Source organism: Impatiens glandulifera, chromosome 6 (genome assembly GCF_907164915.1).
Source record: "Impatiens glandulifera chromosome 6, dImpGla2.1, whole genome shotgun sequence".
NCBI lineage: Eukaryota > Viridiplantae > Streptophyta > Magnoliopsida > Ericales > Balsaminaceae > Impatiens > Impatiens glandulifera.
The window spans coordinates 4,973,669-5,117,847 of record NC_061867.1 but is presented as its reverse complement, the minus strand read 5'-3'; the positions used below and the strand labels follow the sequence as shown (position 1 = coordinate 5,117,847).

The window sequence follows — 144,179 nt, the reverse complement described above, 5'->3', positions numbered from 1 at the left end:
GATCATATTTTTAAAGAAGAGTTTTGTAAATTATAGTGAAACGTTCAAAAGTTGTACTTTGAATATTGAAACCAGGGACATAAGTAATGATATAATTTTCAACCGATGTAAGAGTAGATCTATGTCGAGAAACACGAGAAGTTAGTCCAAATGTGGACGGATATTTGGTTGTTAGAATTATGGTATGAAGAGGAGAATTGCAAAGCACCGAAAAGATTGGTAATGTTAAAAATGATGCAACCAATGTAATTAACTATCAATAATGTGTTGCTTCTATCATTTTATAGCCCAATAGACTCATTGAGTTTGAACACGGGAACATCTTTTTACACAACTGCCCACAAAGAATTAATGATGAACTATGTGGCAAGAAACTCTAAGAAAGTTTATCTCGCAGATGGTGAACCACTATATATTGTAGGCATGAGGGACATCAAATTGAAGATGACAAACAGTTCTATTTGGAAGATTAATAAGGTAAGACACATTCTGAGTTTAATGCACAATTTAATTTCTACTACACATCTTGATGATGAAGGTAATAATTTTATAGTTGGGGAAATGAAGCGTGGAAGGTGACTAAAGGAGCAATAATTATTATTCGGGGTCACAAAACTAGAGCGATATACATGATGTCAACATATAGAGACATAGTTGCTGATGTTGTTGATGACTCGAAAAACACTAAGTTATGTCATTGCAGGTTAGACCATATAAACGAAAATAGATGAATATTCTTTTAAAGAATTGTTAGATTTCAGAACTAAATTATGTGAAAACTGTATTCTTAGAAACATGTGAGCTTCTTAAAGACTGGGAAACACCTCAAGAATTAAATACTATAGTTGATACACACTAATTTTTGAGGACTTTCACTTGTTTCTTTTATTGGCTGATCACACTAGTAGGTAAAGTTCATAGATTATTTGACAAAAAATATAGATTTACTTTATGTAGAACAAATCTAATGTATTTGTTGTTTTCAATAAGTGGAAGGCTTTGATTGAAAATGAAATAAATTAGAAGGTTAAATATTTGAGATCTGACAACAAAGACGAGTACATCAATTCAAATTTTAGAGAGTATTGTGCTCTGATCAGTATGATGAAGACTGTTTCCCAAACGCCTCAAGAGAATAAAGTAGCTGAACGAATGAATCAAACATTGAATGAGCTTGTTAGAAAAATGAGATTGCACGCTAAACTTCCTAAAATCTTATGGGTAGAAGCTATCAAAACTACTATCTATTGAATAAATAGAGGACCATCATTACCTCTTGAATTCAAAATTTTAGAAGAAGTTTGGAGCAATAGAATGCAAATCTTTCTTATTTGAATGTGTTTGATTATTTATCATATGTGCATATTAATAAATGTGATAAAAGAAATCTTGATCTAAAGTCTAATAAGTATTTTTTTTCATTGGGTTATTAATTTTAGGATAATCAAAATTGGAAGATCATTCGTAGTAGAAACGTCATCTTTAATGAACAAGTTTTTTACAAATATTATGTTGGGAATACATCAAATGGCGATTCTAAATTCAAAGAATCTACTACGGTCAATTTGAAAAAAAATTCAGCTGAATATATACTGGTTGTCGAAGAAGACCAAAGTGTTGTTGAAGAAGAAATCATTGAGAATGTGGCCCAGAGAAAAATAAGCAAACATCGGTTATACAAATGAGAAGATTGTCGAGAAATCGAAAATCAGTTGAGAGGTGGTCCTCATCTCTGAACTACATCTCGTTGATAGATAGAGGCGAACCTAAATATTAGAAGGAAACAATATAATCAGATGAATCAGTTAAATGAAAGTTTGCAATAAAAGATGAGATGGACTTTTTGATGTCAAATCTGACTTGGTAGCTCACCGAGCTTTCAAAAGGAAAGAAACCACTTCACAACAAGTAGATCTTTAAGATTAAAGAACATGATAAAATCATGAGGTATAAGGCAATGTTGGTTGTATAATGATTTAAAAAAAATGAAGGTATTGACTACAATAAGATCTTCTCTCTAGTGGTCAAATTGATGTAATTCAAAAGTATATAGGATTTTGTTGTGAAAGAAGACCTTCATTTTCAACAAATGGATGTCAAAATCTATTTTCTAATGGTGATTTGGATTAAGAGATTTTCATTCGATAACCAAAATGTTTTGAGGTAAAGAAAAATATAAGGTTGTGTGTAAGCTTTAGAAGAATCTGTATGGTTTGAAATAGGCTCCGAGACAATGATACAAGAAATTTATATATCTTAGTGAAAAATAACAATTTTATGAAGTGTGAAACTGATCATTGCTACTTTATCAAGAGATTTAATAGTATATTATTTTGCTCTTCTATGTTGATAATATGTCGATTACTGGAGCAAACTTATACGAGATTAACAATCTAAATAAAAAGAGTTATTTGAGAAGTTTACAATGAAGGATTTAAATTTTATAAAAAAAAATAATTGGGATGAGAATTGTAAGGGATAAAGAGGTTCTCAAATTTTCATGTGATAAAGGTTCTCAACATGTTCAACTTGTACGATGTAGAACTAGTTACTACCCCTTAGCTAGTCATTTTAGATTATCCAAAGATGAGTCACCTTTAAAAGAGAATGATAAAAATTACATGGTCATTGTTTCATATGCCTCTATCATTAGTTGTATTATGTTTGCGATGGTTGCACACGACTAGACATACCACATGAAGTGGAAGTTGTTAGCAAATTTATGAACAACATAATATACATCATTAAGAAACAGTAAATTGGATACTGCGATACTTAAGTTATACTTAAGAGAAAGTACGAGTCTCGTTTTTTATTTTCGAAAGTTTAACATGGGTTTAGAAGGATGTATTGATACTGATAATGATGGTGATATTGATAGTAGGAAGACCACAATAGGGTATATTTATATACTAAGAAGTACTGTAATTAGTTGTGTTTTAAAATTGTAAAATATTATTGATCTTTTTACTTGCGATGCAGAGTATGTTGTTGTGATAAGAGGATACTAGTACTTTCATAGACTTCGGTTTTATTAATTATTAAATTAGTTTCCTTGGAATCAAAATTAAGGAGATGATGTGGTTGCAACCCTTTTGTTAGAATTGGGTCAAGACTATGAGGAATGTGTGTTGCGATGCGACAATCAAAGTATTCATTTGGCAAATAATTTGGTTTATCATGAAAGAACGAAACATATACAAGTTCATTATAATTTCATCCGATCAACCTTAGAAGATAGAGTGCTAACACTTGAGAAGATTATCAGGAGTGAGAATCCATTTGATATTCTAACGAAAACTACGACAAACGAGAAACTAGAGTTGTGTGTAACTTCAGTTGACCTTCTTAGTTAAGACACTGGATAAAGATTCACTACCAATTGAGAGATGATGAAGTTAATTTCTAAGTAGAAGATTGTTGAGTTGTGGAGCCTACACTTTTAATAAACTCTACAAAAGTGATTAGAGTTTATTGAGTTTGTGTTTAAGTTTGAGCTTGACTTGAACCAAGAGTTATTAGTTTTTATTACCTTAATGTTTACCTTATTTTTACGTTTTTTGTTTTTATTCAGAATGATACAAATTTAAAATCATTTTAGGTCTGTCTAAAATGATCTCTTAAACTCGTGTGTTTTTTTTCGTATTTGAAATTTTTTAATAAAATGACGATAAGTCGTTTTTCATATGAAAAAAAGAAAAATGATATCTTTACTCTATTAGCTTGTGATAATTTAATTTTATCATGCAGCCAATTCAATCACATCAATGTGATGAATAATCTTTACTCTATTAGCTTGTGATAATTTAATTTTATAAACAAAACTCTAACTAACAAAGGGTATTTTCTAGAAGAAAAGAAAACTAACTTAGAATAATATTACAATTAAGTGAAATATTAATGAGAAAAAAATGGAATCTTGAAAGCATTTGATTATAATTAAAACTTAAATTATAATATCTTAGATGATAAGGCAAAGGGAAGTGAGATCGTGAGAGTTGTCGTTTTCGGAGTTCTTGAGATGCAGTTGGGAAGTTGACACGTGGCTCGCACTCCAACTCTTTAGTGGGGTGGTGTTGTCGTTTTGTGATCCCCATAGATAGGAAAATATTATTAAAATATAAAATAAAAAAAATAAAAAAATAGATATCCCACTCGTCTAAAATTTTGTGGATGGGACCCACCACCACTCATACTCTCTCCACCTCTACATCAATCATCACCGGTTGATTATTATTATTTTTTTTTTAATTAATTTGTCCCTTTGTGGTAATGGAAGAATTTTATTTAATTTTAAGAATAAAAATGAAAAAGGTTTCAATATAGAGAGAGCTGCAATTTTTTTTCTCTAAAATCTTTCTCAATTTTAAGAGTCTTTGAGAACAATATTAAAATAAAATGAATTATAATTAAAAGCTGAAATTTGAAATTTGGTGACATTTAGCTTGATGGTTCATATCTATGTTGTCCATAAAATTTTTATTATGAATAACCTTCTAATAAAAAAAATAATATAATTTTTTGTTGTACAAAATTCAAACCGTAAATGTATTATGAATAATCGGATGTGCATTATGAAAATTGAAAAGACGTCTTACTTTCTTCTACATTGTCGTGAGGTGACAAATATTTGGAGTCTTTTTTTATTCAGTTGGTGAAGCCTGAGTTTTTCGATAATTGTTGAGAGATTTGAATAAGGAAACAAAAATGATAGGTTGAAATCGTTGTGTTACTGTCTTTAATTTTTTTGGTGGACTATTTAGTTATAAAAAAAATCGTCATACTTTCGATGATTATATTCGACTCGGTCACTCAAGTGTAATGTCATTATTATGATATTATTTAAAATTCATTTTAAAAAGTCCATGAAGTCAGTTCATCAAGATAATTTTTTTTGTTATCTATGATCTAATGTCTTTGTTTTTTCTTCCTTTATGGTATTTCTTGTATTTTAATTTTGTCTAATTCATGTTTTGTTGTGTGCTAATTCTATTTTGCAATATTTCATGAACTTAAAAATAAAATCAGTTTCCACTTCCAATTTTTACTTTTAAGTATTTATATTTTTGTTTGCTCTTATGACATGTTTTAGTCATTGCATTTAAACATTATATTTTTCTTTCTATACATGAACATTTAAAATAAAATAAAATAAAAACTAAATATCTAATAAATTAACCTTATGTATTAATTTATTATTTGTGGTTAAGGAAGTGAGTGTGGTGTTGTGACAATGGGATCCTTTATGAGTTTTTCTCATCTTAAATATATTTATTCCTAAGAATAATAATGATTACTTTAATAAACCTTAATTAACTTTTGACTCCACTATAGATATATGCCTAAATTTTCATCACTAAAATTGAATGGTAGGCACAATTTCCACTTGGAATTAAAAATGCTTCTTAAATTGGAAGGGGTTGAGGTTTTCGAGTTACATATTGCTAGACAAAAAAGAGATAAGATTCTAGTAACATTAATTTTTTAGCTTATAAAGCTTTAATTACTCATTCTAAGGGAATTATTATTTTTAAACAATAATGTTTAACTAATCTAAAGAGAAGAAGTAAACGTTGTAAAATAAAATCTTGGAAAACAATTGCAAGACATTCTTATCTCGTCCGCAAATCGACAAGAAGGTCCGGTTGTATTTAATATTACATTATTATGTTGGTTTTCATAAGGTATTCGCAATGAATTGACTATGTTGATCAAATCTTTGATCGCATTGGTCGGATTAAGAGTAGATTATAGGTGAAATATTCTATGATTTGGAATGGTGTGAATCATTTTAGTATTATGTTTGATTATTTAATGTAGGGTCCATTACCTTACCTCCCTTGAGAATTATTGTGAAACATTGATATGAGGTGAAGAATTAATTAATTTCTTTGGTGAATTCATAATAAGTTGATCTAGAGCTAGCTAAAACAAATTATTTTGAGAAAAAGATTAACAAACTGATAGGGGTCTTTTAGCCTATGCTAGAAGCTACATGATAATGTAAAAGAACAACACTAGATCTAGTAGCTAACTAAGTTCATGCGCCCACTAGAGAAAAGGGGAAATAGAAAAGAGAAATGATAGATATTCAGCCGCAGTTATAAGTGCAAGTTGATCATACAATAATGAAAGATAATGCAAACTATACTTCTAATTAATTAGGTAAAGAAAACATAGTTTATATTGGCTTTAGATGATGATGGAATGTTTTTATATTTATAAAGTTAATTTTGTTCATGACGTTCTTGATCAACTACCGATAATGAAGATACTAGCTAGAAAAATGTCGCTATTGAATCTATTGACGATATTAGGAAACCGTCGACATTCGATCATCCCTAATATTGGTACAAGTTTTATAAGTAGCTTATTCACTAGTCGGTGGAGACCATTTAATAATGTTCAATTTATTTACAATTTATCCGATATCTCAAAACTTATTGAGTTATGTAGCCTACACTTATAATAAACTCTAAAAGGTTAATTAATGTTTATTGAGTTTGTGTTTGGATTTGGATTGGACCCGACCAATAGTTATTTAAATTTTATTACCTGAATGTTTACCATATAAATATTTTATTGTTAAGGTTTTATAGACGTAGACATAATTTAGAGAGATAAATAGTGTAAGACAAAAACTCTGTATTCCTTCTTTTTCATAATGAAATCTGGTGGCGGCTGAAATGCACGTAACCACTATAAATTTGTGTCTTCTTGTGTTCTTAATTTCTTTCTTTTTGTATAGATCGTTTCAAACATATCGAATTTGGGGCATCCAAATCTTAACAACTGGTATCAGAGCTGTTAGGCTAGATTAGATAATTTAAAATGATGGTAAGAGGGAACATTATAGGACATGGCATTGGAATATTGGATGGAACAAAACGTGCATTCTAGAGGATGTAGATTAAAGATCACCTCTATGAAAAGAAGCTTCGTATTCTTTTGAGTGAGAAACTAGAGAAGATAGATGAAGCTGAATACAAACTCATTTGATAAACAAGTTTTGAGAGTTGTCTGATTGATGTTAGTCAAGCCTGTTTCTCATAACATAGCAAAGGAGAAAACCAAATGAATTTGATAAAAACTTTCTCTGATATGTATAAGAAACCATATGCTAACAATAAGGTATATTTAATGAAAAGACTCTTCAATTTATGAATGGTTGCTGGTACTTCTGTCACTACTCATTTAAACGAATTTAAAACAATTGCAAATCAATTTCTATCTGTTGAGATTGATTTTTAGGACGAAGTTAGTGCCCTAATTTTGTTAGCATCTCTATCAAGTAGTTGGGAATCTATAAGGGCATTAATTAGTAACTCTATTGGAAATTCTAAATTGAAATTTATAGAAGTTAGAGATTGTATTTTTGCTCAATAGGTTTGTAAAATTGATTCTGGTGAAATGCTCAAAGATTTTGTCATTAATGTGGAAAAAAAGGCATAGATAATGATAGAAATTTTAATCGATGTAAAAACAGGTCTATGTCAAGGAACATGAGGATTTAGTCCAAATGTGGACAAACATTTGATTGTTGGAATTGTGGTAAGTAGGGTCACTTGAAGAGGAACTACAAAACACCGAAGAAAAACAATGATGATAAAAATGATGCAGCCAACACAATTATCGAAACTATCACTAATGCATTTCTTCTGTCAGTTGATAGCCTAATAGATTAATGGGTTTTGAACTCAGGAGCGTCTTTCCACACCACCACTTACAAAGAATTAATGAAGAATGATGTGGCTAGAAACTGCTCAAAAGTTTATCTCGCAGATGGTGAGCCACTAGATATTATAGGCATGAGGATATTAAATTGAAGATGAAAAACTATTCTGTTTGGAAGATTAGTAAGGTAAGACACATTCCATGTTTAATGTGCAATCTGATTTCTGTTACACAACTTGATAATGAAGGCCACAGTTTTAGTTGTAAAAACGGTGCGTGAAAAATAACTAAATGAGAAATAGTTGTTGCTCGAGGTCACAAAATTGGAACGTTATACATGACTTCAACATATAGAGACACAATTGTTGTTGTTGTTGATAACTCGAAGAGTAGTGAATTATGACATTGTAGGTAGGTCATATGACGAAAAGGGATGGAAATTCTTTTGAAGAATTGTCAAATTCTAGAATTGAAGTTTGTTGAGCATCAATTATGTGAAAATCACATTCTTGGAAAACAGAAACGTGCGAGTTTATTAAATATTAGAAATGATCTCAATAAAGAATGGATAGTTGATACACACTGATGTCTGGGGACATGCACATGTTTTTTCTATTGGAGAATCACGGTACTACGAGATGTTTATAGATGATTCGACAAAAGAAATATGAGTTTATTTTATGAAGCACAAGTGTAAAGTATTTGTTATTCTTTCAAGAAATGGATGACTTTGGTTGAAAATGAAACAAATCAGAAGACTAAGTATTTGAGATCCAACAACAGAGGTGAGTACATCAATTCAGATATTAGAGAATATTATGTTGTGAATGAGATTAGTATGGTGAAGACTGTTTCCCCGAACACCTCAAGTGAATAGAGTAGTTGAACGGATGAATCAAACATTGAACGAGCGTGCTAGAAGCATTAGATTGCACACCGAAAACCTAAAACCTTTTAGGGAAGAAGCTATATTATCTACTTGATAAATAGTGTTCCTCTTAAATTAAGAATTCCAAAAGAATCCTGAAGCAATAAAAATGTAAACCTTTCTCATTTGAAGAAGTTCTTTGTCAGATTTGACTAGCTAGCTAGGCACTACAATATTGCTTTCACTATGAAAACACAGTGCATCGTGATGCATGATTCTCTAATACAAACATGAAAAAAAATCCAATTACATGAAGGAAAAGCAATGTTAGGTCTTTTTAATTGAAGTTCATGTCACCTCTCCTCCAAGCAAAACACAATTCTTTTTAAAAGATTGAGTTAATAAATTGGTATGACTAAAACTTTGATTCCATAAAACAATACAAAAATATGTCAGACAAAGAACATAGTAGGTAGATATGTACATGGTTGTGGATACTCTGAAAATAGATAACTAAGTGCAAGATAACCCAATTATTCCACTATGGTTTTATAATGATAAATTACTACCTGAGAGTGAGTGCTAATTAACTAAGGTTGAATGTTCTCCCTTTTACATTGTTAGAAACAGAGCGTGAGATACTAATGTGTTGCAAAAAATAAAAGAAAAACGTCGTTTAAGTATAACGAAAACAAACATAATGTCCTTTGATGGGTTAATTAAGTCTCGAAATCAACCACAACTTCTTCTTTTTTCAAGAGTTACATTTGGGAAAGGTAATTACAAACTCAATCATAACACTAACTCAAACATTTTAATAATGATCATCATCCTCAGCATGACATCTCTCACCTTAATGGTGCTTAATGTGGTTAATTATTTGGAAACTTTATTAGCTAGTTTGAGATTAAAATAAATTTAATGGTTACCATGTATACATCACTATCAATTTGGGTGATAATATATAATTTAGGCTCCAAGTCTCCAAGAATTTGTCTAGAAGTTAATTACAAAATCACGACAATTTTAATATGGAAAGTTAGGAGAGTCGATAACGGACAAATAAGTGGTATGAAATGCAATTTTTTCCTCTTTGATCGCCCTTTGTGGATATGATGCATCGGTTATATATGACCTCTAACTATAGGATATATTTGTCATGTCCTTATTTTTGTAATTGATAAGCCTCAAAACATAAATTTTATATGGCTCGCCATGATATAATTAGTTTGGAATATATATATATATATATATATATAAGTACGAATTCTAGTGAATTTACGAAAGTCCTAAGAATCAACAGTTTTCTTCGCTTATTTTCTTGGTGCTACTTAATTTTCTTAACACAAGCACTAAAACAAACATAGAGGAACGATTGCGATCATGTACAGTGAACACAAGAATCTCTCCTGAAAATTGGACGTATTCGCGATTGTAAACGTATGGTAGAAAACTATCAAAGTACAAGAAATATAGGTCATGAATGACCATATGAAAGATTGAAAACATTTATGGTAATACATGTTCTTTAAGATAAGTCTGTCTCTGTATTTATAGATAGAACAGTATTGCACATTCTATAGAAAATCGACACGTAGCTCAGTTGTTACAATAACAGTATTTAGCATATTGGAAAATATTAGCATGAAACTCATTATATGTTGGGATGCTTCCTATCAAATTAGAATTTAATTTGTTCTTTTGAAACAACTTTGAGACAATGGTGTCTTGTCCCTTACATGGACCAAAGAAAAAAAAAACTTTTTGGAGAATCTTATATGAAGATTGGCTTGAGAGATCCTCCTAAAGTGATTCTTATAACCATATCCATGATTTTCCCAATAGTACTACAAAGTGGTTATCATTACAAAAGAAATTCCAAGCCATCAATGCAATATGGTAAGGATCATTACTAGCTTCTAGATTTTATTTTCACTACTACCATTCTCTAGCTAGTCTATTGGCGATAACTAGCGTAGCGATAGCACGTTAAAAGTTAAAAGAATGTTTTCGATTCTCATTTACCCTGTCCCATCAAATCAACATAAAAGATTTTATTTACGATTATATATATACCTAATTCATTTCATTATTAGTTTTTGTTAGCTTTCTTTAAAGTTTCTTTTTTATTCTTAATGTTTATATATATTTAACATATTTCAAAGTTATGTAATTTAATTTGTATTAATGTTGTGTGATTTTATGCAACTTGTCCTATCTTTCTAGAATTTTTTTTATCAACCTACAAAAGTTATATACCTAATTAAATTCATTGATTTTAATTAGAAAGAAATAAACAAAAAACAAGTTCATGGTTAATGAACAATTTTTTCTAAAACAATACTTTTTTTTAAAGGTTATATTTTTTTATTAATTATTCAGCTGAGAAGATCTCGAGTTCGTGAAAAAAAAATTGGAAGGAGCACTCCAAAGCGCAACAACAAATTCTAAAGTTTATGTGAGAGTAACAAAAGGAGTCGTCCCACAACAAAATATACGACCAAATCTCTGCCGAAAAGTGGCAAGGTAATGGACAATAAAACATTACAAAAGAATATATAAACGTTAATCACCATTGTTAACATCCAATTTCATCATCGATTATAGTGCACCAAACTCAAACACAACAAGCTTGCTTGACTCTACTAGCCGCATCCGGGCTACAATGATCTATGCCGAGAAATAAACTCGCAGCGCTCACATCAAAGAAACGACAAATCCAATAATAAAAAACCAAAATAAATCATCCTTGCAAATCAATACCCAAGGATTAGACTGCAACAAACTTACTTATCAATCCTTTTAAAAAATAGAACATAATTAATTTGTATAATTAGTCAATAATTAGAAATTGATGCAATGGAATTAGACTAAAGGTAAGATCAATGTTAAATTAGGTTACTTTAAAAACATCAACATACTATTATTAGTGCTTTAATCTCTATTGACATATTTCAATGTTTTTTATTTTTATTATTACTTTTTTATGTTCTTTTATTCATTTTGATGCTTAATTATTAATGTTGTATTTTGATTAAATTTGTGACAACTTAATTTATTTTCTCTCAAAACATGACATTAATTGTGTGTCTATTGTGGACAAATATAAAAGTTGTCATCTTTTCACATGATCAAATCCAAAAATTATAATTTGGATTTAAATTCAATGTAAAAAAATACAAATATTGAGAACCGAATATATATTATTTAACAAACCATCCATTATAAATTTTTTAAGTTGATCACATCGACATAAAGATTTGATAATAATTTTATTTTATATTATTTATTTTTTAAATAAGGAGAACTAGAATGATACCACACCCGGGTGGTTCAATGAAAATAGTCGATCTAAGAGATCAAAAGATCACAAATTCAATTCTTATTGGAAGCGAATTGAATGAAGCGGGCTTAAAAAATTAAGTCGAACCGCCCTTGTACAGTACTTTTATACCTTTCCACATGCACAATGAGTAAACTTATCTTGCTTTATTAATTTATGCCCTTTGGGAGGTGAGATATCATATATGCTTTTGCAAGATATATCTTTACTTCTAGACAGTCCCATGTGGGATACCAACAATTGGTACATACTGTGTTGGGTGTATATATATATGACAATGACATGCAGTAAAAAAAAAAAAAAAGAAGAAGAAGAACATGCATGTCTAAGAGCTTGTTTGATATTGGGTTTTTTTAATTTTACCCAAAACTCAATATTTTTCATTTCATCTATATCATAACTTATTTTATCTATTAAAATATCAAATTACCCCCTTCTCTCTCATCTTTCTATCTTAACTATTTAGATGGTATATTAAAAATCTAAAATTTTACCCAAATTTTTAAAAAAAAAAAACAAAAAAAACTCAAGATCAAACCATCTCTAAGATTTGTCAGTACTGAGACAGTAATATCCACACAAAAAAAGGGTACGCGTGTGTTTGGTTGATTCTTTAGTTGTGCAGCCACTTGACCACAAAATAATTAAAATAATCTTATAATCCTGTTCTAGGTAATTAGATTTTGTTTCAGAAAGAGAGAGAAGTGATCATGACCGTTATTATTGTTGAAATGATCAATAATATTATTAGATAGTTTATTTAATGGAGATGCCGATCGATATGATCATTACTATAATGATTGTTCATATTTTCTGTGTGTGTGAGAGAGAAAAAATATGTGGTAATTAATTTGTATCGTGACAATAATATTGTTTGATGATCTGTATGAATATGATTATGATATTAAGCATGCGCACCGAATTACTCACCCCTAGAAAGTTTTTATATCTATAAATAAATAAATTATTATAGATATTAAATTGAACTAATGGATAATGAATAAACTATGATTCTCTTAGCCCTCCTTGAAATTGACTAGTAATTTCATGTAATTTGAAACCATACATGCATATGATTATGATTGAAGATTTTTTTTAAGGTAGAATAGAACCATTTCAGTTGATTGAAGAACAGTATTGAATAACTATAACTTATGTTTCTTGACTTCTTCTTTCGATAAGAACACGTACATGATCTCGACAACATGACAATGATGAGAACACATATTGTAACTGTCCGCCAATGCTTTCTTTCTTAAATAAAAATTCAAAAAACAAGTAGTTTAATTTTGATGAACTTATGATAAATCGTGTAATAACTTACTTTGTATTAATTAAGAGTTTAATAAAAAAAAATGTTTCACGTGTTAAAAAGAAAAAATGCCAAATAACAATTCTCTCCTATCACTACCAAAGAGAAGGTTTTGGTTGTTTATTCTCTAATTTGTTAATTGAAATTTGTGTATTGCAACCACTATAAATTTATGTTGAAAGACTTTTTATTGAGATGACCAATTCATGGGGATTTGATATGGTCAAGAGGGTGATTGAGCATGATGTGGTTGGATTAAATGAGTCAATAGACTCTCGTGAGGCTGAATAGAGTATTTGTCTTCACACCCCGAGTTGTGATGTCTCCCAGTATGTCGTAAAAAAGGGGGAGTAGGCAGATGGTGGAATATCAAAATCTGAGTTCATTAACTCATCGTCCTATTTCAGATTTGCTGTCCGAAAAAGAAACTATTGACGAGGTAGAAAATAAGTTCGGGTCACCTGTAAAAGATATAATCCAGACCAATTCTATTAGAACTCTTTATGATGGGATTAATATTCTTGAATCACTAGTTTTCATTCATGATGTGTCTGATGAAGAATCAATGGTTTCTAAGTCATATTATGATGTCAACTAGAACATCCATTTAGGATTCACAACACATAATATGACGATGATGGATGAAAACAAATCATTCATGAAGGAGATACTTGATTTAGAGACTGAAGTGTGTCCTATTGTGCATGAGATTCCACCTCTATCATATACTTTTCATCCAAGTAATTCTTTATCGAAAAACTATCAACATTGCCAGCTGAAGAAATTAAATGACCTACCGTAGGGTTATATGCAAGTAGGAAAGCGTGTCTCGAAGCCGAGAAAGAGTTATTCTGATTAGATTTTATCAATGATTGGAAAATTATTGCATGGAACGTTTATGGGTTAAATGATAGTGTGAAGAGATGTATCATTAAGTCACTAATGGGGACCCTTGGTTATGGCATATACTATTTTAGTGAGACTAAAATCTAGAAGATGGATAATTAAGGATCTATGTAATTGACGGTTGTGTGGTTGGAGTCTCTTGATTCTATAGGGACATCATGTGGAATTCTTGTGGCATGGAATGAAGACATGTATGAGAAAATATATGTTAATTTGGGTAGATACTCGGTTAACGTTCAATTTAAAAACCGGGAGGATAATTTTCTTTGGGTAATTTCTGCAGTTTATGGACCGGTTCTATCACAATTTAAAATAGAGTTTTTTTAATAAAATGAATAACGTGGTGAGTCTTTGAGACTTAGCAATTATTTTTGCGGGCGACATGAACGAAGTTAGATCCCCGTCCAAAAGGAAATGGGCAAATAGGCTTAGTAGAATAATGCACAAGTTCTCAAAGACAATTGAAGATCTTAAACTTATCGGCTTTCCTTTGGCAGGTGGTCAATTCACCTTTAGGAGAGGTAATGGCAATGGGAAAAGTTCATTCTCGTAATGATAAATTTCTAATTAGTGAATCTATTTTTCGAGAGTTTTCTAAAATATTTCAAAAGGTCCTTCCATGGAGTTATTCAGATCATCGACCGATTATGATGGAACGACATATGATGGAGAGAACATGTCGACCATTTAGATTCGAAAATAAATGGTTGATCAAGGAAGACTTTATATCGATTGTACAATCATGGTGGGTGAGTTAGACATTAGTTGGTTTTTCGTCGAGTAAACTCTTTGTGAACTTAAGAAATCTACGTAAACTTCTCAAAAGTTAGTTTGTGGGATATCGTGCTTTATTTTGTACTAAAATCAATGACTTATGTAATGAAATTAATGTCATTAACAAGGTTAAGGAGATTCATGAACTCTTCTTGGATTCACATTGTTAGTAAGTTGCTCGATATGTGTAAGAAGGAAGAAATTAGGGCACACCATCGAAGTAGAGTTATATGGTTTAAAGTCGGAGATAGAAACACCAAATTTTTCCATGGGATATCTAATGCGCAATTAAGGAATAATGTGATTAATTTGATCTCAATTGAGGGGGAAGTTCATGACAGTGAACTAGAAATTTCTACGAGTATTGTCAAATTTTATAAGGATTTGTTTAAGGAGTCATTTAAGGTTATACCTAAATTGAATGATAGTATTTTTTATTCAATTAGTTTAGCGCAAAAAGATATGTTAGAGGCTCAGTTTTCGTTGGAAGAGGTTGAGGAGGCCATTAAGGGATGCAAAAGTGATAAAGCGTCGAGATGCGGCGAGTTTACTTTGGCGTTTTTTAAGAAGGCGTGGCCTTTTACTAAGACATGAATTATGGAAGCAATTGATAATTTTTATTGGTTTTCATCATTTGATAAGCGTTGGAACTCTACTTTAATATGTCTTATTCGTAAAGCTCTAGGGTCAATAGATGTAAAGAACTTTAGGCCTATTTGTCTCGTTTCATCTTTCTTAATTTAAAATTGTCGTAAAATGTTTGGCCAACAGATTAAGAAAGGTATTAAAGACATTCATATCTAGGAATCAGATGACGTTTATCAAAGGTCATTAAATATATGATGTTGTATTAATAGACAATGAATGCATTAACTCAGCTATTTCAAGAGGTGACAAATGTGCTTTTATCAAGTTAGACATAAAAAAAGATTATGACCACGTCAATTGAGAGTTATTGTTTGATGTAATGAGCATAATGAGAATGGGTGGGAAATGAATTAGGTGAATTAGATTTTATGTCTCGTTGGCTAAGTTTTCAGTCATTGTTAATGGTAGTTCTTAAGAATTTTTCGAGAGTTCTCGAGGGATTAGTTAGGGTGATCCACTCTCTCCTTTCTTGTTCGTTATTGTTATGGAAGCTCTTTCAAAAATGATATCATTCATAGAGAACTCGAGACTCATCTGTGGAGTGAGTTGTGGGTCAAGAAGATTATAATTTTTCTATATCACATTTGCTTTTCGCTGATGACATGTTCTGCATGGTTCAAGCTACATATAAGAATTTTAAACACCTTCGGGAAATTTTATGGGTATTCGGTGCATGTTTTGGTATTTGAGTGAATCTTAATAAGTCAGATATCTTTTTCTTAGATCCTATTTCGAATAGAATAAGGATAATATTGGGAATGTGTTGGGGTTTAGAATGGTGATATTCCATCAACATACCTTGGTAAGTCATTGGGTGCTAAATTACGATCCAAGGTCTCTTGGAACCCGATTATCACAAAATAGAATGTAAACTGTCTAGATGGAAAAGTAAAATAATCTCGAAAGAGAGTCAGTTAATCCTCATTAAGAGTGTGTTTTCATCTATTCTCACATATATGATGTTGTTATTCATTATTCCCAAGAGTGTGACGGTGAAAATGAAGAAAATAATGTGTAAATTTCTACGAGGATCCTCAAACTCTTCATTTTTTTCATTTAGTTAGTTGGGATAATGTTAAATGTTTTAAAGATCAAGGAGGTTTGAAGATTCAATATCTTATTTCCTTTTTAATAAGGCTCTTTTATCAAAATGGTGTTATAGATTTGCAACGGTACCGAATAGTCTTTGGGCATCGATGGTCAAATATAAATATGGTTACGACTGGTCTGGTTGGTTCACAAAAATGTCTAATTATCCAACGGAGTGTAGCATTTGGAGGGGAATTTATTCTATATGGAAAACATTTCGTGAGCAATCTAGATTTATTGTGGGGGGATGGTTCTTCGATCAGTTTTTGGGACGACAGTTGATGTAATGTCAAAAGTTTAACTACAACGTATCATGAGTTTGTTTCCATTGCTATATGTAGAAGTGTTTAAGGACGTATTTGATTCTCGATCTAGTGGTTTCGTTAGCCGAATTAGATATAGAAGTAGATTAAATATTATGGAGAGTTCGTCTCATAATAAAATTGTACTTTTAATAGGACGCAAACAAGTGTCCCCGTCTAAACAAGATGTTATGCGTTGGCAAGACATGGATAGTTTTTATGCGGTGCATTATTACAAGTTGTTCGCTAAGACGAGTTTATATAATTTTTGTTGGAAAAACTTTAGGAGTCAAATATTCCATCCAAGATCTCGTTCTTTAGATGAAGCGTTATTCACGGTGGAATTCTTACAGATGCTATGTGTATGAAAATATGTTGTATTATGGTTAGTCGTTGTCGTATATGTCACGAGAAGATTGAATCAACAACTCACTTACTTTTGTATTGTCGAGGGGTGACTAGTATCTGGAGTTTTTTGCAGAGTATAACTGGGATTCATTGGGTGATACCCAAGTCTTTGGGTAGTTGTTGGAAAATTTGGATTGATGCGGCTAATATGGCATGCCTAAATAATTGGGTTACCATCCAAATTATTTTTTGGTGGATTATTTGGTTTGAGAGAAATCGTCGCACTTTCACTGGTCATAGTCGTCCGATGTGTATCAATCATAATGATATTATTATAATGCTTTTTGAGATTCATTCTCGAAAGCTGGTAGAGTCATTTAGGGAGTTAATCGTTCTTCTTGAGAACTTACGAGCTCGATAAACTATTGACTAACGTTTTTATTTTTATTTTTTTATTTTTTTTTCTTCATGTCATGATTTTGTCTTTTTGTGCTTAAACGATTTTCATCAATTTTAATTTAAATGAACATTAAATAATAAATAAAAGCTAAAATGATGTGATTTTCTCCTCTGGTTAATACCGCCTTCCTAGGTTTTAATGATACACTTTTTATTTTATTAAACATAATAGGATTAATTATATTATCTTGTCAATTATTAAAACAAAAATGAGTTAATTAAACTTAGAAGTCTAACCTAAAATATTTAAATAACCTTAGCACCTCTATCCCTTACTTTTTCTCCCAAAAAGAATCTTTACCACTTTTACCTCCTAGACCATCTATTATTAACCATTGAATTAAAAATTATGTTCATATTTATTTAACCAAGTAATGATTTTGAAGTAAATGTATAAAAGAGATGTGAAGAGGATTCAATTCATTTATCTTTATTATATAAACCAAAACTATTATTATTACTTTGTGGACAAATAATTAAGGAAATCATTAATATTGCTAGCCATTTGCTTCCTTTATATCTTGTAGACATTAGTAATTACTTTACATATGATAGTCTGTATTTCAGTTAACGGAAATTTAAAAATCAAAAGACGAATGTGATATGACTTCCTATCGTTAATTTTTTTTCCCTAAAATGGTTTATGGTGAGTTAACTATGTTATTTTTTGTATTATCTTTGATAATCAACAACAAAGGGAATCGATCTTTTACAAGAATTTCAAATCCAATAATGTAGATTTTGATGACTAGGGTAATTTTTACTCTAAAAATATGTCACCTCATGATTTTGGGGTGTCCTTTTAAAGTACTGCACTTATTGGAACTTTTGGATAGATATTGAGAAATAGTTTTGTTTGATATGTGATTATTAAAGGTCTTCAATTATTTGATTTTCATTTCACACCAGCCTTCAGTTCTTGACACCTATTATTGACCGAGTCTTATTCATTTATGATTCAACATTTTATTTTAAAAACTAGGATATATATATACATGAACTTATCGGTAAGAATAGTAAGATCCCTAGCAGTGGAGATATAAAAAAAACGTTTTACAGTTAAACTCTTCAATATTTGATCGTTACATCGTTATAAAATGGTGTAGGAATATGATTAAAATATAAGTAGTAATGAAATATTAAACATTCCGATTTAGATTTGGTTACAACAGAAAGTTCTCCCTTTTCTTTTTTTTTCTCTCTTTTTTTTATTTCATTTTTCGTAGCATGGTTGCTAATTGATAATAGCAAGTTTAATTATTGATAATAGAAAAAAAATAATCTGGGGAATTCTCATTCATCCTCGTATATCTTTATTCTGTTGGCTAGTATTCCACCACACTCCAAATGTCAAAGTTGAGCTGAAACAAAAGTGTGTGATGTTGAGTAGTCGTTGTGTGCTTTGAAAATTGGAGGAGGACCTTGTTTATTTGCTTCTTCATTGTGTGGTAACTTGTGCAATGTAGAAATCCGCATCTCGTAATCTTTCTAATGTATAGATCCTTCCTAATAATTTGCTATTTTTTTCATGAAATGACTCGCCTTTGGAATCTCAATTGATGACTGAACTTCGGAATGCCATTTTCACATTTCTCATTTTGAATGTATGGATCGAACGTAATATGTGTCTTTTTAATGATGGTCATACATCCGCTCAGCTCATTTGGGCAAAGGTAAGTGTCATCACAAATCATTTTCAAGTTGTAAATTACCATGTAATTTTTTATTTGTCCTAAAATTTGTCTTCTTTTTGTTGGGCGATTGTGTTTCCTTTTTTATTTTGGATGGACTTTTGATTTTAGGATGGGTGTGTCGCATTCGTGTGGTTGTGTGTTTCTATTTTTCGTATCTTTCCCACAAACATACTCGTATTTGGTGTTTGTATGTTCCCATTCATCCACAAAGTCGAGACCTTCTCGACCCTCGACCTAAGTGAATAATGAAAAAGTTTTATTTTTTCAAAAAATGAAATATAACTTGATTAAATTAATGATCAAGATAATATTAAAATGACAACAATTTAAACCAAAACGTCGCTAAATATTTAAATCAGCTGTCAATTAAAAGAGCGCTGCTGAAAATTTAATCAAACATTTAGCGGCGCTTACTGCGCGTTTATAAGCGCCGAGAAATATCATAGTACGGCTCATACCACTTTCGCCGCTAATTTAAACGCCGATATATCTTTCGTCGACGCAAAATTTTCTGACGCTTTAGTGACGATTTATGCGCCGGTAATTAACATACTATTTCTTTTCCTTTTTTAAAAGTGTAAATAATTGTTAGAAGGAAAATAAATTATCTAGCTCATCAATAAACGTTAACTACAATAATAAAAGTAATTTATTGAATTTATTTAAATCAAGAAAATATGAATTAGAAAGTTGGTGAGAGTTTGAGTGTTTGGAGTGGGAAACATTTGATAATGTCTGTGATTGGGAGAATGTGATATGTATTTATATCGCTTTCCCTTTCAAGCACGCGGGCAGAAATTATTTTCAGTGCTTTCATTATTTACATATATTATATTTATATAATTATAATCTAACTAATGACTCCTCAGGTTGACACGTAACTGATATTGAATAAATATATTTGTTCTATTAGAAATAATTGAATTAAAATAATATTATTATAATTTTTAGTGTTTGAATGAGAATGTGCGGTGGGAATGTAAATTATCAACCACTTCCTCCATTTATAAAAAAAAATACATGTTTACCGATAAGTTTTTTTCCATCAAAATGTAAACTTTCAAAAATAAACTTGAATTCGACTTAGTCGGTTAGTCGTTGTCATATTTGTCACGATAAAGTTGAATCGACAACTTACTTATTTTTGCATTGTCGAATGATGACTAGTATATGAAGTCTTTTTATTGAGTATTATTGAGATTCATTGAGTGATGTCATAGAAGCTAGTGATGTTTGCATCACCGTCAAACATTTTGTTAGGGCATTGAGATGTGAAGTGCACGTACTTTTGACAAGCGTAACACTTCATAGTGCTCTTGTTTTTGCGGGGCTTGATGTCTTCTTGTCGAGGTGAGCTTTCTCCACTACCTCGACCTCCACCCTTCCCTTTTCCACAACCTCGGTTATCTCCACTGTTGCCATTACGACTCAATGATCCAGAAGAAAAATCAGTTTCTCCATTTTTCTTCATTCGTGACATTCATTCATCATGCATGAGCAATAGGTGCTCCTCATCTTGGTCTTCGTAGCCGCGAAGTCTCTCCTCGTGGAATTTGAGACGACCGATGATCTCCTCGACGGTCATATTTTGAGGTCACCAAATTGTTCGATCGCTGTAACGATATGAATGTTTGTGGTACGCTCTAAGGAACTTCTTGACGGCGGAGATCTCATCCACCTTCTCTCCCAACGAGCGAATACTAGTCACAATGGATGTCAATTTCACGGCGAAATCATCCACCGATTCCTCATTCTTCATGTGATTCGCCTCAAATTTTGTCTTCAAGGTTTTCACTTTTGCCTCCTTGACTCTCTCTACTCCAACATGCATTGTCTTTAACGTCTCCCACGCTAGTTTGATAGAATATTTCTCGGCCACCATGAGAAGGACATCCTCGGGGAGCGTTTGATAGATGGCGGCGAGAGACATTATATCCTCCTTTTCATCGACCTCGTCTAGCATCACGACTTTCCACACTCTTTGTTCTTGTAAGTTTACCCGCATCTTCAACGCCCACACCGAGTAATTACTCTTCGTGAGTAACGGATAAAAGAGCATCACGTTCCCTTCTATTTTGACAGTGTCGCCGCATCTTTAGTTGATTTTGACGACATGTTCTTCAGATAGGCTCTGATACCAAATGTTGGTTCTGATTATCGGATCTTCTAAGAACAATTATGAAGAAATGAAGTTCTGGAAATTACTGAGAAGGACAATAACATTTGTTAAAGAGGAAAAGTCTTGGGAGTCTTAAGTGTTAGGATTTGTATCTCCCAAATCCGACCTGCTTGAAAATTGTTAAAATAATAAATAATTAATAATCTTGGAAAACATTTATTGTGATGGTGAAGCTCAATTGTTGAAGATGAAGCGTGAAGGAAGATGAAGCTCAAGAGATGCATTGTTTAGTGTCATAAATTGTATTTAATTTGAGTTCTAGATCCTTCCATCTTTTCCTTTAAATTGATAATCACTCATTAGTTTTTTAATATATCAAAATTAAGTGAGCTGTAGCTACTTAAGAATTCTATCAATAAAATCCTATTTTCTTAGTTATAATATTTTCTGCACCAACAAATTTGGTATCAGAGCAAGGTTACGTTTCAATCTTGAAATGACATCTACTCTATTCTCATACTCTCCAAGTCAAGTTCATATCTTTGAAGGCGAATTCTATGAATTCTGGAGCAGCCAAATGGAAACATTTTTCATATCCCTAGATCTTTGGGATATGATAGATGAAGAAGAACTCGATGTGCCCGATGAAGATGACGAAGGATACGCGAAATTTGAAAAGGACCTCAAAAAACGAGATGCATTAGTTTTGCGCTATATTTAACAAGGAGTTGGGAAAACCATATTCCATCGTATTTTTGGAGTAAAAAAGGCTCAAGATGCTTGGGTGATATTGAAACAGGAATTTCAAGGTACGGAGAAAACGATCGCATTAAAACTCCAAGCCTTATGGAAAGATTTTGACAATCTAAAGATGGAGGATCGAGAAAAGGTACAAGATTTTTCTTCTCGTGTTTCTACTATTGTCAATCAAATAAAAATCAGCGGAGATGAAATCAAAGACAAAAAATTTGTTGAAAAGGTTCTTCGAAGCCTTCCTCAAAAGTTCGATCATGTTGCTGCTGCGATTGAAGAATCAAAAGATTTGTCCAAGATGACAATATATGAGTTGACTGGATCTCTTCTAGCAGATGAGCAAAGAATTAATCGCTATTGTACTCCATCAACTGATCAAGCTTTCAAATCCAAGCAAGTACCAGAAGCGTATTCAAGAAGTCATCACAACAAATTTGGTAAGAAAAATGAGAAGACATTCGGTTGGAAAGGCAAAGCACCACAACAATCGAGTGATTCTTATTCCTGTATCATTCGCAAGAAATCAAATCATGAGTCAAAAGATTGTTATTTCAAATGCAAAAGATGCAAAATCCCTAATCATTCTCAAAGGGATTGTCGATTTCAAAATCATGAGAAGAAAGAAGATGATGCAAAATTTGTGAAAGAAGATTATGACGTTATGTTTGTTTCTCTAAATGGTGAAGAGAAGTCAAAAAGTCAATGGTATCTTGATAGCGGTGCTAGCAACCATATGACCAGTAATAAAGATATGTTTGTGGAGCTCAACTCAGACATTACTTCAATCGTTGTTCTTGGAGATGGTTCTTATCAAGATGCGAAAGGAAAAGGAACCATTGTTGTTCCAACTTCGGGAGGTAATAAAAAGCGTATCACAGATATTCTTTATGTCCCTAATATTTCATATAATCTTCTTAGTATTGGACAACTTATTAAGAAGGACTTCTCGGTATATTTTGATGATGGAAGATGCAAAATATTTGACAAAAAGATGAATGTGGTTGTGGCAACTGTCGAAATGAAAGATAAGACTTTTTCTCTCACGTTTCCATTGAAAAATGATTGTGCATTAAAAGTGGAAAACGAAGATTTGTCTAAGCTTTGGCATCTTTGATATGGTCATCTAAATCAACGGGGACTTCAAATGCTAAAAGAGAAAAACATGGTGGTTGGACTTCCTTCTATTCAAGTGATTAATGATATATGTGAAGGTTGTATTTATGGAAAGATGCACAAGCTCCCATTTCCCAAAACTACATGGCGAGCAAAAGAACCACTTGAACTTGTTCATTCTGATATATGTGGCCCGATGCAAACTCCTACTCCTGGAGATAAGAGGTATTTCATTCTCTTTGTTGATGACTATACAAGAATGATGTGGATTTATTTCCTTAATCAAAAGTCCGAAGCATTTTCTATTTTCATACGATTCAAGTCTCTAGTTGAAAAGAAAAGTGGTCATATTATGAAGTGCTTGAGAACTGATCGTGGAGGAGAATATCTCTCAAATTCCTTTACAGAATATTGCAAAGATAATGGTATCAAAAGACAATTAACCGTCAGTAGATCTCCACAGCAAAACGGCGTAGCTGAACGAAAAAACCGTACGATTGTAGAGACGGAGAGAAGCATGCTGAAAGGAAAGGGAATTCCAAATCTATATTGGGCCGAAGATGTTCACACAGCTATATATATTCTCAATCGATCACCAACTAAAGCGGTCAGAAATAAGACTCCATTTGAAGCTTGGTATGATAAAAAGCCCGTCATTGATCATTTTAAAATATTTGGGAGTATTGCTTATGCTCTAATCCCATCTCAAAGTCGGAAGAAGTTTGAAGAGAAAGGGAAAAAACTTGTGTTCATTGGCTACAGTGATGAATCCAAGGGATATCGATTGATGAATCCATTGACCAACAAAATTATTGTATCTCGAGATGTTGTTTTCGATGAAAAAGCTACTTGGAATTGGAAGGGGAAAGAAGTTGAAGACTTTGGATCACAACCATTTACTGATCCAATTGCATCCCAAGCTAGCTCATCTCAACTTTCTGTACAAGACTCAGAACCTGATTCAGATAGTCCTCCAAGAAAGACCCGAATGGTTCAAGACATTTATGATGAAATTGAGTTTGGATTATTTTCTTGTGAGCCACAATCCTTCCAAGAAGCTTCTCAAAAAGAATATTGGCAAAAAGCAATGAAGGACGAGTTATCTACAATTGAGAAAAATTCAACATGGGAACTCGTGGACTTGCCAGATGGAAAGAAAACTATTGGTTTAAAATGGGTCTACAAAATAAAGTACAGTGAGGATGGTTTGATTCAAAAACATAAAGCTCGACTTGTCGCAAAGGGTTATTCTCAATAACCGGGAGTTGACTTCTCAGAAACTTATGCTCCTGTTGCAAGAATGGAGACAATCCGTACTTGTGTAGCCATTGCAGCTCAGTTAGAGGTAAATATATTTCAACTTGATGTAAAATCAGATTTTTTAAATGGAAAAATTCAAGAAGAGGTGTATGTTGAGCAGCCCGAAGGTTTTGAGATCAAAGAAAAAGAGAAGAAAGTTTATCGACTAAAAAAGGCATTGTATGGGTTAAAGCAGGCACCCTGAGCGTGGAACAGCAAAATCAATAGCTATTTCATCAAGAAAGGCTTTTATCGAAGTACAAGTGAATCATCTCTCTATGTGAAGACTATTGATAAAGATTTCTTGACTGTATGTTTATATGTAGATGATCTCATCTATTTTGGAACAAACAAAGCTATGGTGGCAGACTTCAAGAATCAAATGATGAAATAATTTGAGATGACAGACTTGGGACTCATGAAATATTTTCTTGGTATACAAGTTAAGCAAAGTCCAGGAAGAATCTTTCTATCTCAAGAAAAATATTTGAAGATCTGCTCAAGAAATTCAATATGAGTCAATGCAAGCCCCTCTCCACTCCTATGGCGTTGAATGAAAAATTTCAAGTTAACGACGATGGTGAGAAAGCTGACTCAACTAGTTATAGAAAGTTGATTGGTTCCTTAATCTATCTCAACACAAGACCGGATATCACACATTCGGTAAGCTTGCTTTCTAGATTTTTGAATGAGCCAAGTCAAATTCATTTTGCAACCGCAAAAAGAATCCTTAGATATCTTAAAGGCACAAAAACTCAAGGCATTGAATTCAAAAAGGAAAGTGAATGTAAGTTGGTTGGTTATACAAATAGTGATTGGGCAGGCTCGATTGATGATCGAAAAAGTACCTCCGGTTATATCTTTTGTCTTGGATCAAATGTAATATCATGGAGCTCAAGAAAGCAGAAATCTATGGTATTGTCATCAGCCGAAGCAGAGTATATAGAATGTACTGATGCAGCTTATGAAGCTGTTTGGCTTCAAAGAATTTTAAAGGATATGAAGTTTGACCAATGTGAGCCGACAATTATTCATTGTGACAATATGTTAGCTATTGCAATGACAAAGAATCCTGTTTTTCATGCTCGGTCCAAACATATTGAACTGCGACATCATTTTATTTGAGATTTGGTTACTCAAGAAGTAATTTCTATGAAGTTTATCAAGACGGAGGATCAGCCAGCAGATATCATGACCAAAGCCGTCACGATTGACAAGTTCGACAAATTCAAGAAGATACTTAAGATTACTAATTAAGAGGCGCTGTTAAAAATAATAAATAATTAATAATCTTGGAAAACATTTATTGTGATGGTGAAGCTCAATTGTTGAAGATGAAGCGTGAAGGAAGATGAAGCTCAATAGATGCATTGTTTAGTGTCATAAATTGTATTTAATTTGAGTTCTAGATCCTTCCATTTTTTCCTTTAAATTGAGAATCACTCATTAGTTTTTCAATATATCAAAATTAAGTGAGTTGTAGCTACTTAAGAATTCTATCAATAAAATCCTATTTTCTTAGTTATAATATTTTCCGCACCAACAAAAACAATCTGTAAAAACACAAGAAAGAAGAACACAAGAACACACAGATTTATAGTGGTTCACTCAAATTGAGCTACATCCACTTCAGCCACCACCATATTTACTATGAAGAAGAAGGAATACAGAGTTTTTGACTCACACTTTATCTCTCTAGAATTCTGTCTACACAATGTAAACCCTTAATAATCACATATTTATAGGGTAAACATTCAGGTAATAAACCTAAATAACTTTGGTCAGGTCCAAGCCCAAAACCAAAAAGAAAACCCAATAAATTTAATTAACAATGTAGAGTTTATTATAAGTGTAGGCTCCATAACTCAACAATCTCCCACTTGGAGACTAACTTCATCATCTCTCGATCGGTAGTGGCTTTCCATTCGGTGTCTTAACGAAGAAGACCAACTGAAGTTGCACACAACTTCAGTTTCTCATTTGTCATAGTTTTCGTCAGCATATTAGCTGGATTCTCACTCCCGGACATCTTTTCAAGAGCTAATACTCCATCTTCTAAAGCTGATCGGATGAAATGATAACGAACCTGTATATGCTTCGTCCTGCCATGATAAACAAGATTCTTTGCCAAATGAATGGCACTCTGATTGTCGCATCGCAACACACTTCCCTCGTAGTCTTGACCCAATTCTCGCAAAAAGGGTTGTAACCACATCATTTCCTTAGCAGCTTCTGTCACAGCAACATACTCTGCCTCACAACTAGAAAGAGCAACAATCTTCTGCAATTTTGAAACCCAACTGATTGCAGTACCTCCCAGAGTATAAATATACCCTGTTGTACTCTTCCTACTATCAACATCACCTCCATTGTCAGCATCAACATATTCTTCCAAACCCATATTAGTCTTTCGAAAACACAAAGCGAGACCCGTACTTCCTCTTAAGTATCGTATTATCCACTTTACTGCTTCCCAATATTGTCTACCCGGATTGCTCATGAATCTGTTAACAACTCCCACTGCATGTGCTATGTCTGGTCTTGTACAAACCATCGCATACATAATACAACCAATGGCAGAGACATACGGAACAGTTGCCATGTAACTTTTCTCCTCCTCTGTTGAAGGCGACTGATCTTTAGATAGTCTTAAGTGACTAGCTAAGGGGATAGTAACTGGTTTTGCATCATACAAGTTGAACCTGCTAAAAACTTTCTTCACATATTCTTCTTGTGAAATCTTGAGAACTTCTTCATCCCTGAAAATTCTCATCCCAAGGATTTGTTTAGAAGCACCCAAATCCTTCATTGCAAACTTTTCAGACAACTCTTTCTTGAGCTTGTTAATCTCATACAAGCTTGCTCCAGCAATCAACATGTCATCAACGTAGAGAAGAAGAATAATGTACGATTTATCAAACCTCTTGATATAGCAGCAATGATCAGCTTCACACCTCAAAAAATTGTTACTTTTCATGAAGCTATCGAACTTCTTGTACCATTGTCTTGGAGCCTGTTTCAAACCATACAGACTCTTCTGAAGCTTACACACAATCTCATCTTTTCCTTTGATTTCAAATCCTTCTGGTTGTCGCATGTAAATCTCTTCATCTAAATCACCATGAAGAAAAGCAGTTTTGACATCCATTTGTTGAAGATGAAGGACTTCTTTCACAACCAAACTCAAAATAGTTCTGATTGTCATCAATTTAACTACTAGAGAGAAGATCTCATTGTAGTCAATACCTTCTTTTTGTTGAAATCCTTTCACAACCAATCTTGCCTTGTACCTCATGGTTTTATCATGTTCTTCTTTAATCCTGAAGATCCATTTGTTGTGAAGTGCTTTCTTTCCCTTTGGTAGCTCAGTGAGCTCCCAAGTCTGATTCAACATCAAAGAATCCATCTCATCTTTCATAGCAGACCCCCACTTATTCGATTCATCAGATTGTATTGCTTCCTCATAACATTCAGGTTCACCTCTATCTGTCAACAAGATATAGTTCAGAGATGGAGACCACCTCTCAACTGGTTTTCGATTCCTTGATGATCTTCTCAACTGTATAACTGGTGTTTGTTGATTTACATTTGAGGGCCACGTTCTCAACGATTTCATCTTCAACAACACATTGTTCTTCTTCGACAACCGGTATATATTCAGCTGAAAATTGTCTCAAATCGATTGTACCAGTCTCTTCCAACTTGGAATCACCATATGATGTCTTCCCAAAACAATCTTTGTAGAGAACCTGTTCATTGAAGATAACATTTCTGTTACGAATGATCTTCCAATTTTGATTATCCCAGAAATGATAACCAAACTCGATATCACCATAACTAATGAAAAAACATTTATTAGACTTTGGATCAAGCTTGCTCCTATCACATTCATTAATATGAACATATGATAAACAACCAAACACTTTCAAATAAGAATGGTTTACCTTTTTATTGCTCCAAGCTTCTTCAGAAATTCAGAATTCAAGAGGAGCAGAGGGTCCCCTGTTTATCAAATAGGCAGCAGTATTAATAGCTTCTACCCAGAAGGTTTTAGGCAGCCCTGCATGCAATCTCATGCTTCTAGCACGCTCGTTCAATGTTCGATTCATTCGTTCATCTACTCCATTTTTTTGAGGCGTTCGGGGAACAGTCTTCACAATACTGATCTCATTCACAGCACAATACTCTTTGAAATCTAAATTGATATATTCACCTCCGTTGTCGGATCTCAAGTATTTAACTTTCTGATTTGTTTCATTTTCAACCAAAGCCTTCTATTTCTTGAAAATAGCAAATACTTCAGACTTGTGCTTCATAAAATAAACTCATACTTTTCTTGTCGAATCATCTATAAATGTCACGTAGTATTGTGATCCGACAATAGAAGAAACAGGGGCAGGTCCCCACACATCAATGTGTACCAACTCTAGTCTTTCTTTCTTGAGCTTCTTCCCAGTTTTTAAGAAACTCACTCGTTTCTGTTTTCCAAGAATGCAGTTTTCACATAAGTAATGTTCAACAGACTTCAGTTCTGGAATCTGTCCATTCTTTAAAAGAATTTTCATCCCCTTTTCGCTCATATGGCCCAACCTACAATGCCACAGCTCACTGTTCTTCGACTCATCAACTACAGCAGCAACTGATTCTCTGCAAGTTGAAGTCGTGTATAACGTTCCAGTTTTGTGACCTCGAGCAACAACTATTGCTCCTTTAGTCACCTTCCACGCACCATTTCCACAACTGAAATTGTGACCTTCTTCATCAAGTTGTGTAACAGAGATCAAATTGCGCATTAAACCTGGAATGTGTACGTCTCACCTTATTAATCTTCCAAACAGAACCATTTGTCATCTTCAATTTGATGTCCCCCATGCCAACAATATCTAGTGGCTCATCATCTGCGAGATAAACTTTCCCACAATTTCTAGCCACATAATTTTCCATTAATTCTTTGTGGGCTGTGGTGTGGAAAGACGCTCCTGAGTCCAAAACCCATGAATCTATTGGGCTATCAATAGACAGAAGTAATGCATTAGTGACAGATTCTGTAACAATGTTGGCTGCATCATTTTTATCATCGCCATTTTTCTTCGGTGCTTCGCAGTTCCTCTTTAAATGACCTTGTTTACCACAATTCCAGCACTCAAATGTCCGCCCAGACTTGGACTGACTCCTCCTACTCCTTGACATAGATCTGCTCTTACCTTAGTTGAAATTTCTATCATTACCTCCTCCCCTATTTTCCACATTCAGAGCAGAACCTTTGAATGTTTCACCAGAATCAATTTTACGAACCTCTTCAGCAAGAATACGATCTCTAACTTCAACAAATTTCAGTTTAGCATTTCCAACTAAATTACTAATTGCTGCCCTCATAGGTTCCCAACTATTTGGTAGAGATGCTAACAAAATCAGGGCACTAACTTCATCTCCAAAATCAATCTCAACAGATAGCAATTGATTCACAATTGTATTGAATTAATTCAAATGAGTAGTGACAGAAGTACCATCAACCATTCTTAAGTAAAAGAGTTTTTTCATTAAGTGTACCTTGTTGTTAGCAGATGGTTTCTCATACATATCAGAAAGAACTTTCATTAGACCCACGGTAGTCTTCTCCTTTGCTACATTGTGAGCAACTGTCTTGGCTAGCGTCAATCGGACAACTACCAAAACTTGTCTATCAAGGAGTTTCCATTCAGCTTCATCCATCTTCTCTGGTTTCTCACTCAAAGGAACATGAAGCTTCTTTCCATAGAGATAATCTTCAATCTGCATTCTCTAGAAGGCATAATCTGTCCCATCAAATCTTCTAATCCCATGTCCTATACTGTTCTCACTTGTCATTGTTTCCAATGCTCAGATCTACCCTAGCTGCTCTGATACCAGTTGTTAGGATTTGTATCTCCCAAATCCGACCTACTTGAAAACAATCTGTAAAAACACAAGAAAGAAGAACACAATAACACACAGATTTATAGTGGTTCACTCAAATTGAGTTATATCCACTTCAGCCACCACTAGATTTACTATGAAGAAGAAGGAATACAGAGTTTTTGCCTCACACTTTATCTCTCTAGAATTCTGTCTACACAATGTAAACCCTTAATAATCACATATTTATAGGGTAAACATTAAAGTAATAAACCTAAATAACTTTGGTCAGGCCCAAGCCCAAAACTAAAAAGAAAACCCAATAAACTCTAATTAACAATGTAGAGTTTATTATAAGTGTAGGCTCCATAACTCAACATTAAGTATTGTATATCAATATTTACAAACAACCCTTATAAAGGAGTAATTAACATAAAAACTCTAAATTACTTATACATACATGCTCAAACTCATTAATAATTAAATAAGTCATAATTGCATAAAAGACAATAAAGGCCAACAACATTCAATTTGCTGACAATCAATGCTTAAACTCACATAATTATTATGAATTATAGATATCTAATTTGAAAACGAAGAATAAGTATATTATACTACAAAGGAACGCAATAGAAACCTCAATTGGATAACATAGTTAATCAATCAATTATGAAATCTAGAACATATGGATAAATGATTAGAGAAGAATATTAAAGAACGCTTATAAAAAGATAGAAACTTCTTCTTTCTCTCTAGATTTCTATGTTAACAACCCGTCCATACAAATTGAAAAAAAAAATAAATAAATAATCCCCCAACCACCGTTCTTGTCTAGCAAAGAAATCCTTAAAAAGTATTAAAAAAAATAACAGTCCAAATAAAGAAGCAAAACAAATTTTAAGAATGAACAAGAATGAGATCTTACCAACTAGAGAAAAAGATTTATAATCAAGAAAATAAAAAGAAAACAAAAATGAAATGACCCTAAAGTATGGGAAGAAACTAGTGGAAAAATATATTCTTTAGTGAATAATATTTTCTCAATTAATTTAGTATAAGAGATGAACAAAACAAAATGAAAATGAAGCGACAATACAAGACAATTTTAACGTGGAAAAACTCTCTTCAAATCGAGAGTAAAAACCACGGGACCTGAATATGTTATTTAACCGTCCTCTATTATCAGCAAGATTACAAGTAAAGGTTTACTCTAGATATAAACTAGAGTAACTAATCAATTGTATCAAGATCACACAACAATCTTGACAAATAACAACGAAGACAAGAAAGAGTAAGATCAACCAACTTTACCAATTCTGCAATTATGGTTTTTTTTAACTAACTTCGAAACCTTAGAAAACAGATCTTCACCGTTCAGGACGTAGCCCAAAAAATAACCAACAAGTTGTCAACGTTTGAAGCCGATCAAATGGTGCAAACTCCGACAAACGGAAATCTTCTTCAGTTGTTACCTCATACTCCTAATCTATTTTTATTTTGCTCTCTCCCTTGTTCTTCTATAAAACCCACTAAAATCCTAGATGAAAAAATAATGCCCTTTCACATTATATAATGTGGGCATAAATAAAGTTCATACCAAGTTAGGTCTCTTCAACTAGGATGACAAAACCCAACAAACTCTCTCGACCGACTAGCTGGAGGGCAATGTCAACCCAACAACCGAGTGAAAAAACTCAAACTTAATTCGCGATAACACCTTTGTAATCATATCTTATATTTATCATATTTTTTTTCAAGAAGCCTTTATACAACCAATCAAACCTTATATCTAGGTTGTGAAGTGTTCTCATCTTGCTTCAACTGATAAAACTATCGATTTTTCAAATTCTTATTGCCCTTAGGTAGTTTTTTCAGCTCAAAAGTGTTATTTACAAAATGAGATTACATATCATCCTCCATGCAATCCATCCATTCCTTTTTTATTTCATTTTCCAATACTTCATGAAAACTCTCACGTTCTTCAACATTAGTGAAAAATACATACTCATTTGTTGAGTGTCTAACCGAATGACGTCTCTTATGATCAGATCGTCTTGGTTGATTAGAAGAAATGGACACCTCAACATTTTCATTCCCTTGTTCATTATCATTTCTTACATTAGATTAACTACTAGAGTCAACATCAACAAAATCATTAATATTTAAAAGATTACTAGAATGTAAATTTATACCTTGATTTTTAGTTTGAACTTTGTTGTTTCTTATCAAGTTAGGATCAACTATAATTGAATTCATTTCAATCATATCCTCATTTACCTAAGTGAGAACAACCTCATCTACCTTGTCGATATCTTCAATGGTATAATCCTCCATAAATACAACATCGTGACTATGAATAAGCTTCTTATTAATCAAATCAAAGAAGCAATATCTAAACGCATTTAGTCCATAGCCAAAAACACACACTTTTTGGTCATGTCTTCCAACTTTGACCTCTCATCTTTGAGAACATACATGTAAGCTACACACTCAAATACTCGAAGATGACATTTTTACCACTCCAAACATGATTCGGCACATCAAAGTTCAAAGGAACACATGGTGTGAGATTTAACACATGTATCACTATACTCAATGCTTCATCCCACAAGTATTTTTGACAACTTTGTTTGTGAAGAACACATCTAATATTTTCACTAGTGTCCTATTCATTCTTTCAGCCAACTAATTTAATTGCGGTGTTTTTGGAGGATATCTTTGGTGACGAATACCATGGTGTCGACAATACTCATCAAAAGGCTCAATGTACTCCCCCTCCTCCATTATCAGGTCGAATACATTTCATATTTTTTTTTTCTAATTTACATATCAACTGAGGTTTGAAATACTTTGAATGTGTCTAGAAATTGATCTTCCATCTTCAATGTATAGGCTCAAGTCTTTCAGAAATAGTCGTCAATGAAGGTTAGAAAGTAGTATGCACCACTAAGTGATATTGACTTCATTGACCCACATATATCAGAATGCACCATGTCTAATAATTATGACTTTCTTTTCAATTCAGATGATCTAAATGGCATTCGTCTTTGTTTTCCAGTCAAACAATCTGAATATGTTTTCAAGTGCACATTTGAAACCCCACATAACACATTCTTTTAAGCCAACATAGCTAATTCATTCTTGATAATATGCGCCACACGTTTGTGCCACAACTCAGAAGAAGAACCAGTTTCACAAGGGTTAATGTAACATTTAAATATTACAGAACGAACATTATACAAATACGAAAGCCTCTTGCCTTCAGCAATAATCATTTATCCTTTTTTAAGCTTTCATTCATCACCAAAAAAAGAATTACATAAGTCTTCATCATTCAATCTTTCAACCGATAAAAGATTGAAGCGAATATCATGAATATGCTTAACCCCTTTTAGAACAAGAGTAGTGTTATTGGTCATTTCAACACAAACATTACCAATTTTAACTACTTTAGCTTGACTAGTATTACCATACGAGCAATACCAAAATCACTAGCCTCATATGTTAAGAAAAAATCTCGGCGTAATGTAACATGAGTAGAAGCACCACTATTTATAATTTAGTCCATCTTATCATAAGACACATTAATATTCTCAACATTATCGTAACAAACAATGAAAAAATCATCAATAATAGCAACATCATCATGATTTTTACCTTCTTTGTGGTTGGAAATAGTTGTCGTGTTTTGATTTTTCTTCTTATTCTCCTTCTTCAATTTAAAATATTTTTTCTTGATATGGCTCTTCAGGCCACAATGATGACACTCAACATTTTCCCACTTATTAGAAGTCCTGCGAGAATTTCTATGATTATTTACATATCGCCATTTACTTCTCCCCCTAGATTTTGTAACCAAGACCTCATATTGTAAAAAATAGTCTTGTGTCTTTCGTTTCATCTTTTCATTCCACACACTACTTTTTACTAAATCCATTTAGAGAACACCATATAGAGCAGAATTGGACAAAGTTATTCTAAAAGTTTCACATGAGTTAGGCAGAGTACCAAGAAAACATAAGTCATGCATCTCGTCATCAAAGCTGTTTCATTGCTTCAAATTGATTAATAATTCCCATAAAAGTATTCAATTGGTCAGTCATCGGAGAACCAACTTGATACTTTAAGGACATCAATTGCCTTGTAAAAAATAACTTATTATTACTAATATTTCTCTCATACAATTTTTCAATTTTAGTCAAAAAGAGTACGAGCATCGGTAATAGAAATCACATGGTTCAGAACATTGCCATCAACTCATTGACGAATATAACCACATACTTGTCTGTGCAAAAAAAAAAAATCAATAATCCACATTTATTTATGTATGATTAACTGAAGAAAATACTAACAAGTGAAAACTTTTAACATACATTAAATCTTCCAATTTAACCTTCAAGATATTATAATTTGAGTAAATCAAGCTCATCATTCTAGTTGTGTTAGTCTCCATCTTTATACACACAAAAAACTAAGCTCTAATATCACTTTTATGGGAAAATGTATTTTTCAAAGAAGAACGTTTTCTCTATTAATTTAGTATAAGAGATGATCGAAATAAAATGAAAACGAAGTGACAATGCAAGACAATTTTAGTGTGGAAAAATCTCTCTTCAAATTAAGAGTAAAAAACCACAGGACTTGAACAGATCACTTACAAGTAAGAGTTCACTCTATATATAAACTATATTCACTAATAAATTGCATCAAGAACACACAAAAATCTTGATAAATAACAACATAGACAAGAAAAAGCAAAATCAACTAGTCTTACCAATTCTGCAATTCTTGTTATTTTATTGAACTGGCTTAGAAGTCTCAAAAAAACAGATCTTCACTATTTAGAACGTAGCTTCAAAATTAACCAGCAAGCTATCAATGTTTGAAGCCGATCAAACGATGCAAACTCCGACAAACTGAACTCTTCTTCAGTTACTACCTCAAACCCCTAAATTTATTTTTCTTTGCTTTTTCTTATTCTTTTATAAAACTCATTGAAAACTTAGATAAAAATAATGTTTTTTACATTGTATAATGTGGACCTAAAAATTTTCATACCAAATTGATCATAATTGGAGAAACCCAACTTGGTATGGAATTTATTTAGGTCCATATTATATAATTTGAAAATACAATTTGGTTTTAGGTTAGCGACAAACTCTGCATAACCTTGGAGGGATAAATAATAATTATTTTTAAAAAAATCAAAATAGCCCCATATTGGATTTTTGGCTGGGCCAACATAAGGCTACATAACTAAAATGGGAGAAACCCAACTTGGTATGGAATTTATTTAGGTCCATATTATATAATTTGAAAATACAATTTGTTTTTAGGTTAGCAACAAACTCTGCATAACCTTGGAGGGATAAATAATTATTATTTAAAAAAAATCAAAATAGCCCCATATTGGATTTTTGGCTGGGCCAACATAAGGCTACATAACTAAAACGGGTTACATTTCATTTTTTTCTAATCATGATTTCAAAATTTATGAGAAAAAGGCCCATTAAGTGTAGTGATAAAATATCACCTGACACGGGTTTAGAAAATCGGGCATTCCCATCATGGGTTGGACCAAAATGGATTTTAATATATTCAGAGGCCCAATCTATATTAATATTTGTAATATATTTTTCTAGAAAATGTGTATTTTTTTTTTCAAAAAATAATCTTTTTGAAAATTTGAGTGATTAGGATGACAATTATAATTGTCTCACAATTTTCGATCTGAATTGTCCGGTATGCGGTTTATCTCGATAGTTGATCGGGAATGTTATTTGTATTATTTGTGTCCCCGTCGAACTCCGTCTCGATCGTACCCCGATTCTATCATAAACACTAATATATATATATATATATATAAAATTACATTTTTATATAATAATATAAATTTTAAATATTTTATAATATATTATAGTAAAATATTTGTTAATATAATTTTATTTTTAAAGAATATGGTATAAGGTACGCTGATATTCCAAAAAAACCGTAAAACAAATTGTAGTAAAGATAAATCTATGAAAATACATGGATGGTATATACGCTCTTTGCCCCATTGTTATCCCTAAGGACAAATTTTATTTTATTTTCATATTTCAAAACATTGTTGTCTTTGTTTATTAGAAAATAAGTATTATTATTGTAATAGTTATATTTAAAATTGTGAAAGAGTAAATAATTTTGTTTGCATTAAATATAAAATTAAGTATAATAAAAAATTTTATAGTTTAAAATGTTAAAAAGTTAGTTTTCATTGTGTTACATAAATATTTTCAGATAACAAATAGTTCTGTTCGATTTATTTTTTATTTATAAAAACTAATTAAATTAAGTTTTAATTAAATTTAATATAAATGTACATAGAGTGAGCATATCTTAGATTATGTTGAGTTTGAGTTGGGTTTAATTTTAGTTGGGTTAGGATTCCTTAAGTTATTCAAATTAAATAAATTTAATTGTTTTTATTTAATTAGTTTACATAATTCACGTTTTTCTTTCACACTATATTGTTTTTTTTTACAGTTTAGTAATAGAAAAACATATTAAACATTTCATAGATGTGTTAAACGAACCAAAACGTGATAAATGTGTCAAATAGACCAAGAACGTATTAAACAGATCAAAGGCGTATAAAACGGATCAAAAATAACTAAATAATTGTTAAACAGGTCAAAACGAGACAAAATTTGGTTAAACAGGTTTAAAAGGTGTTGATCAAGTTAATATCGTATTAAACGAAAAAATAAATCAAATAATTGTTAAACGGTAAAAAAATGTGTTAAATGCGCCAAATATATTTTAAACGAGTCAAAAACGTAATAAATGTGTTAAAAACTATAATTTAGTTTGGTTACACAAACCATACTTAACCTAGTCTATATTAATAAATAATATGAGTTAGATAATGAATTGATTAAATTTAATTTGAGTTGAATATGGGTTAGGTAATACAGATTGAATTTACCCGTTTGCTCATCAACCTTTCAAATTTGGTAAGTCGGAAAAGTTATTTAAATGGTATTACTTTAAAATTAAATAATAAAAAGATCATTAGGATATAAGTGCAACAATCAAACTTCTTATCAAGTTATAAGTGAGATCAGGACTTAAGAAAAAAATTACATGGAGGATCTAAATAATTATCAAATATTAATTTTTTATATTTAAATTAATATTTCATCCAATTCAATGATATCTTTTATACCAAATGAAAATAAGTTACTTTCAATTTTTAATAAATTAATATTTAAAAGTGATTTGTAACAAAATCTTAGTTTCAAAATAACTCAACTTTTTTTCATTTTCATATATCTCACTTTTATCGCTCTTTCGTATTTGCTTCATTCCTTTTTTTATCACTATTTGACGTATATCGCACTTTTAATTCATATAATTGTTGACAATGATTTGTTCATTGCTTGTCACAAATAAACTTAATTGTCTTGTGATGTTTCAATTGCTCAAGCATTCATAACCCTCTAAATAAAGATGCCGCAAATTAAGTCGTACCGTCCTTATATAGATAAATGTGCTCACACCTCTTCTTAACCTGAAATGATCATGAACTCTTTTTTTTGTATTGACCGTTTATGGGTATTTTAATTGAAATAGATAAAAGAAACACTAAATCTTTCTCTTGTTTTTTAATTGACGGAAAAAATTATATCTATTTTTTAGAACTTTTTTCAATGCGGATTTGTTTCTCTAGAATACTCTAGGTCTCATTTCTTTCGTGACAACAATTTCTCACTCTGTACACAACTATCCCCTCCGATCGATTTTTTCGTGTTTTTCGGACAAACTTTTGAGATTCAAATATTAATTGAGTTTTAGAGTTTGTACAGCTACTATTAACTAATAATGTTACCTCACTATGAGAAATGTTTAGATATTTAAGATGTTTTAGTCCATTTTCAAAAGAAAGAAAAAAAGATGTTTAGACATTCCACTAGTAACACAAGCTCAAAATCTAAGATATTTGAACATGGTCGAACAAAGTATTATTGATTTCAAACCTCCGTTCAAAATATTGAGCTTTATGTTTTGTAAAAAATCATCTACCATTATTGTTATTCGAAGAAATTTAGCCTAAAAAACTGAGTTGTACTCTTTGGATCAATCATATATTAGTGTTGATGTTCATAACAAATTGGGCAATATCAACCAAAATATGCATTTTTCAACTCTATAAGTGTATTTTAACGTACGCATAAAAGTGTACAAGAGATATATGACATATAATTATGGGTTGATGGAAATATTGTAAAAATATGTTCAAAATCAAAGTGTGACCCTATAATTCGGTTAGAATATATTATTTAAATAACCAAATTCAAAAATATCATCTAAATCATCGTCTTATTCATCTCACCACTAAATTTATTAACTAAAATACTAAAATATATACTTTATATTTTAAATTAATAATTTTTATTTTATCATTACATATTAATATCATTTATGTTTTTTTTTTAAGTTCAAAACCTCGGTACAAACCAGACTCGTTAAAATATTATTATTAATTCAACGAATGAAGTCATGACACATTATCAATATAGGCAAGTCACAACCACTAAATATTCTTAGATTCAAATTAGTTATATAATTGACCTGCATGTGCATGTCTCTATCTTTGAGTTCAATGTACTTTTTATGTTGGAGCTGGTTAGGTTTGGGTTTATTTAAATAAAGAGGAATGAGAGTAAGGAAAATTGGGATAATGAATGAAATATCATCCGAAAAAAAAATATAATGGGAAGAAAGAAAAAAATTATTATTCTTTTAGCGAATCATAGTGTAGCACATTATTTCTTTTCAAACTCCCCCAATTATTTATCTTAAATAAATATATGATTTATTTAAAAAATATTGAGTTATTTTAATTTATAGAAGTAAATATTTTTTTATAAATTATTTTTATTTTAGTGATATTTGATTATATTTAATGCATAACACACTAGTAAAAAGGTCTTTCGCAACCAAATGAACCGATTGATATAAAGACCAATCGGTATTATGAAGATAACGCCTATTAACTACATAATACCGATGGGTCTTTATACCAATGCATGAACCACTATATATAACACTGATTGGCTTAATAACCAATCGGTACAACCCCATAAAACCCCGCAAAAGAAATGACGTCATGTTTTGGCGCTTTGAGAAACATTAGAACCGATTGGTTGCTATACTAATCGGTGAAACCCCATTAATACCAATTGGTTGCATATTCAATCGGTAGTACATTAAGCTATAGTATCGATTGGTACGTCTACCAACGGTATTTCCTATAAAAAACGCAAAAATCCTGAGAGCTTCCCTTACTCCAGGTTGCTTATCGTTTTCTTTCCCTTTCTTCCTTCGCATGCATGCCGACTTCCCTAGATATGTTCGAGAGAGCTTACAAGATCTATCGCGAGAGAGCTTCCAAGATCCGTCCAAGATCCGATCGGTAAGATCTTCCTCCTTCCCTAGATCCCTTTCCTTCTTCTTTAATTAGATCCGTCCAAGATTCATCTTTTACACATCGATCTTCGTTAAGGTTTTTTCTACAAAACACCGCCCTCTGTCATCTCCTGCACATCTTCTCCTCAAGTCTTCTTCGTCGTAATGGTTGAATTTAGTGTCTTATTTTCATTTGAAATCATGCTCACAAGGTGTTTGGTTAAATGCATTACTCTGAATTAAATCATGCTCACAAGGTGTTTGGTTAAATGCATTACTCTCAATTAAATCATGCTCACAATGTGTTTGTTTAAATGCATTTTGTTGAATGTTTATAGCTTTAAACATGATTTGAATGTGTGCTTTAATGGTTTAAGCATGATGATTTTTGAGTTGAATTGAAGTAGTTTCATGATCTGGGGTATTTGAAATGATTAAAAGCCTCACCTTGATAAAAGGAAGTTGATTTTTTATGATTTAGGTTATGATATAGATTTTTTTGGGAATTAAAGGAGAACTAGCATGACACCCCACAACCATGGTCCCCGCTTAAATTCAAAGCGCTTACAAATGAAATCGAACCCGTGATCTTTTGATCTCTTAAGCTGACTCTTACTACTGGGCTACCTTGGTGGGGGTATGATATGGACTTTGTAATACTAGGTTTTGAACACCCTACTATGAATGCTTTTAGGTTTGGATAGGAATTAGGTTTTTGATAAGAATGTACATAATGTTCTACACAAATATTACATCATTCTTAAATTGTCAAAATCTATGAATATCTTTTTCTAACTTCTTATATTAACATGAGCTAAGTGCTCTTCATTTGGTTATATCATTTTTATAATTGGTACATTATTAAAGTAAGAATAAATTGTATCCACTAAATAGTTTAAGTTCACAAGTCTTATTTAAAATATTAAATATTTAGAATTCAATTTTATTAAAAACTGTCTTAAGTTAAAATAATGGTTATAAATGTAAGATTATGTTAATTCATAAATAAATAAATAAATAAATAAATAAAATAGATGAAATATATTTTAAGAAAATTGATCAAATTTGATTTATATCTAATAACGTTTACAAATATAACTTAGTCATAAAATAAATCAACATATTAAAAAATTTATTGTGAAATTGAATAGACTTAAATTAAGTAATATTTAAACGCGTTAAAAGCTATATATTTTGAGCCTGAATTTTAAGTCGTTCATGGATGGTTTTTTCGGGTGATCAGTCAACTCTGATTTCATTTTTCATTGTTCTACATTTTGTATTGTTTTGTCGATTGTTCTCTATGTTCAGAGATATGTGTTTGCTAACTTTTTCCATTATTTCCTTAACTCCTCGGATCGCATGAAAGTCTTGAAAGAGTAGAGATTTAAACCCATCAAAATCTTGTCCAGTCCACTTTTCTGGTAGATTTTGTTATTTTTGTGATTTAATGTGCGGTGAGAATTTCAATTATAAGATTTTTTTCGATTTTGTAATCCTTATTTTGTTGAAAAGATTGCATGATGTGATGTCGTGTCGTGTCGTGTCGGATCGATTTGATTTGCTGGTAACTACATTATTTACCTTTTGAGAAATTAAAACTTGATCCTCGCGAATATGGAGATGGTAGGATTTTATGCTTATATATTTGTAGAATTTATATTATAAGGATTTTAAGGCCTTTAATTTTTTTATTTTTTTTTTAATGTTTCATATAAATTAAGATATTTTAACCTAAGTTATTTGAACTTCTATTTAATGAAATATCAATATAACAGCGATTCTTCAACAACTTTGGTATTATTGATAAAATCTTATAAAATCTTCTTGTCTTTATCATTTTGGTTTTATTATTGGACAAATCTTATAAAAAATATCACTTTGTATTTGGAGGAGAGAGTAATTAATATCCCGGATTTCAAATTCTTCTGCATTGCAATCTAGTTTTCTTTGGTTCACAAGTCATATCCATTTAGATTTATTTAAGTTTTTTTAATTAAGTTTTACATGTTAATAATACAACATATATATATATATATATATATATATATATATATATATATATATATATATATATATATATATATATATATATATATATATATATATTTATATATATATTTATATATATATATATATATATATAATAATGCATGAATTTATTTGATTCGTTGAATCAAGATCTGTGTTTAATTTGAATATATATATATATATATATATAAAAGAAGAACTAACATGACACTCGACAGTTATGATCCCCGCTTAAACACAAAGCGCTTCTAGATACAATTGAACACGTGACTTTTTTTGTCTCTTAAGTTGACTCTTACTATTGGGCTACACGTGATATATATATATATATATATATATATATATATATATATATATATATATATATATATATATATATATATATATATATATGAGTAAATGGATATTTGGGTCGAATAATGGGTTGACACGCTCATAAATTTGAAACGTTTAAAAATAAAAATAAAATGTTTTATATATTTTTCAAACTTACAACCTAACAAAAACAAATATAACTCTTTAATCAACTAAACCAATAAAACTTTATATTTTAAATTCATCACTAAATTTAATGAATGTGCGACATTTTACATTTCTAACAATGTAAGTTCTTCTTTTTAACTAACTAATATATATATATATATGTGTGCGCTTAATATGAATTTCTCTGGTTTGTTGGGTCGAGAGCGGTGGTTAATTTGAATATATATGTGAGAGTAAATTAATATTTGGGTCGGATCATTGATTCTCGCCCATAAATTTGAAACGGTTAAAAATAAAATTAAAAATTATATATATATATATATGTGTGTTTTTCGAACTTGCAACCTAACAAAACAAGTACAACTATTTAACCAACTAAACTAATAAGACTTTATATTTTAAATTCAACATCAAATTTGAATATCATGCGACATTCATAAGTTCAACTTTTTAACTAACTAATATATATATATATATATAATAATGCTTAATTTGAATTTGTTTAGTATGTCGGGTTGAGAACTATGGTTAATTTTGATATATATGTGAGAGTAAATGGATACTTGAGTCAGATCGTGGTTTGACCCGCCCATAAATTAAATCGGTTAAAAATAAAATTAAAAATGATATATTTATGTTTCGAACTTACAACCTAACAAAACAAGTACAACATTTTAACCAAGTGTGATTGGAGTGTAGTTTCTGATGGATAATAGGTCGGTAACAAATGAGAGTGGTTAAAAAATATAAATCAAATATGACCAAAGTGTGAGGTCACGAGGTTAAATGTCGATTGAGATTGATGGTATATTTTCCTAGAGATAATAAACACATGAAAGTGTGAATGGAATTTGGTTTGTCAAGGCATAAGAGGTGAGTAACAAAGTATCGTGAGGTCACAAAATTAGAGGTCGATTGAGATTGGTGGTTGGTTTGCTGAAGTATAAGAGACATGTGAAACTATGATTGAGATTGATTGATTATTGGTATTCAAGCGTTTGAAAATAGTTTCTTTTATATAGTTTCCCCAACTCCCCAACTCCCATCATCTTCCGATGTGGGATTTATTCTAATTGTGAATATAGTTTCTTTTATATACTAAGAAACTTTTTTCACTCCCATCATCTTCCGATGTGAGATTCTAATTGTGTCAAAAAACAACAGACACAACTTTTAAACAAAAGATATGAGACATGTGAAAGTGTGAGGTCGAATTTATTGGTTGATTTAACGAACATTTGAAAGTGTGAGGTCACGAGATAAAGGTCGGGTGATGGGTGGTTTGTTAGTCAAGGGGATAAGAGGCATATGAAAAAGTGTGAGTCATAAGATGATGGTCAATTGGGGGTTAGTGGTTGGTTTGATGAGGTATAAAAGGTGTGTGATCAATTGGTATTAGTTGTTGATATGTTGAAGTGGGGATAAAAAAATGTCGTCTAAAATTGGTGAGTTGTTTGCCGAGGGGTAAAGAGACATATGAGGTTATATAGAGACATATAAAAAGGTGTGAATCATAAAGTGTAAAACACGTATCTAACATTATTTTAGATAAGAACAAAATGTATGCACAACTTTAAGTAAAATCTCTAGATCGATCTATAGTAACTAACAAGATAAATACTGTAATTGACTTGATTTTCTATCTACATTTCTTTGAAAAGTTTTTCAAACTCATAAAATTAATTTTTTAAAACTTTAAATATTTATTAAATTTTAAAATATATATTATCATTAAATTTTGGATTCAACTCAATATTTATAAACTAAAACTAATTTTAAATTAATTAAATTTAAAAAATATTAATTTTATCTAAAATATTTATAGATAAATAATATTTATTTTATATTTTTACCCGTGTAAATACACTGTTCATGCTAGTTTTAATTAACGCCTATTTTAGATTAAAAAAATAAAAAATAAAAAATATCTATTTAATAAGTTAGACAACTTCAAATTTTCTTTTATCATATTCACACAAATTACTAAAGCAAATTTAACATTAATGAATAGGACATTACATCAGCACATCATTAAGAAAAATCAGATATTTCTCTTATTTATTTTTATAATAAAATATAATTTTATAAACTTAATGCTTGAGTTTTGAAATATATAAGAATGAATAATATGTACATTCAAAAATATATATAAAATAATTCGAAATTTTATTATATGGAAATATTGATTTATTACACAAAATAATAAAAACAATTGTTAGAATATCAATGATTATCATTTACTTTAATTAATAAAGAAATAAATTATTTTTGTTTGGAAAAAAGTATTTGTAACTATAAAACTTTATTATTGTTTTTTAACTAAAAAAAAAGTAATTCCAATTAATTCAAATAAAAGTTCATATATAAAAATTTAATTTATAAATAATATAAAATAACATTTAATAAAATTATTTTAGAAAAACTAATTCGATGATAATATATGTTAATTGGCCAAAAATATAAAATTACACCTCCTTATGAGGTGGCCAATTATGATTAGGCTCTTTCTTTTAAAACTCAAGAACAGTTTTCTTTTTTTCGCAAACATGTCGGATTTAATGAGTTCTAAAGCTAATTACGGGTAGTCTTCGTTTACTTTGTATACTTGAAGACAGTACTCGACAAGTATAGATTTAAGATTTAAAATTGTGGTAAACTTAAATTTCTTTTTAAATGGTTTTTGAAATATTTTGAAAAAATTATAAATGAAACGGTAGATCAAAAGTATGTTTTGCCTATTTTAAAAATTAGATAAATAAATAATAAATTAAATTTAAAAAAGAATATTTAACACTCTAACCTAACTTCGGACCAAATTTTAAAATATATGTATAAATAATATATTTTTAATACATATTTATATTTAACACTTTAACCCAACTTCGGACCAAATTTTAATATTCTTCCTAATCAAAATCAAATTCACAACCTTCACTATATCTTACTCTTTATCACAAATATTTTTAGTCTTTTGTAAATAATTAGTACAAATCTAAAAGTTCTTAATATCATTCTCTCTTACAAAAAGTCCATGAAAGCCATAGGGTACCCGTTGTGGAAGCTTCACCATAGCAATGATATCAAGAAAGGAGGACTGAGCATCCATTACCAAAAACTTAGACTCCTTTGTATTTTCATTATGTACATAAGTTATAAGATAACCATCGTCTTCATCCGCCATTGGATTGTCCGGTTCCTTGGCCACAAAGAAAGGCTCTCCGCCGTAGCAACCGGGTCCAAACATCCTACTAGCCACTGTGCAATCTTTACAATCAGTTTCCGAAAGGGAGATGTCTAACTTCACTAGTCCCGTTATCTTAGGCATTGGATCCTCAATTGAAGCATACACATATCTGCATTATTTGGGGGGACATATACATATTTTTATTTAATTACAGGTTTTTCCATATATCATACGTACTCACTAATAGCCTAGCCAGGGTAAATCCATCTAGTCACTACCAAGATTTGAATCATCAACAACATATATATTAATATAACATTTAACTAATTAAAATATTTATTTTTGATAATAATAATAAATTAATACACTATTATATTTTATCAATTTAACCTAAAATATATATATAGTAAAATAATTTTTTTTTATATATTTATTGCCTAAGAGACCCAAAACATGTCAATCCTATGAGGGTAGGCTTAAACCAATAAAAAAAATTGTTTTTAATATAAAATTTTGATATTACTCTTAACTATAAAGAAAGGTAGAGATGTAGAGTTTTTATCCGTTTTATCCATAATTTTTTTTAAATTCATCTTAAATTTTTTAAAACTTACCTACTATAATTTTTAAATCTGTCCTTAGTCACTAAAAATGATTCTTACATTTACAAAGAAAGAAAAAAAGACTTGACCTGATTTTTTTAGCTATATAATTTGGGTTGATGACACCCAATTCCAAATTACTTGTGGCAAGGGTATGCAGGCAAACTATCTCATTCCTCATATCAATTGTCGCCTTCTGCAGCTGAGTATACGCCAAATCCATCCTCCCCGACATATGCTCCGGCGAGATTATGTTTGCAACCACCATCACCACCGACTCCCCGCCGTCCTCATCCCATGCACTTACCGAGTGCATGGAATTTAAACCGGGCACCTCGAACCACCTCATCTCTGCATCGTTCGTTGCATACCGAGGGATTATCCCAATCCTAGACACCTTTCTCGGGTCAACCCCTATGGGCGACCCAGAACCGAATATCAGCTCCAACGGAGTAAACCCAATCTGTATGTCCACGAATATAGCGTACTTTTTTGTGATGGCAAAGTCGTGGAATAAGGAAGGAATTTTCACAGAGAATATGGGCACATCGGGTTGTTTGTTTCCGTCCGGGTCGAACCGGAAGTAAGTCAAAAACGGATAGACAAGACTATATCGATAAACGAAAGTATCCTTGGTTTCCGGGTCGATTTTCGGGTGGGATGCCATGTTCGTGAATAGCTTCCCGCCAAAGTTGTGGCGGCCGATGGTGACCACATCTCCGTTGACCGGAGAGATCTTGACGGCGTAAGGTAGGTCAGATTCACAGAGAGCGTATAGTCGGCCTGATATGAGAGCGATGCCAGTGTTCGCGAGGCCGATTCCGTTCATAGGATTGAATTGACCCGCAAGTATTCGGCCGATGGCTAGGGCAACTCGAGAAACCGACCCGAATAGACCATAGAAATCGGAGAGGATATTCGGGAACACCGGACCCCCGATTTCGCGTTCGACGGAGAATTTATACGTTTTGACGTACCTACTACAAAGGGTGGCCCGCCCGTTTGAGATTCGGATCGCGTGCAACATCCCGTCGCCGTCGAAGTGATGGTATGGGCCTCGAGGGATAAATTGTGGGTTCGGGCCGTTACGGATGTAAGCGCCGTCAAGGCATTCTGGAAGATGGCCGAATATCAACTCGCACTCGGACGGCGGCAGCTCATCGACCGGAGCGAAATTATCGGTGAGAATTAGACGGGGATCTACGGATGGTCGGAGAACCGGCGGGTCAATGAATTTGTTGATTATATCATCAAATGCGTTTAATACTCTTGCGGATAAGGATGACCCGATTCGTCGGATGGGTTTTTCCTCGTTATTACGAAGACTCGATCGTGTTTTGGAAATGTGAATGGTTGAAGGGTTTTTGTTAACCGGCGGCCATACATGGAGTCTTGTATTAGAGAGAGTGAATGGTGAGAGGAAATTGGAAGAGAAGGCATCCATTACTATTGCTTGCTTCTTTTGCATGCGCTTTTGTGTACTTAAATAGTTAAATTAAACGGATACTATGTATTTTTACTACAAAACTCTCATTTAATACTTAAAAACTATTTAATACTTAAAACTAGTATAGTCCTATATAATATTTAAATGTTGGTTCATGAGGCGGATGTCAACAATTGATGAATTGATGAGGAATGTAACTGAAAAATATCATTAAAAGGCATTAAGATCTAAACATAAATCTGAAACAGACATTTATCAAAATAATTTTATGAAAAATGTTGTAAAAATATTTTGAAATTATTTTTTATTTTTTCTAGATTTTAAAAGGAAAGGTTTGGGTTCCAAAAAAAATATTTAAAATTCTTAAATTTTAACCAAACATGCCCTAGGTCTAAGCCTCTCGGTCTTGGGTACGATTTTCTCATTCCTAGGCTAAAAACTCTCAGTCCTGAGTTGAGCTCCCTCAGTCGAGGTGCGAGAGCTCTCGATCGGGGTGTGGAAGGTTCTTAGTAGGGTACGGGAGGCTCTCGGTCGGGTGCGAGAGACTCTCAGTCCTAAGTGCGGGAGGCTCTCGGTCGGATACGGGAGACTCTCAATTGGATGCGGGAGCTCTCGGTCGGATGCGGGAGGGCGTAGGCCTTAGTCATGGGTTATTCCAGGGCTATGTTTCCTCGGTCGGGTGTAGGGAGGGTTCGATTTTCTCGGTCCTAGTTTGAACCCTTGTCGAGCCCTCAGTCGGACGTCAAGAACATCAAACTACATGTTTGATGTTTTCGACTAGGGCTTTATTCCTTTGATCCAAAGATATGGGAAGTTTCGTCTGGTCTCAAGCATCATTTATAATATCATCCCGATGTATCATTCAATCGGGATGATGTTCCATTTAACTCAAACAATTTTGATACAAAAAACATGTTTTTGAGTTTTAAGGTGTAATGAAGCGTAAGGAGCTTGTCAAAAACTTGCTTATGCTTCATATGGTTGAATGAAACCAAAACATGAACACTAACTTTTCGTTTTAACCAATTCAAAATTTGAAATTTTTATTTGTAAAAAAAAAAAATTGATCAAACATGATCAGGATTACTTGAAATTGGTTGTAATATATTTCTAATATCCTTATAAACATGTTAGGAAGGTTTTTGGGTTGTTGTTCTTGAGTAATAACCCATAGACCCGATTTTGAAATATTTCAAAATAAAATTTGGGCATTTCTAATTTAGGTTGACTGATTCAATTTTGTTTCAATAGAAAGCTTATAAACGATCATTTGATCATTTTCCAATCAATAAATCGGATAATCAAGAAGTACATGAAATTGGTCAAACTGAAATGTAAGAATTTCAAATTAAACTTCTAAATAAAATTACAATATGATTGGAAGATTACTGTGAGTTGAAGACACTCCTTAACTCTTTTAGAAGTTTCCTGAATGTCTGGATCCGAGTTATACAACATTACATGAAATTTTCAAATTTTCAAAAAAGCTTGAAGATCTTTGTTAGCGGATTTTCGTTTTGGATCGATTGTGGGCTTTGTGGGTGGATCTCTTACCTTCAGTTTTTCAAGGTTAGTTGATCGACCAAGTGGCATTGATTTAGTCAAAAGACCATCAATGGTCTTTTGTTTGATCTTCGGCTAGTTGCCTGTATAGACAATGATGTTGCCTGAGGGTGTAGAGGCAATGATCACCGGAGTAGGGTGATCATTTCACATTTTGAATGAAGTCAAATGGTATAGAGAAACGACAAAGTTCCATTTATGAAAAATCAAAGATGGAATATGTTTTTATCTTGTTCTTCGTCGCAAAGAAGAAGACAAACTAGAAGATACGACGTCGTTTCGAGCTAAAAAACAAAGTTTTGGCGCTCTGTCCGCGTTTGGACGTTTAGTTGCGTCTGGGTTAACGATGTTGAGACGCGCATTAATGAATCTAGTATTGCGCGGAAGCGCCTTTCTTCTGTTGCAGCGGGCTACTCGGTCCTATATCGTTCTTTGGATGAAGCCTGAGCGCTGATCCGATAGTCGCGAGGTCTGTTGCACTGGATACAGCTTCTAATTTCGGTTGTAGTAGATTTCAGCCCTTTTCCAACTTTGTAGCTTGATTGAAATTGATTTTTTTTCAATCCTTTGTAACTTCATTTTTAACCTACAAAATATTTGTAATAAAAATGACATTTATTTTGTCGATTTCTTATATTTTTTTTTTATATATTTTTAAGATTAATAAATAATTTATTTTGGGATAAAATGGATATAACATTTATCCTAAATTATTTATTTAATTCCACTTGACTTTTTAAAATTTTTTGAGATAAAATAAATATAATATTTATCTTAAATTATTTTATTTTATTTTATTTTTGTTATTATCTTAATTAATTGATGATTAATTATTAAAATAATTAATTCAATTAATTATTTATTTGTGTTTGGACCTTTTATTTTAATTATTTTAATTTTATTTATTTAAAATAATTTATAAATTGTGTAAATAAAATTTTAAATTTTACAATATTTAATAAATATTTAAATAAATAAATATTATATGATCAAAAATATGATAATAAATAAAAAATTACATAATTAAATCATTATATTAAATATATATAAATAATGTTAAATTATTTTATTTTATTAGAGAAGATAAATATGTTAAATTTATAGCATATAAACACAATTTTTATCTCAGATGTATTTCTAATTGACCATTTAAAATAAAATGCAAATACAAAAAATTCCAAAATTAAAAAATAATAGTAAAATCGACATAAAATAATAGTAAAGTGAAAAAAAAAATGGTAGTCACTTACATTAAAATTTTAAAGTTTATATTGTTTTGTTAGAAAAATTAAGCATATTAAAATTGAAGTACGTAAACATGTATTTCCCTCGTTTTGGATGTGTATCATTTTGCTCGTCTGATCCTTTAATTCCTTCGCTTTGGATGTGTTTATTATTTTGCTCGTCTGATCCTTTAATTAACATTTTCCAATTATCATACATATTTGCCAAACTAATAGTAAGATAAACATGTAATGACACTTCTAAGTAATTCTAGACATTTATCAAACTAATATTACAATATACATAAAACATATTAGAAAAATGATAAAACTAATTTAAGAAAAATCATGCTTATGAAGAATTTTATATTGTAAAAGTACCAAATACACTATATTGAAAATTGGATTTCGTAGAATGGTCTGAAAAAAAAACTCCTACGAGTGGCATGGAAAAGACTTTCTTTATTAGTAAGGTCGCATTGATGCTAAACTGAGATTAGATTCTATCCTCTAATGATAAATTCCCTTAATCCGTCTGTTTTTGATGCTTCACCCCTTTGTTTATGGCGGGACTCAAACGACCCTTTATTAAGCTAAGCGGAGTAAAAAAAACGAAGGACGCTCCCTAGTAGGCAGATCCTTAGTCTCAAAAGTTTGAAATGTGAAAATTAAATTATTAAACTACTTGTAATTGTTAAATTTAATTTATAATTATATATATATATATTTAATCATTATCAATGAATAATAGATAAAAAAAAATTATAATGAATAAAAAAATTTAATTAATTATATAAATAATAAATATATAAATAGAATGTGTAATTTGTTTTAAATTTTTTGGAAATTTTATTTAGAAAATAAGGTGAATATTTTAAAATTTTAATATATAATTATATATTATAAAATAATTAATACAATAAATGTATATATATAATTATTTATTAAAATAAAATTCTAGTGAAGATAATATAAGATTTATAAAATTAAATTAAAATAATGGTATATATAATAAAGATAAGTAAAAATATATATGTTAACTTAAAAAAAATAATTTAATATATATGAAGACGAATAATTCAAAATAAAATTTAATAATTTGACTTAATCTTTTTTTAACTTTATTATTATTATTATTAATTTTGTTGTTAGTTTGAGATTCTTTATATCATTGTATTTAATTTTTTTAACCCGTTTTTTATTCGCAAATTAACTAATAACTAATTCAGTTTATTCATTCGATTTTAAAATTATTAAACAATGCACTGTCAGTGTCAGTAGAAAACTGATTGAGACTGTGGTACAATAACTCAAGTTCAAAAAACACATGTATATATTATTTTTTTTGTACTGTTATACATTTATATTTTTTGTACTGATATAAAATATAGATATATAACAGTACTGTATATATCAGTACTATGTGTTCATTGAACTTGAGTGATCATTGCAAAATTGAACATACTATTTCAAAAAAGTTGTACAGCCACACTTTTCTTTATTAAAAAAAAGATATATGATTGATTATTTGGAAATTTATTTAAGATTAATAATTTTTATTTGTATATATATTTATTTATAATTCTTAAAATTAATGATAATTTTTCAATAATTAAATTTTCTAATTCCCATATATAATATAATGATTAAAACTGATCATTGTTCATGCATGATGCATACATAGCCTTCTCTGTTACAAAATGAGACAAACCGCAACTAAACAAATGTTTATACATTTATTTACACATTCATTAGCTACCAACACTAAAAAAAATGGTTCATTAGTAACTTATTTTTGCAACTTACATATAACTAATACATTTTTTGAAAATATGTAACTTAAATTATAACATAAATTCTAAATAGTAGAAATATTGTAACATTTTTTACATTAATGGATTGTTGATAAAAAAAATTAAAAGCTTCAAATAAATTGTTGTTAAACAAGTCACTAAAGAGGGAATAATGTTTTATTAATTAAAATAGTGCAATTTTTTATAACAAATAATCATTACAACTTTTAAAGCCACATTAATATAGAGAGATAATACAAATAATATTGTTAATATTTTAACTACCATATATATATATAAATATTCTAACGTTTTCATCCACTTTTATAATTATAATATTTTATTCCAATAAAAGATAAATAATAAGTGACCATAAAAGTTGGAAACTCTAATCTTATCTTATTGTGCAACTAAGTTTGTGTTAAATATTATTAACACTAATATGTAACTTGTTTCGCAACAAAACTATAATTATATGTTGCCAAATGAAGTTACAAATATAAGACAATATAATTTGATTTATTATTTATTTTATTAAGATGCTTTCATTCTTAATTAATTTTAAAATTTATTAATTATATGTTAAATAAAAATTCAATATGTTTTGCATTAACAAAAAAAAACTGTTTTACTTTACAATTTATTTTGCAAGTTTAAAATAAAAAGTAAATTAAACTACTTTTAAATATATTTTGAATTATTTCTAAACTAATTTTGTTATTTATTTTTCATTACAGATAATTGAATATAATCTTCTAACTTATTTCGTAATCAAATTTAAAAACTTATTTTATACTAATAAAATGTTAATTTTATAATTTTTTTCGCAACTTTCATTTAAAGTAAAATTGCAAAATAAATTGTATTTATAATTTTGGAAATAAAAAGAAAAAGAAAAAACTTAATAATTAATTAGTTAAAAAAATTGCATAATATTACGTCACTATGAATATGTGAAACTAAAAGGCTTACAAATAAACAAGACATGTTTATATATATATGTCATATATATATATAATAAGTTTTTAATTAAATTGTTTGACATATGTTTAAAATCAAGGTAAATATTTTTTTGGATCATAATTTTTTTTTTTCTGGATAGAGTAATAATCGGAATAGATAACTAATGTAGGGGAGATTTAAGGTAGCTTCTAAGAGACATGGTATTATGTAGCTTAGAATATTTTTTTATTCAATAATTCGAATGTGTACGCAACTTGTAATTTCAATGCTATTTATCAATTGTTATAAAACTAATATTGGAATTTAAGTTGAATAGTTATTGACATATTGTTTAATTTATATTTGTTGTTTCATTTAGAAATAATAGTAATTTATTTTGTATTAAACTTATTATAGAGTTATTTTGTAACTTGTTTTACAATGTTAATACAAATTCAAATTGCAATTTTTGTTTTATATATAAAAATATATATATAATTAATTGTATATTACATTATTTTATTGAATAAGAATCAATAAAATTTAAATTTATCTATAAACTTATTATTTATAAATTTACTAACTTAATTATTTATACATATTGTACGGAGTATCCATTTATTTTTGTATATAGTTATTTATTATAAATTAATTATACTAATTTTGCAAAAGAATAATAATAATAAAAAATAAATAGTTATAGAATAAGTAAAATTAATAATATTAAAATTAGATATGAGCAACTTGTGTAGGAGCTAACCCATTGGGTTTTTACTAACAATTTTGATAAACAATGTACGTATTAAATAGTTTGGAAAATTTTTTGTTCTATTTATTAACTATTATTGTAACTTTATAAAACTAAATATTGCAATATAAGTTGAATAATAATTGATATGGTATAATCTATCTATTAGTTTCATTTATAAATAAATAAGTAATGTATTTTGCATTATGTATATTAGAGTTATTTGTAATTTGTTTTGTAATAAACGTATCAAATCACAACTGGCCTTGCGACTTTTATATAAAATAAAATTACAATTTGAATTGCACATCCCATGGTATTAATATTTGAACATAAAATTAAATAATCATAATTAATTAGAATAAAAGATGAATCTTTAAACATAACAAAGAGGTGAACATTTAAACAAATAAACTTACTAATTAAGCATCAAAAAATATCCAATAATTCGTGATTTTCACTAATTTCCTCCGACCCACTCCCTTCAGATTCATTTCCACTTGACTCACTTCCTTCTCATTCAACATCTTCAAATTCATTTTCTTCACTTACGTTTGTATCATCGAGCTCGTCAACCATACCATTAGGATCACTTAAATTGTTGACATCATATAGTGGTATATTTAGGGGGATATCTAGTTGTATAGTTGGCTCTTCTTGTTGATACACCAAATCATCACTCCATTGTTTCTCTATTTTTCCCCTTGCCTTTGTTTTACAAACAGCCAACCAATCACCTATCTGATTTGTTTTGTTCGGATACGTAGTAAAGTAGACTTGTATACCTTGTTGAGCTAGAATGAAAGGGTCATACTTTGCATACTTCCGTTTCATGTTTATGTCAACCAACCTATATGTTTCATCAACTCTTGAACCACGGGTTGGGTCAAACCATAAACATTTAAATAGAACAATACGTAAACTTGGACCAGGATATTCAATTTCTATTATATCCTCTAAAAGTCCATAATAGTCTGCGTCATCAGCATGCACACAAACACCACTATTCATGGTTGCTTTGTTAGATCCAAAATCTCTTGACCGCCACACAAACCCATTAACGAAGTACATTGAATGTCTTGTTGCGGGTGTTTTGGGCCCAAAAGACAAATAATACAATAATCCTTTTGAAACTAAAGGACCATGTTCCTCAACAATCTATAAGATACAAGTTTACAATAAATCATTAATGCAAAATTAAATATAATACTCAAACACACAACATATAAATTAAACTTATTTCCTCACCTTACATCGGAACCATGATGCGAATTGGCGGTCTATTTCATCTTTTGGTAAACTGGTGTTTAAATCACAAAAAATCCTGCATGCATATATCAATCTCAAAATTAATTAAGATAAATTGATTAATATACGTTATAAATTTTTATTACCTGTAGTAAGGATCTACCTCTACATTGCTGATTTATGTAACATTTCTGATTATATTAGAATTGTTCTCAAAGTGACTAAATTAGTTGATAAATACTTATTTTAATGCTATTTCAGTCGAAAAGAACACTATTGCAAAATATCATAATTTTTGTATTGCAAACTAATAAAGGGAAATGTGCCCTAAGCCTAAGCCACTATAGTACCAATCCAAAAGACGGTTGTCGCTACTATGGACAAAATGGACATTGAAATTTATTAATTTTCTTTATTTAATAATCCTTAGATACAGAAACCATTTATAATGTTTGAATAAGAAATAAAATATTATTCGGAACTAAATATATATATATAATCACGTTTTAACAGTATATTAAGGTCGGGTCTTCACACTACCATGCATAACCATTTTATGAGATAAACGGCTACGTAAACGAATCAATAAATTCATGAATTAAACAAATAGATTAAAAAAATGAAATGATAAGAAATGTCTCCAACAAAGAAAAAAAATTAAAAATAACTCTCCTTATCAAATTTATTATTTTTATTTTTATTTTTATTTTGCTAATAATGATAACATTGATGAAGGAGGGGAAAAGACAACCACTAGTCTAACCTAACCACTGAAATCCCTCGTATTGAGACAGTAGATGTTGACGACGAAAAGGATAACAAAGGAGATGGAGATATTGATGATTATGACGACGATGACACGAAGAGACAAGAAAGAGATGAGTATCGTATATTTCAACTTTTATATGTGTATTCTAAAGTGAATTTGTTAGATATGTTATTTTTTTTTAATTAGAGTTAACTAAAATTAAGATAGTTGGCTAGTTTGGTTCAGCTTATCCAGCTTATTCTCAGGTACGTATGATCTCAGCTTATTTAATCGTTAAGCTTAGATATGTTTTATACCGCTTATACACCCAACTTATTTATTTTTAATATTTTTAATATATTATTTAATGATTAATATTATTTAATAATTAAATATTATATATAGATATAATGTTATATATATTTATTAATTTAATTTTAAATATTAATAAATGATTTAAATTAAAAAATAATATATATTTGAAAATAAATTATTAATATATTATTTTTTATAATTTTATTGTTATTATATAATTTTAATTATTAATAAATGACTTAAATTAAAAAATAATATATTTTAAAATAAATGATATGAATATATTATTTTTTATAAATATATAATTTTAAATATATTTAATATAAATATGATATAAAATATATATATATATATATAAAAGTATTTAATAATATTTAATAATATATCTTTTTCACACTTCCCTCTATATGATCAAATCTTTCAATTTTAAATTGATTTTATGTTCTCTCACACTTTTAATATTATTATTTATTTGGATTATCTCAATTGTAATCAGTATTTTAGATCCTTAATTAAGGTTAGTTTAATTTTTAAAATTATAATTATAAATAAAAAAATATTTATATTTTATATTTTGTTTAATTATTTTATATATTAAGATAAATATATTATAAATAATAAACAAAAATATATTTAAATGTATGTTTTTTATTATAATAATTTTATATAAAAATATTATAAATATATGAAAAAGATGAAAGAGAATGAATAAAATGATTAGAAAGAGATTAAATAGATAAGAGAGAATAAATAAAAATGATTAGAAATAAATGAAAGAGATGAAAAAGAATGAATAAAAAAATATTTAAAAATGATGAGAGAGAAAAACGATGAGATTATAATTTTAAATGCTGAGATTATAATCTTAAACGCTGAGAAGGGAGGTAGAGAGAAAATTGAGTTTAAAAGCAAAAGTGTGTTTGATTGTAATTTTTTATCTGAACTTATTACGCAAAGTTAGTGTAGCAGCTTATTACGCAGACGTCCATACGCGGCGTATTAACGTCGAATCAAACGAGGCCAAAATAAATTTAGGTAAACAATAATGAAATGATGCTCTAACCACCAAAGTCTTACCGCTGAGATCATAAATTAATGATTAAGAAGAGGATGATGATGATGAAGATGAATGAAGAACAAAATTTCAGATCTTCATCTGCTACAACAAATGAGAGTATTAATCTAATAAGTCAGGTCCTGTCATTTGAAACCATTCAATCTTCGACTGCTAAAGCATCAAAGCCCAAGATTAGTGTTGAATCAAATGATGGTACAAAATTAGAAGGACAAAGAAAAGAGAAAAGCAGAAAATGACCAAGAGAAGGTACAAAGATACAAGGAGGAAATTCGGGAAGCAAATATCTTTCAACATTAATGAACATTGTCACCTGGAACATTAAAGGGCTCAATGACCCTCTAATAAAATGTAGAGAAGTGAATTGAAGAAGGTTATTGAGAAACATAAAATTACAATAATGGGAATTCTGGAAACTAAAATCAAACTCAGAAATATTGACAGAATTGGCAGCCCGTGTTTAGAAAATGAGTGGGATAAGGAGTTAGTTGAAGTAAGGGAGATACTAAATAGGGAACAAGTATCCCCTCTTCTAGCCTAGCGACAAAAAGAGGTGGATACCAACCCTAAGTTCTTAGGTTCGAGCCTGTTAGGTGGCAAGTTCTGCGTCTGGTTAAATGATTAAGTGTGTTTGCGGGCTGTATATTTTATCCTTTATCCCATTTTTTTTAAATAGGGAACAAGTCATTATGGTTGAAGTCTTATGTAGGAGAACTCTTGGCAAATTATATGTGGATAATTCAGAACGTAATAGGAAGCAACTTTGGGAGTTATTGAAGAACAACATTGATGATAGTAGGTCATGGGCTGTCTTGGTGGATTGTAACACAATTAGGTTCAGACAGAAGAGGAGTCCGGATATTGGAATAATTTAGGGGATGATTGATTTCAATGAATGCATAAGGAGTATTGGTTGTATGGAACCCATCAATTCTGAAAATCCTTTCACTTGGTCTTTATCTCGGAGTATTGAACAAGTGAGAAGAAGTCGGATTGATAGGGGTTTGGTTAATGAGAGAGGATGTTTGAGCTACTCATATTAATGGAATATTGATGTTTCAGGTTAACGGGATGTTAATATTGCTCAAAATTCAGCTGCATAAGTTTAATAGTGTAAGATACAACAACATCTCAATCAAAGTTGTTGAGGCTAGGGCAAAACTGGAAGAGGTTCAAAATCAAATGCTTATTAGAAATGACCCAAATGAATTCCTGATGAGGAAATTATGCTTGCTGAATTTAAAGCGCTTATGTCTTGCGAGGAAAGCTTCAATAAGCCAAAATCAAAGCTTGATGGGTTGTCATTAGGGGACAAAAACACAACATTTTTCTATAAGAAATGTTCGGCCAAGAATATACGGAATCGGGTGGTTAGATTGGAAAAGGGCTGGGGAGTGACTAATGGGAAGTAGCAGGTGCATGAGGAGGCCATAAATTTATACAAGGAACTTATTGGAACTAGGAAGGACAATTCCAGCAACATTGAGTATCTCAGACGGATCAGGTTGAAGGTTGAAGCATGATGGAATTCAGGAAGGTGAAAGGCTTATTCGAAGGAGCCTACCACCTTATGATTCGTGGTTCGAAAGAGCCTCCCTCCTTATGAGTTATCAAGTTAGAAACATTATAATAAGAAAAGAACAGTAACTGGCTACTGTGTGTGATGTTATGGAAGGTCAATGCAATGATATTCTAATGTCAAATCCGGATGGGGCAAGAATCCTTCATGCTATCAACCGTATAACTTCCAAGAAAGGGCTGATGTGCATGAATGGAAAGTTGAAACCAATAACAAATTTAACTCCAGTTTGGCATGCCAGTATATTCGCTCTTGAGGGAAAATTGTTGAGTGGTATCACAATGTATAGTCTTTTAGGATCATACATCGACATCAGATTACACTTTGGTTGGTTTATAGAGGTAGGCTAATGACTAGAGATCGATTGAGCAGGTTCATGACTATCACTAACACTAGTTGTGTCTTATGCATCAATTGTGATGAGTCGATTTCTCGTTTATTTAGTGAATGTAAGTTCACTAAAGTTCTTTGGGGGTAAGTTAGTCAACAATTTCAGCTTACAAATTCTCTTAGTTGATTGGAGTGGTATTAGAAATTTAGTGCTTTTAAAGACTAAAGGAAACTCATTTAAGTCAAATTTATTCAAATTCTTTTATGGATACCTTGTGTATCATGTTTGGATGGAGAAAAATTGTAGAGTTTTATCTAAAACAAGGAGAAATGAAGACCAAGTATGGAATGATATTGTTGTTGATGTTCTATCTCTTATTCACACATGGAGAAGAACTCCCATCACTATTGAGAATTGGGAGTTTTGTAAAATATGGGGATTGTGTTTGATAAAGTCACAAAAGAAGCAATGTTTAAGGTGAGATAGAAATGGATGCTTGCTTGATGGTTGTTGGGTATTCATGAGGTTGTTGTTTTTCTAAAAAAAAAAGTGTTCTTGTGTTTGTTTGCTGTATTTTTCTAAGTGTTGAACTTGTTATTTTCTTTTAATTCATATATTTGTTTGCTTTCAAAATTAGAACAAAAAATGTTTTTGTCTTAATTTCAAAACTCTTGTTTCTTTCTTCCTTTTTGACGTTTTAATTAAATGACAATAATTCATTTTCTAAAAAAAAAACACAACAAGATTGAACATAATAGAGTTGTGAATTTGATTAACCTATTCAACGTGAATATTATGCTAGTTATTAGGTAAATATGGTATCTTTTTACAATATAATTTTGTTTAATGTATTATTAATAATTGTATTTCATATTTTTATTAAAATATTTTTTTTCATATTTTTTAATAAATATTTTTTATTTAATATTTATATAAATTATTATTTTTTGTTATACAATAATATTATAAATTAGATAATAAATATTTTAAGAAAATCAAAATATAATATTAAATAAATTAATTTTGTTTTAATGTTCGAATAAAAAATACATATAAAGATAAAAAAAAATATTATATATATATATATATATATAAATAAATAAACATTAAGTATTTATTATATTATATGAATTTATTTTTATAAGAATGATTAATAGTTTTGAAGTATCATACAAAATTAAAAAAAACAACAAATATATATATATATATATATATAATGATTAATTTGAATTTATTTTGTTTGCCGGATCGAAGATTGAGAGTTGTGATTAATTTGAATATATATATATATAATTATAATGCTTAATTTGAATTTGTTTTGTTTGTCGGATGTGAGAGTAATTGGATACTTGGGTTGTATCCTGGTTAGGTGTGTTCATCGGTTCGGTTTTCAGGTTCGGTTTATTCGAATTTTTATTTTTTTTAGTCAATTCGAAAACCGAACCGAATTCGAATAAATTTTAATTAAACCGAAACAGTCGAAAATTGAACCCGGGTCTGTACCGTGGCAGAGTACTATTCTACCACTAAACCACTTGTGCTTTTGACTTTTTTTTTATTATTAAATCTTTTGTTCAAAATATTTTAATTTGATTATTTTGAACTTTTTTTTAAGCTAAGTTTGGAAAAAATAAATAATAAAAAATTGAATTCGGTTTTCGGTTTGTTTTCGAGTTGAAACCCAAACTCGAAAACCAATTCAAAAACCGTATTTGAATTCGAATTGGTTGAAATTCGATTCGAAAACCGAAAATGGAATTCGAATTCGGTTTATTCGAATTCGGTCGGATATTCAGTTCAGACCAAATATTGAACACCCCTAATCCTGGTTGACCCACCCATAAACTTGATATGATTAAAAATAAAAATAAAATTGATATATATGTATATACAAACAAATACTACCACCATTTGACCAACTAAACTAATTATATTTTATATTTTAAATTCTAACATAAAATTTGATTAACGTGAGACATTCTTAACAATATAAATTCAACTTTTTAAATAATAATAATAATAATAATAATAATAATAATAATAATAATAATAATAATAATAATAATAATGCTTGGTTTGAATTTGTTGGTTTGTCAGATCGAGAGTTATGATTAATTTGGATATATATATGTGAGAGTAATATATACTTGGTCGTTTAAAGTATTTTATAATTAGAAAATAGTTTTAGCTTATTAATAAATTCAGAAATATTATTTGTGAATTTTATAAAAAAAAAAATCAAAATTTTAATATTTATTAGGTTACAAAATATATATATATATATATATAATTATAAATACAACTTATCAATCACAAATAGTCTTGGTTAAGGTGATCACCTTCCACACTTGAGACTAAAGTTTGAATCCTTGCAAATAAATAAATTAGATGTGTTTGAGGGGATAGTTTGAATAAATTGTATATGTTTGAGGGGATAGTGTGATGATGGTATATGTGAATGCAAATTTGAATGAGAGGAAATGGTGTGATGGTGATATATATGGATGCAAATTTGAATGAATTATATGCATTTGAGGGGATAGTGCATGTGATGGTTGTATATGTGGGTAAAATTTGAATGAATTATATGTGTTTGAAGAGATATTGTGATAGTAGTATATATTATTTTAAATTTGAATTAACTATATATGCTTTAGTGATGCTTCAATTTTATTAAAATATTGGTGAGAAAAGCTAAGGGCCGTCTACGGAGGGTGATTCATGGCCTAACATTGGTAGATGAAGCGGAAGCAAAAATGTCGGCTTGAGTAACGCAAACATTGGTGAGAAAAACCTTAAAGTTTGTCCACGAAGGGTGATTTAGGGCCTAAGATCATTCCGAAAGGTGTAATCAAATTTTGGTAATGTCAGCTTGAGTAAAGCAAACATTAGTGAGAAAACATAAGGGTTCGTTCACGAAGGGTGATTCATGACCTAAGATCATACCGAAATGTGTAATCAAATGTTTAAAAATGCACAATTAAAGACCGTAAAGTTCTTCCACATAGGGTGAGTCAAAAGCCTAAGATCATGTCAAAATGCGTATTCGAATGCTTAAGTATAGTGAGAATGGAAAATGGAGTGAGAATGGAAAATGGTTAGGGTTAATAATGTATAACATTGAAAGATAATTTTGATGATATATGTGTCTGAAGAGATTTTAATAATGTATTTTTTTTTAGTAATAAAATTATTAGTTATATATATATATATATAAGAAAACTTATAAAATATAATAAATATTTATTATCTTAATTTATAATGTTTATATATATATATATATATATATATATATATATATATATTAAAAATATAAATTAAAAAATATATTTAATTAAATATGTTAAATTTTAAAGTGATCGAACAATTATTTTTGATTTATTTATTTATTATAAAAAAACAAAATAAGACATTATATATTTGAAATAATATTTTATAATTGATGAAAAAATTAAAAAGAATAATATCAATATATTTAATATATAATTAATTAAAAAATTGAAATAAAAAAATAAAAATAAAAGTAAAAACTATAAAACAAATTAATACAAATATTCAAATTAAAAATATATTTATTTTAAATATTTAACTAAAAATTTGAATAATATTATTTTTATTTTTAAAATATTTATATATAAATAATATTATATTTATATCATTGCCCGTAATTCATGCTAGTTAAATATAATAACATGATTTTGTGTGCTTGCTCAGTTAAAATATAAAATACTACAATTATTATTTGTTTTATTAACTCAAAATCAAAAATCTTCTTCTTATCGACATTTTATCATCTCTCACTTCGAGTAACCAATATATTTATTGTTATTTTTCTCTTATCATCCCCACTTCAACTAACTAATACATCCTTTATTTTCAAACTGAACTATCATTTTGAGCATTTTGCACTACAACTAATCTTTATTCCCCCAACATATTCCAACAGAATTATCATTTCCAACATTTTGCACACCATCCTCATTTCAACTAAACGAGATTTAAACTTTTGGTCATTATTATTTTTGGTCATTATTATGAATTATGAACACTTAACCATTACAACATTTAAGATTGTTGAATTATTTTTATTATTTTATGTATGAATATATAATTGATATGGCTAACAATTAAAAATAAATTAATTAATTTATATTAAATAAATAAATAAATATTCTTAATATCCCCTCTTATTTTTTAAATATAAAGAGTAACGAATAATAAAATAAATTAATTATTCATTTTTATATAAATATATTATGAATTAATTTTTAAATAAGTTGTTATATATATACATTTAATATATAATTATATAGATATAAAATTATTAATACAAATAAAATTATTTATGTATATGTAATTATTTATTAAATAAAAAAAATTAGAAAACAAATATTGTTGATACAAAATATATACTACTAAATTAGGAAAAATAATTAAAATAAAAAGACTTTTATTATAACATTCATTTTGTCTAACAAAAATATCCAAATTGCGTCACTCGACCACAAATTTTTATTAAGCGTTATTTTATATATATATATATATATATATATATATATATATATATATATATATATATATGGTAAAAATATAAAATAATTTATAAAAGTTCATAAATATATATTTATATATAATTATGAGAAAAATATATAATAAGAATATATATATATAATTAAAATTATATAAACGAATTAAAAATATTATTAGCTTAGTGCGTTAAAATATTGAAGTTATATTATTAGAAAATGTCGTACGTTAATCCATTTTTAAGTTGAATTAAAAAAATATAGTATTATTAGTCTAGTTTATAGTGTTAGGTGGCAAGTTTAAGATTCGTGAATCATATTTTTAATTTAATTTTTAAAATTTAATTATTTTAAATTTATAGACAGGTAACTCAGAAATTCTCGACCCTCTCCATAATTTTGAAATTAAGTATTATTATATATGTATAGATTAGTTAACATAAGAGGTTAGTTTCAAGAAGAAGAAGAAAAAAAAGTGATAAATAAAATAGGGTGCATTGAATTTTGTATTTGGCCCAATCATATCAGTTTTTTACAACGAACTGTTTAGGCTCAAATCATTTATTCAATTTGTCATATGTGACAATAAAGATTTGAGTTTTTCTTTTATAATTAGGTTTATTCATTAAAGAAAAATATCAAGATTTTTAACTATCATAACTTTATCGCTTAATTATAAGTGATTTTTAGTGAGAATGTATTGTAAACCTTTAATTAATTATAACAACTATTTTCACATAGGTTGAAAATTTTGAAACAGTACATAATTCATGTAAAGAAATTGAAAATGTCACCATAAATTCTTGTACTAAGATGGTTATTGTGTTTAATAACTTGAATTATCACTTAATTTAATAAATTAAAATTTATTTAATATAAATTTATTTAATAATGCATATTTATAATTATTTATTTATATATATTTTAAAAAATATATTAAAAATAAATAGTTATAATAACAATCTTATTTAGAGCGGAAAGAAAAGGTAAACACATTAATCTACAAGAATATACCAACAAATTCACTATATTCTTCTAAATTTAATAAAATAATATTATATATAAAGTTTGTATTATGTTTTGTTTTTATTTGTCCTTACATCTATAACAAACTTATTTTTTATTCTTTTTATCATACTTTATCAAATTTAATATTATAATATTAATTTCAAACATAGTCTAAATGTGATTATATCTAACCAAATTATAATAATAAAAAAAAGAGTGGTGATAAATAAATATATATATATTAAGTTAATAAATTAAAAATTAATAATTTATATATAAGTTAAAAAATATATTAGTATTTATTTTATTTAATATTTAATATATTAAATTATATAATTTAGTATATTGAGATTGTTAACTAATATAATTAATATATACAAGTATAATAGTTTTGATGTTAGTTTTATATATTATCAAACCTATTAGTGTGACTTACTTACCTGAAAATTCAACCTAAAATATTAAAATGTCACAAGTTTAATTCTTCAGATCTTTCGGAAAGAGATTTTGAATAAAAGCAAAGTGTCATAGGCTTAGTTCACCTTAATTAAAAAGAAATAAAAATTTATATATAATCAACCCGAGATTCTTATCTTATTCCATTACAGTGGCTCGACAAGTAATCAATCTGTAGTAATGTGGTGGGTTACACCAGAATCAGGATACCAGGCTGAATTTGGAATCGTAGTTGGAGACACAATTCAAATATCTAGTATTTAAAATTTAAATATTTATTTTTTGTTATTTCAATTTTTAAACTTATAATTAAGTTATTAAATACTTCAAATTCAGTATTTATTATTCAGATTTCATTTTCATTTTTATCAAACAATAACTAATTAAGTCTTCTAATAGCTACATTTTGTTTCATTGTGGCAAGATATTTTAAGTTTCCGTTCACATTATTAATTGCTCATAAAATTTTATTTCATATAAACAGACAAAATATTTGTGAAAAAAGTTATTGTTTGTTATTCAAAAGAAACTGAAACCAAAACATATTTTTACAAAATTTATGTTTAAATCAAACCTATTTAAAGTTGAAACCATTTTTGAAAGTTGAGAATAAATATTTATCTTTTCGTCGAAAAATTAATCAAATAAACGCAAATAACAAAATATGGTAAAAATGTAGTTGAGAGCTAAGAGATTAATTGTTTTCTCGACTTATTAATTTAGGCTCACATGGGTTTCTAATTGGGATTGCTAAAATATAATTAAAAGAATTATATATTTTGAATGGTGTATATTTTTGAATTACATTAAATACTAAAGAGTTTCCCTTTTACAATAATTGAATTAAGGCCAAATATTTTTAATTAAGAGAAGGAGATGGGACAATAAATAAAAATAAAATTTTTATTAATTACATTATATATCTTTTATTTATCATATTATATATAAACATAAATTAGTTTATATTTTCTAATAATTGTTTTATTGTCTTGAGTATAATATTAAACTTTTATGGATAATAAGAGAATTAAATGTTGTTAGATGATTTATTTTTTAATTTGAGTTAGTGATGTCAGATTTTATTAAAATCTATGTTTATTAATTTTTTTTAAATAAGGACTATATATTTTAAAAATGAAATAAAAAATAGTTTGAGCACAATTTTAAAGTATGACATGAAAATAACAAATAAAAAACAATACTTAAAAAGTTATCGAATTCGTAAATTTTCGAGAAAAACGATTAACTTCCCCGACAGATTCTACTGATTTTCCTGAACGATTCTCAGAAAGCATCATAATAATAGTATTGTTAATGATACGCATCGAACGACTACAATCATGTGACGGTGTTATATAGTTTTAAAATATTTTTTATAAAAGTTTTAAATACTCTCTAGAATTTGTTTACAATAATGTCTATTATTTTAGCATGTTTTAAATGTGACTTATTAGCTAGTTTATTGTCCAACATCACAACATTTTACAATTTTTACAATTGTAACTAGTCAATATTAATATAATTTTATAATTTGATAATAACATTGATTTTTTTTATTAATTAAATAAATAATTTATAATATATTGTTTCAGATTTGAGATTGATACGATCATACGAATGATAATAGATAGTGTAAATTCATATATTCTACTTTCAGTTATACTAAATAAAAAATTTACCGTTAATCAGATAAATGTTATGAATTATATTGATTCAGTTTTAAACTTTTTGAATAACCGACTATATGTATATATCAAATAACTTAAATTTAAGTTAAAACAAATAATCAAACAAAATTGAGTATAAAAATATCAATATAATAATAATTTTAAACAATAATTTTTATTAAACAAAATAAAAAATATAAAGTTTACAAATAACAATATTTATTTTAAAAAAAACTAAATAACTCAAATGAAACAAAATCTTATCTAAGAAACTAAAGATTTCATATTCAGTTTTCACTAAACAATCAAATTGATGGATAATGGTGTTCCTAAACTAAAAATAAAAATAGTGATTTTAGATCAACAATAAATAAATAAATGTATTTCAATTTAATAACTTAATAAATATAATATTAACAACCCCTCAAAATTAAAATTTATTCATATATATTTTATTTCACATATTTAAAATAAAGAAATTAATATTCAATAAGTTAAATATGATGAATGTTAATTAAAATCAAACTTATAAATTTAAATTTTCAAGTGGGATAATATTTTTGTGTCGATCATTACGATTGATTAAACTGATTGGTTATTTGGATATATCTGTTCATAATTGATAATATATATTCTATAAAAAAAATTCTTTTTAATTTTATATCCAACAAATCGGATTATTCAATTATTTGAATAAACATTATCAAATGTTTTTTCAATTCAGTTACAGTCAGTATAAAGGGTCGAACATGTAGATATATAGATGCATGCAACATTAACACTGCAAATACGTTTATTTTTTTATCTTTTATTTTCAATGATATAAATATATATAAATTATTGATGATTTTGAATTAAACAGTTAAATATTTATCAAACTTTTTCAAATATATTAGAAACCTTTCGAAAAATTGATCATTCACTAATTAAAACATGTCGATACGAGAATGAACGTGACCCATTGTCATGACCTCTCCTAAAGGTGAATTAACCACATTCCAAAGATAAGTAGATAAGTTCAATATCTTCAATTGTGGTTGAGAACTGACGCATTAGGTTACTAAGCCTAGCTATTGGCACATTTGAAATATATGCATTATCTTAAATGATATAATGTTTTTAAAAATAGTTTTGTACTATAAAATATAAATCAATAATTAAATGTGGACAATTGACTCTTAATTTATTTTTATAATTTTCTGTTTGGTTAGTAGAATTTTTTTTTAAGTATTTTAAAATATAATTAAGTAGACGCCAATAATATGCTGAAACATTTTTTTAATATGAATACATTGATTAGAATATATATTAATACAAATTTATATATCAAAACTCACGACTATATAATATATAAGATTATTTTATATTTTGTGTCAGTTAAATAATAGATTATTTAATACAATTATTCAATGTAAGATTTATTTGATGTGTTTTCAACCAAATTATGTTCAATAAATTTTGTCATTTGAAATAATTTAATATTTATTTTGACATTATTAGAATGAGTTACCACGATTTATCAAAATTATGACTTAGTTTATCAAATTATTTCACAAACATATAATAAAAGTATATAACTTGATTTAAGTATAATGATCATATTAATTCTTAATCTATATGGAGAATAACATCATATTATGTTAACTCTAGTCATCTAAATATTAATATATTTTTAATGAAGGATGCTATATATAATCCATATCCACGTAACATCCACTTTAATTTAATAAGTTTGTAGTGAAATCTAACCCTTTAATTTGACTCTCAGTACTATTATGACCTGCCTTACTAGTTTATTTTGAAAATATTTTTTTTTATAACATTTAATCTCTTAATATGACAGTGACTTTAATTCTTAAATTTTTAAACTTCATAATTTAACATTTGACTCTGGTCATCTTAATTAAAGTCTAACATTTATTTTGAATTTTATTAAAGCATAATATATGATATTTGAACTAGCTGAGTTTTTACTTTTATTTTTGAGTTTCATTTTTATTTTATTAAAGCATAATATATGATAAGTGTAAATACAGTGTATCTTAATTAATGGTTCGAACCTCTTGCGGAATGACCTCTTCTTTTATTAAAATAAAATCAAATTGACTTACTTCAAAATTAAACACCCTTAAAATGTTAGTTTGGTCTATTAATTATATTTGTATTGTTTTTCCTCTACATATTTTTTAAGTAGAAATCTAAAAAGTTATGTAATCAATGAATAGTTAGATATACAATTAAAAAAATTGAAATTTTAAATAATAGTTCAAACTTTCAGTGTAGTTATTGTGATAGTTTATCCTCTCTTCTAGCCTAGCGGCAACAAGAGTTGAATATCCTCAGGCCTCCCTCAATTTTTATATTGTATTTAGAAATCTTAAGTAGTTACAGCTCACTCAATTTTTATATTAAAAAACTAATGAGTGATTCTCAATTTAAAAAATAAGATAGAAGGATCTAAAATGTAAATACAATTTCTAAATACTTTTGTTCAAAGCATGTTTTGGTTTGTTTAAAAAAAAAACTATATTTTATGTTTAGAAATGCTATGTTGTTTGAATTATGTTTGGTATTGTGGGGTAGAATAAGATTATGTAAGGTTGGATCTGTAGTTTCGATAAGGGATTATAATTCATTCGTTATTTTATTTATTTTAAAATGTAAACTATATATAAGATTATAACATTGAAGACATTACTCTAGAAATCTTCAGTATATTAATTATGACATCTTTATATAAAAAGAATAATTATTAATTAATTACATTTATTAGACGAAACAAGATAAATAATAAACTAAACGAATAATTAGTGAAAACAAGGTCACGAATCTTATGTGTCCGACCACTACGAATTCTACGTGGCAGGTAGGAGAGAGAAATAAAAAAAATTAAAATATATACATAATATTAAAAACAACGTTTCAGTTATCTCTCTTTCTTCTTTTCATTTTTAATTTTCGGCGATCTTTCTCTTTCTTCTTTAGTGATTTCGTTCCCCGATTTCTGCGACTTCTTCTCTTCTCTTCATCGTCGTCCGATCGAAAATGATAAGTCTTTTCTCTTTTCTTCGTTTATCTTCCATTCGTTTCGAAAATGGTAAGTATAATTTCATATTACTTCTCTTCTTTTAGGCTGGTCCATGTTCATCGCCCGACAAAATTCCAAGATAAAATAAATACACCATGTTATCCATCTATTTAAAAACGAAAGCGATTAGGTTTAACTTTATTTTAAGTTTAGCTACAGAAACGATTTCAAATAAGGTTGTAAAATATTGATTTTGATATTTGAGCGATTAGGGTTTGAAATTATTAATACATCTAAATCATTTTGGATTTTGATACAACTACAAATTATTTTTTATCATTATATCAACACCAATTTATTAATAAATAATTATAATAAACATAATTTCAGGTAAACTAATTATTAAGTAAAACAAATTGTGATGAATTAATAGAGAACTCTTACAAAGTACATCAAAATCAAATAATCTTTTTGTTTATTTTCATTTTAATATGAGTTGTAATTAAGTTTGAAACATTATAAAATAATTTATTCTAATCATTTTAATAGAGATGCTTATTATAAAATTTCCATTCCAAACCTTTTATCACAAACCTATTTAGAGTTTTTAAATGATATTTATATTAGAATAGACACAACTAGTCTTCCAAAATAAATACAAAATTACATGTTCTTAATTTCATTTTCTCTCAAAAAGAGTCCATGGAAGCCATATGGAACGCGTTGCGGAAGCCTCACGTTCGCAACGACTTCAAGAAAAGGGGACCGAGCATCCATAACCAAGAAGTTTGACTCTCCCGTATTTTCATTATGTACATAAGTTATGAGATAACCATCATCTTCATCCGCAATTGGATTGTCCGGTTCGTTGGCCACGAAGAAACACTCTCCGCCGTAGCAACCAGGTCCAAACATCCGACTAGCCACCGTGCAATCCTTACAATCAGTTTCCGAGATGGAGATGTCTAACTTCACTAGTCCCGTTATCTTAGGCAATGGATCCCCAATTGAAGCATACACATATCTACATTGTTTGACATATATATATAACGATTAATAAATAAGAAATAAGTTTAAGTTTAAACCATAAAGTTAAAATGAAAACTCGAAATGCTCAAATGATCCTCCTTTTCAACTTAAAGAAACAGACCTGATTTTTTTAGCCGTATAGTTTGGATTGATGACAATGAGTTCCAAATTTCTTTCGGAAAGAGGTTGAATGCAAACTAGGTCATTTCTCATATCAATAGTCACCTTGTCCACCCGATTAAATGTCAAATCCATCCTCCCCGGCATATGCTCGGTCGTGATTATGTTTGTAACCACCATCACCACCGTCTCCCCGCCTTCCTCTTCCCATGCATTTGCCGCATGCAGGGAATTCAACCCGGGCACCTCGAACCACCTCATCTCTGCCTCGTTCGTTGCATACCGAGGGATTATCCCAACCCGAGACACCTTCTTCGGGTCAACCCCTATGGGCGACCCAGACCCGAATATCACCTCTAACGGATTAAACCCGATCTGTATGTCCACGAATATTGCATACTTTTTTGTAATGGCGAAGTCGTGGAACCAGGAATGACTTTTCACAGAGAATATTGGCACGTCGGGTTGTTTGTTTCCATCTCGGTCGAACCGGAAGTACGTTAGAATCGGACGGATAAGACTATATCGAAAAGCGAAAGCCTCTTTTGTTTCCGGGTCGATTTTCGGGTGGGCCGTCATGTTCATAAGTAGCTTTCCGCCAAAGTCGTGGCGGCCGACGGTGACCACATCTCCGTCGACCGGAGAGATCTTGACGGCGTAAGGTAGGTCAGATTCACAGAGCGCGTATAATCCGCCGGATATCAAAGCGAGGCTAGTATTTGCGAGGCCAATTCCGTTCATAGGATTGAATTGACCCGCAAGTATTCGGAGTATGACTAGGGTAGCTCGAGAAACCGACCCGAATAAGCCGTAGAAATCGGAGAAGAAATTGGGGACAACCGGACCCCCGATTTCTCGTTCGACGGAGAATTTATACGTTTTGACATACCTACTACAAAGGGTGGCCCGCCCGTTTGAGATTCGGATCGCGTGCAACATTCCGTCGCCGTCGAAGTGATGGTATGGGCCTCGAGGGATAAATTGTGGGTTCGGGCCATTACGGATGTAAACCCCGTTAAGGCATTTTGGAAGATGGCCGAATATTAACTCGCACTCGGACAGCGGAAGCTCATCGACCGGAGCGAAATTATCGGCGAGAATAAGACGGGGATCTACGGATGGTCGGAGAACCGGTGGGTCAATGAATTTGTTGATTATATCACCAAATGTGTTTAATATTGCCGCGGCTAAGGATGACCGGATTCGCCTGATGGGTTTTTCCTGGTTATGAATTAGACGCGATCGAGTTTTGGAAATGTAGATGGTTGAAGGGTTTTGGTTAACCGGCGGCGAAAGGCGGGGTTTAGTTGTGAAGAGAGAGAATGGTGGGAGGAATTTTGATGAGAAGGCATCCATTATTATTATTGCTTGCTTATTTTTAGTGCACTTAAATAGTTTAATTAAACGGATATTATTTATTTTACTACAAAACTTTCGTTTAATTCTTAAAACTAGCATATGATCCCAGTCTAAGCTTTAACTCGAGCTCATTTAAATATATTCGAGAACGAATTTATTAATTCAAGTTTGACTTCGAATCAACTATTTACCTAAAACTCGGCTCAATTTGAAAATTTGAATAAAAATTAAATATTTTAAATTCAAACTCTAGCTCAAATTTAAAAAAAAAATATTTTTACAATTAAAATATCAAACGTTCATACATATTTAACCTTCAAAATATAATATTTTAAAATAAAAATATAAAATCATAATAATTATTCAAAAATTTAAAACATATTAATTATATAAAAAAGCTTTTTCCCTTCTTTCTAATTTCCTTAGGAAATAAAAAAAAAATTAGAATTATATAAAAACAAAAATAATAATTCAATATAATATTACACTTATGAATAAATGGTATATAATATTAAAAAATAAAGTAATTTTTTTTAAACAAGTAAGAGAAATAATGTCAGTGAGAGAAATAATGTTAGTGAGAGATTAAGACGAAAAAATGAAGAATTTTTTTTGTGAGCGATAAAAATGGTTTGAGTGAAATAATATGAAAATTTGAAGACTTGTGAATGAGTGAGAGAAATGGTAAAGAGGAAGAGTCGTAGGATATGATAATGTTATATAGATTAGAGTTTTGTTTCTTAACATTTGGAAAATTAAATATAATAATGTGGATTGTGGCATAACATATGGACTTTAAAGAGTAAAAAAATTTGTTTTAAGTTTTAATATTCAAATAAATAAATAAAATATATTATATATTGTCAGGCTAAAAAAACTCGACAAATAATATATGAGCTCGAGCTCGACTCAAATATTAAACGAATCGGCTCGATCTCGACTCGAACCCGGTCAAAGTTAAAGTCAAAGTCAAACTCAAGTCAAGCTTTAACCGAGCGGCTCACGAGTGACTTGACTCATTTGTAGTCCTAGTCCTCATGTAATGATTAATGATATTTTATATTATAATTTTAAAATATATATTTATCAAATACTCAAATAAATTAATAAATATTATACGATAAAAATAATAAAAAATTATAATTAAATCATTATACTAAACCAAAAAAATATATAAATAAATTAAAACTATATTATTTTATTTGAGAAGATAAATATGTTAATGTTTATACCATATAACCAAATATTTTATCTAATTTAGATGTAATTAATTTTAATATTAGTTAGTCAATTTTTTAATTAACTATTTAAAATAAAATACGAAAATAAAAAAAAATCATAAAATAAAAGATAATAATAAAACCTACTTAAATTAATAGTAAAATGAAAAAAAATGATAATCACATACGTTAAATATTTAAAGATTTTATTGCTATGTTACAAATTAAACATATTAAAATCAAAAGTATGTACACATGTATTTTTATCTCGTTTTGGATATATGTTTATCATTTTACTCGTCTAATATTTTAATTGACATTTTCAAATTATCTTATACATTTCCAAACTAATAATTCAAAATATAAATGGTATAATTTGACTTCTAATCCCTTTTTAACTTCATTATTATTATTATTTATTTATTTTTATTAATTTGAGACTTTTAAGTCAATTTATTTCATTTACTTAACCCGTTTTTTTATTCGTGGATTAAGTTATAGCTAATCCAATCCTTCTTGTGTCATTGTCTCATCAAATGGTGCAATACCTTGTTAATATAAATATTGGAGGCTTAAAACTTTATTATATATATAAAGTATGTTCAATCTTGAAAATGACCACTCAAGTACTCAAGTTCAATGAACACAATAATTTTTGTACTGTTGTACATTTATATTCTATATATATTTTGAACTTATATCAAATATATAGATATGTTACAGTACTATTGTGTTCATTGAACTTGTGAACATACTAGTTCAAAAAAGTTGTACATACGCACGTTTTTTTATTAAAAAAATAATATTTTAATATTTTAATTTAATTATAATATTAAAAAAATAAAAAATAATTATGAATATTTGGTATTTTTTAATAAGATTAATAATTTTATCTGTATATATATTTATTTAAAATTCTTAAAATTATTGATAATTTTAAATAATTATAATTTTAATTCCCACGTATAATCTAATGATTAATATTAATTATTGTTCATGCATAGCCTCTTCTAGTACAAAATGAGACGAATGTTTACACTCACTCAAAGAAAGACTCAACTATGGACGAGGAAATGAATTTTGGAATTTATTAATATTCTCTTAAAAAGTAAAAATGCCCTTAATAATCCTTAATTATATACTGAAACCATTTATAATGTTTGAAAAAGAAAGAAAATTTATTCGCAATTAAATATATATATATATATATATATATAATAATGTTTAACATTATAATTATATTAATGTCGAGTTTATAAAGTAGTCCAGGCGAAACTTATTATACCTATGAATTATGTTCCATATCTCTATAAATATGACGAAATTCTTTCATTAATTATCATTAATAATAGTGAAATCTATAAAGGGGAGTCAAAAGAGAATTAAAAATTATTGATGAATCACTGCGTTAATCAAATTTGGTGTTGAATTTAAAATATAAAATGTTATTAGTCTAGTTGGTTAAAGGGTTGTATTTGTTTTTGTTAGGTAGCAAGTTTGAACCATACCTATAACAATTTTATTTTTATTTTTAACCGTTTTAAGTTTATGGGTGGGTGAACCCCAAATATCTATTTGCTCTCACATATATATCCAAATTAAGCACAGCTCTCGACCCGGCAATCCGGACACTTTAAAAATTAAGTATCATTATATATATATATATATATATTTATATAGATTAATTAGTTAAAAAATTGAACTTATATTGTTAAAATGTCTCGCATTCATTAAATTTGGTGTTGAATTTAAAATGTGAAGTGTAATTAGCCTAGTTAGTTAAAAAGTTGTACTTGTTTTGTTATGTTGCAAGTTTGAACCATACATATAGTATTTTTAATTTTATTTTTAACCGTTTGAATTTTATGGACGGGTCAACCCACAATACGACCCAAATATTCATTTACTCTCACATATATATCCAAATTAACCAAACTTTCAACTCAACAATCCGAACACTTTAAAAATTAAGCATCATTTTATATATATATATATATATATATATATAAACATAAATTAGTTTATATTTTCTAATAATTGGTTTAAGAAAATGTTAAAATTTTATGGTTTGGCCCATATGGATGTAAAAGAATCAGAGGCCCAATATATATTAATTGTTTTCTAGAAAATGGAATTCTCGTTTGAGTTTTTGGAGGCGATGTGATTTGTAGAGTGGAGGAGAGAAGATTCAACGGGGGCGACGATTACGACGAGAGGTAAAATGGAATGCGTAATTTGTAGTGTTAGGCGGCGACGACGGTTGCTGGTGAAGAGGTGGCGATAAATTTAGGTCTATAAAAAAAAAAGACAAAGGATTTATTTGAAATGAAAATGAAAAAATATATATATATAATACGTAGATTATACGTGGATGCCACTTGGATACATATCTAACAAGACATATCTAATCGTGTTAGATGACTTCCGTTATTTTAAATATTTTTGACATTTTTTTTGACAACTTTATAAATAATAAAATAGAATTTTACGACTTTATAAATAAATTTGATACTCCGTTCCAATTTTATAAATAAAACTAGCATTATCTCAATTTATATATATCTACTCAAATAAAGAAAAAAAAAATAATTATAATAATTTGATCTAAAGTTTTATTTGGTAATTTGTAAAGAAAATATGAAAAAAAAAAATGAAAAACATAATTTAGAATCAGAAAAAAAATATAAAGAAAAGAAAAACAATAAAAGACTTGCGAAAATTAATAGTGGAGAGAGGAGAGGAGAGGAGAGGAGAGGAGAGGAGAGGAGAGGATGATGAGTAAATGAGGAGTGAAGAGAGAATCTTATGAAGGAGATTATGAAGGAGAAAGAATATATAATGGGTTTTATTCTCTAAATTGAGGGAATTGAATGATTCCCAATACACAGAATTAAAACCACGTACCAAACATCCATACATATTTAATATCGTTCTCATTCCATAGTACAAAACCATGTGTAATCTCTTCACGGATTTTAAAATATTATTTTTTAAATTTCATTTTTTTTTATTGTTTATAAATTTAAATTTAATAAAATGTAGCTTAGTGGTTGGAATGAAATAAACAGATCCACCCTATCCAAGTTTCACTCTTTCAAGTTTAAGCTTTCAAATAGTAATGTTTTTTAAAGAAAGAAAAACATACAGAAAAACCAACCATAACAAAACGTCAAAGCAAATGTTCGGTTTCATATATAATATAAACCTTTTATTTGGAATTTTTGCAAGTCAAATTTATATTCGTTTATTTTAATTGGAATTTTGGCATAAATACCATTTCATTAATTTGTTAAGTTGAAACACTCAACAAAAATAATTCAATACTAATTTAGGTAGTCATAAATTTTACCCAAAATAAAATTAATTCAACTTGTTTTATAAAAATAATTCAATTTTAATTTAGGTAGTCATAAATTTTACCCAAAATAAAAAAAAAGCAACTAATTAAAACTACATCAATAAATAACTTATTTAGTTGGTGAATTATTGAAAATGGCTTAAGAGAAGTTCTTATTAGTTTTTTTTTATTGACATCATAAAATATTAACAAACATTAAACCTTATTTTAATTTGAAATTGAGTCTGACTCATTTAAATCAGATTTGAATCAAATTTTCTATAAATCAACTTAAGTCTAATTTAATTAACATGAGTTACCTTAATATATATACTATACTCGAGTTAAAAAACTTTTCACAAAATATATCCGAATTAGAATAAGAATAATAATCAAGCAAACAAAGATCTGTCTTTACAACATCTATGAATGGATCATAAAAGAATATTGTTTCATCAATATTGGAATGAATGATCATAAAGGTAAAGTCAATGGTTGATTGAATAAATGTATATTGTTTGTTTTTGAATATATTCAATATATTTAGTCATTAATATTATTGATGTCTTGATAAGCTATAAGAGGACAATCAGGTGGGATCCTCTCACAGGAAGGTTAAAATGTTTAATTTTTAATCATTTCAATCTTTATTAATCTATTTTTTTTTATCTTAATTTCTTGTAATATTATCTTACACGTCTTTTTTGTTTTATCATTATATCAACACCAATTTATTAATAAATAATTATAATAAACATAAGTTCAGTTAAACTAATTAAGTAAAAAAAATTGTGATGAAGTAATAAATAACTCTCATCACCAATTTTTATTTTTACAAAGTACATCAAAATCAAATATTCTTTTTATTTATTTATTTTCACTTTAATATGAGTTGTAATTAAGTTTGAAACATTATAAAATAATTTATTCTAATCATTTTATAAATAGAGATGCTTATTATAAAATTCTTATTCCAAACCTAATGATATTTATATTAGAAGACACAACTTAATTTGTAATTTTATTAAGTCTTCCAAAATAAATACAAAATTACATGTTCTTAATTTCATTTTCTCTCAAAAAGAGTCCATGGAAGCCATATGGTACTCGTTGCGGAAGCCTCACGATCGCAACCACTTCAAGAAAGGGGGACCGAGCATCCATAACCATGAACCTTGACTCTCCTGTATTTTCATTATGTACATAAGTTATGAGATAACCATCGTCTTCATCCGCCATTAGATTGTCCGGTTCCTTGGCCACGAAGAAAGGCTCTCCTCCGTAGCAACCGGGTCCAAACATCCGACTAGCCACCGTGCAATCCTTACCATCATGTTCCGAGATTGAGATGTCTAACTTCACTAGTCCCGATATCTTAGGCAATGGATCCCCAATTGAAGCATACACATATCTACATTATTTGACAAGATATATACACATTTCTATAATTATTAATAAATAAGATATATGTTTAAAACATGAAGTTAAATTAAAAACTCGAGTTGCCAAAATGATTTTTCATTTCAACTTAAAGTGTTGAGACCTGATTTTCTTAGCCGTATAGTTTGGATTGATGACAACGAGTTCCAAATTTCTTTCGGAAAGAGGTTGAATGCAAACTACATCATTCCTCATATCAATAGTCACCTTCTCCACACGAATAAATGTCAAATCCATCCTCCCCGGCATATGCTCGGTCGTGATTATGTTTGCAACCACCATCACCACAGTCTCCCCACCTTCCTCTTCCCATGCATTCACCGCATGCAAGGAATTTAACCCGGGCACATCGAACCACCTCATCTCTGCCTCGTTCGTTGCATACCTAGGGATTATCCCAACCCGAGACACCTTCTTCGGGTCAACCCCTATGGGCGACCCAGACCCGAATATCACCTCCAACGGAGTAAACCCGATTTGTATGTCCACGAATATTGCATACTTTTTTGTTATGGCAAAGTCGTGGAATAAGGAAGGACTTTTCACAGAGAATATCGGCACGTCGGGTTGTTTGTTTCCATCTGGGTCGAACCGGAAGTACGTTAGAATCGGACGGATAAGACTATATCGAAAAGCGAAAGCCTCCTTTGTTTCCGGGTCGATTTTTGGGTGGGCCGTCATGTTCATGAGTAGCTTTCCGCCAAAGTCGTGGCGGCCGACGGTGACCACATCTCCGTCGACCGGAGAGATCTTGACGGCGTACGGTAAGTCAGATTCACAGAGGGCGTATAGTCCACCGGATATCAAAGCGAGGCTAGTATTCGCGAGGCCAATTCCGTTCATAGGATTGAATTGACCCGCGAGTATTCGGACTATGGCTAGGGTAGCTCGAGAAACCGACCCGAATAAGCCGTAGAAATCGGAGAAGAAATTGGGGACAACCGGACCACCGATTTCTCGTTCGACGGAGAATTTATACGTTTTGACGTACCTACTACACAGGGTGGCCCGCCCGTTCGAGATTCGGATCGCGTGCAACATTCCGTCGCCGTCGAAGTGATGGTATGGACCTCGAGGGATAAACTGTGGGTTTGGGCCGTTACGGATGTAAACGCCGTCAAGGCATTTTGGAAGATGGCCGAATATCAACTCGCACTCGGACGGCGGCAGCTCATCAACCGGAGCGAAATTATCGGTGAGAATTAGCCGGGGATCTACGGATGGTCGGAGAACCGGAGGGTCAATGAATTTGTTGATTATATCATCAAATGTGTTTAATATTGTCGCGGCTAAGGATGACCCGATTCGCCTGATGGGTTTTTTCTCGTAATGAAGACAAGATCGTGGTTTGGAAATGTAAATGGTTGAAGGGATTTTGTTTACCGCCGGCGGCCAAACATGGAGTTTTGTAATGGAGAGAGAGAATGGTGAGAGGAAATTGGAAGAGAAGGAATCCATTACACGTTTAGAAAATGAGCACAATGATTAATGCAATTGTCCTTAAACTTTCCGTGCATATTTTTATGGAAAAAAGCTAAGTACAACTAGCTCATTTCAAATGAATGTACTCATAAATAAATAAAAAAAAAAAAATTTGTCATTTTAACATATGTATTATTAAAATTTAGGTCATTTAACCTCTTTTTATTAAATCATGATTCATTTCTATTTTTTAATTTATATATTTAAAATTAAATATTAATATATAAAAAATGACAGGTAGATTGAATTTGGAAAAGTGAAAGGGGAGTGAATGACATGGGGAATCTTATTCATTAAAAAAATCAACAAATTTTCTCTTTCCTCACACTTTACTCATTTTTCAACACAGGAATATAGTCACGCGTCATTCACTTCCCCATTCATTCTCCCTAAATTCACTTCCCCTATCATTCCTCGTAATATATTTTCTCTATTTATTATTGATTATTTTAATTTTATTTTATATATATATATGTGAACATTTAATTATTTTAACTTTATAATTTTTCTTCTTTTTTATATTTTTTCTTACATTCATATTGATTATTAATTATTTTATAATTGTTTGGTCCAATGATTAAATATAATAATGAAAATCTTTTCAATAATGAAAATCCTTTCCACAATAAAAATCATTCAACACAAAAATAAATTAATTAAAAATTAAAAATTGAATAATAATAAAAACTCATTCATCAAACACCAAAATAATAATCAAATATTAGAATGCACATTACTACTACTATAAGTCGTCGTGAATAAAAATTAAATAAAATATTATTAATTTCGTTTTTGTTTATAGTAAATTAAATATTACAATAAAACATAAAATTCATAAATAAGTTGTTAATTTGTTTTTTAAAAAATGAGAATTTAAAAAATATGAGAAATAAAAGTTAATAAAAAAAAGAAAATGACATATAAAAGATAAATTAATATTAAAATAATAAAAAAAATTAAGAATAAAATAAATTATCTGGTTTAATTAATGAAAAAGAAGGAGAGCGAAAATATATTAATATTTAATTAGTAAATATATAAATTTAAAAATAATAGTTAACTATGGTTATTAAAAGAGGCTAAATGAGCCAATTTTTATAATACATCTGTTTAAATGATCTTTTATTAGTATATATCGTCTAAATGAGTTAGTTGTACAAGTAAATATGTCTGAATAAGCTTTTATCATATTTTTATTATAAAATATAACTCATATATATATTGGTCTATTGCTTAGTGAATCAAGTCATTATCTTTTATTGTTTGAATAATGTGCTAATATCTAATTACATTTATAATTTAATATAAGCATATATATATATATATTATTTTATAATTTTGCTATTAATATCCATAGCAAACTCATTTCATTCATATGTGGGCCACTTGACCTAGAATGTATTCTATCATGTTTTTTTTATCGATTCATATTGATCTACACTCAACAAGTTTTGTTCATTGAAGTATCGTCGATAGAATTTACTCGTCATCATCAGTGGCGGACCCAGAAATATTTTCGGGGGGCCAAATACAAAGTAATGTAGCATTTTTTTGACGATCAAATAAATACATTTTTTAATTAAAATTTTACTCGGTAATTATATAAAAATACTAACAAGCACGATTACAAAATACTAATAAGCACAATTACTAAATTATTCTTGTCCATGAGTCGGTACAAAAGAAGACAAAATCTCTTCATTACGTTGACTATACCAATCAATCAATTCAAGAAAATTACCTTTATTTGATTAACTACTTGACTCATCATGTCCTCGAAAAGGTAATCATTGCCTCAATAGAAAACGTGTTACATCAAATATTGTCGTTAAACAGGTGCGATAATTTATTTATATATCACTACAATGTGTACGTAAAACGTTTCTCACGCTATGTCTTTGATCTTGAAATGATTTAAATTGAATTCTAGCTTCATTATGACAACTATTTGAAGTTCCCATATGACGATTGAATATTTCTAATGCCATTTTCTAATTTTTGTACCCATCTCCTATAAATGTATCATTTACGTTTTCTCTATTTAAATGCTTGAAAAGATAACGATATAAACAAAATGATGCATCTTTTGATATGTTATATTCTAAACATGTATATTTGATCAGTAACATTAGACTCGTTAGTAGACTCATTAATTGATTGAGAAGACTCAGACTAGTCATGTGATGTAGAAGTACAAATTCGTTTATAGAATATCTCCATTATTCTATATCATACATTAAATAAATATGTGTCACAAGGCCCCTAAATAAAATCTAACAAATACATTTATTTGTTGAAATAGTTTAAAACTAATTTAAAATTAAGAAATATAAAATAATATTTTACCCTTATATTTATATAAATTGTTGTTTTAATCTTTATTTTATAAGTAATTTATATTATTAATTATATTGAAATTAATAATATATATATATATATATAATTATAATATAAATGTAGTTTTAAAATAAATAATAATTTATTTATTATTTTATATATAATTCTTTATATTTTAATTTATATAAATAAATTTTATTTATATATTAACTAAAATTTATGTATTATTATAAATATTGTATCTTAGAAAATATTGTTTGTATAAAATAAAATATTAATAATAATTATTTTAATAAAATTATATTTGAAATTAAAATACTATAATTATGAATTAATTTTTATATTAATTTTTATAAAAGAAAGTATTAATTTATTAGAAAATAGTGTTTGTATAAAATAAATAAAAATTATTATTTTATAAAAAGAAGTGTAAGGTTATTATAAAGGAAATGTGACAAGTAAGGTTTGATCACCTCAACTCCAAAACTAGTAGAAGAAAGTCTATTTTAAAACTTCTTCCCTGGCTGGTTGGAGAGGCCCGCCTCCTCAAGGCCCCCTATACTAGGGTCCGCCACTAGTGAACATCACATAATTTGTGGCATTATTAGCCTACTGTCTATCTTTCTTTCTTCTTGAAATGTGATGGTTACTCTCCATCTTCTTCTTTTTTGTACTGGGTTGGGTCAGATACCTAATTTATGGCTTTCCCATAGTTTGGATTACCCCTCTTTTGATTTTCAATCCGTCAGTAAAGTAGTTTTAACTTTCTTGGTGTGCATAGTTCTAAACATTTTTTTTATATATATTAATGTTGAAATGTTTCTTGTCCCATTATATCAATGGTATAAATCTATTTTCTATTTTAATATAAGAACTATATATTATGTAATTATAAGAAAATATAAATTATAAAACTAACATTAATAAAATAAAGTATTTACATAACCATAATTAGAGTAATGTCTTTGATTCAGGTTAAAGCAAAAAATTATAATCACACAAATTTTGTGAATAATCTCAATTTCCTCTTTTACCTCTTCTCTAGGGTTTATAATTTCATTTTTTTTCTCTAATTATTTTTTAATATTATTTATTTAATTTCTCTCATATTTTATATTTTTTTTATTATAATAACATTTTTCAAAATTTTTCTTTCTATTTTTTTTTTTATATATTTATATAAGAAAATTATAATAATATATATATATATATATATATATATATATTCACATTTTCATTTTTTACACACAAATATACGGTCAAATGATAAAGTTATTATATCTAAATATTTTCTTTATTTTATTTTATTTTTATTTATTATTTAAAATTATATTATATTATTTTGAAAAATATTAATAATAATTTTTAGATGTAATTATTTTAATTTAATTTAATGAATTTTAATTCTACTTTGTTTAATAAAGATTTATTTATTTATTTATTTTAATTAAATTTTAAAATTACATATTATTAAAAACTTGTAAAATTAATATAATTTATTTTAAAATATATTACTTTTTAATTTGAACAATTTATTAATATTTAAAATTAAGTTAATAATATATATATATATATAATATTAAATATTATTACAAAATTAAATATAAAAATAAATAAGTTGAATCAAACCTACCTTAGGATCAACTAACAAATTAAGAACAGTTTATGCCCTGAACAACCGTAAAAATGATCTAACATTACTATCTACTCGATAAATAAAAACTAATTTGAGATCTAATAATTTAAAATGTAAACAAGAAAACTCTGAGAAATAATTAACAACACAATATAATCATATATAAAAAAAAAACAAAAAAAAACAGTCATCTGATTATCTAATTCGACCACAATAGCTTTCCATTTAATTAACAAAACAAAAAGCAAGCTTTCACTTGGAAGTACGCACGCGCATTATTTATATTTCAAGTGCTTGTATTCCTTTATATATATAAAAATAATTTTGGCTATTTGACAATCAAGTGCTTGTATTCCTTTATATATAAAATAATTTTAGCTATGATTATTTATAAAATCTAACTAATATACTAGTAGGGCATAGCCATTAGCCAGCAACAGCAAATGATTAGTAATTTTATTTGACACTTTTTATTTATTTAAATAGTTATTTTCCACTTATTATTATACATTTGATTAATTATTATGAATAGTAATGCAATTATAATCTTACCCACTATTTTCGATATGAATGGTTTAGACAGGTAGTTGATCGTGGATGGGCCTGATTTTGTTCTCATTTCACTATTATTTTGGTCCGAATAATATGAGCATAATTAAATATATATAATCATCAATATATTTATTTATTTTTTATATATTATAAAAATTTTATGTTTGTTTATTTATAATAATATGAATTTTCAATATATTACGATATATAATCCGGACTAATATATTTTCGCTTGTCGCCATAATCGGCCTCATTGTCATCCTTAATTATCACATTTGTTAGTGTCGATTCAGAAAATTGGAACATAATTTCTCATATGAGATGAGCTCGCATTCATTATATTTTGTTTATCTCATTCACCTTCATGAATAATCAAAATTATATTTGATTATAATCATAATTCTTTATTATTATTATTATTATTATTTTTTTTATATATTTGATTAGAATCATAATTCTTTATTATTTTTTTTGTATTCAAATTTATTTCTACTATGGACCATAATCACATTTTAATTTATAACATTTGTAGTGGATAACATAATCAATGAATTATCAATAAATATATATATATATATATATATATATATATATATATATATATATATATATATATGAAGAGTTCATTTTGTTTCTTGATTACATTCTTCAAGCTCAAACCATTTTTTATTGACATTTGCAAAATTGGTCACACAATGTTGAAGTCCAACTCAATCTCATTGAAAGAGAGGTTTGTTGAAGAGTTTTTATATTTATTTTTTAAAATGCTTACTAAAATTTCCAACTCATATAGAATTGGTTTGAATAACTTTATATAAGTCAATATAACAATGAATTAAACAATTTTAAACCGACTAAATTTACAGAAATTAAATGAATTTCTATTATAATATTGCAAATTGAACTATCAAAAATGTTTTTTTTTACAATTTTAAATAAAGGTGGAATATATAAAATAGAGGAGTGATAAAGAGATAAAATTTGGGAGAGGAAATTACATGATATCACGGAAAAAATAAAAAAGATAAAAGAAAGAGAAATTATTTTATTTTTTCAGTCAATCAGATTTTACCACGTCATTCTCTCTCATACCCTTATCTAAATTCCCTTCCCCAATTATTTCTCTATAAAATATTTGGCTCAAATTTCATTCTTAATAGCTTCTTTTAGAAACAAATTTAGAACGATAAAGATTTTTTTTGTCGGGATAGGGTCATATGCTCCCAACTATTCTTTGCTCTCCCTCACATGAAATGAATAAAACAGTCATTTTAAAAAAATAAAGAAATTATATATGACTGTTTTGTCCCTCCATGTGAGAGGGACCATGAAACAGTTGAGAACAGACAACCAAGTGCTTTTTAAACTTTTTATTACAATAATTTTTTTCTAATCATCTCAGAATAACCCTATGATCGATTTAAAATAAACATTTTTTATCGACGAGTTTTGAAAATTTTGGGAGGCTCTTTAAAAAAGTTTGTTTTGAAAACGTGAGGGGAATTAATTTTAAGGTTTGAAAATTTTAAGTTTATAAAATGAGGTTTTGTAGACAATTCTATAACTTACCATCTCGACGAATTTAGAAGAGATTGAGAGTTTTTTAATGAGAAATATGTCATAGGTTTAGTTTAAATTTTTCAATATTAATTAACCTCACGACTAAAGAGTCGCCACCTAATATTAAAAATTAGGAAATTAAGAGAGTGAGTTTGGCGTTTGGTTACGTGTGGGAAATTTTTTTTAGACGGTATGTCTCACAATGCCTCTAAGAGTTCTACTAATTAATTTTGGTCGTTTTTTAAATTTCTTACGCTTTACAATTTAGATTTTTCCATTTAACATTCAAAGGTTTTGCATTAGATGAAAAGACAAGAAAAAGAATAAACAAAGACAAAACTTAAGAAGAAAACCTGAACAAATAATTAACACATAAAGTTATCCTAAAGAATCAAAACTAAGCAAATTATTGATCAAAATTTAATTGGCTTAAGTATAGATTTTTTTTAAAAAAATTTATTGAAATAAATTATATAGAGACTCTAAATTTATTTTTATTTATTTTTTTGTTTTTTTAAAATGATTTTGAGTTTAAGAGAAAAAGTCATAAGTCTAAGAAAAATCATAAGTCTAAGTTAGGGCTAGGATCAATTTTAGTTAAGAATTTAATTTTAATTTATTTTTAATCTAGGATCAAGAAAGCCACAAACTTTTAACTAGGAAAATAAAAAAAAGTCAACCAAGGGAACCCTAAGTCTAAAAAGTAGAAAATTTAAAAAATAAAAAAGAATGGGATGTGGCTAAGCCTCCACGGTCGAAGACTTATCCCTCGGTCAAGAGCTCGGTCGGATGCAGCCAACGTCGGTCGCCAAGTGCAGCCAACATTAGTCTTCGGTCGCCAGGTGCAGCCAAAATCAGTCCTCGATCGGCAGCAACAATCCTCGGTGCCAGGTGCAGCCAGTTCTCAGTCGGCAGCAGCAGGTGCATCTGGGTGCAGATAACGTGGTCGTTACAACAAAAAGGTCCGCTTTTCCGACCTAGACCCTAACTAATTAGGACTTTGGTGATCCAAATGGATCCCAAACTAAATAAAAACTTCCAGTATAACTATTAACAACGATGTCAATTAAATTCACAAAATCATGGCATACAAAACAAAATCAAACAAAAAGAGGCCAAACAAGTTTTTCCCCTTTTTTTTCGATCAAGTTATCTAATTTTCATCCAAAATAAAATTCCACTTGGACTCAAAAGATTCATTTAGCACATAATTTAGAATAGCCCAGGACGATTTCGATTTTACTTCATTTTTTTTAAAGGAAGTGACCGATAAGTTCTGACATTAAGGTTCAATATCGGTAGAGTGTTGTTTTAAAAACTTAAGTTTAGTTTTGGCTTGGGCTGAATCTATTTATTTTTTAAAATAATTAAGATGAGTGCAAACGAAATTTATTTCTATGTTTTTAAAATGCAAGACGACCGAAAATGATAAATCTTAGGCTAGTTTTTCATGGTATATACCCATCCATAAGATTACCCATCTACAAGATCATGCATAAAATAAATAAAGTAAAGCCATATTAAAATCAAAGCATGCAGATTTTTTTTTATTTTGTACTTTCTGTTTTTTTTTTATGTTTTATTGTTTAATTATGTTACATATTGTACATACAGAAAAAAAATATTTATACACTGCCTATCAAACCAACCAGCTTAAAAGGGAATCATGCATAGAAGTGAATAATAAAAAAAACAAGCAATATTAAAATTCAAATTCAAACAAAAAGCAAGGAAATGGCATAAGAGCTTACAAATGGGGTGCTCTTTTGCTTGTGGGATTAAAATAGAAATTTCCTAAACCAAACTTATGACACAACCCTACAATGGTTGGTGTTTGCTTAGGGTTTCAGTTGTGGAAAAGGTTGTAGGGCACAGAGAGTGAAAAAGAATGTGTTTTTCAAGGTTTTTAAGAGGAGGTATTTATAGGAAAACCATGAAACCATAGGGCCCAAAGGCCCATTTACCACCTTACACACGGTTTGGCCAAACAAATGATTTTTTAAAATTAATTAAAATGGCTCTTGGAATTCCTAGTCGTAAGGGGTCAATTCTCCCTATTTCTTTGCTCACTCATTGTTGGGAGAGACTCTGAGGATCCTTCAACCATCAACATCATGAAGATGAACGTTGGATTCACCCTTTTTTCCTTTAACATTTGATTCCATGGGTCGGATCTTGGTCATGGACCGGTCCATAGGTTGTGTCACCAGTCGGATCCGTCAATTGGATTCTTTCTTTGGCTTGCCTTCAGGTTGATTTGTCTTTGATTTGGATTTTTCTTGGCCCCATTCACAAATTTGATCCGGATCTTGCATATGGATCTTGGAAGATCCACCCGTTTCCTTTTATCCTATAAAAATAGTTTGTTAGAAAATGAAAATTAAAAAGAAAACAATTTTATTTTTAATTTCTCCTATTTTTAAGGAACAATTCTAATTATAATAAAATGCTAACTAATCAAATTCAAAATTAAATTGCAAAATCTAATCTAACAACTAATCTAGTCTATAACTAAACTAATTATTTAAAACAACTAATTTAATTAACAAAAATAACAAAATTATACATATAGTTTTTTATTCTAAATTATTAAAAAACGTTCATATATATATTTTGTATGCCTTTTATTTATTTATAAATATCCTAGGTATTTACTAAAATGAAACCTTAAATATTTAAAGTATAATAATTTCCCTAAGTGTTGAAACTTAGACAAATTACTACCTTAACTTTCTAAGAATCCAAAATTAATTATTTCCAAAAACACAATTGTTCTAAAAATAATTGTTTTTAAAATAAATCATGCAATTAGCCCGTGAATGAAATTGAGAAATTTGTATAGGCTCATATTTATTAAAAGTATAAACTATAAAATTAGGGGTGAAAATAAGTGTTTACAAACCCCATGAAAACCCCTTTATTTTTAGTGCTTACACACACCAAATTTATACGTGAATTAAAAACTGAAATTTAATACAAATATATAATTTGAATTAATTAATTTGGATAGTAGCCGAACAATTGAGAGTCCCAATTTATTTGTCGTCTTAATTCTGACCTCCCAACAAATATTAAAAGACTTACATCATTTTAAGATCCCAAACTTCAAATGAGACTTCAAATACCCGTGTCATATCATGAAAATACAAAAGAATTTGAACCCAGAAAAATTAAATTAATATGTTATGAACCAACCAAGGTAGCTCGATTGAAAACACTTTGAGTTGAAGCGGGTTGTCATGATAGTACTTCTTAATTAAAAAAATGCTAAAATATAATATATTTTTAACACATATTTTATACTTATTACATGCATTAGATATATGAAGCAAGTCAAATTGTTTTTGAGAAATAGCTTACGCCATTAATTAAAATGACCCGAAAAGGGTAAAAGGAGTACAAGAGCTGAAATTGAGTTTACAACAATTTGCTCAAAGTCAACACACGATAACCATGAAGAATCCACAGTTGACCTAAAAAACGCACACGAACATGAAATCAAAGTACAAAAGTGAATAAGGAATGAAACTAGCAATCAATCAACTAAAACAAGACGATAGGGGTTGATTTCCTCGGACTCGTTTCTCTTGTCTTTGCCCTTATTTTTTCTTTCCTTCTTTCTTGTCACCCTTATGTCTTTTGGGGATATATTTCCGGATAGAGTTTCGGCTTCTTCGTATTCGTTAGCTTCTCTTGTCACTTTTATTCTTTTGGGCTTGAGTTTGAAGTTGAGCGTATAAGTTGTTTCCCTTAAGATGATTTCTTTAACTACGTTGCGGCTTTCTTTGGCTTCGGAGCACATGGTTTTTGAGATGCTTTGGTTTTTTCTATCATCAACATCGACACCGGGCTTTTCGAACTTAATTAATGGGAAAATGGCCTTAGTTTCAGGCACGGTGGGATTGAGATCGGTTTGGTTCTCGTTCACGTGTTCGTTGAGGCTTTCATTTTCTTTGAGGATTTCAATATAGGATTTCTTAACCACCTTGACATTCTCTTGTTTGTGGGTGGCTACGGGCTTCTTTTACTTTTCCTCGTCCTCTTTTTCCGACTGCTCGTACATGACCTCAATGGTGGCCATGTTTCTATTCCGGCATCTTAGCTCGAATTTTTCCAGTTTTATACTCGTTGAGTCAATCTCAATGTAAATGCGGACAAACGTGACCCGTTCAAACGAGTCAAAGTCGGGATCTAGTTTAAGCGGCTTTCCAATGAGTCGGGTGAGATAGGTAAGTGCTTTGGCATTACAAAGGTGCGGTGAGATGTTTCTTAGTCTCACCCACACTTGTTCGGATTCTGGCGGTTTACTATTGATGTTCATTTGCTCATTCCATTTGGCGAGCTTGAAACATAAACTGAACATGAAAGTGAAATTTGATTCGACAATAGCTTGAGCTTCGGGCTCTGTGCCAAAAGTGAGGAAGAAATTGCCAAAGTCGTTGACCTTGACTTTTTTGAGTCCCTTTTCGCTCCATTGTCGTTAAATAGAGGCCTTCATTGCTCGGAATGGGGACTTGTGGGTGCCCATGAAGTGAACGACCGACGACATCTCGCTTCCAATCGTTGACGTGTCCCTCTTCAATTTCCAAGGGGAGTTCGATTTAGAGCGGGTGTTCGGGTGTTTTAATTTTTAGGTTAGGATCCACATTGAGCTTGTCTTCATTAGTTGTCCTATTTTGCCCCAAACCTTGTTGGTTTTCCAAGTTCGGTTTGCATTTATTTGTGTAGTGTAGGCATAAGTTTTGGGGCAGTTGTAGAACTCCCTCATGACACTAACCGACCACAGAATAATTTTCTCGTATTTGGCTTTGTCGAATGAGTTCCAATCTTGCTCGAATCAAAATTTGAATTGGCAAATGATTTGCTCGCTCCTTTCATTAGTCATGACAAGTTCATGCCTTTGGAACTGGGCGAGGAACTTGAGAATTTGATTCCGAATGCCCGTCAGATTTGCGATTTCATTTTGTCCCATGGTCCATGACTTATCAGAGATTTAATTGGTCAGGGCGGGGATGTCGTGATATGCTGTAGTGGCTGAGGTGAGCCCGGCTGGAAAAATAACATCGTGACCGGTAAGGGTGACATCAACATGGCCTGTTGAAGGAGTAGCGTTGATGGTTTGGTTAACAGCAGCCAGGCCGGTTGGGGTGGAGGCTACATGACCGGTCAGGGGAGGGGCGTCATGACCAGTTGGGAGATGAGTTGGGAAACGGAAACGACCGATTGATAGACCAGCCTTATGACTGGTCGATGCAATAGTTGGATTGAAGGCAATAGTGTTGTGACCGGTCGGACATCTAGAAGAAGTGGCAGTCCTTTCATCCAATTTCTCCACACTCCCTTTATTTTTTTTCCTTGTGATTTTAGGTCTATTGAGGAAGTTGGTCAAGCGTAAGTTCAGACTGCGCAGCAGACAACCAAATGCCTTAGCAACCGACAATAATACATACCTGCAATAGAAATTAACAACAGTAATCTGCAGCAGCATATGACAACAGAGTGTTAAATTAAAGAGAGAGAAAGATTGTATTGAATTGTTATTCATGGTTACATAAATTATGTCTATTATATAGACATTATAATTCACATATAAGAAAACTAAATAATATAATATTGATATTATCACAATTTATAATGGTGTGATAATATCTTACAAATATAATATATTATACTCTAACATCCCCACTCAAATTCACAATGCAACAACAATAAGCATTGAGAGTTTGACAATCAGAAAACGAAAGCGCGAACAATAAGAAGTTACGTAGCATTCTTAATCTTCTTCTCTTCCTTCTTTTCTCTTTTGCCCAATCCATTGACCATCCACAAAAAAAAAGCTCTTTTTCGATTCAGACCAACCAAAATTAATAACCAAACCAAAACCAATAAAACCAAACATTACAAACTTAAGGAAACCCCAAACCAAATTCAAATCCCTTTACTCAACAAAACAACCAAAATCAATCAAACAAATACCAATCAAACTACTAAAATCATCCGTTCAACTAGACGACAACAAATTCACTCAAATAAAATCCAAGACCCCAAATAAGCTACTTAAGAACACTGACCTAACAAATATTAATAATAAATGATTAAAACTCTCCATCAATGGCTAAGGTAATCATTGATGGAGGCAGCGGAAGATTATCACTTGATTGACTCAAAAACAATAATAAGGCTCTGATACCATGTTAAACTAAAGAGAGAGAAAGATTGTATTAAATTGTTATTCATGGTTACATAGATTATGTCTATTATATAGACATTATAATTGACATATAAGGAAACTAAATAATATAATATTGATATTATCACAATTTATAATGTTGTGATAATATCTTACAAATAGACATAATCTATGTAATATTTATAATGTTGTGATATTATACTCTAACACAGAGGAGCCAACAAAAGTCATCTAACCCAGACCAGCCTAATTGAGGAGCAAACTGCACAACAAACGGCAACCAACAGATCTCAAAAAGCAGCTAAAAGAATCCAGAAATAAGGCAAAGTCAACTGCATAACATAACGGCGCTAGACAATATTGTGTCGTCCATGCAGATCGGGCTGTGCCGCTTGTGCCTTTTGTGTCGCCCGTGTCGATCGTGTCGTGCCGCTTGTGCCGATCGCGTTTCTTTTGATCAATATTGATTTCGGTGCCAATATTATGACTTCCGACTCAAGACAATATCGTGTCGCCTATGCCGATCGTGTCAAGTTTCAATCAAGTGAATTTTTACCGTATGAATGTGTTACGGTCTAAAATCAAGGCCTCGGTCGTAGAATAAATTCCAGCAACCTTTCTCGGCACCCAGTCTCGGTCCTATGGTGCACATGGGCCAGATTTCTGTTTTGTGTATTAATATTTTGTTTTGCTTTCCTTTTCTATTTTACAAACCGAATTCTGTTATTTTCTAGTATTTGTTGTAACCGAATATTCTAGGGCAAAACATCACCTATAGGCTGGTCTTTATTCCCCTAAGGACCCATGAATAGAATGATGAAGATGTGACTTCGCCCCTATTCGTCTATTATTATTATTATGGACTGTTTGGTATAGACCAACAATATTTCTCTTCGCACCCTTGATTCTTCTATCCCCTCCCCCTAAATTCTCTATCGAAAACCTTCCGCTGCCCTTTGATTGTAAAATTTCCACCGGTCTTAGAGATCAAGAACTTGATTCTTGAACCCCAATCAAACCTTACGAAACAAGTCGTAACATTCTTGGTATCAGAGCAAGACGATCCTCAAATGAAAGAAACTCGATAGCAACAAAGATGGATGATCTTAAAACCCTACTCGAAGGGCTGAACCAACAATATGCATTCATGGATACTGCCCTGCAGCAACAATACATGACCGAACAGGCTACCTTGCACAATACCTTTCAGCAAAATATGGACATAATGTATGCTGCTAGAAAAAGCTTGACAGCCATTGAAAGAGGTGCATTTAATAATGGCCAAGATCCCCGCACCCGACCCTATGATATTGCTTCTTGCTACCTTCCTCCAACTCGGCTCACAAATGTTAATATTCCTGAATTTGATGGGACTGATTTGGAGGGCTGGCTCTTATTTGCCGAGCAAGTCTTTAGGGAGAGCAAGACGAATGAGGCCACAAAGCTAGACATTGTCCGCACTCACTTCTCAAAAGAGGCAAGAACGTGGCATGAATCATATTTACAGAATCGCAACCAAAAGGTAGCATTGACATGGGATGCATTCAAGAGGGATCTCTTGCTGCGATTTGGTCGCAGGCTCTGGTACCGTGCCAAGCCGCCGCTGCTGCCCAAACCATGCATTATTAACACGGTCTGTCCGAGCTCAAACCGGACAACCGATCCCAAGGAAGACAGACGCTATATTTGCAATGATAATTGGGAACCCAATCATAGGTGCAAATCCAGATTGTTCATGGCCCCGGTTGATCAGCAAGAAGTCCAAGAACGCGTTCAAGAAACCGTCCAAGAATCAGGCTTTTATGGCCCACCTTTGCTGCTTGAGACAAGGGACGAACGTGTCATTATCTTGCACACTTTAACGGTCCAGCAAGGTACCCCTCGGTCGCGGGTCAACATAATGCAAGGCAAGCAGCTAGAAAAGACCTTGGGAAATCATGTTGCTACCACGATACAAATAAAGAGTAAAAACGAATGCCAAGGTGTTTCACTTGTTTTGGAAGACACTCTAGAAAATTTTCAACAAATAATCAAAGGGCTTAACCAGCAACCCAACAACCGACCACCAACCAGGAAGGTAGTCGGAAGACATGTCTATGTTGTTGCGCATGTGTTGCTGGTCTGGATAAAGGACTGAGCTTGGTTGTTTGAAGACATTCTAGAGTATGCCCGGAAGAAAAATGGCCCTTTTGCTGCACCGGGCGTGTTGGCCGGAGGAAGGACTGGTTGTGGAGCATGAAGACCGAATGCTTCTAAGAAATGTGGTCCTAAACTCCGACACTTGTTGTACTTGCTGAAGTCCGACCTAATTTTTTGAAATATTGAGCATGCACATTAGAGGCTCGGCAGACTCGTCAGACCATGGTCTTTTTCGTCGAGGGCGACGCAATTTGAAGGGGGGGATATTGTTACGGTCTAAAATCAAGGCCTCGGTCGTAGAATAAATTCCAGCAACCTTTCTCGGCACCCGGTCTCGGTCCTATGGTGCACATGGGCCAGATTTCTGTTTTGTTGTATTAATATTTTGTTTTGCTTTCCTTTTCTATTTTACAAACCGAATTTTGTTATTTTCTAGTATTTGTTGTAACCGAATATTCTGGGGCAAAACATCACCTATATAAGGTTGATCTTTCTTCCCCAAGGACCCATGAATAGAATGATGAAGATGTGACTTCGCCCATATTCGTCTATTATTATTATTATGGATTGTTTGGTATAGACCAACAGTATTTTTCTTCGCATCCTTGGTTCTTCTATCCCCTCACCTCCAAATTCTCTATTGAAAATCTTCCGCTGCCCTTTGATTGTAGAATTTCCACCGATCTTAGAGATCAAGAACTTGATTCTTGAACCCAAAACACACCTTACCAAATTAGTCGTAACAGAATGCTTTCTTTTTATGAGGTATAATGACAATATTTGCATCAAATGATTATAAATACGACTCTTATTAAGTTTAGATGGATAATTTGACAGAAAAATATTTAATGATTATCATTTTGAAAAAATGAATTGTGTATAATTAATAATTAATAAATAATAAAACTGCATAAGTGATTTTTAGAAAGAAGAAAAAAATACATTTAACCACACATCCGGTCCATCATTTGTTTGTTTTAAAATCAACGGCGCCAATGGAATATTTAATTGTTAACTACTATACATAACCTCATTATCAACTATATTTATTATACTAGTAAATATTGTACTAACAATGGAATATTTAATTGTTAAAAGATATTAATGACTCAAATTGTTATTGGTTAAGATGATACTCAGAATTCGAAATCCGGATTTTCTAGCCACTTGATCCGATAGTTGATTTATATTTGCGTTTTCCATCCTAGATTAGAACGCTAATAAAAAAATATAAATATTATCACAGATATATGTTTATTATCATTTATTTTATAAGAATTAAATATCTTTTAGAATTATTGAAATTTTAATATATTAAACAATATATACTAAATAAGTTTTTTTTTTCAGCGAAAGATATTTTTGAAACCAAACCAAAAAGAAATAATATTAAAAGAAAATAGTTGAAAGAACATGACAGAAATCTCGTAAATTTACACATTGCATTCATTGTCATGTCCAATTGCTAATATGGGTAAATGTATTTTTATAATACAATTACTCACAAAATGTGTCTCTTATTAGAAGTATTTTATTGTTTCAAAAAAGATATCAAAGATCCTCTTATAAATTCTTGTTTATTTATTAAAAATTGTTTTCAAAACATGACTGACCCACTAAATGAACTAATGACTTTATTTGACAGCTTTTGGCTTAAATAGTCAATTTTCACTCATTTTTATAAAGTGGAGATTAATTATATTTTATTATGATGTTTGTATTGTATACAAATATTAAGGGTTCATTTAATAAATAATTAACTTATAAAGTTTTAATTGAAAATAGGAATCATGATTTTATCACTTAGAATGTGTGATTTATTTTCTATAGATAAAACTTTCTCGAAACCCTTCTTCTTGTCCTCGTGTCTATTTGAACTATTAATTTTTTTAAAGATTTTGTTCACTTAGAATCACTGATTTCTTTTCCATAGAAAAAAGCTTTCCCAGAACACTTTTTCTTGTCCTCGTGTCTATTTGAAATAATTTATTTTTTAAAATAAAATGAGTTTACATTTTGTTATTGTAAGTTGAACTATCAACCGTCTTTTTTTTTTCTTTATAATTTTAAATAAGGTAGTGGAGTATTAAAATATTTGGCCCACTCAAATACTTGCGTGATCGACTACACTATTACAGCTATTATTTTTAGCATAGAAGAGAGCTTTCTCAGGGGAGAATCAAGAACGATAAAGATGTTTTTGTCAACTTTTTGTTACAGTAGTTTTTTCTTTTTTTATAATTATTCGTTTTTGTCAACTAAACTAATTACTAATTATACTTCTATAATTATATTATGATGATCATTTCTTATGACATTTCAGAATTAAATCGGTGAAGAATATATATTTTATCCTAACTTTATTCACAGAAATTGATAACTCCGTTCACAATTATTGTCACATTTAAATTATAGTCATTATCTTTTTAAATAAAAGCGTTTATTCTATACTAAAATCTAGTTCATTTATCGTCATGTTTTTACAATTTCAAAATATACATAAATTCTATTTATTATTCAAATACACATCTCTCTAACTTCTCATATTTTATTTGATCTTGTTCCTTGTTACCAAATAATAATAATAATAATTCAAGTACCAACTCTAAATTTAGAAGTTAAACCATTTTTTAAAAATAATTCATGTATAGCTAGAATAAAATTATAATAGTTTAAACACAAATCATGACAATAGAAAAAATCAAAAATTAAAATTTATGAAAATTGAGAAGTTAACGTTCATAAAAGATTCTCAAAATGAATCTTAGAAAATGTCATTATAATAGTGTTGTGATGATACACTTCAATAGAATATAATCACTTAAAGTACATCGTACTAAAAAGTAATTTGAAAATTAATTGAACGATTCAATATTCATATTTATCGTCTCAATTCAAACCTCCTCCAACAAATATATAGAAACTCGAATATCACCATTTGATCCCAATCATAATTCTCATGATACTTTAAATTCCTAGCATCTCACGACAATACTAAAAAAATGTTGAAAGTTTCCAACAACAACAAACTTAGAGTTTGTTCGAATTGGGGTTATTTGAAAAGCTTAAATAAAGGGAAAAAATGATAATGGTTGATAATTTTAAAAAAAGTAATAATTATTTTTGATAAAAAAAAATTTAAGGAATATTGAATATATAAAAAAATAATTAAAAAAATTAAAAATTAAAAACAGAATATATGAATACTTCATGTTTTAGTATTTTGGTTAATTAATTAAATGATAATATATAAAAAATAATTAAACAATGTTTAATTTTGTTTGGGTATTAATCACGCTTAAAACCTGAACTAATGTTTTTGTCAACTTTTTGTTACAGTAATTTTTTTATAATTAATTTTAATTTTCAATTAAACTAATTATACTTCTATTACGATCATCATTTCTGATGACATTTCAGAATTATATATATATATATATATATATATATATATATATATATATATATATATATATATATATATATATATATATATATATATATTATCATAACTTTATTCACAGAAATTATAAACTCCATTTACAATTAATGGCACATTTAAATTATAATCATTATTTTTTTTTTTAAATAAGAGTATATTCTATACTAACATGTTGATTATCGTCATGTTTTTACAATTTCAAAATATATTTTATTCTATTTATAATTCAAATACACATTTCTTTAACTAAATAATTTGGAATTTATCAGATTTTATTCCATATTGTTCCTTGTTTCCGGATAATAATAATAATTCAAGTACTAACTCTAAATGAAACAAAGTCAGCTTTTGCAGTATGAATACTTTTTTTTTAGGTATTATTGAGAATATTTGAATCAAATGATTATAGATAAGACCCCTTGTTAAGTTTAGATGTATAATTAGCAGAATGTCAATATTTTGAAAAATGATTTAAATCATTTTGAAAATTTGGATTATGTATAATTGATAAGAGAAATAATAAAAATGCATGTGTTTTCGTAAAAAAAACATTTAACAACTGCATATCTGTCCATCATTTGGTTGTGTTAAAATCAACAACAATACATGTGCTTGTTATTAACAAAGTATGACAATAAATATCTCATTATTATATTAACTACTCAATTATTATTATTTGAGTGTAAAAAGAGTATAAACCAACCCTACAATAACCTCAATTCTTAAGGCTTTAAAGTGATTAGATTTACTGTTTCAAAGCATGTCTCAAATGTTGTCCCACTAGACAAAATGACCAACGATTTATACATTTAAAAAAAAAATGATTCCCTATTTTTCTTTTTCTTACTTTTCGTCTCCTTATTATCCTCGTTTCTCTTCTCCCGCTCTCGCGACTAAGTAAAATGAAAATGTAAATGATCTATGTTACCACAATAAAGTAAAATGAAGAATTCACGTTTCTGAGTAAAATTAAGTATCACTTACCCTTATTAATTAGTATCCATATTGAAGAAAGAAGATAAAACAAGTGATCACGAGAGATGGATGAAAAAATGGTGTCCATTGTTTAATTATGTGTTTTGATTTCGTCTTTTAGTGTTTGGAGGGAGATGATGATCAAATATATAATAATTCTGAAAGAAAAGAACAAGAAAGTCCATATTTTCTCGAGTAAAGAAAATGATTATGATCATATTTGTTCAAGTTTAACAATCATGACTATTAAACCATTCTTTTATAATGTTCACGGGACTATATTTTTGACCAAATTTTAAGAGTTGGAGAATGAGCACGCGAAAGAGAAACGGAGATAAGAAGGAGACAAAAAGAAAGATAAGGAAAAATAGGGCATCATTTTTTTAAAATGGTATAAAACGGTGTCGTTTTTGTCTAATGAGATAGTAAGTGAGACATGGTTTTTGAGACAACAGATTCAAAGACCTTTGTTTGAGCGGTGGTTTTGGAATTAAATCTGTCATCCCAAATTTTGTGTTCCTATGAGTGAGCAAACTGGTAAAATCAACATGTTTTTTTCGATCCGTATTAAATTTAAAATAAATTTATTCAATCCGTAATTCAAACAATTTACTAAATAATACGGATCGGGATATGAATTGAATTGAATATGCTTTGGACAATCTAAACTAAAAATATTTATATATTTGTAAATGTCAACTTGAAATTATTCAATAAATTTAAATTAATTGGATTATTCAAATCCAATCCGAAGGTAAACTCCATCCGAATTTAATCCAAACTTAAATAGTTAATCCAATTTTGTAATTCAAATTAATTAGTTAATCAAACAAATGGTCTGGAATTAAGAAAATCTAATTATTTATTTTATTTTATTATTTAATGTTTAATTATAAAGAAAATAGTATTAAATTTTTAATGTTATAATTAATTTTATTTATTTATAATTTGAATTTAAAAAATCTTGTTGACTAATTATGTAGAAAAAAAATATATATTATATTGAGGTGAAATTAATTTTTAAAAAAATAAATTGAAAAAATATTTTTATTTAAATAGTTTGGATAATCCAATCCAAATTTAATTAATTCGATCTGAATTCAATACGATCCGATCTTAATTCAATCCAAAATATCTGATCCGAATTTAGTATTTCGGATTCGAATCGGATTGGAATTCATATTAATCCACTCAATGCTCACCCCTATATACCACCTTCTTAAAATATGTTGATTTTTTATTCTCTCCATTATTTTTGACTTATTCTATAAAATGACAAATTTTTGTGAATATGGTATAAAGTGGAACACAACATCTGGAATAACATATTTGACTTTTTATTTTTATTTTTTTAATCTTAAAACTTAATGATTATTTCATCAATTCAGTCACAATTTTATCTATTTAAATATCAAAATTATCTTTTTATCTAATTATATAAAATTAATTTATCTTTAATAGTAGAAAGAGAAAATAAAAGGTATTTTAAACTTTTAACAATAAAAATGGATTTTTATAAAAATTTAATCAAATATAATTTAAAAAGAAATGAAAAAACTCTAATAACTAAAGATGAAACAAATTCTTATTTAAGATATTCTAAAAAAGTGCTTTTGATTGGTGTGTAAGGAATATACAATTAGTTAAAAGCTAATTAATTAATCAGAGTGAATTATTGCTATTAACTATTATGCAAACCTCTTATAAACTATATTTATCATCATAGTAAATTTTCTCTAACAATGAAATATGTATTTCATCAAAAGATATTAGTGACTCATATCCTTATTATAAAGCGTGATAATTAAACTTACAATTTTTGATTTAAAACAGTTTTTTCTGATTTGATTAGGTATTCGACGATGTATTTATGTTCTCGTCCCGACACTACCGTCCCGACACTAATAAAAAACAAATAAATATTTTATATCAAATATATTTTTATCCTTCTTATAAACAGTAATCCTAGAATATTTTCTAAAACCAAACAAAACAGAAATGATGGTAAAATAAATCATAGAAATAGAACTTGACATAAATGATACAATGATTTTAGCAAAAGAAAAAGAAAAATGCATTTTCATAATACAAACTAATCACAAATCATGTCTCTTTTTTATTTTTGTGAAGAAAATTGATGATCGGATTATGAAAATAAAAGCATTGTCAATCCTTCTTTTTCAAAATATCAATTTGTTTGGTCTTCTATGTGGGCTAGTAAAAGGGCCTTCTCCATCACTGGTTGGCCCATATGAATCTCAAGGAGAATAACTTATCAAAGAGATCCAGCCAGTATATAATATATTCCCTAAACTCCAATCAAAAACACTTTAATAACAAGGAACAAGATGGAATAAAATCTGAGAAATTTAAAATTATTTTGTTAGAGCTCTTAATAACCACTCTTCTATTTGAACTATTTTAATAAGATTATAAAAAGATACTATTTTTTATATAAATGTGTTTACGGTGTTAAAATACGATAATAACATAATTAAAAAAACTTACCATGAGATATTAAATGAGTTTAAAATTTTGTCTATAGTTTCTTAAACTAAAATATAAAATAATCTAATAAACATGTAGATGTATTACGACTATGTGATATTTAAGATTTTTATTTTTATCAATCTTTAAGTTAAAAAATACTAACTATTAGTTTATAAGTGATCATTGGACTAAAATATGCTAGTACTTCACATAGGTTTTGATATAACCATATTTAATTCAAAATCATCAATAATTTGTATATATTGATATCACTTAAAATAAAAGATAAAAAATATAAATAACCCAAGCATATATATATATATATTTATTTATTTATGAGAAAAATATCAATTTTATTCAACAAGTTGTAAAAATATGTCAATAATTTATAAATAAAATATAATTTTAATTTTTAATTAATAAAATGATTGATTAGATTTGTGAGTTGAGTTTTGAGATAAAAACCAAACTTTATCCCAATAACCAAAGATAACATAAAGTTAGTTATTCAAATTTTAAATCAATAATAAATACATTTACCAATAAAGTTTACATGATTCATAATATGAGTATCAATCTCAAATCACAAATAACATATTTATAAATTATTTATTTAATTAATAAAAAAAATTCAATATTATATTTATAAATAAATACAACATTAGACAATAAACTAACTTATAAGACACATTTAAAAGGTATTAAAATAATAGACATTAGCCTAAACAAATTCTAAATAAGTTTTTGAGAGGTATTTAAAACTTTTATAAAATAATATTTTAAACTTATATCAACCCAGTCACATTTGTCCTTTTAAATATTTATACTAAACATGATTTTAATAAAATCACATCACTAACTTAAATTAAAAAACAAATCATTTAAAAAAATTTAATATTCTTATTATTCATAAAATTTTAAATTATACTCAAGACATTATACCAATTATTAGAAAATATAAACTAATTAATATATATATATATATATATATATATATATGAAGAGAATTTGAAAAAGAGGATGAGTGGTTGTGCCATTTGAATTGTTGAAAAAATAAAATTATTTTTTTTTCACTGCGTCTCTCTTTCATTCTTTCACAATTTTCTTCGGAAAATGAGAAAGAGAATGATATATCCTCAGTTATTGACTAGTAAAAGAAAAAAAAATATGAAAAGAAGAGATTGAGAGAAAAAATTATTAACTAGATTGCATGTCACGTCATTTCTCTTTCACTATCATTTTTTTTTAATTTTTCATTTTTTTTTATTATCCAATCTCCTTCTGTTAACTTAGAAAATATGGTCTTAATTCAATTATTTATTGTATAAACTTTTTAGATATTTAAGGTCATTCAAAAATATACATCCGTTTAAAATATATTTATTTTTTAAATATATTTTAACAATTTCCAATATAAACATAAATAAAACATAAGGTAAGAGCACAATGAAACAACTGATTTTTTAGTTCTCGACTACGCTCTAACCATGTTATGTGGTTTTGCTTAATCAATTAATTTGTCGAAGTAAAGATAAATATTTATTCTCAAAATTCAATAATAGTTTGAACTTTAAGTATGTTTGATTTAAACTTAAATTTTGAAAAGATAAAATAATGTTTTTGTTTGGTTCTGTTAGATTTTCTTATGTTATATATTTTTTGAAAATTTTAAAATCAATTAAGGCATTTAAAAGCACAAAATAACATAAAATGTTAAAGCAAGAGAAGTAAACATGTATTTAGGCCAGCTAGCAGGTTTAGCACGGGTCGACCACATATGAGGATTAGAGTCTGGAAACATGTGTGACCTTGGCTCGGATGGCTTGGACGAAGGAGTAGGACAAGAGGTACAGGATCGCTAGACAATATTCTCGGTCGAACTGTTTTGCTTTCCACGGTCACCGCGCCAAAATTCGGTCAAACATTAGCATTTACAGTCATTCTACCAAATGATCAAATTTCAATAAAAAAAATTTGCCTCCCTCAAATTCAATCCTACATAATCCTAATCTACAACACAATAACAAACACAACTTTCGAAACATAACCAAACATCACAGCAAATCTAAACATAAAATCTGATTTTTTTTTTTCAAACCAAACTAGAACATGGTTTTCGAATAAAAATATTTAGATCGTTTTTAAGCTATGTGTCCCTAAATTGTAGATAGAACATATCCATTGTAGATAATAGTCCCTAATTAATTTTAGAAAATGTTAATAAATTTTAAAAATTCATTTGGTTGTGAATAGAGACAATCTTATTTTTGATTGGTTGTAGTGACCCTTAGCCTTAGGCATATTTCTCTTTCTTAGTGGCCCTTAATCTTAGGCACACTTCTCTTTCTTAATTTAGTGGCCCTTAGTCTTAGGCACATCTCTCATTCTTAATTTGTTGGCTTAAATGTTTAAAAGTTTTTCGTTATAACAATAATTAGGCTAGTTTGATTCAGATTGATCTCATCTTTTTTTTAATAATTAAATTTGTGTATGTTTGATTCACTTATACGCCTAATGTTATTTATATTTATTAATCTAATTTTAAATATTAATAAATAATATAAATTAAAATAATATATTTAAAAATAAATTATATTCATATATTATTTTTTTAAATTTTTAAATTTTTTGTTAATATATAATTTTAAATATTAATAAATAATTTAATTAAAAAATAATATATTTAAAATAAATGATATGAGTATATTAATTTTTATAAATATATAATTTTAATTATATTTAATATAAATATATATATATATATATATTTTTAATGATATTTTAAAATAATTAAATTATTGAAGTAACGGTTGTTTGCACAACTTTATTAGACGAAACAATAAAAATGAAGACAAAATGATGATGACATCTCAGTTGATGATGAGCTTGACATTAGAGACACAAAATTTTCACCATAAAACTTCAACGAATAATGTTGTTGATGATATTGTTATGGGTCACATTCGTAATACTATTCTTTTAGAAATTTCTTAATGTCACTCAGGACAATAATTAGTTGGCATTAAAGGTTTACTAATTATTTAAAATATAATCATTTATATAAAATATAATGTTATTTATATTTATTATCCAACCTCCAATTATTTAAATTTTGTAATTCTCATTTTTATTATATATATAGATAATAAATTTATCATGTGATTTTATATTTGTGTTTAAAAAATGAAGAAATTGAGATATATATTTAAATTCATGTTTTATTTATTATAATAATTTTATATTAATATATTTAAAAAATAGAAAAAAATAGAAGATAATGAATAAAATGATTAAAAAGATATGAAATAGATGAAATAATGAACAAAATAATTAGAAATTGATTGAATAAACGAGAGATAATGAACTTATAAAAAAATCTCTAAATATGGCGTGCATACGCCTAAATTATTTTCCTAATTTAAAAAAAAAAGGTGGCGATTCTCTTGGCATAAGGTTATTCTTAGTCAAAAAAATTAAAATGACTTATGTCAACATTCCATTAAAATCCTAATCTTAGATGAGATTCGATAGGTTAGCTATGGGGTTGACTATAAAGTCTATGTTTTCATCACTTTATTTTTTGATATCATTAAAGGATCAAATTCCCAGTGTAAAAATAAATAAATAAAAGAGCAATTTAACTGGTGTAAGATACTAATCAAAGTTGGACGGTTTTTATCGTATACAAACACTTTATTTTATTTATTTGATTTCATTAGTAGAGTTCAACTAAAATAATACATGAGAAGAAGTAAATTAAGCAAACACTCCACACTCTTGGAAATATTGGCAACATCAGCTCATGAAGATTCTATTACGCATCCTCTTAAAAAAAAAACTTTCTACATAGAAATTTCCGATTTTAAGACTCAAAGCTCTCAAATGGGCCTTCACAATCTCGTTCAACAATTAAAAAATAAAAAGATGTAGTGAGGGCCATCGAGGTTCCCTTCTTTTAGTAGACATATCTAAATGCCCAATTCAATTCTCTCGAAGCATTACGAGCCTCTTAAACTTTAGAAAGAGATCCATCATTCTGAATAGTGAACAGTGGAGATGAAGTACATATTTAAGAAGATGATGGTAAATGTGTATTGAACATACTTAGAAAGGAAAGGAATATGAACAGTGGAGATGAAGTACATATTTAAGAAGATGATAATAAATGTGTATTGAACATACTTAGAAAGGAATTAGAAATTGAAGAGTCCATTGGTCAACTCTAACGAACTGGAGTACAAAAACAAGTTGAGGGCGTGGAGAAGGAGATGGGGAATGAAGGAAAACAAGGGATCCTTTAATGCATTAAATGCCCCAAAATATTCTAGAGAATAGTGTTGAAGACAACAACTTTAAAGATAGCATTTGTTGTTTATGTTGTCTTTAGTTTTTTTTTTTTTTGAATTTTTCAAAATTTACATTACAGGTATACCATAATTTCTACTTAATTCTCTATTCTTTATTCATGAAAAATTATTCTCATAATTATAAACACTCATTTTTTACTCCCCAATTTTTATAGTTTATAAACAATTTTTTTTTGAAATAATTGAATTTTCAAAAAAAGTTGATTTTGAATTTTAATAAGTCAAGGTAGTAATTTGTCTAAGTTATAATACTTAGGAAAGTTATTAAACTTAGAATATTAAAGGTTTTATTTATTTAATAAATTGGGTATTTATAAAATTATAAAAATATAATATAATATATATATATATATATATTAATGTTTTATTATAGATTTAAAAAAATAGGTAAGTATATTTTTGTTATTTTGTTAATTAGATTAGTTGTTTTAAATGATTGAATTAGTTGTTTATTTTTTATTTAATTATATTAAGTTAGATTAGTTGATTTTATTTGATTAATTAAAAAATAAAATCTTTTTGGGTAAGTTTATAGCAACTTAATCTTTTCCTTTTTATTATTAATTATTTAATTTATTAAGTTAATTAATAGTTTTTTTTAACAATGATTTTGTAAGACTTTGGAAAACTACTGGGAAAAAAGAAAAAAAAGAAAACAGATTAAAGAACCATGAAGGTCAAGATAAATCAAAATCCTTGAAGAGGGCAATTTCAGATTTTTTATTTTATTTTTCAAACCCGTTAGGATGTAAATTGGGCTTGGACCCTAGGGTTTCTCTAGAGTTCCCAATAAACAAGGATTTTCATTGCTAATGCCCCTAGGGTACCCCTTTGAAATTTCTTAAGCAATCACCAGCTAGTTGTATTTTATTGGTCACAAATATTGCTTAGGACTTAAGGTTTTTACCTTCCCAAAATCAAGAAAGTAGCCACCTTTGTAAGCTTCTTGATTTCTCCCTTGTTTTGTCTTTTTCTATTCAATAAATTATTTTTGTCTTTGTCTATTTAATGTAGTGTGTTTGTATGCTTTAAGTTATTAGCTTAGGTTCTTATTTTTGCCTTTTTTTTCTATGTAAATACTAATAATATAACTTAACTTTGTAAATAAATAAAACATAACAAAAAAAAATAAAAAACATAAATTAAACAAAGATTTTGATTCAAAACCTTTTTTTAAAACTAAAATCTAACATTAAGAAAAATAATTTGTCTTCATTTGATTTTAATTTTATGATGGTTTGAATTAGGATTTTGTGTATATAAATATTTAGTTATATGTTATTAACCATTCTGAACGTTTTTATAAAATTTGGAATTCCTTTAAATCACCAAAACTTAGTTAGAATAGGGCCAGATCAAAAACTGGGAAAACAACAAACTTGTTGCTGTACCAGTGCCCTAAAAGAAACTCCGATTGAGAAACAGACACTCTGGAGCGCACTGCAAGAGCCTTCGACCGAGAAACAGGCACCCTTGAGTGCATGCGGATGCTGGCAGACCAAGGAGCTCTTCTACAAATAGGACCGAGACCGATGACTGATGCTTTCCGCACTTGAGCCCCTTTATCCGACCGAGAAAACTTTGGCCCAGACTAACTTTCGTCACACCTGACCCCGTTTGACCTCCTTCAGAATTTATTTTTATTTATTTATATTTTGTATATTAGCCTCTTTGGGCTATGATTTGTACCCAAGAGGGACTTACTACATGTTTAGGATCGAGCGTGAGTGGCTGTAGACCTGGAATCGACGATCTGCACCTGAAGGAGACTCGTTGGTAGCCCATGACCGAGATGATGCACCTGCTTCTAAGAGTGAACATTAAATCCGGTATCCAAAAACCGAATCTGAATCCGTTCTTTTTTTTGGATTTAGATAGTTCGTACTCGGATACGTATTCGGATATTCGAACTAACTGAACTAAGTTGGATCTGAGCTTGGAAATATTTTAAATGGGTCTTCTGGAGTCCGGAGTCAAAGAATTAATCGTTTCAAGAGAAATCAACTTGGTATTGGCGAAAGTAATAAGTTAGGGTTAGACAAGTACTTAAGAGAGGATCTTGAAGATGATATCGAAGAATTTGACATCCTATCATGGTGGAAGGTTTTTTGTTCTAAATTCCATATTCTTGGTCATATGACTCGTGATGTTCTTGTAGTACCCATCTCTATTGTTACTTCATAGGCTACATTTAGTGCTGGGTGAAGAATACTTGATTCATTTAGGAGTTCATTGTCTCCTAGAGTTGTGGAATCTCTGTTATGCACATAAGATTGGATTCGAGGCAAGTCATCGCTTATCATTTTTGAAAAAGATCATGATGAAATGGAAGTGCTTGAAGAGGGTAATATTTTATTTTCTTAATTAGACTAATGGTAAGTTATTCTAATAGTTTTATTTACCAATAACCCATTTCCATATATTGTAGGTTTTAATGATATGGGCATTGACGTATACAACAAATACATAGATTGATGTCATCGAATTGTCAAATTATATTTTTTTGTAATCTTGGATTCATGCTACTGTTGTCGAACTGTTGTTGTATTCTTATATTCATGCTACCGTCAAAAACTTGCTATTGACTTACATGGATGATTTGAGATAATGTCGTTTAGTATTTCGGATAGTCTGGATTATCCGTATCCGTATCCAAAAAAATTCGGATAGATCGGATTTGGATAGCTCAGATTTGGACTCGGACTCGGATTGTAAAATATATAATACAGAGAGTTCAGATTCGGATAATCTGAATGCTCACTATAACTTATTGTTGGTCGCATTTATACACCTGATGTTGACCTGCGTCTAAGAATTTGAACCAATTGTGCACTTGGGACCGATATTGTCTATTTCACCTGGGACCGTTGTTGCACGTTGCGATCGATAATCTAAACTTGTTGTGCACTTGGGACCGCTATTGTTGACCAAGGACCAACGCTACTACACGCTGCGACCGAGAATATGAACATGTTGTGCACTTAGGACCGTATGTACTAACCAGGGACCGACACTATTGCACACTACGAACGAGAATCTGAATCTTTTGTGCACCTGGGACTATTGTTGTTGACCAGGGACTAACACTGTTGCACACTCTGACCGAGAATTTGAACATGTTGTGCACCTAAGACCAATTTTGCTTACTAGGGAGCGATGTTGTTGCACTTTGTTCTACCGAGGGTGCAGATTCTAACCGAGCTAGATTCACACTTCGGCTAAAATTAGGTTATAGGACAATGGAGGTTAAGCACAATCCTTGTGTATTTTTCATATTTTTAATGTCTTGTTTAGGCTTTAAGCTTTTCATTTGGTTTTTGTTGACTTTATTTTCATATAAGTTTGTGCCTTATGTGATCCTAGGTCAGTATATAAAATACTTTAAAATATTGTAAAGTGTAATTGATTTTATAAATTGCCAAAGTTAATTAGTAGAGACCTTAGGGGCGTTGTGAGATATAACGTCTAAAAACTCTTTCTCACATGTTACCAAACGCCGAACTCAATCTCTTAATTTCCTAATTTTTATAAATGGTGTGGCGACTCTCTATTCACGAGAAAATTAAAAATTGAAAAAAATTTAAAGTAGGCCTATGATATACTTCCCATTAAAAAACTTTCGATCTCTTCCAGATTCAATGAGATTGTAAGTTATGGAGTTATCTACAAAGTCTCATTTTTATAAACTTCAATTTTTCAAATCATAAAATTAATTCCCCTCACATTTTTTTATTCTTTACAAAAACTATCTTTTCAAAAAATAGAGATCCCAGACAAAAATTTCAATTTGTCGTTGTCAACGTAAAAAATCGATCACAATAATTATAGGCGTATATGTAGCAAATTTTTATGTAAAAATATCTTAATTCATAACTATGAGCATATTTCATGTAAAACTATTTTTTATTCATAACTATAGGCGTACATGCAACAAATTTTCATGTAAAACTATTCTTAATTCAGAATTATATATATATATATATATATATATATATATATATATATATATATGAGGAGTGATAGAGAGAGGGAATTTGGTGAGGGAATGACTTGACATCATCTTCATTGGTTGGAAAATGTAAAAGTGGGAGAAAAGAGAGAAAAAAGAGAAATTATTTGATTTTTTCAGCGAATCCTCACCTAATTATTTCTCTCTCTCTCTATATATATATATATCAAATTTTCATATAAAACTATTCTTAATTCATAACTATAGGCGTATAATGCAATAAATTTTCATTTAAAATTATTCTTAATTCATAACTATAGGCGTATATGCAGTCAACTTTCATGTAAATCTATTTCAGCTTTCATGTAAAACGATTTCTGCCTTAATGTAAAATGATTTCACCATCATGTAAATCTATATACAAATGGATTAGTTGTGCTACTTGGACTGAGTCATTGAGCACATGATACACTGAAACATACCTAAGTGTTTCCCAATTTTTGGATACTGGGAAAACAATAGGATGTACAAGAGAATTGTATGTGAGTCCAAATATTAGGGGTTTGGACAAGGTAGAGAAATATCACATATTCCAATAATTGAAGAGGATGATGAATCTTTGAATGATTTGCATGCGAAGGACATGTTTGAGAATATTTGCATGTATAGGACGTGCCTGAGAATGACCTACATGAGAAGGAGTTGCTTAAGAAGGATCTGCATGAAAAAAAGTAGTGTGAGATTATGATGCCTGATAGGGGATTGTCATCAACTCTTGTCGATACGTTCAAAATAATTGTTGAGGCTACACAACTATTGACAGACGCTACACAAATGCTACAATACAAATTTTTACCTAGCGTGGGAGTATGATGCCTAATGTTATATAAGCCGATATTAACTCTCTTTGCAAGCTTATAAACCAGAATTCAGTTATCAGAAAAGTCTTCCTAAATAGCTTAAAGAATACACAATCGAAAAGTTAAAGACCTTAACAGTCATCCTCACAAAGACATCAACAGTCCTCCTAACGAAGACATCAATAGTCTTCATAACGAAGACATACACAATGAAAATAATAAAGGAACAACCACACAATGCCTCTCAATTGTAACAATGGAAGTTCCTCATAACAAAGACATCAACAGTCCTCCTCATCAAGATATACACACTGAAACGAATGAAGGTACATTCACATAATGCATCTCAATTGCACTAGTTGAAGTTCCTCCTTCACCGATTCAAGTCTTGAGAATGTCAATAGAAGAAATGGCTGCTCCTCCACCTCACGGTCCAAAAATAGGGTGAAAAAATTTCTAAGGCATTGAAATCCCCTCTCTTCTATGATCTTTTAAGGATGTAGAAAGATTAAATATGAAGCATAAAGTTATTTCGGGGTTGATCTTTGTAGAAGGACATAACCCTTCTTTATATGAAAACATTAAAAGTCTACCTTAGCTTGAAATATGTTATAGTATTATGTTTTTCAGGGATATGTTATTCGAGATTACATACGTGACGTTGACGCGCGAGAACTTCCTTAGCCTGGAGAATGATAGATGGGTCGATAGTGCTATAATTGAGGCTTGGGCGGTTTTGTTGAATGTTGATTGTAGACAACGAACAATAACAATGCCTAAAAAGCATAAGATTTAATTCACCACTTGGCCTTGTGTAAGCTCCCCTAACGCTATATTGTTTATATATTTTGTATTATTGTATAATACACTCTTTGTTGTAACATATATACATTAATCAACGCTCATTGACAATTCGAGTCAACATTCATTGAAGAAATGAGCTAGCTCAAAATTTTCAATCAAAACATTGACAATGCGGATCTTATAAGTAAATCTTTCATTCAGATAATCATATAAATCTCTTTACATGTCCATATAAAACGATTCACCACTTCATGTAAAATTCTATTCACTGTTTTCGTTCTTTGCAGATTTTTTTCATGTATATTATAGCGAACATTTCTACGTAGTATGTTACAACGTGTTCGAAAAGGAAATACAAGTAATTGACAATAGAAAATTGAAAGTAACATTCAAAAATAAATATATGTTGGTAATATAATTGGTAATACTCTAATATATGTTGGTAATAGAATAAATATGTGCTGAGAATTCTACTTTGATTTCTTGTTGACATTATAATATGGCTCAGAAACCATTGATTCTCATCAGATACATTATGAATGAAAATTGATGATTCAAAAATATTAATCTCAGGATAAAGTGTTCTAATAAGATTGACTTGGATTATATCTTCTACAGGAGACCATAATTTATTTTCTACCTCATCAATCATTTTTTTTCTCATACAAAAATCCAAAATTGGATGAGGAGATGTCGAATTCCCCTCTTGATATAACACCACCTGCCTATTCTCCATTTTTGACATTCAGGGAATCATTACAACCCAAGGTGTGTGAAGATGGATGCTCTATCTCAGTCTCATGAGAAACTATTGATTCATTTAATCCATCATCGTCCTGCTCACAACCCTCTCAATTATATCAAATCCCTTCAAATTTGTCATCTTAATAACTAGTCTTTCAACATTAACAAGGCTAGCCATACAAATTCGATCAACGTAAAATGATGTAATCACTAACTCTCTCATCCATCCAAACAAATTTGATGTCTCCAACACAGGTGGATTTGATGATGAAAAGGATCCCGATGAAAGAGACATGACAATAGGATGTGCAAGTCACACCATCACTTTATATAAATGTGTCACGTTATCAACACAAATAGAATAAGGGTAACGACTATGTGGATTAGAATGATGCACATTAATTCTAACATAATCGTTCTCTTGTATTAATTGAGTTTCCTCATCGAGTTCAATAAATTTCCCAAGATCATTATCGGTTCGACTAAAAATATCACGATTCCACATATTTGTTTTCAAACCAAACAATCAAATCCATGTACCCTCCATATTTATGGGTGTTCTTATGTTGTGTTCAGTTGTAACAATATGTATGTTTTCAATATTAATTGACCGACCATCTCTTCTGATTCATTCCTCGACTAAAGGTCTAATACGCTTATCAATTGTCATAATAAATGTTGTTTTAAATTCTTTCCATAGAGCAACATATCTTCCGCAAGAATTGAATCCATATCAAAAGACACTCTTATTAGGTCCGATCCCAAGATGCCCTTGAGTCCACTTTGACGTCTGAATGGCCCAACGCGACATAACAACTTTAACTAAATCAAATCAACCTCAATCGCTCTTTTTTCTCGTTCTTAATTTCTAATATAGACGCAACTTCAGGGCGTGCCTCCAATGTTTCAAATTTAAAAGATTTAGATATGACATGAACCGCCTTTGTTTAGTCGACCCAAACAGATTGTTTCATAGCGCCTGCCACTGATCCATAAGTCTGAGCTTCAGCCTTACGAGGATCTGGTTGTACTGTTTTGAGCCAAGTTTATTGCATAGGTTATGTGTTAACTAGAGACATCTCATTCCTTTTATTGTTCTAGTCGATGGCCGACCCCTTTCTAGAATCCTCCCTCTACCACTAGTGAAATTAATGGACAATGCATAGCCTCCCGGGACTCAAATGTGAGAGACGCCTTTAAGGGTTGCTAGAAAGTTGATTGAATTATCTGCACATATATGGTTCAAGCTCTAGAATATACATGCACATATGTACAATTCTGAAGCACTTAGTCATTTTGCATGTGTATTGGGTAGATCATTATACATGGACTCAATTACTAAAGGAGTAGAGCACATATCATTTGCTAGAATTAACATTGAGGTGCATCCTAAAAGCACACTGGCGAAAAATATGATAGTAGTAGACAAAAAAGGAAAACTTACTGTCATGGAAATCACTTATGATTGGAGCCAGACAGATACTCTTTCTACAATACCTTCCAACGTGCAAGAACAAAATGTGATTTGGCTAAAGAAGAAGATCAAAAAATTCATAAAAGTCAGAAAGTAAAGATGTTAAAAAATGAAATAGAAGTATTTATAATCAAAGAGCAAGATGTGGTTAAAGAACAAGAAACAAAAGATAAAGAAAATTTTGTACAAGAAAATGTGGTACGAAGAAGGAGGTGGAATCTCAACCTAATAATGTTGAAATGATAGTTGATGAATCGCAATCAAATCAAGTTGAAGTGGTTACTGATAAAATAGAGAGAAAGATACTCAGACTAATCAAGATGAAGAAGAAAATTTCAAGGTTGATATAGAGGAATCCAAAGTTGCTAAAGATTTCAAAGTTGAAGCTGAAGGAAATGAAGACAATGATCTAGAAATTCAAGTTAAGAACAACAAGGCGAAGAGCTCAGAAATTCTAAAAAATAATCAAATCAGAACGGGTTCATATAAATAAAGAAATCAAAATGAGAATATGTAGTATTCATCAACCTCTTTAGTTCATCCTTCTTTTCATTACAAAAGGAAGTGGAAGAGGAAGGACAGGGGGAAAAAGAAGACAACATGTTGATATGGAAACAAAAATCATGATTAGGATAATTAGAATTTGATACAGTTTTAATATTTGTTTGTAATATCTGTTTGTATGTTTGATTGCTACTAATTAAATTTTTAAGATCGTTTAATTGTAATCCTTTAATCATAGCTAAAGTTTGTCTATCCTGACACTCTCACGACTTCAAGCAAGCGGACTCATTATTCTTGAAGACACTAATTAAGTAAATAAGATATAAGCTTCCAATAACTATTACTCTTTATATAATTAAAAAAAAAATTCTAGAAAGAGAAAAGTTAAAAAATTTCAACGAATCATAACTTTCTACGGGAAATTTGAGCAGATGATCCTAAAAATAGGGTGAAATGAGGAAAGTGAGGGTGGATATTTAAATAGCGTTGGTGACCCTATTTTTTTTAATAACAATTGTACCCTTGCGTAACGCAACTCCAGTTGCGTGACGCAATCGGATTTTTTTTTTCGTCTCGCGATTGTTTGACGCAACTGGAGTTGCGTGATGCGATTGCGTAACGCAACTGGGGTTGCGTGATGCAACTGGGGCATTTTCGTCCAAAAAATTTCATAATTAAAATTTTTTGAAAAATAAAAAAATACAAAATTGCGTCACGCAACCTGAAGATACGTGACGCAATAGGGACATTTTCGTCAAAAAAATAAGAGATCACCAGCGCTGTTTAATTCACCAAACATAATTCACCATATTTTTAAGGTCATTTGTTCAAATTTCCCCTTTTTACGATATTTTCATACTAAAAAACCACTACTTAGGGAAGAAGACATTTAATAATGATCTTGAGAGAGAAACCCTATATTTTTTTATGATATTTTCATACTAAGTAATCATATAATATAAGAGAGATAAAAAACATAAGTTAATTAATGGCCGAGAAAAGATAAACCTCCAATAATTAATAAAATTTTAATCTTTTACTAAACATATACATTATGTAACGTCTCATTTTGATATTTTAAATATTATTTTTTATTTACAAATTAATAATTTTTATGTAACTTCTTAATTGATTTAATGTGAATTAAATCTTTATAAAAAAAAACATATACATATAACAATTTGGTATTTGGTTTTCTAGCTTTTTAGTTAATATGATAGTTTTTAAAATGTCGAAAAGATTATAATTAATATAAAAAAAAAATGAGTCGTCACTTTCCTTATACCAGCTTCTCCTTCAATAAATACATCTGAAAAACCTTTCTTTTCTCTCATGGCTAATCTAACAATTACAGAGAAAAATAAACAACAACAATGGATTCCTTCTCTTCCACATTCCTCTCACCATTCTCTCTCTCCACACCATTACCATCTCCCCATCTTCCCCACTCAACTCTCTTCACCACCATCACCTCCGTCAGAATCGAAGATAAACAATCCCCTGTTATACAAACAACAAAACCCAATCCTCAATCGCCACCGCCGGTTAACCAATACCCACCTTCTAAACCCAGCCGGCGAATCCAGTCTTCTGTACCAGGAACAATACTCAACGCATTTGATGATATAATTAACAAATTCATCGATCCACCTATTCGCCCTTCTGTTGATCCCAAATTTGTCCTCGCCAATAATTTCTCTCCTGTAGTCGAGCTTCCTCCATCCGAATGCGAGATCATTTTCGGTAGTTTACCAGAGTGTCTAAACGGCGCGTATATCAGAAACGGACCAAACCCACAATTCCTTCCGCGAGGACCGTACCATTTATTCGACGGCGATGGGATGCTTCACGCAATTCGAATCTCAAAAGGCCGTGCAACCCTATGTAGTCGATACGTTCAAACGTATAAATACTCAATCGAAAACGAAATCGGAGGTTCGATTGTCCCAAACGTCTTCTCCGGTTTCAATGGTTTAGTTCCATCGGTTGCAAGAGGAGCTCTGATCGTCGGTCGTACACTCGCGGGTCAATTTAACCCGATTAACGGTATTGGTCTTGCGAACACGAGCCTAGCTATGTTCGGCGGTGGATTATTCGCGTTGGGCGAATCAGATCTTCCTTACGCCGTCAAGATCTCGCCGGACGGTGATGTCTTAACCGTCGGCCGTCATGATTTTGGAGGGAAATTATTCATGAGTATGACGGCCCACCCGAAAGTCGACCCGGAAACTAATGAAACTTTCGGGTTTCGTTACGGCCCAATTCCGCCTTTCCTGACGTTTTTCCGGTTCGATCGTTATGGAAATAAACAACCCGACGTGCCTATATTCTCCATGACAAGTCCGTCTTTACTTCACGATTTCGCCATCACAAAAAAGTATGCTGTGTTTTCGGACATGCAAATTGAGATGAACCCGGGCAAGATGATATTCGGGTCAGGATCCCTGGTCGGGGCAGACACGGGTAAAGTGCCGAGGGTGGGAATAATTCCTAGGTATGCGATGGATGAGTCGGAAATGAAATGGTTCGACGTGCCGGGGTTCAATCCGATGCATTCGATAAACGCGTGGGAAGAGGACGACGGTCAATCGTTGATATTGGTGGCGCCGAATATCTTATCGGTTGAGCATACATTGGAGAGAATGGATTTGGTTCACTCGCAGGTCGAAAAGATTAAGATTAATCTAAAAAATGGGATAGTTTCTCGGCAACCAATTGCTGCTAGAAATTTGGATTTCAGTGTCATCAATCCCAACTACACGGCAAAAAAATCTAGGTATGAATTTAGTTGTTCAATTATGATAATGTGTATTGTGTTATTAATCATGGATTTTTGTAGATATGTATATGCTGCAATTGGGGATCCAATGCCGAAGATATCAGGGGTGGTGAAGTTAGATCTATCACTCTCGGAAACTGACCGTAGGGATTGCATGGTGGCTAGTCGGATGTTTGGACCGGTATGCTATGGAGGAGAGCCTTTCTTTGTGGCCAAGGAACCAAATAATCCGATGGCAGATGAAGATGACGGTTATGTCATTACTTATGTGCATAATGAAAATACGGGTGAGTCGAGATTCTTGGTTATGGATGCTCGGTCTTCTGGTCTAGATGTTGTTGCTGCGGTCAAGCTGCCACGGCGAGTCCCTTATGGCTTTCATGGTCTATTTGTGAATGAAAGTGATCTTAAGAAGCTATAGATCCTAGATGTATATATGTATGGCAAATCAAATGATAGATAAGTATATGTGTAATATTGTTATATATGTATATATATTTGTGTAAAATGATGGCAAATAAAATGATAACTAAGTATATATATGTAAAGAAATAAGAAAGTTTATTCAATTCAATGGTAAAATGGATAAGTGTTTATGGTTTTGTAAGTATTTTGATGTATTAGTAAATGAACTTGAATAATTCAAACTAATAAACTTTGTTTGAGGAACAATAAAATTTGGGTACTCATAGATGACTTTTTAATTTTATTTCATTTAAAGTGTTTCTTTTTTCATAACTCAAGAGTTGATGTTATATTTTATTTAATTCAACATCTTATTTTATTCATACACGTCAAATATCTCGGTTATGTTTTTTCAAATCTGTGTACATTGTCTACTTAACAACAAAAGAGATAAAGTTATCAAAATCTGAAATTGTTTATCTTTTGTTCAATAAAGAAATTTTGAAATTGATATTTCATGTTGATATTTTTTTTATATTTTTTTTACATGTATTCTCTCTTGATTTGTACGAGATTTTTATTATTTTAATCAGTTAGATGACTAATTATCACATAGCATAATCTTTTTTTTGGCGTTTTTACCGACCATCTGGCGATGTCAATTAATTGCTGTCAAAAAAAATTTGTAGAGATTTTTCCGACATTGCATGATTGATTGTTCGATTTGATCTACTTCCTCATTCATCGTTATTAAACTTAACCGAGTTTTTATTTTGATTTACCAAAAAAAATTCTAAGATTGTTGAATTTTTCTCACTAAAATTTTAAATTTTATAAATTTGTCGTAATATTTAATATTTTTTTATTTGTCTTGATTTTTATAAATTTCAAGATGGTTCCCACATGGCTTACAAAACACTATTAAGAAAACAAATAAATATTTATTTATTCTTTTGTCTTATAAAAATTTATGTTTATTTCTATGTAATTATATATATATATATATAACTTTTTTTAAGATATAATACCAACTGTAGCCTTAGAATACTTTCTAAAACCAAACAAAACAGAAATGATGGTAAAATAAATCATAGAAATAGAACTTGACATAAATGATACAATGACTTTAGCAAAAGAAAAAGAAAATTGCATTTTCATAATACAACAACTCACAAATATGTTATTTTTGTCAAGAAAATTGGTGATCGGATTGTGAAAATAGGCATTGTCAATTCTACTATATATATGTGTATTTTTCTTTATGTTCTTTTTATCCCAGCAAAGTTGTTTTATTTTTCCAGTTGAGGTCCTAACGCGCAACAACAAAAATGGGCCAACCATTTTGTTAGGGTTAAGCAAACAACTCAAAAATATTAAATTTAAGTTTGAATTCAAAAAAAAATTAAGACTATAGTTTGAAATATTCAAAATTTATTTACTAATTTCTTTAAATATATATTACACATGTACTTATCTATCATTTTATTTCCCACATATATACATATTAGCTAAGATCTATAGCTTCTTAAGATCATTTTCATTCACAAAGAGACCATGAAAGCCATAAGGGACTCGCTGAGGCAGCCTAACCACGGCAACAACATCTAGACCAGAAGATCGAGCATCCATAACCAAGAACCTCGACTCACCCGTATTTTCATTATGTACATAAGTGATGACATAACCGTCATCTTCATCTGCTATCGGATTATTTGGTTCTTTAGCCACAAAGAAAGGCTCTCCGCCATAGCAGCCAGGTCCAAACATCCGACTAGCCACCGTGCAATCCTTCTTGTCAGTTTCCGATAGTGATAGGTCTAACTTCACCACCCCTGATATCTTCGGCATTGGATCCCCAATTGCAGCATACACATATCTACAAATTCCATGATTAATAACAAAATTGAAAATACACATTATTAGAATTCAACAACTAAAATGATAACTACCTAGATTTTTTTGCAATGTAGTTGGGATTGATGACCCCGAAATCCAAGTTTCTAGTGGCAATTGGTTGCCGAGAAACAATCCCACTTTTTAAATCAATCTTAATCTTCTCGACATGCGAGTGAATCAAATCCATTCTCTCCAATGTATGCTCAACCGATAAGATATTAGGCGCCACCAATATAACCGATTGACCATCGTCCTCTTCCCACGCGTTTATCGAATGCATCGGATTGAACCCCGGCACGTCGAACCATTTCATTTCCGACTCATCCATCGCATACCTAGGAATTATCCCTACCCTCGACACCTTACCAGTATCCGCCCCGACAGGGGATCCTGACCCGAATATCATCTCGCCCGGGTTCATCCCAATTTGCATGTCCGAAAACACAGCATACTTTTTTGTGATGGCGAAATCGTGTAGTAAAGACGGACTCGCCAAGGAGAAGATAGGCACGTCGGGTTGTTTATTTCCATCACGATCGAACCTGAAAAACGTCAGGAAAGGCGGAATTGGGCCGTAACGAAACCCGAAAGCTTCTTTAGTTTCCGGGTCGACTTTCGGGTGGGCAGTCATACTCATGAATAACTTCCCTCCAAAATCATAACGGCCGACGGTTAAAACATCACCGTCCGGCGAGATCTTGACGGCGTACGGAAGATCTGATTCGCCCATCGCGAATAATCCACCGCCGAACATAGCTAGGCTTGTGTTCGCAACACCAACACCGTTAATCGGGTTGAATTGACCCGCGAGTGTACGACCGACGATCAGAGCTCCTCTTGCAGCAGATGGAACTAAACCATTGAAACCGGAGAAGACGTTTGGGACAATCGAACCGCCGATTTCGTTTTCGATTGAGTATTTATACGTTCGAACGTATCGACTACATAGGGTTGCACGGCCTTTTGAGATTCGAATTGCGTGAAGCATCCCATCGCCGTCGAATAAATGGTACGGTCCTCGCGGAAGGAATTGTGGGTTTGGTCCGTTTCTGATATACGCGCCGTTTAGACACTCTGGAATGCTACCGAAAATGATCTCGCATTCGGATGGTGGAAGCTCGAGTACTGGAGAGAAATTATCGGCGAGGACAAATTTGGGATCTACAGAAGGGCGAATAGGTGGATCGATGAATTTGTTGATTATATCATCAAATGCGTTGAGTATTGTTCCTGGTACAGAAGACTGGATTCGCCGGCTGGGTTTAGAATCTAATCGTGTTTTAGAAGGTGGGTTTTGGTTAACCTGCGGCGGCGATTGAGGATTGGGTTTTGTTGTAACAGGGGATTGTGTTTCTTCGATTCTGACGGAGGTGATGGTGAAGAGAGTTGAGTGGGGAAGATGGGGAGATGGTGATGGTGTGGAGAGAGAGAATGGTGAGAGGAATGTGGAAGAGAAGGAATCCATTGTTGTTGTTTATTTTTCTCTGTAATTGTTAGATTACAGTGAAGAAGCCATGAGAGAAAGGAAAGGTTTTTCAGATGTATTTATTGAAGGAGAAGATGGTAGAAGGAAAGTGACAACTCAATAATATGGCTTCTCTTTTTAGTTAAGAGAACAAATAACTTTTTTTTATATTAATTATAATCTTTTTACATTTTAAAAACTATCATACTAATACAAAAAGTTAGAAAACATATGTTTGTTTAAGTTATTAAAAATTTATTAATCACATTTTTATATAATAAAAATTATATGTGTAATTTTGTATCAAAATAATTATAATTTATTAGAAAAATTATGCCATAATAGAAGTTCACTAAGAAGGGAAGGGTAAATCAACTAAAAAATTAATTATTATTTTTATCAGAATTGCTATAAACACTTTAATTTAAAAAGGGTATTATTAGCCACCCTAAATAAACCCAAAAAATATCAAATTTATTAAAATTGATTTATTGTAAAATCAAACCTCAGCCAATAAAATGCACATAAAATATAGTTTTTATTATTATTTAAAAAAATAAAAAATTCTCATAATTCTAACTTTATCCAAAGTTTTTTTTAATAAATCATATATATATATATATATATATATATGAGATCATTTTTATATTAAATAATATTAGAATGATGTTAATTTATTGGATTTATAATATATATTTTTTAAAACTTTCATATATATTAAAAATGATAAAAAATAATTTAAACACAACAATAAATAATAATATGGGAAAATAAAATAAAAATAAAAAAATTATAAAATATGAAAATAAGAAAAAATAGAAAATGATATTTAAGAAGAATGAATAACTCTTCGCTTCACCGGTTTTTCGGAACGAATATAAGACTGAATCATAATAATATTATGAATTATACGAATCAGACAATTACGATTTTCAAAGATTCAACGATTTTGATCCAACTAAATAATTTATCAGAAAATAATGAATAGAATAACTTAAATATGTATGTTATATATTTTCTCAATGAAAACTTCTCCTCCATTTCCGGATATCACTCAATAAATTTGAGTCATACTCCAAGTCATAATATTAAGTGTGAAAGTAACTTCAGAAAAATAAGAATTAATTGATGAATTGAGTATTAAAAATATATGCATCTTACAAGATAATATCAAATAAGAAAGAAAAAGACAGATATTTTAAAGCATATATATGTACTCCGAAATAATAATACATGGAAGAGAAAAGACGATATATCCTAATAGAAAAAAATTTAAAAAAAATGTGTAAGTATGATAATCATGGCAGAAAAAATGTAGGCCAGTCATAAAATAGAGGTACTCAAAATTCAATTAAAGGGAAATACAGATTAAATTATCACTAAATAGTCAATATAGTTGGAATAATCTATTAAATTATTAATAAAATGCTTAAAATGGACTTTTTTTTTAAATATAAATTACATTAAAAATGGACTGCTTTGAGTCTTTTAATAATTCAATGAATTATTTAAGTTGTGTACATTGATTAAAGAAATATATTGATCCATCATTTTATTTATATCTTTTTATTAAACTTACCTCAATTTTTTTCTAGAGTCCATACGGACTATCGCTTTAAACTTCCCTACTTCCCGGGTGCCTATTTTCAAAGCTACCTAACTCTAATTTATGAATCCGTCTTCAATGATTATTGTTATTTTTTAATTTGAGTTAGCACAATTGTATAATTTTGTTGAGAAAAAATAATTTCATTAATTTTGTGGGAACAGTTAATTAGATCTGAATAATTGGTATCTTGAATTGAAATTATATGGACCACCATAAATGTATTGATGCGGCGATATTTTATTCTAAGTCTTTGTCTCCCAATAGCTTTGTTTCATTGTGCCAACTGGTTGGTGCTTCCTTTAGGATTTTGCTTTGACAAGATTTTTTTTATCTTTCTTTTTCAAATCATTCAATGCTATTACATGAAATGAAGATGTTACTTTCAATATTCAGGATTGAGTGATTTAGATTTCTTACAAAATAAAGTAATGACACATATAGAAAAGAATGCAAAATCGAAATAATCCATACAAATTTACGATTATTTACAAATAATCCAAGTCATTTTCTAAGTTTGTAACCATATATTTTCCAATAAATTTGTATGATCTTAAATTTAAAATACTAAATTTGCTACAATTTTATGAGTTTAGTTAACTTCCTATACTAAACAAAAAACTAAAATTTGGTTGTGGTGTCATAAAATCTATTTTTCTTCATATATATCTTATCTTTATTTCATTTTAGGGTATTTATATTTTATTAAATAAACGCGTAATGTATGCAAATCCTTTTTACTTTTAGAAAGGTTTGGCTAATAATTCTAAATGGACAATAACAGATTAGTAAGAGAAATGATTAATTTTAAGGACATCCTATGCATGCCTAACTTAGGATAAGTTTGAATCTAGCTCATTATAATTGAACATTTACAATTTTGACCACTATGATCAAGGTCAAACCCGGGTGAACAATGAACCAAAATGAGGATGGCTCAGTGTTTTAGTGAGGCTCGTCTTCTTGATAGTCTCATGTGATCCTGCCTTGTTTGTGTTACATTTTTTTATTGTAATTGGATCTTTGTCTTGGTTAAGGATTTATCCCCCATATGTTTTGAGAAATACTATGTGTTTAATTGTATTGGGTCTAAGCTAATATGATGAACTTGAACAATAAAGGCTGAAAGATGACAACCATATAAAAAAAGTATGGAAATACACAAGAAAATGGTTGGATATTCAGAGTTTCTCGTCGGCGAGACGATAAAGCAATCGAACGGTATCAGTTTTGGCTCGAATCATAGATGATGAATCATCGCGACATTCTCTACAATATGACCAGTCAAGATTTTTGTTTGAACTTCTCTAAGATACTCGTTTAAGTATTTCACTCCGGTGAAATTTATTTTTATTTTTGTAATCCACCATTGACGGTGAAGTTTTTGTGTATTAGTGAACTTCTAAGGTGTTAGAGAAAACTTTGGTATAATTCACTATAATATATTGATAAGTATTTTTAAGAGGACTACCGTCCCATGTTTTTTATTCTGTTAGATTTTCCACGCTAAAATTGATATCTCTTTGTACTTGATTTTATGTTTGTTATTTGATATAATATTGTTGATTATTTCATTGTGACTCTTATAATATTTTTTTTTTAGGGAAAAAAATATGACAACGAATTAAGTATGTGACTCTTATAATATAAGATAATATACATGTAAGATATTATCACAATATTATAAATTGTGATAGTATCATTATTATATTATTATATTATATTAGTTTTTTATAAGTCAAATATAATGTCTATATAATAGACATAACTTAGTGTAACTCTAAATATAACATACAGTCTTCTTTATATTCTAACATGATATCATAGCCTTATTTTCGTTTTTGAGAAAACAAAATTATAGTTTTCGCTGTTTTCATCAATGATTATTTTAGTCATTGATGGAAGGCTATAATAATTTATTCTTATATTTTTAATAATATATTTTTAATTTTTTCGGTTGATGTTCTATATTCTTCGACAATCATATTCTTTAAGTTTTGTTTTCTTGTTTTACCATAGCAGTCAATGCCCATATTTTGTTGTTTTAATCCAATCATATGTGATTTTTTGTTAGTATTTAATCAACACTACCATCTAATTTTTGGATGGGTCACAACACTCACGAGTAACATCCACTAGTAAAAATAGGGATATCAGTAAGGGCGTAAACCGTTACTGAAAACCACAAAACCTTTACTGATTACTTTCTGTAACGGCGAATAAAACCGTTACCATTCGTTACAGAAATAAGCGTTACTGATACTTCTCTAGTATCAGTAACGGCTTTCGAAAACCGTAACTGAAACTCACTCAACAACAGTAACGGTTTTAGCCGAGGTTAAACCGTTACAGATAAAGTTACATTAGTAACGGTTTTCGAAAACCGTTACTAATACTAGAGAAGTATCAGTAACGGTGTTCTTATTTGTTAAACCGTTACAGATAAAATTAAATTAGTAACGGTTTTCTTATGTATAAAACCGTTACTAAAAAAATAATCACTTTTTTTTTAATATTTCATATTTGTACCTATATAAACAATAATAATAATTATCTATTTTGCAAAAATCATTAATAACCAAAAACCACAATTATCAATCCAAAACAAAAATCATTCACAAACTCTCTCAACCAGGAGGAAGAGAAGAAAACAAACTATCCATTATCATGTATTGAACCAATGGAAATGTCAACGAGTATAAGAAAATGATAGAAAAACACCATTTGTTCAATAATAAGCCCTCCATCAAGCTCTTCAGTTACAAAATGACTTGTTGCTCCTATTAGCTTCACACCAGCTTCAAACTCCTGGATGATTGAAAATATACTATTGTATTAAGAATATATGAAGCATAGAGGATAAAGCTATAAAAATAGTAATATTCATAATAAGAGGATAGGTAAAAGGCGAACCTGTTTGCACAATGAAACTTCACACATTGACAGTGAATTTGCACATGATGAGATTGTTTTGACTTGATCGGAATCTAACTTCTTTTTTGTATCCTGTCTTTCCTTTTCTTACATTTTTTTCTGTAGAATGATCGCACATAACAAGTAGTTTGAAACATTTTATGTGTCCCTGCATGTAAGGATGGCAATTTGAAACCGCCCCGCGAAAACCGAACCGAATTGCCCCGTTTGGGACGATTTTTCCCCGAAACCGAACGAGGATGGGGCGGGGATGGTATTTGTGTCCCCCGCCCCGACCCGCCCCGATTTCACCCCGTTTTCACCTCGATTTTGCCCCGAATATCATAAACATAATTAAATATATTAAATCACTAATATATTTATTTATTTATTATATTTTATAAGAGTATTAAAATTATTTATTTATAATAATATAAAATTTTAATATATTACAATATATATTATATTAAAAAATTGGTTTATATAATTTTATTGTATAATATTTATTTATTTTTTTTAAATAAAAATTATTAACGGTGACACGCGGGATTCCCCGAAACCGAAAAAAACCGAACGGGGCGGGGATGGTATTAAAAAAATCCCCGAAATTAAAACGGGGCGGGGATGGTAATTGCATTCCCCGCCCCGAACCGCCCCATTGCCATCCCTACCTGCAGTACCTAGCAAGTACTAGAAAATCTGTATCTTTAACCAAATTCAGGATCTCTGCCTCCCTCTTATCAGCTTTAATTGTTTCCAAAGAATGATTCGGGATAGCATGGAGTTTTAAAAATCGTGCCACGTGGGTATTTGGGCCTCTTTCGTGGTTACTGTCAAGAAGACAAAACTCATCAACATGGTATGCAGACTAGTTTGAAGAGAGACAGATCTTTCAGTTGTTACTTTATCACACAAAATATTTCTACTGGTAGCTTCCCATCCTGCCATCCATGCAACAAATCCACCAGACAATGGTCTTAAGAAACATTTGTTATGGTTTCAATGAGGGGTCTTTCCTGTATTGATTCGTATGGGGTTTGTCTTTCCCAATTTTTCAGCCAAACAATATAAAAATGTTGATTGACAAATTGGTACAGAAACCTGTTTGGAAGCAAGAACAGAAATCCTATATTTGGGATCAAGAGAAATCCTATACTTGTGTCAGTTGTGTATTAGTCAGAATTAAAACTAATTTCACATTTGAACTTCCCTCATTAATTATTCTCTTCTTAAAAGGTTGCAGAGACTATCATTCACAATCCATGGACATAATTCATAGGACAGGTTCTAATTTTGTTTTGGACTTCCATAACATCGAATACTTTCCCTCTATCTTAAAATTCATATTAAGATCACTTTCCAGCATTTTGAAGACCTATTTTACTTTTGCCTCTCTTAAAATATATTTAGGCCTTTCATCCTAGTAATTAATCTAAGAATGGATGCTAATTTCTTTAGAATAACAACATACATAAGAAATCTGTTAAGAATCGTAATTCATATTGGTGGCTACAAACAGTATTGGAAAATAAGAAAGAAACTAAATTATGAAACTAGTGCAAATAAAATAAAAAAGGAAAATGAAAAGGTGGACCTTCTGGAATAGAAGACTTGCTTCTTCTCGGGAACAAAGATATCAACCCCGAGTATATTTCCTCCATTTGAGGCTATGCTTTCGGATAACTTAGAGACGATACCTAGCACATCCAGTTAGAAACAGCATAAGAAGAGTAATTTGGAATCTGTAAACTCCATTGATGATCTAGACACAATAGTTCTCAAATAGTAAGGAATTCGCTTGGAATATATGACGAAAACGAATAAATGGAAGGCGAGAGCGCTTACGGGACACTCGAAGACGTGAATTCCATGGACGAGATGGAGATGCAAAGGAGTCTAGGGATTCTCCCACTAGATGCAATTCGAGGGATCTTCTATCGAATCCGCGTACTTTTGAAAGGCTCGTCTTCACTCTGCGGAAGAGGGATCATATTCTCTCTCCTTCACTCACAGAAATGCAAGGTTCTCATTCAATACCCAACCTTTCTTTTCTGTTGGACTTTTGCGTTGGCTCCACAGTTCACACAGACGATCTTAAAAGGAACTGCAGCCATATCAGTAACGGTTTTTCTCAGAAACCGTTACTGATACCCTTAATTCGAAAAAAATTTAATAAAGACGCTGGTATTTGTAACGGCTTTTCCTATGTCGGTTACTAAAGATTTTTATCAGTAACGGCTATATATAGCCGTTACTGATATATTTATAATAGTAACGATTTATCTTAACCGTTACTGATAAAAATAATTAGTAAGAGCGTTCGAGCACCGTTACTAATCTTCGTTACGGAAGCGTATTTTTCCACTAGTGATCACAGTTTTTCAATTGTTGTTTCACCCAGCGTTATATGCCCATGAGATTATACATTTTTTACTAGTTTATTTAGTCAATACATCACTATCTTTTTGTTGGATGGATCTCAATTCTCACCCGTAATCTCAAAGTTCTTTTTCAATTATTGGTCCACCTAACCTTCAAAGCTTATGAGATTTTACATTCTTCACTAGTTTATCGATCAACACACCGTCTGTTGGGTTATTTGTATAGGTTCCCAACTATATATATTAAAAAGCTCAGTTTATTTATAAGTCTATTTGTGTCAAATATGAGCATGATTGTCTTATTAGAAAATTTTTTTGAGATGTCCTCATTTTACTATAAAAGCTGAAGGAAGAAACCTTATCAAACATATTTGAGAGACATCTAGTATAAACTTATAGAGAGATAGTGAGATCTCTTCTTATTTAACAATCGATAATAGTCTAATAGTTTTTACTCATTGATTTAAGGTGGTTTTTCACGTTAAATTCTTAGTGTTCTTGTGTCATTTATATTTTCATTTATGTTTATTGTTTCTCACTCTTAAAGATGCAATCAAGTAGGAATAATTAATTATCAGAAGTGTGATTATTCTGCTTTATTCCCAACATAATGGTATTAGAGTTTTGATTTAAGTATTTTTTATTTTGATTATTTATGGAGATTAACACTAACATAATAATTTTGTTGAATATTTCAAACCATCATATTTAGAAGGGTAAAATGAAAGATCTTCTATTTGTGAAGTTTTACATTTACCTATTTTTGGTAGTGAGAAACCCATCTCCAAATCCGATGAGGATGGACTTTTGAGCATGAATAAATATGTGGCTTCATTCGTCAATTTATTAAAAATAATGTTTATAACCACATACATCATGAGACAAATGCACCTATTTTATGGAGTAAACTTGATAATTTGTATGCTTTAAATACATGAATTAACAAATTATTTTTTCTCCAAAAGATTATTCATTTGAGATATATTGATAGTGTTTCCATGACTGATCACTTGAACGAATTTCAAGGTATTCTTGATCTGTTGTCATGAATGAGAATGAACTTTGAAGACAATGTTCAAGAGCTTTGGTTATTGACTACTCTACATAATTCATGAGAGATTTTTAAAGTTTCTCTTTGTACCCATGTTTTTAATGGTGTAATAACATTGGAGATGGTCAAAAGTGGTGTCTTGACTAAAGAATTAAGACGGAAATTTCAAGGTTTTTCGTCATAGTCAAATGTGTTTATTTTTTAAAACCAGGGAAGACATGATAATAGAGATGAGAAAGATAATTCGAGACATAAGAGTTAGAACAAGTCGAAGTCAAAATACAAGTCAACTAAATATTACCACTATGGAAAAAGTGAACACATAAAGAAGAACTGTTACAAGCTAAAAAATGAAGCGAACAAATCTAAGAAAAAGAAAGATGATTGTGAAGATTGTGTCTTAGTAACTACATATGATCTCTTCACTGTTCACAACAAGATTACAATTAACCTTGTATGCGATGAGTCAACTTGGGTGTTTGACACAGGAGCTGCCATAAATGTTATGCCCAAAAAAGATTACTTTAAATATTATACTTTTGATAATTTTGGAGTATTGAAGATGAGTAATAATTTTGTAAATAAGGTTATTGGTATTGGAAATGTTTTCCTAGAATATAGCAATGGGTCGAAGTTGTTTCTTTAAGATGTTCGACATGCTCCAAACATGAGGTTGAATTGATTTCAAATAGAAATCTTGATGATGATGGCTTCTTAATCTCTTTTGATTCTAGAAAATGGAAACTTTCGAAAGGTAACCTTGTTTAGCTCGAGGAGATAAGTTTTTAAATTTATATTTAATGCAATCTTTGATAAATAAGGATAATATGAATGTTGTATGAAATAAAGAAACTTCTAAGTTATAGCACCGAAGACTTGGTCACATTAGTGAAAAGGGGTTGAATTTGTTGGTTAAGAAAAATGTCATTTCAGGTTTGAGTGAGACAAATATAGAGAATTGTTCCCATTGTCTTGTAGAAAACAAACTCGAGTATCGTTCAAACATAATCATCCTTCAAGAAAGTCATATCTTTTAGAGTCGGTGCATTCATACGTTTGTGGACCTTTAAAGGTACAAACTATTAGTGGTGCTCTTTACTTTGTAATGTTTATTGATGGTCATTCAATGAAGCTTTAGATCTATATTTTGAAAGCTAAAGATGAAGTTTTAAACAATTTCAAGGAATTTCATGCACTTATTGAAAAAGAGATTAGAAAGAAGATCAAATTCATTCGCAGTGATAACGGTGGTGAGTATTATGGTCAAATTGATGAATACTGCAAACAATATATGATCAAACATCAGAAGACACCTCCAAAGACTCCTGAGTTGAATGGCTTTACAGAAAGGATGAACATGACAATTGTTGAGAGAATTAAATGATTGCTTTCAAAAACAAAGTGCTTTAACATTTTGGGTGAAGCATTATACACGGTGGTACATGTTATTGAGTCCTACAGTTATTTTGGACGATGAAGTTATAAATAAAATATGAAAAAATAAACATGTTTCTTATGATCACCTACATGTATTTGGATGCATGTGTTTTTTTCACAATCCAAAGGAAATATCAAATTTAGATGTGAAGAGTCGTGAATGCATCTTTTTTGGTTATGACCAAGATGAGTTTGGCTACAAAATATAAGATCCAGTTGCAAAGAAGTTTGTTAGAATTTATGATGTTTCTTTTTTGAAGATGAGACTATTGAGGAAACTGATAAAGTTAAAGACGATGAGTTGAAGGGAAAATGTGATTCACCTATTTCAACATAATATTAGGTTCAAGAGGATGATGTTGAGGGTAAACATGATATTCATAAAGAGAATGATAGTAGCGAGCAAGATGAATTACCCACAATTCCACTTAGACGATCTACAAGAGATCAACAACCTTCAACTAGATATTCTCATAATGAGTATACATTGGTGACAGATAAGGGAGAGTCATAGTCAAATGAAGAGTCTATTGGTAGAAAATAATTGGTTGATGTTATGAAAGATGAGATGTAATCTTTACATGACAATCATACATTTGAGTTGGTAGAATTACCAAAAAAAGACAATTTTGTAAAATAGATGGGTGCATAGACTAAAGCAAGATGAGCATACTTCATCTTCACGACACAATCTCGTTTGGTTGTCAAATGTCTTAGTCAAAGAAAGAGTATTGATTTTGATGAAATATTTTCTCATGTTGTTATAATGACTTTAATTAGAGTTGTCTTGAGTTTTGCAGCTAGTCTTGATTTGGAAGTTGAACAAATAAACGAGAAGATGATTTTTTTCACGATGATTTAGAATAAGAGATTTACATGGATCAACCTGATGAATTTAAAGTCAAGAGTAAAGAGAATTGTGTTTGCAAATTAAATAAAAGCTTGTATGGATCTAAACAAGCTCCACGACAATGGTATAAGAAATTTGAGTTGTTCATGAAGGAATACGACTATAAGAATACGGTTGGCTCTGACTATCGGATCTTCTAGACAATTATGAAGAAATAAAACTCTGAAAATAGATAAGGACAATAATCTTTGTTAAAGAGGAAGAGTCTTAAGAGTCTTAAATGTTGTATATCAACATTTACAAACACCCTTATAAAGGAGTAATTAACCTAAAAACTCTAAATTACTTATACATGCAGGCCCAAACCCTAATTGCATAAAAGAAATTAAGACCAACAACTTTCAATTTACTGACAATCAATGCTTAAACTCACAAATACTACTTCCGACTATTGTGTGTTTGTGCACAATTCTCTTTTAATGACTTTTTTATTATCTTATTTTATGTTGATGACATGCTTATTATTGGTCAAAATATTGTGGTAGTTAATAGGTTGAAACAAGACTTAGGAGAGTCCTTTACAATAAAGGATCTTGGACCAGCGAATCAGATTTTGGAATCAGAATTAGTCGTGATAGAAAGTCCAAAAAATAATAGTTATCTCAAGAATTATATTTTTAAAAAGTATTGTAGAGATTTAATATGGAGAAGGCCCATAGTGTTTTCACACCTCTTACGATATATTTTAAATTGAGTTCCGAACTTTGTCCTTCAAATGATGATGATAAAGAAGATATGAAGAATATTTCTTATGTTCCTGTTGTTGGAAGCCTTATGTATGCCATGGTTAGCATACGACTAAATATTGTTCATGTTGTTGGTACTCTAAGTAGGTTCTTTTCTAATCTAGGAAAAGAATATTGAGAAGCTGTTATATGGATATTGAGATATCTTCAAGATACATAAAGTTTGAGAATTTTCCTTAAAAATGAAAGTTTGGATTTAGTTGGTTATACCGACTCTAATATGGTATGTGATGTTGATTTGAGAAAATCTACTTCTGATTATTTGAATACTTTTGTAGGAAGAGTTGTTGTTTGGCAAATAGGCTTAAAAAATGTGTTGCGTTATCAACCGTTGAAGCTAAATTTATTGCAGCAACTGAAGCTAGTAAATAATTAATTTGGATTAAGAAATTACTATCTCAAGTAGGTTTTGTGCAGCATAAATTTGTGTTTTTTATGATAGTCAAAGTACAATTTACCTTGTAAAAAACTCAACATTCCATTCTAGATTGAAGCACATTGATGTGAGGTATCATTGGATACGAGATGTATTATATAAAAAATTGTTGGTTTTGAGAAATTGCATACAAATGATAATGGTGTTGATATGTTGACCAAAGCACTACCGAAAGACAATTTCAAGTTCACGTTGAGTATATGTAAACCCCATAATCAAAATTATAACGCAGATAACGTTGTTCAACTACGGGTTTGTTAGGATCGACTACAACAATAGAAAGGGGGAGTTGAATATTGTTGTACTAATTATCACTTTCAATTCGATTTTAATCATGTTAGAGATGAAAATCTATTTCTATTCTTTGACAAATCGTCGCAAGCTCTTGAACGATTTCAAGTGCGGAAATGCTTGCTAGATTTGAAGCGGCAGATACAAGACGGAAAGATGTAGTAAGGAAATAACACGAGAGTTTTATGGATGTTCGGAGATAAAAATTCTACATCGCCCCTTCTTCTGTTTCCAGAAAGACCTCACTAGAAGACTTTGATTCGTATAACGCCTACACAAACCCAGTCATAACTCAGGATTTAACAGTTGTCTATTCTGAACTCCTAGTTATCACTCATTGTTGAACAAACAACGTTATGTTTAACTTGCAATACTGAAAATGCACTAAGGTAGAACAGTAAATTATTGCTCAGCTTAACTTAGTGATTCTCATAATAAACTAGAGAGAGTAAATTAAAGAGCTAAGCAATTCAGAATTTGTGCGATCAAGAAGCGCGGAAGAGCGATATGATAATCAAGAATTTCGGAAGTTAGAGGGATCGTCGTTGTACTCTGATCACTTTTTATATTGAAGTGTAGCAACAGTCGAATCTACTTCTTGGATATGTGTCAGCTTTCCGTTAGATGTACGGGATCGTACGCAAGAATATATATTTGTTGGATCGTGGCGTACGGGATGGTAGTGCGTTAAATATTCGTTGGAACGTGGTGTACTGGAAGGTACAACGCGAGCTAGTGGAATAATAGCGTATGTGGTAGTTGTACATTTTTGTCGTGTTAAGTTGACTGGGTAGTCTGCTGATAAAAAACGTCGTGGTTTGTTATATTGATGAGCTATGCAGATAAGCGAGTGCTTCTTCAGATGACTACTGAAGCAAGGCTGTTGTCAGCGCTTTTTCAGACTGCTGCTGAAGTAAGGCTGTTACTCGCGCTTCTTTAGACTGTTGCTGAAGCAAGACGTCTGCTCGCTCTTCTTCAGACTGCTTCTGAAGCAAAGCGTCTGCTCACGCTTCTTCAGACTACTACTGAAGCAAGGCGTCTGCTCGCGCTTTTTTAGATTGCTGCTGAAGCAAGGCATCTATTCGCGCTTCTTGAGCTATACCTGCGCATTAAAAATTTGCACAACTTAGTTTTATTCACTTATGAATTTATCATCAAAACTATATATGTTGTATTGATTAAAGTTATTTTTATTGTTCTAAATTCATTTTAATCAATTAAAACATTTTTCTTATATATTTCAACTAAATTAATTATTTCTCTTTTAATTAATTTTCCATTTTTCTTTATTTAACTTAATCTAAAAGGGTTTGACAACAACCTTCCCTAGTTATGATGGGGGAGTTTGTTGGATTATTTGTTTGGTCTTCCAACTATGTAAAGAAAAAACTCAATTTGTTTAGAAGTTCATTTGTGTTGAATGGGGGTATGATTGTCTTATTAAAAAAAGACTCTTAAACCTATGTAACTCTAAATATAACATACAATAGTAAATGAGAGAAAAAACAATTATACTGTAATTGTTAGAGTGTTTTTCCAACATATTGTTGAGTATTAGTTAGGTTAATGGGTTTAAGTTAAATGGTTGCATAGTTGTATGGTGGTGGTGTATTATTGATGCATGGGACTAGGACTAGGACTAGGGATGTGCAAAAATTGATAACTTAAGGATTTCATTTTCCTAGTTAATCGATTCTAATGGTTCTGGTTAATCGTTTTTTTACCGGTTAAACGATTCAATTTTCGGTTGAATTATTTTTTTACCGGTTTAACTGGTAAATTGGTAATAATTTAATTATATATTTATATTTATAATTTATATTATTTATTTGTTAAATATTATGTATGTTATAAATAATATTTAATAATATATATTAATTATTTTTATATTTTAAATTATAATTTGTATAGAATTGTTTAAAATAAATTAATTTCTAATTTATATAGTTATTAGTTTAAAAATGATGATTCTTAAAATATATTATATTATTACAATAATATAATATATTATAATATATATATATATATATATTATTACATAGATAATAATGAGAATAGCATGATAGGGAGGTCCAAACAAGAATTTAAATTTCTTTTAATAAATTTAATATTTAGTTTAGGGTTCTCGGTTAAACCCAGCTAACCAAACGGAACCGATTCAGAAGAATCATTACAAAAAAATTTGAATAGAAATCCTTAACTGGATATCGTTGAAAAATGTTCCGACAAATAAAATCTATATATATATATATAACTGGAAATCCATACAAACACAATGGAAGTATATTTGTAAGAGAGTTCTTCGTACGAAAGATAAAGATAAGTTCACTAACTCTTTATTGACAGTTCAGATCTTCTGCTACCGATTGCCGTGTTCCCCTGTGGCGGACCAATCAGATTGCAGCATTATTATTTTAATAATAAATCAATCTGGGCAGGAGACGGAGGGAGGGGGAATCCGGAATCCGGGTTTAGGCCCGGGTTCACACCAGACGCCGTTAACGGCAGCGCCTGTTAACGCCAGGAAATAATATAATATTCAGATGATAAACAGATAAGATATCTTCGCTCAGGGCTCCGTGTCAGAGGGGAGGGTGAGATTCGATGGGAGCGAAGATCTACACGCCCGTTGCCATGACCCTCATGTAAACCCCCATACCCACCCATGAGAAGACCGGCTGCCGTTCATGAAAATACACTTACACGTCCATGTGAAGACCAAATTGACAGGGATTTTATATCTACGTTTATTAAATATTAATTTAATTTATTAAAAAGCACATGCAGCGATATAAGATTCGCTTCAATTAATTCATTCATTTAATTTATTTCTATGGATTTTTATTTAATTTTTTATTTCATTTTTTTTTGCCTCGAGACTCTCCGGGGCGAAGATATATTTGCTTCAATTAATTTTAATAAAAACCTCATGTAAACCCACTTACCCACCCATGTAAAGACCGCTTGCCTACCATGTACAGACACTTACCATTTTATGTAAAGACCAAAATGACATGGATTTTATATTTCCAGCGATATAATATTCGCTTCAAGTAAGTCAATCTTTTTTTTGAAGGAATTTTTATTTAATTTTTTTATTTCATTTTTTTTTGCCTCGAGACTCTCTGGAGCGAAGATATATTTGCTTCAATTAATTTTAATAAAAACCTCATGTAAACCCACTTACCCACCCATGTAAAGACCGCTTGCCTACCATGTACAGACACTTACCATTTTATGTAAAGACCAAAATGACATGGATTTTATATTTCCAGCGATATAATATTCGCTAGAAGTAAGTCAATCTTTTTTTTTCAAGGAATTTTTATTTAATTTTTTTATTTAATTTTTTTTTGCCTCGAGACTCTCTGGAGCGAAGATATATTTGCTTCAATTAATTTTAATAAAAACCTCATGTAAACCCCCCTACCCACCCATGTAAAGACCGCTTGCCTACCATGTACAGACACTTACCATTTTATGTAAAGACCAAAATGACATGGATTTTATATTTCCAGCGATATAATATTCGCTTCAAGTAAGTCAAACTTTTTTTTGAAGGAATTTTTATTTAATTTTTTTATTTAATTTTTTTAATATTTTTTTTTAATATTTTTTTTTTATTTATAAATGTTAATTTAATTTATTTAAAATGACATGCAGCGATATAATATTCGCTTCAATTAATTCATTACTTTTTTTATTTATTTCAATTTTTTTTCTTGAAAAGAATATTTGTTCGCCTAGACCATGTTCCATGTAAAATGGATTGAATAGTCGCTTCTCGAGAGAACACTTATTCGCCCCTGGTCCCTGTGTCATGTTACATGGAATGAATAGTCGCTTTTCGAAAGAAGACATGTTCGCCCCGGTTACATGAATATATATACCCCCTAATATGATTATTTTATAATCATTTCCGCCCGATTCATCTCTCTCTCTTCCTGCCTCCTTTTCACGGCGATTCGTAACCGGCTCCCCGTCGACCGAACCTGAATCCACATCTTCACGACTCCACAATGGTACGTATTCCTGAATAGTAACTTTTCATATTTAGGATTATGGAACTACTACACTAGATTCTGTTATGTGATGTTGTTGTCTCTTTAATCTTTAGGAAACCCTACTCTCAAAATGTAACCTTCACTGTAAATCAATGTTATTTAGGATAAATTACCTATTGTTATGTTTTGGGATATTATTTCTATGAAACCCTAGTACATACTAACAAAGACCGTTTTTTTTTAATGCACGTGCAGGCAACTGCCTCAGCATCCGTCCAAAACTTTGGCAAAGACTGGATTTTATGCCCAAATCAATTAACAAGTGAAGAGATAGTACTCTTCGTGACATTTCTCCCTTTTTTTTCCATATTGTTTAAGTTTTCATCCTGTTTAACTGAAATATTTATGATTGTTCTTAAACAGCACTTGATGCAACAATATGCTAACACATGTGGTGCCACGGTGTCAATGAGGTGGAGAGACGATGTGACCCACGTCATAGCATCCACCGATTCTAATGGTGGATGCGGTCGCACTATCAAAGTATTGAAGGGCATATTGAACGGGAGTTGGGTCCTTACCATTGATTGTGAGACTCTGTTATTCTTAACCCTTTACTGTTAACTCAATAGTCATTTTAACATATATGAAACTAAAAACACCTATTGCTTTTATACAGGGATAAAATCATCAATCAGATCTAACTGTTACGTGGACGAGGAACCATACGAGGTGCAGCGAGATAATCATGGGACTGTGGGCGGTCCAAGAGCTGGCAGAATGCGGTATTTGAACAATGTAAGTTTTGTCTTATTCCTACTCCTCCATATGATATTCAATTGTCCATGATTACTAATAATGTTTTGTATTTTCTTTCAGCTGCCCAAACTCTTCGACAGTTACACCTTCATATTTGCAGGGGAATTCATCCCGGCTTACAAACTTGATCTTATGGGGTTTGTAATTGCTGGAGGAGGTACAACTAAAGAAATGGAGAATCCATTTGTCGAGCCCGAGGACGACAAAACTATAGTTGTATACGACAAGTCTCGGCACGATGTTAATGAACTTGTTTGGGTATTTGAGGCAGAGAATCCTCTGAAGACATATTTGGATGTGTTTGGTGTTCCTCACACAAGCTTGCTAGAATCCATTGCTGCTTGTGATTTGCAGCCTTTGTTTTTGTAATAGACATGTGTTGGTTTAATTTGTTACTTACAAATTATTTGAATATTTTGCATTCTTGAAAATTCAATGTCATATTTGATTTCAGAATTATCTTTTTTGTTCTTCGAATTGTTTTTTTTTTAAAGATGATATAACTAAATCTTGAAACATTAAGAAATACTGTATAACTTGAAGTATAAATTTGATAAATAATTAATTTTTTTTAAAACTACTGTCAAAATAATTTTTGCTAAACAATTGTCAAAATAATAATGTGAAGAAATCTTCGCTTACTGATTGATTGATTGATTTATTAATTTAATTTCATAATAATTTTTGTCATTTAATTATTAAAATAAAATAATTTTTTTAACAAGTCACCTCACCGCCACCTAACACCTGCCACCTTTTCATTAAATGCTGCATGCAGCAAGCCATGCTGCTAAGCTAGTCTTTGTACTCTTCTCTCTCTACTGTACGACCATTTCTTCGCCGGAGCTACACTACATTGTCTACCATCGACCTCTCCTTCGCCGGAGACTTCATTATAATATCAATCCATCTTCCTAAATTATAAAATGGTATGTTTTTGAATGTCATCTACACCGTCTTTACTTTTCGTCCCCACCTTTTCTATGTTTTTTGAATACTCGACATGAAATGTTCTGTTCTGTTTGATTATCAGGAAGGAATACGTATCAGCGAGAATGATATGGACGAGAATGATATTATTGATTTAAGGTAACATTGTTTAACTTCTCCAATTTTTGTAGTGCACATGTAAGCGAAGATCTCTTCACTAATATATTATTAGATAATATGTTATGAAGCGAAACTATATTCGCCTAATATTACAATCTTCATACTGTTGAAGTGAAGCTTTCTTCGCTTATATTGTTTTGATTTTCCAATAATCTACAAGTTCTGGTTAGTTGAACCTAAATTTCCACGTGTTCAAACTGAACAGCGAATCTGCTACTTGTCGTCGTCAATTGAATTTCGATGGAAACGGCCAACCTTTGGAGGACATCGAATCCAACTTAATTCCACTTTTAGGTAGAGAATTTGAGAGTGAAGAAGAAGGCTACGTATTCTACTTAGCATACGCTAAACTAATAGGATTTGGTATAAGGCGCAGTTCAAAACATGTAGACAAGGAGGGTAAAATACTGGATAGAGTTTTTTGTTGTAGTGCACAGGGTGAACGGGGAAAGGACAAACGTGATGTCTATGTGAAACGTAGACGTTCTGTGACTCGGTTCTGTTGTGAAGCGAAATTGAGGATAAAGAGGGCAGACAATGGAAAGTTCCAAGTGGTAAATTTTATTAGTGATCATAGTCATCCTCTTGCAAGTCCAAAGAAAACTCACCTGTATAGATGCCATAGGAATATTTCTGCAGTTGCAGGCTTACATATCGAGATGGCCACTAACGTGGGAATTCCTTCTAAGTCATCACATGCTCTAATGTCTAAACAAATCGGTGGAAGGGAGAATCTAGGTTTTCTTCCTGAGGATTACAAAAATTACCTGCGCACGAAAAGAACCAGAGAGTGTAATTTTGGGGAAACAGGGGGTGTATTAGAGTATTTGCAGAAAAAACAATCCAATGATCCTGGTTTTTATAATGCTTTTCAACTTGATGCGGACGATTTGATAACGAATATTTGATCCTGCAGCCGGACATAAAAAAAAATGAGCCAGAACCACAAGCATGATCAGTTTGCTTTGTGTGTGGTTGATGGTCCTCTCAGCTCCCTGGACACGCCAAATGTACTCGTCTATGTTTGTCATATTCAGAAATCCATGTTGGAGGGTAAACAAGAGAGCATCAAACATTGTACATCCATAGAAGCTGTCGCAAATGTGGACGGCCATATGAGGATCTTGATGGACAGGCAAGATCATGAGTGCATTTGTACCACACCTAAGGATTGAAGCAAAGTCCTCTAGCGTCGGGCATATGTGCATTTCCCCAATAACAAAAGAACGAGAGTCCGTATCCCATCTGCTTTGCATGTGGGCCATCAGTCCGTCGTTAACGTTTATTCGTAATAGAGGAAGAATCTCATCTACATGATAGACACTAAAAGGGACAGGGTCATCGTTGATCAGACTTAAGTATCGCTCCAGTTGTTGCTGCGATAAAACCAGCATGTCTGGGTCCATCTCTACATCCATCTTATGAGTTTTACGCTTAATGACTGAAGGAAAGACAACGGTAGATAGAGATTCGGGAAGGAGTGAGAGTGTAATGTGAGAGTGAGAGTGAGAGTGAGGGTATGAGAGTGATGATCTTGATACAGCAGTAGTTGAAGTTAATAAATGAGTTTTCATTCTTGAATTGACATCAATACATACCACAGGTAGGTGCATTACATGTTGCGAGGATATCTTCGTTTATGAATTGGCAAACATATAGTGAAGAAGATATCTTCGTCTCGGATATTAAAAATATGGATTGCACCAAAAATTAACATAAGAAGATATCTTCGTTTAGGATTTTCAAAATGTATAGTTGCGAGGATATCTTCGTTTATGAATTTAAAAACATATAGTGAAGAAGATATCTTCGTCTCGGATTTCCAAAATATGGATTTCACCAAAAATTAACATAAGAAGATATCTTCGTTTATGAATTTCAAAATTTTCAGTGAAGAAGATATTATGGTTGCAAGTTTTTCAGTTTCATGATGTTGACAATATATCTTCGTTTAAGAATATTAAAACACACAGTTAAGAAAATATCCTCGTTTATGATTTTAAAAAAATCGGTACGAGAAGACACATCAAACATCAATACATTATAACTCCATACATTAACATCTGAATTGCAGTCCATACATTAAGATCTGAATTGCATTATAAGTTATAATTCACTATCAAACATCCATACATTAAAAAATGTGAATTGACCTGTGTAAACATAAGAATTACTGTACAAGTATAATTCCGTATAAGACATACAAATCTCTAATATCTTGATCTAATTGCAGTCTTTAACTTGAACCTATTGACATTGTGCTCAGACATAAGAATTCTGTATAAATATTTAATCCTCAACGTACTCAAAGCTTCTTCGGCCTTCAAAAGAACAAGAGAAAGTATAAGAACATCTAAAATTGTTCAATGTCATCTACTACAATTTAGATATGGTATAACACTTACATTATTTCCGTTGATGTCAATAGACCAATTCTTCGCCGTTCCTCTATATGTTTCCATATGTCTCATTAAGTATACACCACAGTCTGTCTTGTTTGTTTTGTCTTGCCAGTCCAGCTTTGGTGCCGTTATCCTGTATTTTTTAACCTTGGCAGCCATTCTGTCCATGCCTTGACTTAACAAGAATTTCACAAAACAATCGAGTTGTTTACTCAAAGTGACATACTTGTCCAAAATTTTCATTCCATGAGGACGGCCGGAGTTGTCTAGTACAACGATTTTGGAGTCCTTAATATTCACACAAACAAGGAAGAAATGTCAGGAAAAGACAACGGGTAGGAATATCTGCAAAAAGAACACCAACATTTATTACATTATTGCATATTATTTACTTGGAATTGAGGGATATGTACAGACCACGTCAGCGAAGATGAGGTCTTCTTTTGTGACTTGGTAGTTTCTCATGTCTTCTTCAATGGATTGAGAAAATAACGTGGCATCATGCTGCATATTAACCTGCAAAATAAGGGCAGAGCATCAAAGTCATGAACATCAAACAATACATAGCAAAAAAAAAGAGATGCACTTACATGTGAACATGATGAGAAACAAATTATTCTTGGTTCATGCCTTGGCAACCTACGGCATTTGAAGTGCACAATTATGGACCAAGCGTCAATCAATTCGCTCGAAATTTCGCGACCCATTTTCATTGAACGAAGTAATTCACGGGTGATATTACCAGGTGCACCTTCGTACAGAACGTCACTGCAAAATACATTCATTTAGAAGACCATAACTAAATAATTTCATTTTTAAAATTTCTAAAACAATGCGAACTAACTTACGATCCAGGCAGGTCTTCATCAAACACAAAATCGGCTAATCTCTGTTCCTTGTTGGTTATTTTGTGGTCCAACATATCCGCAACCTGTTGCATGTAAGGGGATCGAAGGTGCACAGGAATTTTTGAGATCTTCCTCTTAGGATATTCTTTAATGTTGATGCGTCCCCCCCCATCACCTTCATCTTCATCTTCAGAAGATTCAACCGCCTTAGAAGCCTCAACCTGTTGCTTGCCTTCACCCTCATCAGTTGGTGCAGCAGACTGAGCTTGGGGTTCCTCAACATTTTCCTTCCCTGCACCATGATCATTCGGTTCAAAATGATGAGATTTGGGTTCCTCAACCTGTTGCTTGCCTTCACCCTGATCACTTGGTGCAACAGACTGAGCTTGGGGTTCCTCAACATTTTCCGTCCCTGCTCCCTGATCATTTGGATTTTCATGCGGAGATTTTGGTTCACCAACCTGTTCCTTCCCTTCAACATGATCATCGTCTTCAACAGTGGTTGTCTGCACTTTGTGTGCCCCATCCGGTTCCTTCCATTCACCCTCATGATCAGTTGGTTCAACACTGGGTGTGTCATCTTTGTTGGGCAGAAATGAATCCTCATGTTCGTCCTGCTGAGGAGGGGGTGACTTGGCTTCACTGTGCTGAAATACAGCCTCTACATCTTCCTGTTCAACAAGGAGTGATTCATCTTCAATGTCCTGACCTACATCCTCAACATATTTCGGTTGAACAGGGGGTGACGGAGCTTCATGGGGCAGAACGGCAACATCGAGATCATTCTGTTCAACGTGATCTGATGGATTTTCTTCATTTGACATCACTGCATCCTCAAAATCGTTCAGTTCAGCCTGTGCTGGTGGATTGTCTGCATCGTCCTCCACTGCAGTCTGACATGTGTAATCAACCCGGGGACTATTGACTTTCAAGACCGCACACTGTAAAGTGTCCCCAAGTGCATCCCTTGTAGGATCTTCCACACCTACATGAACCGGACCATCGATCACCACCTTCAAGTGTTTCATGAAGCCTTCAGACTCTCTGAGGTTCAGGAAACCGGCCTCAAAAAAGGGCTTCGGATCGATGTTGCGTTTCTCAAACTCCCCTGATAGGTAATTCAGCTGTTGGGCTGTATCTTTAAAAGTTTGCAGGATTTTGGATGTCAACATCTGTACATTATGAAAAACAGAGATCATTAATCTTGAAAACAGGATAATAAAGAACAATGGGAGTCAATTTATAGTTTCCACATACCTCATTATCGTCTTCTTTTAGTTCAACCGAGTCAACTGGATTCTCGGGTTGTTTAACTGCTAGGCGCGCCCTAGCCCTGCCCAGCCCAAAACCACCGGCACGAACTTCTAAGTTGGTAAACTCTAACACGCTGACGTCATCCCAACAGGAGATAATTGGAAATTTTCTTTCGTAGGGGATACGTTCACCTTCCACAAAAACACCATCTAGGTAGCAAATCTGGAGTAAAGGAGTGGGAAACATGTTAGAAAATATTACATATCTAAAAATCATATATAAGAGAGGCAACAATACTTACCGATAAAAGGGTTATAGGTCCATCGAAATATGGATTTTTATCTTTACTGGCTTTTTCTTTCCAACTTCTTACACTGTCAAGCAATCGTTGTAGTGTGAAGTGGCACCAGTTCAGTTCCTTTATGTTATCAACATTCATTAAGGATTTCAGAATTTTGAACCTGAAATGAAAAAAATACATGTGTTAGTATTCACAAATACAATTACATATATAATAGGTTTGAATACATGTTTACCTTGCTCGTGAATTTTGAACTGGACATAAAAAACTTGAGACAACAAAGACAACAAAGTCGATTTTGAAATCGTTGTCTGCACTTGTGTTACTTAACATCTTGGGGATCATAGAAAGTGTTTCGGGAGGTTTTGAGTCATCCCCGGTCCATCTGGTCTTCCAATCCCTCAAGAAATTAAAATAATCAGGGTCCTTAGTCTTGTCCAACCCAACGGACTCGACTACGTTCGTTGCACCTCTAGGGAGGTTCATCACGAGCTGTACGAGATCTTCATCGATACGGATCTCATCACCGTTGGACAATACCAGAGAACTCTTATCCGGGTCAAAACATTGGACTACGTGTCTGGAAAAATGAGCCAGGCACTTGGAGACGCCCATTGTAAGAAGAGAACCAAACCCGATTTCCTTCACGGCTTCCCTCTGTTCTACGCTCAATTTAGGAATGAGTTGAGCGAGGCCATGAGGTGATGATCTGGTTAGAAATGTCAGTTTACGTTTCTTGATGGTTTGGGTTTTTTGGGGAGATGGGGGAAACTCTTCATCGAATGGGGTAGTAGACGGAGAAATATTTGTGGTTTCTGGGGGTGGTTCTGGTAACTCTTCATGGACTGTTGGAGTGGATGTAGGAATAACTTTGGTTTTTTTTTAGAGGGAACAGGTGGTGGTAAAATCTCATCAGTACCTGCAGCAACATCAGTAGCTTCGACAGCAACTGTGGAAACTGATTCAGCAGTCAATGACGACTTAGTATTCGTCTTCGGATTTCTCTTCCTCTTCCTTTCATATGTCCTCGAAGTCATTAATTTTGGTGGGATAGCATAAATCAGTATTATACGAAATAAATTGAATAAACATG

General features: G+C 30.3%; 6 protein-coding genes and 1 long non-coding RNA gene across 8 annotated transcripts; 2 read left to right on the top strand and 5 right to left on the bottom strand.

Moving 5' to 3' along the window:
* The first annotated feature begins 25,214 nt into the window (after nucleotides 1–25,214).
* LOC124942989 (secreted RxLR effector protein 161-like) lies at nucleotides 25,215–25,826 on the top strand. The gene has a single exon (XM_047483556.1). The coding sequence runs from the start codon at nucleotides 25,215–25,217 to the stop codon at nucleotides 25,824–25,826; it is 612 nt and encodes a 203-aa protein (XP_047339512.1).
* Nucleotides 25,827–45,531: 19,705 nt separating this feature from the next.
* LOC124942988 (probable carotenoid cleavage dioxygenase 4, chloroplastic) lies at nucleotides 45,532–47,769 on the bottom strand. Its single transcript, XM_047483554.1, has 2 exons — nucleotides 46,415–47,769; nucleotides 45,532–45,892 (listed from the first exon to the last, which is right to left on the bottom strand). The coding sequence occupies exons 1-2, from the start codon at nucleotides 47,767–47,769 to the stop codon at nucleotides 45,532–45,534; spliced, it is 1,716 nt and encodes a 571-aa protein (XP_047339510.1).
* A 22,916-nt stretch (nucleotides 47,770–70,685) lies between these two features.
* LOC124942987 (probable carotenoid cleavage dioxygenase 4, chloroplastic) lies at nucleotides 70,686–72,527 on the bottom strand. Its single transcript, XM_047483553.1, has 2 exons — nucleotides 71,173–72,527; nucleotides 70,686–71,046 (listed from the first exon to the last, which is right to left on the bottom strand). The coding sequence occupies exons 1-2, from the start codon at nucleotides 72,525–72,527 to the stop codon at nucleotides 70,686–70,688; spliced, it is 1,716 nt and encodes a 571-aa protein (XP_047339509.1).
* A 5,607-nt stretch (nucleotides 72,528–78,134) lies between these two features.
* LOC124942351 (probable carotenoid cleavage dioxygenase 4, chloroplastic) lies at nucleotides 78,135–79,985 on the bottom strand. The gene is made up of 2 exons (XM_047482832.1): nucleotides 78,631–79,985; nucleotides 78,135–78,498 (listed from the first exon to the last, which is right to left on the bottom strand). Exons 1-2 carry the CDS (start codon nucleotides 79,983–79,985, stop codon nucleotides 78,138–78,140), a joined length of 1,716 nt encoding a protein of 571 aa, XP_047338788.1. The 3' UTR covers nucleotides 78,135–78,137.
* Nucleotides 79,986–115,379: 35,394 nt separating this feature from the next.
* LOC124942098 (probable carotenoid cleavage dioxygenase 4, chloroplastic) lies at nucleotides 115,380–117,286 on the top strand. Its single transcript, XM_047482515.1, has 2 exons — nucleotides 115,380–116,808; nucleotides 116,872–117,286. The coding sequence occupies exons 1-2, from the start codon at nucleotides 115,406–115,408 to the stop codon at nucleotides 117,230–117,232; spliced, it is 1,764 nt and encodes a 587-aa protein (XP_047338471.1). The 5' UTR covers nucleotides 115,380–115,405; the 3' UTR covers nucleotides 117,233–117,286.
* Nucleotides 117,287–118,625: 1,339 nt separating this feature from the next.
* Nucleotides 118,626–120,634, bottom strand: LOC124942116 (probable carotenoid cleavage dioxygenase 4, chloroplastic). Its single transcript, XM_047482541.1, has 2 exons — nucleotides 119,166–120,634; nucleotides 118,626–119,092 (listed from the first exon to the last, which is right to left on the bottom strand). Exons 1-2 carry the CDS (start codon nucleotides 120,575–120,577, stop codon nucleotides 118,732–118,734), a joined length of 1,773 nt encoding a protein of 590 aa, XP_047338497.1. The 5' UTR covers nucleotides 120,578–120,634; the 3' UTR covers nucleotides 118,626–118,731.
* Nucleotides 120,635–124,824: 4,190 nt separating this feature from the next.
* On the bottom strand, nucleotides 124,825–127,168 carry LOC124942767. Of its 2 annotated transcripts, none has more exons than XR_007099740.1 (5): nucleotides 126,942–127,168; nucleotides 126,000–126,793; nucleotides 125,768–125,926; nucleotides 125,097–125,265; nucleotides 124,825–124,991 (listed from the first exon to the last, which is right to left on the bottom strand). It is a non-coding gene; the product is annotated as an uncharacterized LOC124942767 (long non-coding RNA). The 2 variants fall into 2 exon arrangements; XR_007099741.1 differs by having other exon boundaries at nucleotides 125,777–125,926.
* Between the last annotated feature and the right edge of the window lie 17,011 nt (nucleotides 127,169–144,179).

Bases quoted from the DNA above. Each gene is read 5' to 3' on its own strand.
- LOC124942989 (XM_047483556.1), top strand. From the start codon at position 25,215: ATGAGTCAATGCAAGCCCCTCTCCACTCCTATGGCGTTGAATGAAAAA.
- LOC124942988 (XM_047483554.1), bottom strand. From the start codon at position 47,769: ATGGATGCCTTCTCTTCCAATTTCCTCTCACCATTCACTCTCTCTAAT. The intron at 45,893-46,414 runs GTCAAGTCTTTT...CAAATAATGCAG, and splicing joins TATATAGCTAAAAAAATCAG to ATATGTGTATGCTTCAATTG.
- LOC124942987 (XM_047483553.1), bottom strand. From the start codon at position 72,527: ATGGATGCCTTCTCATCAAAATTCCTCCCACCATTCTCTCTCTTCACA. The intron at 71,047-71,172 runs GTCTGTTTCTTT...CAAACAATGTAG, and splicing joins TATACGGCTAAAAAAATCAG to ATATGTGTATGCTTCAATTG.
- LOC124942351 (XM_047482832.1), bottom strand. From the start codon at position 79,985: ATGGATTCCTTCTCTTCCAATTTCCTCTCACCATTCTCTCTCTCCATT. The intron at 78,499-78,630 runs GTCTCAACACTT...CAAATAATGTAG, and splicing joins TATACGGCTAAGAAAATCAG to ATATGTGTATGCTTCAATTG.
- LOC124942098 (XM_047482515.1), top strand. From the start codon at position 115,406: ATGGATTCCTTCTCTTCCACATTCCTCTCACCATTCTCTCTCTCCACA. The intron at 116,809-116,871 runs GTATGAATTTAG...GGATTTTTGTAG, and splicing joins TACACGGCAAAAAAATCTAG to ATATGTATATGCTGCAATTG.
- LOC124942116 (XM_047482541.1), bottom strand. From the start codon at position 120,577: ATGGATTCCTTCTCTTCCACATTCCTCTCACCATTCTCTCTCTCCACA. The intron at 119,093-119,165 runs GTAGTTATCATT...TGGAATTTGTAG, and splicing joins TACATTGCAAAAAAATCTAG to ATATGTGTATGCTGCAATTG.